The following is a 144,179-nucleotide window of genomic DNA, read 5'->3' as shown; positions in this document are numbered from 1 at the left end:
AATGGTCTGTTCTACTGCAACAACTGAATTTGGCCAAAGACCTAATCCTGTCCCCTCTCTTGGGATACTGAATTGCTTTCCTGCCCTGCTGCCCTCTTTCCCCCTAGCCCCACACCATGTCTTCACATGGCCAGAAGGAAGCACCTTCTCCATATAACAAAACCACTGAGTCTGGCTGGCAGGTTCCAGCTGCATGGTGCACCCTATGGCCAGAACTTCTTGGTGTCCTGTCCTCTGGCTGGAAACACAACACTTATGTAAGAAGAGTACATGGGTGAGGTTCAGAGATCTTCCTGTCACATGGGGAGATGACCACCAATCTGCCCATATGACGGAAAGACATCCTGGCCTGTGATGACAAGGGGCTGGAGTATCTCCCCCAGAAAACCTTATCCAACCTGCTCCAGTTGAAAGATTCCTGCCAGTGATGCATATCCCGATGTATTTTTTATTCTGTTGTCAGCTGCTTCCAAGCCACTGCTTACCACATACTTGGTGTATGTTCATCAGTTTGATCCTGCACTCAAAAGCACATTCTTACCTTAAAAATCCTTCTTTAGCCATATGGGAATCACTCACATGCTCAGTTCCTTGGGTGAATGAAATCAGTTTATTCATCGAATGGCATGACCAAGCCCTGCAGAAATAGATGTCCAAGTCACCCTTTCCAGCTTTCCTTCTCCACCCACTTCTCCACAGAAAGGAGGTTGCATATTTGCATCGTAAGTGGATGGGTACCTCTTCTCTTTTCATCAATGGACGTAACACTTAAACAGAATTCCACACAGACCACATACACGCCATTCCCTTAACAAGTGCAGACCACTTAATGGAATAGTTTAAAGGATCAAGTAACTGAAGCAAATTTATTAAAGCAAAGGCACAGAAATTCCAATTAATGATGGTTGCCATCACACGAATTGCTCCTTTTCCGAAACACATGTTAAAAAGTATCTTCAAAGGAATTGACAGTTTTATTTATACATTTCTAAAATTATAGCCTCCAGACTTATCTCTCAACCTTCTTTATATCCATTCACAAAAAAAAAAAAAAAAAAAAAAAAAAGTTGTAGAGCTTTTATTTTCTGCAGAGGAAGAGTTTCTATCTCACAGTTTATTTTGACAGAATAAGAATCAGGACAAGACTAGTAAAAAGTACAAAAGAGCCTTGGGTTTTGTCCATAGAAGGGGAGGAGGTTTCCTTGCTAAAAAATTACAATTACCCACCATGTGTATATATTGATTCTGGACACATTATGGCATGTACATCTTCCTTGTCAGATACAAGTAAGTGCCTGCTTCCTCATGCACATGAAAATCTTAAAATGTTCACTTTTAGTAAAAGAACATAATCTTGCTTCCAAAGCAGGTGGGCCATGGTAGCCTAAAGTAATCTGCAAAGCAGAAAATGCTTTGGTATTAAGTCTTCTGTTATTCCATGCATGTGCACAGTTTACAATATGTAATAAGTGCATAAATATTTATTATAGTTTTATAATTGTGCTTTTACTGTGGGGCCTAGAAGCTTTCTCTGTTTTTCAGTTTCGCATTTAATAAAATGTACACCGAAGTACAATCCTCAGATCGAATAGTGCCGAATGAACTGAGATGTACAGACACTTATGCTTGGCTCCCTGTGCACTACAGAAAATTGCCCAAGTGTATTTACAAGACAGAAAGAGAGCATCTGTGCTGGTTTTGGCTGGGAGGATAGAGTTAATTTTCTTCATAGTAGCTAGTATGGAGCTATGTTTTGGATTTGTGCTGGAAACAGTGTTGATGACACAGGGATGCTTTAGTTACTGCTGAGCAGCGCTTACACAGAGTCAAGGCCTTTTCTGCTTCTCACCCCACCCCACCAGAAAGCAGGCTGGGGGTGCACAAGAAGTTGGGAGGGGACAAAGGGATATCCCACACCATATGACGCCATGCTCAGCATAAAAAGCTGGGGGAAGAAGAAGGGCGGGGGGACGTTCAGAGTTAGTGTGTTTTGTCTTCCCAAGTAACCAACAGGCGTGGTGGAGCCCTGCTTTCCTGGAGATGGCTGAACACCTGCCTGCCGATGGGAAGCAGTGAATGAATTCCTTGTTTTGCTTTGCTTGCGTGCGTGGCTTTTGCTTTACTTATTAAACTGTCTTTATCTCAACCCACGAGTTTTCTCACTTTTACTCTTCTGATTCTCTCCCCCATCCCACCAGTGGGGAGTGAGCGAGCGGCTGCGTGGTGCTTAGCTGCCAGCTGGGGTTAAACCACGACAGCATCTCGGAGGAGCTAGTCTCTCACGTCTTCTAACAACACTGCAGATTTGTTTCAAGTTGAAACCTTCCTCACTTGATACTTCAAGAACTGTAAATATAAGCAAACAAGTTTAGTAATGACAAATGTTGCCTTCCAAATTCCAATCATATCTGTTCTCAGTTATAGCAATTTCTACCAAAAAAAAAAAAAGCCCACAAACCATTGGAGCTATTTAGACACTTATCATTTTTAAGACTTAGCAATACAGACCTGGAGTAAAGCCAGTCACTTGAATTGTGGAGATGTCCATTCCAAGTATCTCTTATAGTGATCATTGCTGACTTGTCGTCAAGATCTATTGGCCTTCTCCAGTTTCTTTACTGGTGAAAAATAATTTTATTTTTCAGTATTTATCCTGTTCCTTTTATAAGCTTTCTGCTTTTGTTCTCAGTATTATTTAACGTGTTCTCCTAAATAAATCTGGAGGAACCTTAGCCTCAAAATCACAATGCCAATTTTATATCCTTTATCAACCTTTCAGCCGGTCTGTATGCTTTCAGACCCAGTGAGTCAAATTCCCAAGTTTCTTGTGGCATATTGAACCGTAAGTTCTTAATGAATCTCTTTGCCAGCAAGTGAAAAAAACGCTACAATGCAATCCACTCTGATACATATTCAGAGAATAGTGACTGTGTGCACTCACTCAGCTCAGATCTGGTCTGAAAAGGGAACCTGAAGCTCATTAAGCAGTTTCCAATCTTTATATCTGAGTCCGACAGTTCATGATTAATGACCAGTTGCAAAAAGGCCTGTGCTTTGCACCTGCAAAATGACAGCAAGCAGGGAGGTGTCCAGGCGTCTGGCTGCTGCTGCAGTAGCAGCAATGCCTGCCTTCACATGCAAGTTATAAATCGCTAAACAGTTAAGTCCCGAAAATACTCAGTGAACAAGAAAAAGGATGAGGAAATGCAAGCAGGCACTGTGGCAGAGGATTGATGGAGACTGGGACTCCTGGAACGTGCAGTCCATGTGGATGTTTAAAAACGAGAGGCTTACATTTGCTGTAAGGTAAACCTGTGCCTGGAAATTGCTGTTTGCCAAATACAGAGACTATATCTTCAGCCTCTGCCTTGATTTTTTTTTTAAATTAATAGAATACATTAAGCAAAAAAGAAAAAGAAGTAAAGTCTTAGGGGCAAAATACATATACTGCATCCAGAACGCTCTTAAAATTTAAAGATATACGAAAAACAAAATCATAGCAAAGCAGAGCAACAAAAACTCTCAACTCATTTTGAAAAATTTATCGACCATGGTACCTCTTTCCATGCAAATACATCTACTCCTCCTGAGAGGGGTCCTGTGTCAGTGAAGGAGCCATCATCTTTGACAAGTCAGCTATATTCTCGACAACAGTCTATCAATGAACATAATTTCCTCAACCTTCTCTAAACCTTTCTATACACAGATTTATACACTGGAACTGTGTAGACAGTGCAAATTCATCTGCAGAGAGGTGCCGTGATACTGCTGGAAGTAGTAGCTTCTTTTGTTTTGCAGCCTCATATCCACTGATTTCACTGGAGGGACCTGGGCATGAAGTAGCCACCAATCCAAACCACAAAACTGCTATTTATTCATTAAACAAAATCTATCTTGGATGCTGTCTACAACCCAGAAACATCTCCAAGTATTTCTGAACAGCAAATGGAGACACTCTGGATGTTGCAAGGTCTGTTGGGCCAGAAAGAAGATGCAAGGTGGGCTGTGACAATGGAGCCATGCAGTAAGACCACTGCAGGAGGAAATTCTTGGGTTTCATGGGCTTCCATGCTTTCCCTTTTACCCTATCTTTGCATGATATACAAACTACTACCCCCTCTTCTGTGCACACGGGTGGAGAATAGCAAGTGGGCCAAATCATAGAATCATAGAATCATTTAGGTTGGAAAAGACCTTTAAGATCATCCAGTCCAACCATTAACCTACACTACCAAGTCCACACTAAACCAATTAAGGGTAGACTAGACTAAACCATGTCCCGAAGTGCCACATCTACCCATTTTTTGAACGCTTCCAGGGATGGTGACTCCACCACCTCTCTGGGCAGCCTGTTCCAATGCTTGACTACCCTTTCCATGAAGAAATTTTTCCTAATAACACATCAAAGTCAGAATACCATCAAAAAGGCAGGTACAGATCTTTCTTTTCCTTCAAAAATTTGTAAACCCAGGCAATGACTATGACTCTCCAGGGAATTATTAAATAAGACTACAGCCATTAGTACAGCTTAAATAGAATCCAAACAAGTTCAGGGTAAACAAAAAATACAGGATTGAACCCAAAGACAGAAACTAGGCAGCAGGAGTTCAGGCGCCATCAGATATGAAGAAAAAGAGCTCAGCTATGATGCTTCAAAAGGAGCACAGCTCCTGCAGTGCCTTAGCTCTGAGTGGAGAGCAACACACAGCAGCTGGATCTCCTTCTCTCTGGCTATAGCTGACAATATTTATAATGGTTTGCAACACTAATTTCCTGCAGGTCCACCTGGATTTTATCAGCCTTTATTTTTAACCCAAAAACTTTTTTTAATTTATCTGTTTTAATAACGTTATGATTTGCAGCAAGTAGCTTTGTTTTGATCTTGGGATTTCTTAAGTCTTAACTGCTCATGCTTCCTCAAATACAGATTTAGATCTACAACTGAACATACAAGGAGTGCAGCTTGTGGTCTGGTGATCGTATCATGACAAAACTATTTTTAAAGACAACAAGTAATCATTGAAATCATCTTTTCCCTTTGGAACCAGTTGTTCTTTCAGCTCTGCTCAATGCAGCAAAGAGAGCTATTTTATTTAACATGAATAAGGTACCTGCAAACAACATGAGCTGCCCATGCTAACAATGTTTTTCGCTGATGTGATTACAGAGGGCATTTTCACCCCTTCCTTCTTTCCATAGTGTTCTTTAGCAGTCTTGTTCAAGACTAGCACCAACTTTACTTCAGTAATACCTACTACATTGGGAAGTAAATGAGTCCCACTCAATGATAGAAAATTGATGTGAAATACCATCTGACATGTTTATAGCAACATTTAATTATTTAATCAATTTAATAACAGAATATTTAAACCAGCATAAAAAAAAATCACTGGGCATAACCAACTCAGTCTATAAATCAGACATTTTGCTCTTCTATTTTCATTCTTCAGTTACATTCTGTGAACTAATCGGCAACACTTGATGGGAATATAGGATGTAGACAGGCTATAACAGGTGAAGCAATCAGATCTTCGCAAGAAAATTAATTTGTACAGCCACTATTACTCTCTAATACACACATATTCAGATTTACATGTACATCCAAGCAAACAGCCCTGAGTATTGCTAATTGTGATTACAGCCAAATGTCATAAAACACATTTCACAATATTCAAGGGAATGATAGCTGTGCTCATTCTTTTATCTTTTTATTTTCTTTGACATTATCTTCGTAATCTTCAGATAGGTTTTTGCTTGGTTTTCTTCCTGTTTTGTGAACAAAATAATTGTCTTGTATCCCAGTATTCATACTGGGTTTATTTGAACTTCATTAAAACCACCCTGTTAATTTCCGAATTGAATAGAAAGTATGTCAAAATGTTTAACGATGGTTCTCATGAGACACAATGAGTCACTTTAGTGTGAAAAGTAATAATAAAATGTTTATAAGAATATTCCATCAAGTCTAAATTTCTCCCATCAGGTATCCTCATTTCAACCAGCTAAAATTCTGACTTTCAGAAAAGCAAGCAATTCCTGCTCTGGGAAACTCTGTTAGGCATTAAGATTACCCCTCTGGGTGGGGTCTTGTCTTTCTGAAGCCCCCAGGTGCTTCATCGCACTCATCACATGTGCACTGCCTGGCCTCTCCAGCAGGAGCTGGAGCTGGTGACTCTTGTCCGTGGTCTGGACCTCCTCCAGCAAACATCAAATCCTGGCAGATCCTGACCTGTAAACGGGGCTTGGGAGGGTTCATGCAGTTCAGAAGAAAGCTTCTCCCAAGGCAAACTGTAACTGAACCTCTTTTTCAGAGAGCTGTTAAAATCAGCATACAAAAGATAGTACTACATACAAGGTATCCTCTGCTGTGTCTGTTGCTCCTGGGGACCCACACTTCTTAATGAGCTGAAGTGGGAGTTGAAGAATTGTCTGGATTACTTAAATTTTAGGGATGACTTCAGGAGCAGAGTGTTTAGCTAAAGCACCTTGAGCGCCTGCTGCAGGCAGGCTCCTCAGAAGTTCAGCACAAGGAGTTGCCAAACAGCCATTCAGCATGGGATTAGATGGGAATGCTTAAATCTCTGTATTCTGAATAAAAACTAGATTTCTCCTTTGCGCAGCATGACTACGCTGGAGAAAGGCTGCAGCAGAACTCTCGAGATCCTCAGAGGAAAGAATAGGTACAAGTTGTACAATTGCAGCCCAGAAAAAAGGACTGGGAGCTGCTCGTGGTATCTAACACACACAGTCTCTTGTGCCCTCGGCATCCCTTCTCAGCTCATCCACGCTGCGCATCTCCCACCCACACAGGGAATCTCTGACAGGAGGGGACAGTGGGACTTTCAGACACCTGGAGGGACAAAATCCTCCGCATCCTGCATTTGAATACTGTCTGCTCCCCTGCATCTCCCAAACACGTCTTATCTTCAATCATCACTGTACAAGAAAGAAGGAATGCAACAGGCAGGGCAGGAAATCGTTCTTAACAGAGCTGAGAAAAAAAACAGCTCCTTGCCATAGGTATGTGTCTATCCGAGTTCACAGCAGAGTAGGGATGTGTCACCAGGAAAGTTGTATAAAGCAGTGGGTGCATTTTCCACTCAACTCTGAAAGCTGTGCTAGTAGACAGTGGTAACTCACATTCAGCCACAAATTTGTTATTGCGGTAGCTCAGCAAGATGCTCTGTCTTCCTGACGTTACTGACATTTCCAAAGCAGTCAGAGCTACAGACAGAGCCTGGCTGGTAGTCAGCTCCAGTTCCAAGAAATACCTGCACTGCTGAGCACTGTCTCCCAGAGGGCACTTGCAGCAGGGCCTTCTCAGCATCGAACGTTGCTCTCCCATCGTTTGGTGGTCAATAGTTCATTGTCCTCCAAAGCATAAAACGAAGCCTATATGTCTGCTGACAGGGAAAAAAAAAAAGGCAGAATTCTCTGGTAATACCACCCAGGTCACATCCATCCTCATGGCTCTGTTATAATACATGAAGGTTATTTGTTAAGAAGTAATCAGTTTTTATAACCACATTTATAACAAGAGTTGGAGCACCTACAGCAGAGAATCGAGGCTGCCTTTTTTCATTTTATTATTTGGAACCTGAATTTACAGCAGCTGCAATAAAGGCCTTTTGTTTTCACTTTCAACTAAGCTCAAAAGGGGATGCAGCACAGCTAAGCTAACTTACTAAAATAACTTTTGTACTTAATTAATAGCAAACAGAGTGGCTGTAAGTGATAAATCATCTAGAGCCAGGAATGCAGAGTGAAGTCTGACATGGCGTCTCTGCTTCACACCATTAACTTTTTGTCACAGCTTTGGGGGTTAGAGACAGAGCATCAGTCTTAGCTTTAAAATAGGAAATATGCCTCATCCTTCCCATTGTTTCAGTTTAGCCTTTATATTTAATTGTAGATTACCCTTCTTATGCAGAGAGCTTATTACAGTTTTCATTTTCTCTTGTTTACATTTTCATATCAATTTTTTCCCACCAATCTGCAATTTAGAGGCTGCTCAATGACACTAATGTTAATGGCATATATTACGCTTCTGTTCCACAACAGTGCATGTTTTTTAAAAACATGAAGTGCCCATTTTGCAGATGCTCTGACAGTCTCATACTCCTATCCCTGCCTCCACTCTGCAGTTATACAGAACCTTGACTTACCCAAAAGGGACATCAAGAGACCAAAAATACCTAAATTAATTCCATCCAAGGTCTTCTCTCACAATCTCACTGCTCAGATGGAGGATGGTTATCCGTAGTCTTGTCAATGCAAACAAACAGCATCCAAAGAGCTAAACAAACATGGAAGAGCAGATGTCGACAAGAGGAATTGTTCCCCAAGTTATCATTGGGGAACTGTCCAGTGCCAGGATGTCATTGGAGATCACAGGAGGACTGTGAAGGGGACAAGATCCAGGCAGCACATGTGTCTTCGTACCTTGGCATTCAAGCAAGGCCAGGTGGGGAGGGCTGCAGTGTTTTCAAGAATAAGGAGATTCAGGTTTTCCCTACTCAGCCTGAGTTGAGTGTTTTTCCTAAACAAGCCTGTAACAACACACAGCTGGCAATCCCACTGCGCTTTATACACCAGAGTGAGGGCTTTTGTCAGGCGCTCACAAAGCTTTCTGAGAATTTGTAGAAGTCACTTCAGAAAAGGTCCTCATTTTGCGGGATTTTTTTTAAACCTCTGTATGAGGCCAATACAAAGGGTCTACCTGGTGCTTGCTACAGACAATAACAAGGACAATCGTAGATCTGTCATGCTAGCAATAATGGGAAAGCTGTTGCTGGTCTTACTGCTGAGCAGCAAGATTGGGTCTGCTCACACTGAGAAAGTATTCAGAACCTGTTCCAATGGAAATGGATGTTCACCCTTATTGCTCTTTTCCTGGAAAAGTAACTTCTTACTTTCTCCAGCAGGAGCAATCATAACTTTGGTCAAGATTTTTGTTCCTTCACAGAAACTTGGATTTCCAAATAGGTTTGTGTAAAAGGGAGCAGGAGAGAGGTGTTAGGAGCTGTTGTGGGGAGGAATGTGCCAATATTTTCATAAAACTGTTTTTCATTACAAACTTAAACTCCTAAACATGGAAATATTTTGAATCCAAAACACTAAAATAAAAAGTCCATTCTTCTGCCCATCCCTTCATAGTCTTTCTTTTTTGTCTTATCTCTTCAATATAGACTACATAGATCCCTCCCCTTCCCTCCTGATGCTCATCAGAATAAGTGGGTCCACAAGAGACAGATTCACCCCTTGGCAGAGGAGATGGGATTCAGTTTTCCTACTGCTGAATCTGGGAAACAGTTTGCCTTGTGTCATTTGTGCATGTCACTACCAATATGGGGTACTTTGGCTAATAGTAGTTACTTCCTTTCTCAGAAATCTGAATTTTTTTCCCTCCTGTGGAAAAAACTAGTGGACTACCTCAGTGTTTCAGACTGCAATGTATAACACTGTGGGGAAAGGCATGCAGGGTGCATGGACAGGCTAAATGTTCTCCAGAGACTTGGTCTCACCTTTCGTGAATGAAAACACAAGATCCCAGCTGTGCTAGCACTGACCAGGTCAAGCAGGAGAAATGCTATTTACTGGTTTACTGGGCAGCTGCAGATTTTTTGAGATTTTGCTTAAAGTATGAACAGCTGCCCACATACATTCACAGGGGGCTTGACTCTCTCAGTTTTCATAGCTACCTTCAGCTGTGGAGCACCGAACTACTAATTTTACTCTAACTTTGCAATAAACCACCCCCTTTCATCCAGGTTTTTTCTCCTTCTTATTTATTTTTTAGTTAGTTTTGAGCTTGATGAGGCCCATTAGAGGAAATAATTAAGACAGTTTTATTTTGAGGTTACTCCAGATACAGGTAACTGGCAGGATTTTAGTTCTTTTAAAATACAATTCAATTCCTTCCTCCTACAGTCAAAAAATTGTTTACTGCCCCACATTTTTTCAACCCTCCATCTTTTTGCTGTAAAACTAGCAAAGGCAACGACAGGAAAATGATATAGTCTGGTCCACCCACTACAGCAAGATATAAACACTTGATTGTGTCCTACCAACAGGGCTATTTTAGGCTTTAATTATATGAGTTGTCCTTGCTCATTAGCCGTATACTACTGAAGTGCAGCAAAAGTAAGTGATTCATTGCTGACACATGGCATTTCATGAGCAGTCATTAATTAGCAAAGTAGCACTTGGATATAAATTGGTGAAGAGCATCAGTAAATGGAACTTTAATCAGGATCTCCCTTCGCCCTCCTCTTCTTGCGGCATTCAGAGGCTGAGCTCCCACGGAAGCGCTGCGCGCAGCAGCACAGCACTCGCCACCAGCATCGCCAGTGGTGTAAACCACCGCTGCTCCAGCTTCAGCTGTGCTGATTTACACCAGCCAGGGTCAAAAACCTGCTGGGGTGGGGAAAGCCCACCCAAGCAGGAGTCAGAGTGTTTTCTTCTTGAAATCAAGGAAATTTGCTCCTAGTCTAACACCCTGCAAAAGGCCTTTGCATCAGTGAAGTTTGCAGGCTGGGGGGGAAGAGGTGCAGTGGGTTAGCCTGCTGCACGCAGTCCTTTGCCTCTTGCAAATCCGTCTGAAGTCTGGCAAACGTTTTCGTTCCACAGCACTTGGTGTATTTGCAATTTTGACATAAAGCGTGTTGAGTTCAATGGGCGAGAACGAGTAGAAGGGTTCATAATCTACCTCTCTAGGTTCTTTACAAGGCACATAACAGTGCTTTGAGAAAAGAAAGATCAAAGTATAAATGCAAGAGCATGAGACGATGGCTTTCCATGCCTTGGAATGTAACCTTTTCTGCTAATACAAATGGATTTCTGTTTGATAAATTTCACTGCTGTGAGAATCAATGGAATTAATGATTTGTCAATTCTGCTACAAGGACAAATCTGTATTTTATTTTCCAGTCCCAAGAATTGGAAAATCAAACTTTTACAACAACAAAGCTTTGTGGTCCCCTCCCAGTCAGTAAATGAAGCATTTATCCACATGACAGATTACAAAACTGGAGAATGTCGTTTACCTGAAAGCACTACCCATTAAAGGTACATTTTCAGAGCACTTCGTAAGTTTGTGTGGTGATTTCTGTGTATTGCTGTAGTGCAAGTACCCTTCTTAGCAGTTGTACTTACAAGAGATATGTGAAACCTGTGCTGGTTTCAGCATAGGCTGATTATGTATTCAGGATATATTTGCAGATACCTAAAGCTGCTGGCTATTAAACCAGAAGAGTATACAAATCAAATTCTCTTTCATAAGTTGCTGTTATTTTTCTCAGCTGGAACATCAGTTTAACATTTTAGGGGAACTGCTTTCTTTTTAAAGTGATGCTGTGAAGAGACATTTCTACTGGTAGGTGACTGAGGGCAATTTATTCATCCTGTCCTAGTATGCTAAGTTCTGTGACAGATGAAGAGTTATTAGACAGCAGATCCAAGTGACCCCTTTCCTGGAATGGTCCTACAGTCTCTGCAGGAACATACCTGAAATACTCTACCGACTTTACTCGTGAAGATATTTTAGAGACAACTTATCACTTAGAAAATCTCAGGGAGATTTTTGAGAAGAGCCGTGAGGAGCAGGCATCCCTTTAGAAGAAACTACAGGTTCCACTAAAACAACAACAGAAACAGGAGAGAGCTCCTAATTTGAGTAGGGACTTTTGGTGACTTCTGCCCTGAGCCTGCCTGTGCATGCTACAGTATTATTCTGGACTCACAGGGGAGAGAAGAAAGTATTTACAGATGCCACAGTGTACTAAGTCTACAGGGAAAGAAAACTTCTGTTTGCTACTTGAGAATTCACACTTGTAATGTTAGGGCTGTAAATGTAAGATGAGGGCTCTAAGGCAGGGATACTTAGAAAGGAGCTATGCAGTAAGCTTTGGCTCGCAGGTTTCTCCAAAGACAACCCTGGGTGCAGTTCAGAGGAGAATGCCCAGTCCAGTCTGCCAGGGAGGACCAGGAAAGGTCAGAAGTGGTGAGGTCTAGCTCCATTAGCTAGATCAATTCAGACCCGTAGCAAAGTTTAGCATTCACCATGAGATGTGGCCCAGCCTGGGGGGCTCAGGGGATCAATAAACAAATCCAAAACCCTTTACCCTCAGGCAACCAGTTAATTCTTGTTCCAAATATTGCCATCAGTTGACCCAAGCCCTTCATTTGCCTTCTGAGCCAGAGTAAGGGTGATTTGAATTCAGCTTCACAGACAGCTGCAATGTCACGGCGGCAGACCCTGAATGGCAATTGTAAGAATGGCCAGCAATTTACAAACAGAAAGACACTTCACTTTCTGTGGTGGATAATGAAGAATAAAGGTGAAGTTTATACAGCCAGGCATGGATTCAAATTGGGCTTCCTTGCACTGTTACCTTCCTTTCCTAAGCTGCGTTACAGTACAATTCCTCTTTTATGGATCAAGACAAAAAACAAGCCTCTGTTGCTAACTCTCCAGTATCCCCTACAAAAGCCAAAGCTAGATTGGAAACACTGGTAAGGAACTATGCGAGACTTTTATTTAAAACAAACTGACTGAAGAGTGAAATTGAATTACTACACATGCTGCAACAATTCATCAAATGGTTGCTATTTACTTCAATGCAAGAAAAGAAATCTTCATTTTCTTGTGTATTTTCAACTTTTAAAACTAAATAGCATGCAAGAAAAAGATACTTTTTTCTCCTACATGATAATCAATCCTGTGAAAACCTGGGGAGTGTTATCATTGAATTTCCACATTCAATTAAAAGTGTACTGCCGTTTGATATAGCCTGGGACACATTTACGACATCAATAACAGAAGACATTATTAGTCTCACTGCTAAAATGGACCAGGAGTATGATCAGGTCACTAATCATTTAGACAAAGTAATAAACAATATAGAATTTGGTAGACATCAGAATAGATAAGTTCTAAATTTGCACTATAGTTTTAACTAACAGCTAAGTTTAAACCACTGTGTTTTCTGAGAAAGACATAGAGCAACATTTGCAAATTAGTAAGAAATACACTACATGCTGAGTAAATTTTTGTGCACATACATTACAAAGCCTGTTAGTTTATGAATCCATCATTGAAAATCATCCTTAGAATAGCCCTAAGGATTTTTATACCATCCAGACAAATAAATCAATTCCAGACCTTTTAGAGGTGACAACTGATTTACTTGCTTCTAGTTTGTATGGGCTTCTAATCTATGCTGCTAAATTACATTTGTGTTCTGTTTTATGTTTTATGTATTTCTGTGTCACAAGAACCAGAAGACATTTTATAAAATAAAGACCAGAGAAATTCAGCACCTCAGCCTGTAATTGAGGCTAAGCATATATCACAGTTCAAAACATATTCTTCTATGAGTATGTAAGAGTGTTGCTTTAGGGTCGTGCAGGTCTCTATTTGAGACTCGGATAAGATACCGTGTAGGACCCAAGTCCTACATCTGTTTGCTGCAGAATTGCTTCACCTGCTTTTGAGGGACAGAAGACAGGACACAGGACTGTAAGTCTGCTCCAATGCCTTTATGATCCTATGAAAATCATGAATAGTTTCCATAAGCACATTGGACTATCTTGTCATAAACCAGCCTTCAAACACACGCAAACGCTAAACCACAAACATTCTTATATTCTGCCCTGGTTGGTTGCTACCCTGTTCTGGCAAAGACGTGACAGGACAGTCTCGCATTTAATGATCTACCAGAGAAGTTCAGTGCAGCTCCTGCTCCTACTGCAAACATCACATGTGACCTTAGGGAACTCATTTACTCCATCTGAGCTTCAGTTCTCTTTTTCTGAGACTGAACAGAACATCCCACACTGACACCTGGGGACTACAGTCACTTAAGTGCTGTGTATATTATGAATATAAACAAGAAGCAAGGAATGGGTAGATTTCAGCATGAGTTTGTATGTGGTTTCAGTTAACAGTGAATCGTTACTTGATATATTTTAATAAAACAGATTAGAACTGTGAGTTTTAGGTAAAGTAGGATACGCAGAAATGATCACCTTGATTTGTTTTCCTTCTTTTATGGTAAAATTTATGATTTTAAGATTCAATGCATCCGTATCTAATCAAATACTGTAAGTTTTACATATGTGCATTACAACATCATTTTTCTTTCTTGAACACACACAGTGACAGTATTGCTGCACTAAAGGTGAGTGTGCCAAGCCGGTCGTCGGTGTGATGGTATAACTGAGCCGCAGCGGCCCTTGGCTGATGTTTGGAGGTGTCTCTAGCTGCCTCGATTTAGGATTTCTTTGCACTTTAGGTTTTGTGGTTTTGACAAGAAATGTACTTGGGCAGCCTTAATTGTCAGGTTAAACTGTGTGCACTGCTTGTCTGTCTGCAGCAGTTAGATCATGGATGAGGTTATAGGTGACCCAGCTCTCCGTCTGCAGTCCTACCAAAGGCATCAAGGCACAGAGGGACTGCTTCTCAGAAGATGAAATGGAATGAAAAGAAAAGCTGCCCATATCTAAATGTGGCACTTATCTAAGTACATAAGCCATTGTGGCCAACCTCCTGAAGTTAGCCGATAATAAATAGAAGCAGACAGATAGGCAAATATGTCTGTAAGAGCCACGCTTTGATTTCTAGACAAATGGCTTTAAAAGACAACACCTTCATAAAACTTTGAAAGGGATCATGCATGTCTTTGCTGAAAAAAATGGGCCAAACTCCTAGTACTCCTCAACAACATGTCTCCCCTCACCCCGCAGAGGATGAAATGATGTATTAGCTCTGCACTCGCTGTGTCTCGAACAGGATGAACTCTGCAGTTACTCAGCCCAAGCTCAAGCCAGAAGTCACAGCAGGTGGAGAAGGAGACTGAAAATGTGAAACAGGATGAAATTACAACATGAGCAAAAATTGTGCCAAGAGTTCTGGCTCTGAAATGTTCCTCATCCCTACATCTGAGCTAAGGATGTTGAATTTCAAAGGGAAAAGCACGGCTACTATGAAATCAAATCAGAGTAAACCCCAAAGAAAGGAAATATGAGACCAGTGCTGATACATTATAGATATATCTATTTTATTTCTCTGATGGAAAGCTGCATTCCCTGAATGCATAAAGTATTTTTTAACTCCTTTGCAGACAACTGATTTGGATTATACAGAGATCTCATGGGTATATGTATTGTTTCTTTTCTTTATTTTTGATGTTTATATCCTTATTTTCATCTGTGATATAGGAACTAATGTTCTGAGAAGCCAGATTTGCCACCAAGGGTCTATATATTTACTGGCCACATCCTAAGGAACTAGCATATATTCCCCCAGTCTCATATTTAAGAGTGATTGAGTATGTGTTGTAATTCATTGGTCCATTTTGGTTTTTTCTTGTTCGCCTATTTTTATGACATTGTTTTGTTAAAAGAAAAAAGGGATACCACACTCTTTCAGCAGTAAATCATCTGTTACTATTTACATATACATAGTATAGCTGCAAATATGCCTTCCTTTCCCTTCTGGGTTTCAGATTTTATCTTCATATCACACCTGTACCTTCTGAATTCAAGATACAACATGACCTTTATTTTCTTAGTCTGCTGTGACCTCTGGGAGAGAACCAATAGCCTTTTTTTTTGTGAAAGCAAATTCAGATGTTAATTGAGCTGGATACAGCAATTGGCCAACTCATATAAGTGAAGTGAAAAGACATGGTTCTCAGTCAGGCTTATTTCATGAGTTCACAAATGAAAAAACTATGAAAAAAATTACATGTCATCTACTACTAAACCCAGAACTGCACTCAAGCAAATGAGCACAATTAACAGATTGGATCCCAAGTTTAGGAAACATCCAGATCCAGATCCACCAGACATGACAGTCTATCTGGAAGCTCTCACCACTGCCCCATGAAAAAACTGACAGATGCTCATCAGAATCGTTACAAAATTTTCTGGCTAATCCCTAACAATTTCAAAACAGATGCTAAAGTCCCTCCTTTAACTCACTCTGAATGCGATGACTGAGGTCGTAACTTGATCAGGTGGGTATTCTAAAGTATAAATCATAAAATGGTATGTCAAAGTGCTGTTTTCCCAGTGATAAGAGAGTAGGAAAATATAATAGCGAATAAATGAGCTGTGTGGGAAGAAGATACAACACATTGTAGCCAGCTCCCCATACATGTTAAAAATGAAGGGCATCAAATTTAAGGGAGAGGCAGCAGAAAATACATCTTAGAGGATTTAAATGGCTCAGTCCAGAGACCATTTCATTAGCAGTTTTGAATTATCCACAGTTCCTTTTGCCAAAGTTTATGACTAAAAAAAAAAATCAAAATCATTTATGAAACCATTATTAAAACGTTTCAGCTCCTGAAAACTGCTTTTCCAGGGTATCTTTTTTTTTATTTTATTAGACCATAAATATGTCAATACAATTTCATTAAAGGCATAATGAAAGACATTACCAGCAACGGGGGGAAATGGGTTCATTTGACAATTTGCAAAATGAGAACTGTCAGTATTCCTCTAGCTTTTCCTGATGCCACTTTAGGCTTTGGACTACTTTCCCAGGGGAAAAAGTAGATAAAATGAATAAATGGCTTCCCCACAGCGATGTGAGAAGTCTATTAAATGGCTCTGTGACTGTGTGCTTTCTAGGAACAGGCATTTGGCACAGCAGAAGGCACCAACTTCTTCTGAACTAAAACGGGTAGAATTCAGGCCAAAAAAGGGGCTCAGTTTCTGCCTCCTTCCTCAGTGCCGCCCTTCAAGAGGGAAGCACGGCGGCATGTTTCCAAAGGTACAAAAAGCTCCTGGGTAGGGTCTCCATATTGGCAGAGGAAAGGGAGGTTGGTGCGGGACAGCGGACCCGAAAGGCAGGTGTGCGGCGGCAGAGCAGCCCCCCGGGGAGGAGAGATGCTCCCCGCTGCGGAGGCAGAGCTCCCGGGAGCTGGGCCACTGGCGCTGGGTGCTGGCAAGGCTCCCTCGGGGCTTGCCCGGCTTCTCTCACTCTCTCCCCGAGGACCTGCTGCCAGCCATTGGCAGACACAGGATATTTGGCACTCTTCATTTCTTACAACTCCGTGGCTCGGTAAGGCAGACTGTATTTTCTTCTGCCTCCAAATCCAGAAATCATAGGGTGAAGCAAAAGCGCCGCAGAATTGCTAGACAACATATTTGAAATTATCTCTATTGAATCTATTGCGTTTCAGGGGTCTTGTTTTGACCAAAATGCTCTTTAATTATTGATAAACTATCTCCTTTTCTAAATATACTCCTTCTCCCCACTTCCGCTACATCCTGAGGGAGAACCAGTCTAGGATATTAAACCGCATGGACTGAAGCTACAGTATGGATATACTTTTTACTACCAACAGGAGGAAAAAGAGGAACACATGTTAATTCACAGTTCCCTTAGGAGAAAGAGCTCCAGCCCCAGCTTTCCCCATACATAATATTACTTCAAGGGTTGTCTTCATTAAAGAATATTCCCAGTATAAACAAGGAAGCCTATTTTTCCTCAGCACTGAAAAAGCACATTTTGGTTTAGTTGAATTCTTCTCCCTGCTTCTAACCTAAGGAAAATCAAGCAAGAAAACAGCAAACAAACAAACAAATCATTCTTCTGCCACCTTTTACACTACACATTTTAATCTTTCAATCACCAGGTTTCTGAAACCTGCCACATCATTAAACACTGCAAAAAGCCATGCAGAACAAAAATACTGTATCACTAGAGACACGTAGCTCAAGCACAGGCGCACAAAAGAAAATGTTTTTACAGTGTTTCCTGAAAAATCCACATAATTGGATAGCCTCTGCAGTGGGGCTGCCTCTTTCCCTGCTGGGACTGAACAAAACTCTTCCAGCAAGGAATTACTTAGTGCCTGGCAGTGGGACCAGCAATAGTCTCTCTCTGTGTCATTATGACTGAGATTGGACACGGCACTCATGTTGACACATCTTGGGTTTGAACTCCTGCAGACCACAGGCAGGCAGTTTTTGTGTTTGAATTCATTCACCGAAAGCGCAGTTTGGGGTGGTTTAGGGTTTTCTTTATGAAAGTTTTCTATTACCACTTACTATGAAATATATAGGAATTGCCTCAGTGCTGGTCAGAGTGTGAAAGAATTGACTGTTCTTTCTCCATGACCTTAAAAGTGGACCTATTTTCAAGAGCTTTTCTGGTCACATGCAGGCTGGATATTAAATGGAATTGGAGAGCCTATCTGAAGTGCCAGCAAAGAGGGAATGTGAGCACTTAGATTGTGGGAATTCTTGAGAGGGGTTTCAGAATTGTTTGAACGTGCTGTCAAAAGAAAGCTTAGTCAAAAAATATCACCCTCTTCAGCCTGAAATGTGCCAGTCAATGCATCTCAAGCTTTTGTTTAATCCAAGACAGCCCTCTGAGATCAGTTGTCCTGACTGCTGGCACACCTGCCCCAGGCTGGAGATGCTGGAAGCTGTGTGGTCCCTCAGCTGGAGCTAGTCTGCTGGTGGATCCCCCCCAGAGGCCCATTTGGTGGCAAGCGCCAGCAGCTGCTCGGGAAAATTGGCATCGCTGCCCGTTCATGCTGGAGGTGGCAGTAAAAGTCACAAGACCATCAGCCTCACCGAGCTGAAATACCCTGTCCTGGGAGCTTGTCATTTGGCAGAAATTTCAAAATCAGAAAAATGCTTCTACCCCAAATAACGCTGAGATCAAACTCAAAGAGGGAGGGAAGGGGAGGTTATTTCATGTTATGGAAGCTTCTCTTTTAGGCTAGCTCTTCTTGAGGGTGACAAATAATTCCACAGTACCTCTGGTTCGACAACACGCCCTTTGCCTGGCCCCAAAACTGCCACACCATCTTTCAGTTCCACCTTGCTTCCCTCCTCCAAGGACCCAAGAGTTTTCCAATATGTCATAAAATCAGTCTTGGCTCTTCTGAATTAGTTTGGACACAATGCATTTCAATCCCATAAGGTTTCCAATAATGTATTTCAAACACTTCCCGTGGAATACTGCAATGAGTAAAAATGGCTGGGAGGAACGACAGAGATGTACTTGGGGAATTTCTCCTGTGAAGGAAATAAATAGAAGGTTGCTAGATACTTTTGCACTGCATAATCAGTTTGTACTGTTAGTATCCCCAGACAGTGGTATGTGTACAGAAGGTGCTGCAGTTGGGATCATTCCTCCTCTCCAGCAACAGCTGCAGCAGGATCTTTCTGACACCAGTTTCCTGCAAGAGACCCAAAGAAAGAACAGCGGTAGATTATAAAATTGCCATGAGCACAGCTACTGCCCTTTCCCAAGAGTCTGACCTCCGCAAGCAAAAGCTCCCTCCCTAGGCCCTGAAGGCGCAGTTAATAAACTTCAAGTCTCTGTCCTGCCAGTGAGAGTGCTCTCCTGGAATATGGGACCTGGATCCTACCCCAACTCTAAGAACCATCCACAGATTTTACGTGAAACCATCATTGGGTAAAACACAAACAGCCAGCGGGCAAAACGACGAGGTGCTGCCGGCTGTCCTCTCTCTTCCCCACGCATCTCCCTCCTGCCCTGCAGAGTAACAGGGATCTCCCTGCTGCTCCCTCCCTATTTCAGTAGAGCCTTGAGCCTCCTCCTCCCTGGGGCTCTCTCTTGTGCCCTCCCTGGGGAGGTCTCTCCTGCTATCATACCCCCTTGTGCTGGACTCCTCCAGGAGCAGGAGGCGGCTCTCACGATGAACATGTGCATCCTGAGTCCGTAGGAAAAGTATCCATATGCTGCAGCACAGCCTGAGATTTCAAAGCTGAAGCTCTTTCTGCATCAGAGTTGAAGCAAAGCTTTGGAGGCTTTTTGTGGTGCAAGATCCCCCACTAACTGGAAAGTGCAGTATGGGTAGGAGCCGGGTCCAAGTCTTTCACCAACATGCAGCAAAACAAAACCTCATTTACCTACATTTGAAAACTACTCCCACCTCATGGCATTTGAACCATGTCTGTCTTTATAGCAGACTTCCCATCTTCCACATCAATGCAGTTAATTCTTCGATGTTCTGGTGCCAGTAAGGACATTGTTTAAAACTGTTATGAAACACGTCAGTAAAACATATGTCCATTACGTAAATTTACATGAATGCAGTGCAACTAAAAGCTGTGCCATTATGTTAATACTATTGAAAACACATATCTGTATGTATATGTATAGATGTGTGTGTGTGAGTAGCTACAATGATACAGTAAGTGTATGTATGAAATCCAGCCCACTGCTGTCAGTAGCAAAACTCCCTGCAGATTCAAAATTATATAGAATTTCATCGTATATATAATAACCAGATTTACAGGTATGCTATGATAGATTTTGAAGACCACCAGGAGGATTTGGTATCCAAATTCCATATGCAACTTCAAAAGTCTTTGCTTTGCTTTTGAAAATTTGTGTCAGTGTAGTCAACTGCATTAATCTGTTGTCATATACAACTGCAGGTTGCTATCGAATTATTATTAGCTGCAAATAATTGCATGTGCACATTTGCATGACCTTTATTTATGAACATGTTTTCCCAAGAAGCACACCTGTGGGTACAAATGTACGCATCCCATCCTGACAATTCAGTCCTTACCTTGTACCTGCTATTTAGTCCCTCAAAAAAACCCCACAAAAACCAACCAAACAAACAAACAAGAATTAAAAAGCTTTTCCCCAAACTTCCCCTGCAGCAATATCCAAAATATACTGTTGGTTTTATCCCTGATGAAATCTTGAAATAAAACAAGCAAAAACCCCAGATGAACTCCCCAGGCCTGAGCGGATTTAGTTTAATTTGCCACAGTCCTTTGTGGAGCTGCTGTTCCAGGGAAAGCAGCAGGTCTTGATCTTGGGCTCTAACAGATGGCCCCAACAATATGACGGTAATAGCATCTGACATGTGTTGTTTCAATGATGTCTCTAACTCTCGGAGAAGTATGCAAGCGTTACATACCGTGTGCTGCTTCAGATTGTTATTTTTGGCATGCTTCTGCTGGCATATGTTATGATGAACCATTCACAACATCTTACATTTCCATCATAAAATAAAGAGGAAAAAAGAGAGTAGGTCCGTAAGCCTACCATTTAACCTTGTTCCCAAGGTAACATTTCCTTTGTATATGGGTCAGCTCCACAGAAACCAACACCCAAACTGCATTTTGAGGGATTAGCTGTATCGCAGGAAGTGGAGTCCTGGGGATGGTAGAGAGACAAGTTGATGGAAATATTTACGGCCCAGCTCTCGGAGTGTTTCACAGTGACACATAATCAGAGTTTTCTATAATATGCATTCAATGGTGGCAATCCACAATCTGAATGGCACCTGGTGATTAGGGAGCTGTGAGGAGGGGAATCAGAAGGGACTGAGTGGCCTGTTGAGGTGGAGTTTTGCTGCTAATTGCAGGGGTAATGAATATGTCCCCTTTCAAGCCCAGAGGATTTTCTTAAGGAACTTGTGATTTTACTCATTGCCAGCTTTAACAAAATAGGATTTCAGGCAGTGAAATGCTTTCAACTGCAAGCAGCAAAATCTAGCTAAAGCAGAAACATCAATGATTTTCACTGAGTGCAAGTCATTGAAATGTCTTAGCATCATAAACTACTCTTGATTGCTTTTTTCACAAACGAGCTGCTGCCATATAGAGGACAGACGGCAACAGGGAGACCCATCTCAGCCGCTTTCCTCCTCAATTTGCAGTTACACCCCTGCCATTTTTCCCCTTAAAAGCTTATCTAGCACCTCATAAAATTATTTATTGTTATTGCTATGTGGGTTGTTTATTCAGTCGATGAAGGACAGGCTCCGGCAGCCCTCCCACCCCTACCCTCCAGGCCCTTACCTCTCTTTGTCTTCAGCCAGTGCTGCCTTTTTCTCTGGCTTGGCTCAGCCTCACTCAGCTCCCGTAGCCTCATCTCTCCTTCACAGTCCTGTGCCTTTTGAACCACCTCTTCTCCAAAGATGCAGGGACTCCTTTTAGTGTGTTTGAAGGGGCTCTTAAACGGAGAGGCGTGAAAAAGCTACAGCACAGAGACAGAGGTGAAAAAAATCATGGGATTTGGTTGTTAGGTTTAAAAGAAGCAAGCCAAAAATTTTGCAGCATAGCCTCGAATTTTCCTCTACATGAAGAGGAACATTACATGCATTTGTTACAAAGGTACCAAAGCTCGAGCACACAAAGTTACAGTATTTGCACCAGAAGCATTAGGGAAGAGACATTTCAGGAGTCATAGCCCCCAAAGGTGGACACTTCTCTCTCATTCTGGCTACAGACCATGACAGAGGCTTAGAGAAAATGGAAACTAAAAATGGAGAGTCCCATCCAAGAGACATGGATAAGAGTGTCTGACTGCAGTGTATTGAAAACCCACTGGGAAAAGGCAAGGGGAAGAGCAGGGAAGAGGAGCTCTTCTGCAAATGCACCTGAGCAGGGAAGGAGCCACAGTGATGGAGACAAGGCCAAAAGCAGACTGGTGCTCTTTGGATACAGGGCAGACAGAAGAAGACTTGAGCCTCCATGGAGCTGCTGGGGTGTCAGTGCCAATGCCAACGTCTCCAGTTAACAGCTTTCAAGGTATTTACACATACTCACTTGCACCGGTCTCCATGATGGCTCTGATTACTACAGCAGAAAGACTGGGACAAGGCAGAAGGACAAGAGGCAACCAGCCTGCTTTGCAGGAGGGACAATCCCAGCTGGCTTTGGGGAAAGATTTCCACCTTTGGCAGCGGTGCAACACACGAAGGGGGAGATTGCGACTGGTGAGCCAGCCAGAGCTCCAGCTCCTGTTTGCTCTGCAGTCACTAGAGGGTGTCGATCCATCACCCACATGAAGAGGACGGTTGATGCCTTCTTCTTCCTTTCTGTATCAGTGCTCTTCTTTCCTGTGCTTTTCCTTCCCTGCATGTCCCAGCATGCGCCTTCCAAACCTTCAGATAAAACACTCAGCAATAAAGCAAGTGGCACTGACATTGAGTGAAACCAAGGAGTGTGAAGCTGGCATTTCACTGAGATGAATGGGGTGGAGAGGTTCATGCTTTTCTGTTAAGGCTGTCTGCAGACTCAGACAGAAAACGTTACATTAATTAGACTGTGGGAAGATTTTCTTGGCAAACAAAACCGCTAGAAATTCACTTGTTTTAACAGAAGCTTAGATTTGGTACTCTATGATGCAGTCACACCAGTCTTGTTAACTCATCAGATAGCTGTGTCTTGGACACAAGGAAATTCTTTACATGGAATTACAAACAAAAACTGCAATTTCTTCCTAAACAAAAGGAACTTTTCCAGACAGCTCCAGTCCATGCTCTTGTCTTTACAGTTCAGTACTCATTTAAGAGCAGTTCTAGTCTGAGGATTATCTTTGCACAAAATAGCACAGTCAGACTCCATACTTACAATTTTTCCAGAGACTTCCAGATCAACCCACCTTGTTAAAAGTAAAAAGAATGTAATTTCTCTTTCCCAGACTACTTGTCCTCCAAATTCAGCCTGGAACCTAAAATTCAAAAAAGGTTATTGTAGCTTTGGTTTTCCACTATCTCAGGAATCATCAGGAATCATCAGTAATAAGGATCTAAAATGTAGTCAGGAGTCTTAACCATTTTAGTCATTGCTGTGGTGTCCCCAGGGTATGTGGGAAGAGTACAGCCAGCCTGTAGGTCCTTTCTGTATGGCTGCAAGGGCGCACACGTGGTCCCGCTGTTGCTGTGCCTGCCTGCTGCTGCTTGCGTGCTAACACACGTGGTGCCTGGTGCAGATAGTGCAGTGGAGCCTGCCGTACGGACAGCCACGCACTTTTCCGCTGACCCTGAAAATGAGGGGATACCCCTTTCTCCTTCATTCCTGGCTAGTCACATGGCAGCTCACCCAGCTGCCAAACTGCCAATATCTCCATGAAACAACATACAGAATTCACTTTATTTTAATCAGGGTAAGAGAGTTTTCATGCTAATTTAAATTCCCACTGTACCTCTGAGAGGAATACTCTCTCTAAGCAGTGGTAGCTAAGCTAAAGAAAAAGAAGTAAAACCCAAGTAACTATGTCCTAACACCAGGATTCATCTTGCCCCCTCCAGTTCTTGATGCACAGAGCCAGAGTTTTTGGCAGAGATGGGCCATGCATCGGTGACTGGGATGTCCAGCCCAGACGAGAGGTGCTGGGCTCTCTTCTTGGCAGAAGACCTCTTACACCTTTGGTCAGTTCTGCTTCCAGATGGCTACTGTATTTTGGAGGAGGAGGGAGGGGACTTTCCCTGCCTGAGTTTTAAAAGGGAAAGATCACACACTCCTACTTTTGTGAAATTAGTCCTCCTGGTTCCAATCAACTTGCTCATTCATGACTTCCAGGAGACTTGCTCAGGGAAATCCCTTATTGGAGATCACAGTCAGACTTAGGCAGTCACCTAGTCCTGACAATGGCACTTCTGGGTCTTTCCAGAGATTTAGGCACCAGGAAATGTCAGAACCAAGCCTTGTGGCATTTAAGGAATTCAAATACCTCTAGGGTGTAAGTAGGAAAGGAGCTGGCATTTTCCATGCTTTTCGACTTAGGTGTCTATACTTTGTCTAAACTACACTTTCACACCCTCTATTTTGGCACTGATGCCTAAATTCAGGAAAAGACCTGTTGAAGACACAGATACTCCCTACCAACTGGCTACCACTTCAATTAACTCCTACGTGAGCAGAAAATTGACAGCCTGATGTCAATGCTGGTGACATTGAGGTTGACAGTAAGTGCCTCTCCGTTCCGTAATGAGACTGATACTTTATTCAGTGCCTGGTGAAAGCTAGAGAACAGGCAAGATTAGGCTGGTAGAAGATGAAAATGTTACTGGGAGAAGCAATCAAGGAACATTATAAACAACCTTTGGATAGAAGGAGCATTACTTTGGTTTGCAACCAAAAGGCCTGGTTAGATGCCCAGCCAGCACCTGACAATCATGCAGCTGCATTAGCTGGCATGGGGTCTTTCAACTCCAGCTGGTCAGGAGCTTGCAAAACTACTGTCCATTACATTTATTATCTCCTGATTATTCTATTTACAACACGCTCTCCCCAGGAGTTCCCTGGAGCCCCCCAGACGAGCTGCTGCAGAGTCACTGAATGCAGCAGTTGTACTGTGGAGGCTCCTACTGTAAGCACACGCCTTGGGCACTCAAGAATCTGCACTAGCAAGCTGTTAGTTTTCACCTATAATTACCACAATGGCTTGGGATCTGCCTGTCTGCGAGACACTTCTCTCCCCAGGTGATCAGACTGTCACAGTGGCACTCAGCGGATGCGCTCAAGCTGTCGCTTTGCCAATTTAAGAAAGAGCAGGACCTGCTTGCAATGATGTTGCTGAAGAGGGCTCTGAGCTTTGAGATATTTTCCCTTAGCCTGAACAGAATGGTAAAATTCCCTGGAATCTCTTGACTTTTACAAATACCCCATAAAATCTAACCAAGCTTTTGCAGTGATGACAGCAGTGCTAAAGAGGGGGCATGCAATCAGCATTTGTGAGCTGGACAGATTATTGTTTGTCTGCATTTCACTACTCGGCACTTAGTCTGTAAATAAAAAGGACACCACTGGATTAGGCATCCAAATTGGCAAAAATGAAGGACTGTTTCTTTTTGGAGAACTTTAAGGAGAGTGGGGGAGGAAAGGAACACAGGTCACTGATAGAAATAAATCAAATTAACAGTAAGATTTGCACTGGCAAAGACATTTTACTTTTCAGAGTGGGACACAAGAGCCCTCCACATTTTCATTAACAAAAGATCTCACAACCTACTATTTCCAAACAATCCACCTGCAGTGTTCAGATCAAACACCCAAACTATCAACACTGCGAGAACAAAAAATGTAGCTTGAGCTTCATTTGGTTCATTTTTTTCCTTTGTAAAGCACCACACATCTTAGCCTGATACTCGTTTTGCCTACAACTCTACCTGATTTACATTCACATGCCAGTATACCTGCTATCAAATTTGCTCACACCATTTCCTTGTAGACCCCAAGAGCTGAGCACAGAAAGTTAATGTTGGTAGTTTAATGCCTTGAGAGGGACAATTAAAAGCTGTTCTCCTGGCATGAAATTAACCCCAGCTTGTTTGAATATAAAGTATATAGCAAGGGGTGAGTCCCTTGATCCTTATCAGACAGGTGAAATATGCCCACGTGTACAGAGATTGAGATTAGCATGAATTTCCATAAAACAATATAGACCTGTGTGGAAGAGTGGGCTGTATGAGGGAATAGAAGCACACACACATCGCCCATGGGCAATCACTATTCAGTAGGAATGGTCACGTTTGTTCCATGTGATGGATGAACAGCAGATTAACTGACTGTGTTTTGACACTAATTTTGGAACAGATGCTTGAAATTAGCTGAAGTCTAGATAATGGGGTCAAAGAGATTGAGGATATGAACTTATTTACTCCGGATAATAATTTTCTCAGTTTTTACCCCATTCATAAAGCCATATCCTTGGTGTATGTCCTACTTCACCACCTTCAGACATTCAAGAGAACAAGGTCCCATCTGTGGCTCTCTGGAAGCTCCCCTAACCGAAGAGATTTCCAGCAACCTCAGAGCAGAGCAAAGGGACCTGGTCTTTGGACTCCGGACTTTGACACCCAAAGCACTGAGAAAATTTGCCTGATCTTTGTCCACAGTGGGAGGATCTTCACAGGATTTCTTTCCTGAGCTCTAGGGGCTGTTAGACTCTTAACTCAAGCTGCAGCTCACTCTGAGTTCTCATAGGAATAAGCCAGCAACAGGTTTACAAACTAAGTGAGCTACAAGCTGCTGCCTTCTTTTGCAACATTGCGTTCCTCCATGCAAAACTTTGTTTTACTTTACATACTTAAGTCTGCTTTAGCCCATTTATGGGAGATCAGAAGAGATCTTACTCTGTCAGGAACAGAGCTTACTGGTTAATAAACAGTGATTAATCTCTAAAGCAAAAGCATGGAAGATAGTCATAGAAGAAAACATTAGGCAGACAGCACTGTGGACCCTACCACAAAAATAAGATGCAATCTGCAACATTATCCACATTTAGCTTAGAAAGAGATGGCAAAGCTTCCAATGGAATTATTATTACAGTGTGTTAGCAACATCTATGAAATGTCCTGCTCACAATGTCTCAGCGTGGTTGAGGCTGGAAGGGACACCTGGAGATTTTCTAGTCCGACCACCAGCCCAGAGCAGGATCAGCCAGAGCAAGTTGCTCAGAGCTGGGTCCTGCCAGGTTTTGAGTACGGCTAAGGACACAGACTCCACAACCTCTCAGGACAACCTGTGAAAGTGTTTGACCACCCTCACAGTAAAAATGTTTTTCTTCTGTTCAAGTTCCATTTCCTGCACAGCAGCTTGTGCCCATTGCTGTCTCTGGGCACCCCTGAGAGGCGTCTGGCTCCTTCTTCTTCATCCCCATCTCCCATCAGGCATGCATACCTATCAATAAATTGCCCCAGCGCCTTCTCTTCTCAAGCCCTCTTTCGGCCACCAGATACTCCAACCCTTCACTGCGCACAGATCCCACAGCAGTGTCGCCACTCTGAACAAGCACAGGATCATTCGACGATGCCAGTGCCCCTGCCTGTTACACTTGCCCCGTGCCTCACTTTGCTCCACTGTGTGCAGCACCGGCCGGTCCAGCCCACAGTCCTCTGCTGTGCCCCTGCCCTGTGCGCACCCTCCCCGCTCCCCAAGATGGGCTTCCCTCCTCCTCATCCTCCCTCCGGGACCACGTGGCTGCCAGCCACCAAAGCAGGTCTGACACCTCGACAGGGTCGGTGACACCCTGTGCCGGAGTACAAGGGCATCCACAGGAGAGGGAGGAGAGGAGAAGGAAGTCCTGGTGCCACCCTGTGCTATGGCACCTACCGTGGGTGTAAAACCTGGCCTCTCCTTACCCCTCCTGCCTAACCGGACCAGACAGGGAGCAGGAACTAAGACACCACCCATCCTTCGTGCAAGTATGGCTGTATTTGATGGCTTCACGATACCAAAATACAGGCCATGACTGCCTCCTCACACTCCCGCACACGCTTCAGCCCTGAGATGTCGCTTGGGCCAGTATTTTCTTGGTCTTGCCCCTGAGCAGGTGACCGACTTCCAGGGACTCCCACCGGCAGAACGCCCTGCGCACAGCCCGAGGACATGAACTGCTCCTTGTCTTAAGCGGTTCCCTAGGGTTAATTACCCCCCTTTAACATAGCAGCTGTGATTTTTTTAGGATTATATAAGCAATGCCTGTCTCCTTAGCTACTGAAGTTCCAATCTAGCCCTCACCATACTTTCTGGGCTGTAATTATAACATTATTAATGCTTATCTATCCTCGGTGAAGTAAAGTAAACTTGACTACACCAGTTAATCAATACTTGGACAAATGAACTGAGCTTTTCCCTGGGCTAGGACAAGTAATTGTAATTATGAGATGTGATCAGCTGGTGAAGTATGGTTGCTTAACACATCCATCTGGCAGAGAAGTGAAGTTTTAAATATCTATCAAAAGGCTCTGGTTTCACAGAGACGGTATTTCTTTAAGTCTAGTTAAGCATTCGTCAGAAACCATTAGCTTTAGCTAATCAGTTATCATCCTTCTGAGGAATGACAAGCAAGAGTCTAGTGGACTGACTATTGAGATCCCTTGCTGGCACCATTGTCCATCTGTCCGTGCGAGCATTGAACAGAAGGCATCGCATTCGCAGTGAGGTCACAGGGCATCAAAGGGAAATGCATCAGAAGGCAGAGTGGATACGGACCAAAGAAAACAGTAATTTACTGCAAGTCTTGAACACTTGGAAGCATCTGGTAGTCAATATGGGTTAGTTACGTTATGTTTGCTCTGTTTTCTGCATGAGAACTGCATGTGCAACTTCACAGAACCCTGGGCAGCAATTACAACATAGGAGACGATGGAAAAATCTGCTTGGAAAATAATCTGGCCTCTTTTTAATTTACACATACACACATACACACACTGAGAAACTGTATTGCCTACCTGAGGAGCCACACACAAGATTAATTAGGGCCAATGGTAATTTAAACACAGAAGGGAAGGAGGGCAATAAAATACCAGTTTGCTTGTTTGCTTTAATATTCTAAGACGACTAGAATAGGTTAGTTTTTGTTTAGGGCTTTACAGATCCCAGTACTGGGAAATGTCCAACAGTGAAGGATATGTGCAGGCGGCAAGCACTTAGGCAAATGTGTGAAAGTAGAGGTACTGTCTGTCATTTTACCACAGAACATTTTTCAGGAATCTGCATGAACTAAAGGTCCTTTCTGCAGCAGCAAAGATGAAGCCATCTTCTGAAAGGGAAACATGAGTCACCTTTCACCATGCCATAGTGCCCTAGGAAAATTAAAATAAGGTTGCAAGAGGGAATCACAGGGAACAAATACTGTCTACAACAACTTCTGGTGTGAGAGTGCCAGGGAGACTGGAAGTGGAGCAGTCACCCTCTTGAACTTGGTGGTGCTGGAAAGGGAAGGTTTCTATTTGCACCACTTGCTTACCCACAGAGGAAAAATGTTTTTTCCTGGTTTGTGGTTTCTTTCCCTTATGCTATGCCCAATAGAAAGCAGAAACTCAGGAATTTAAGGGAATCCAGAGAAATCTGCTGTAGCTCCGCAGTCACAGTGTCGTGTGCTTTGTGCAAATTCTTCCCAGACTTACTTTAAGACAGCCCTGGGGCCACCACGATCTATATTTCTTTGCTCAAAGAGTTACCTAACTGCAAAGGATCGTCACAGCATGGTAACTCTTTGGGCAGATTCCTCCTGCTCCTCCAGGTATGTGATTTATTCCAGAGCTAAACAAGATGGCGGGTTTCACTTAGATTCAGACCACTGCCAAGGTTTGCCTGGAGCTTGCTACAGACAGAAAGATATGGGGTGAGTGCCACCCAACCAAATGGAGACACTTAGTAATGCCACATTGGCAGTGACTACCCAAGGCTAACTTGACAGCGAAAGGCACTCAGGGGTTACATTTCACATCATCCTGAAGTAAACACCTCATAGGACAAATTTGCCACTATTGCCCTGTATTCACTCCCGCAATCCAAAGGCAATGCTGCATTTCTCCATTTTACAGGGGGTGGATTAATTGTACCACTGCAAATCCCAGCCATGAAGCCAGTACTGCTGGCTTAACCAGCAACCCCAGGCCCAGCATACTGCTTCCAGAATGGGCAGCAGTAAAATCACCCAGAGACTCAGCAGACGTTCAACCAGGCACCTCTATCCAAGTGTCATTGAGGAAGGTGGCCCTGGAACTGAGGATTCTGTTCCTGTGCATGGACAGAGGTACTGACAGCTTAGGGTTTATAAGAAATTAATAAAAAAGAGCCTTTTTTTTTTTCCTTAATATGCTGATTACACAACTCCAGCTCTTCTGCTATTGATAATCTTAAATCTCTCTCCCCTACTAAAGTCATGTAGGCTGTTTTTGTCTAACCTTCTATTCCTTTTCCTTTATCTACCGGAAAAAGGCAGACACTTTCCCTCTGCTATGCAGAGCTCCCCCTTGGGTCTCCAGGAACAATGTGCAAAATGGGTGCTATGAAATTCATGCTCTTCAGTTGTTCTGAAGCTACTGATGGCTGCCATTCCCAACAAAGCAGGTCCCCTCTGCTGCCCACCCTACCTTTTCTACTACCTACCAACATCCTAGATTTCAGCACTCACACTGACTGCTGCTGCTGCCATCAATTTAAGTGGCTCTCAGACTAAAAGCATTTTTAGCATCAACTTTATACTTGTTGTTTATGGTGAGCATAAGGGGTAGACTCAGATTCTCCCATGAAGTGACAGTCTTATCACCATCCAGCAGAAGGGAGTGCAACAGGTAATTGCTGCTACTCACTTCTAATTTTTTTATATTTTAGCTATGTAATTTGAAATAAGACTCCTAAACCCTCAACTATGCAGTCTGTTACCCTTATTAATAGCCTTCATAGCCCTCTTTATAGCCATTGCCTTCTTTCACCCAACCCGTTGACTCTCACTGGATTTTAAAAGCTCTACTGAATTTATACTTTGGGACAGGGATTGCCCTTTTACAATATATTTGTCCAGGATCTCCTCCTAAATAGCCCTGATAAACACCAACGTATGATAAATAGTCAATATTAACAAGCGACTAATTACACTCTTCTGGAAGGCTGCTCCTAGGTTTTCCTTCAGCTAAACACTCTGTTCCCACGAGCAAGAAACATATGCAGTCAGGGGCGGCTCACAAATATTTCCAGATTAAAAACTGAAACTCCTAATAGTCCAAGTGATTTCTATTCTCAATAAAACTGGGGTTAAAGGCAGAAAAATGTCATCCTGTCTTGTAAAGCAGCTTAGCACATTTACCAAACGCCTCTGGGAGAAGCATCCCGTTTTCACCAGAGCTTTATGTGGCCAATTCAGCTGTAACAGTTCTGGCTACTTTACTACTGACAATTTGACAAGTGGACTCAAACAGGAAATGTTTTATGATTTCCTTTCACAAATCTGGATGGGGAAAACATTAAATAGAAATTGAAAACCAAGTTCCATTGGCATTTTTCTTTTGGACCTATTTTCCCAGGGAATTTAACTTCATTTTTAGAGGAGGGTTCCAATAGACTGCTGGAAAGATAACACTTGCTTCATCTCCCTTCCCTCCAGCCTGAAACAATCAGGATTTATACAGTTATTTTTTTTCTTTTCAGATACCACAGCCTTGCCTGTTTATAAACTGTAAGAGGTAGACAGATAATTGTACTATTTCACTAGTAAACAGGGAGCTGAATATGAAACTGAGCTCAGAATTGGAAACCCTGTCAGAGTGTTGGTGAATCATTGCATGAAACAAATTGTTCACTTTCTGTTCAGTCCATTAGCTACAAGGATGGAAAGAATTGCTCTCACAACGCATAATGCTGCAATTTCCTATATTCACTTAGCACTTCCCCTTTCCCTTCTGCAAATCAGAGGCATTACATTTGAGATTTAATTCGCTCCCCTTGTAACCACGTTTTCATTCCCAACTCAGACAAACCAAACTATCGCTCGGTGAAAATGCAACAGATTTTACATAGCATTCATGAATACAGTGCTCTTCCTCTACTTTGGAAATAAGATAATTGCAGGAGAACCCAAAGAATTATATAGAGGCCCCTATGCCTATTCAGCTGCAAACAGCCCCCCTTTTGATTCTCTTGAGCTTTTTGAGAGATGGTGTATCAAAACTGGATTCATATGAACCCCATGGTATAGAATCATAGAATCATAGAATGCTTTGGATTGGAAGGGACCTTTAGAGGCCATCCAGCCCAACCCCCCTGCAGTGAGCAGGGACAGCTTTAACTCCATTAGGTTGCTCAGAGCCCCGTCCAACCTCACCTTGAATGTTGCCAGGGATGGGGCCTCCACTGCCTCTCTGGGCAACCTGTTCCAGTGCCTCGCCACCCTCATTGGAAAAAATTTCTTCCTTATATCCACTCTAAATCTACCCTCCTTTAGTTTAAATCCATTATTCCTTGTCCTGTCACAACAGGCCTTGCTAAAAATATTGTCCGCATCTTTCCTATAGGCACCCTTTAAGTACTGAAAGGCTGCAATAAGGTGTCCTCGCAGCCTTCTCTTCTCCAGGCTGAAGAACCCCAACTCTCTCACCCTGGCCTCACAGGAGAGGTGCTCCAGCCCTCGGATCATTTTGGTGGCCCTCTTCTGGACCTGCTCCAGCAGGTCCATGTCCTTCTTGTGCTGAGGGCCCCAGAGCTGGACGCAGTGCTCCAGGTGGGGTCTTACCAGAGCAGAGCAGAGCAGAGGGGCAGAATCACCTCCCTCGACCTGCTGGCCACGCTGCTTTTGATGCAGCCCAGGTTGGCTTTTGTGAGCTGCAAGCGCACATTGCTGGCTCATGTCCAGCTTTTCATCCACCAGTACCCCCAGGTCCTTCTCTGCAGGGCTGCTCTCAATCCCTTCATCCCCCAGCCTGTATTGATATCGGGGGTTGCCCCGTCCCAGGTGCAGGACCTTGCACTTGGCCTTGTGGAACCTCATGAGGTTCACACAGGCCCACCTCTCCAGCTTGTCCAGGTCCCTTTGGATGACATCTCGTCCTTCCAGCGTGTCAGCTGCACTACTCAGCTTGGTATCATCTGCAAACTTGCTGAGGGTGCACTCGATCTCGCTGTCTATGTCACTGATGAAGATGTTAAACAGCACTGCTCCCCTGAGGGACACCACTTGTCATTGGTCTCCATTTGGACATCGAGCCATTGACCACTACCCTCTGGATGTAACCATCCAACCAATTCCTTATCCACTGAAAAGCCCACCCATCAAATCCATATCTCCCCAATTTAGAGAGAAGGATGTTGTGGAGGACTGTGTCAAAAGTTTTACAGAACTCCAGATAGATGACATCCATTGCTCTTCCTTTGTCCACTGATGCAGTCACTCCGTCTTAGAAGGCCTGGTTGGTCAGACAGGACTTGCCCTTGGTGAATCCATGCTGGCTGTCTTGAATCACCTCCCTGCTTTCCATGTGCCTTAACACAGCTTCTAGGAGCTGTTCCATGATCTTCCCAGGCACAGAGGTGAGGCTGACAGGTCGGTAGTTCCCAGGGTCCTCCTTTCTTCCCTTTTTAAAAATGGGCACAACGTTTCCCTTCTTCCAGTCACCAGGGACTTCACCTGACTGCCATGACTTTTCAAATATCATGGAGAGTGGCTTGGCAACTACGTCAGCTAATTCCCTCAGGACTCTGGGATGCATCTCATCAGGTCCCATAGACTTATGTACGTTCAGGTTCTTCAGGTGGTCTCGAACCTGATCTTCCCTTACAGTGGGAGGGGCTTTGCCCCCCTGCTCCCCATCTTGCGGTCCATCGACTCGGGAGGGGTAAGGAGAGAGATTGCCAGTGAAGACTGAGGCAAAGAAGTTGTTGAGTACCTCAGCCTTCTCGTTTGTTGATACTAGGTCGGCATTCTTGTTCATCAGGGAGGTACACTTTCTTTAACCTTCCTTTTCTGGTTGGCATACCTGTAGAAGCCCTTCTTATTATTCCTTGCATCCCTTGCCAAATTCAGCTCCAGCCATGCTTTGGCCTTCCTGACCCCATCCCTACACAACTGGGGAGCATCCCTGTACTCTTCCCAGGACACCTGCTTCCACTGCCTGTACCGTTCCCTCTTGCTCTTTAGTTTGACCAGCAGGTCTCAACTCAGCCATGCTGGTCTCTTCCCTTCCTTGCCTGATTTCTTACACCTGGGGACTGAGAGCTCTTGCGCTCTATGGAAGGTGTCCTTAAAGATCTGCCAGCTCTGTTCTGTTCCCCTGCCCCTGAGGACTGTTTCCTAGGGGGTCCTCCTGACTAACTCCTTGAAGAGCTGTAAATTTGCTTTCCTAAAATTTAGGGTCCTGACTATACTCCTCACTTTTCCACATCCCTCAGGAGTGTGAACTCCACCAAAGTGTAATCACTGCAGCCCAGGCTGCCTCCAATCTTGACGTCACCCATGAGCTCACTTGCATTGGTGACCATCAGGTCCAGTATTGCATCCCCTCGGGCAGGGCTGTCTATTACCTGAATTAGGAAGTTATCCTCAATGCATTCTAGGAATCTCCTGGATTGCCCACAGCTCACCGTGTTGCTTTTCCAGCAAATGTCAGAGTGGTTAAAGTCCCCCAGTAGGACGAGAGTCTGCAAGCGCGAAGCCTCCTGGAGCTGAAGGAAGAAGGCTTCATCAGCAGGCTCCCCTTGATCAGGCAACCTGTAGTAGACACCAACCACAAGGTTCCCTTTGTTGCCTCTGTCTCTGATTCTTATCCATAAGCTTTCAACCTGCTCGTGGCTAGACAGCTCTTCACACTGTATCGACTTCTTTATGTAGAGTGCAATGCCTCCGCCCCTTCTTCCTCGCCTGACCCTTCTGAACAGCCTGTAGCCATCAATAGCCACATTCCAGTCAGGGGATTCGTCCCACCAAGTTTCAATAATGGCAATCAAGACATAGCTTTTTAGCAGCGTTAAACTCCAACTCTCCTGTTTGTTCCCCATGCTGTGTGCGTTCGTGTAGAGTCATTTCACCTGGGCTGTTGGTCATGTCACCTTCTCAGTGGAACACCCCTTGTTTCCCTTAAGGTATTTCACGGAAGTTTCCTTGTTGGCTTCTACTACCTCAGGAGCCCCCAGCTCATCCCCGCAAGACTTTGACTGTGCTGCAACATCCCCATCATGCCTCCGGGCAACAGGCTGAGGGCTCATAGTAGCACCCTGTCCTTCTAACCATTGTGTATCATCCCACAGCTTGTCACAGGCAAGCCTGGTATGTTCCCCCTCCCCCTTCACATCTAGTTTAAAGCCCTGTCAATGAGCCCCGCAAGCCTCTGAGCAAAGACCCTCTTTCCCCTTTGAGAAAGGTGGCTCCCATTTGACGCCAGCAAGCCTGGTGCCGTGTAGGCAATCCCATTGTCAAAAAACCCAAAGTTGTGATGGTGGCACCAGCCACGGAGCCATGTATTAATAGATTGGGTCCGCCTGTTCCTTCCAATGTCACTGCCCACAATGTCATTTGTATGACAGATTTTGTGCTGATATTGTGATGAGAAAACCAATACTTGCCTACAGGCGCCACACGGTTACCCATACCCTTTCCTTGTGTTTGTAAGTCTGGGGGAGCTGTTGACATTTTTGATAGTCCCCAAGTGTTAGGCTTCCTAAGCAAGCTATTCAAAGCAATTCTGATCTGAAATGGGGCAAGGAGATTGTATTGATACAACAGAGAGCCTTAACTATCCTGGGGGGGCTTCAATCTAGCAATGAGACAGGGCTTACCATCCCAGGCAGAACTGTGTGCTACCACATGGTCGTCATCCTGAGACCTGCACTAGGCTGCCTGCCCCTGCATGGCAATGTCCTGCGGGGAAATAGCCCTGGGTGTGCACAGCAGTGAGAGCTCACGCAGCCCTTCAGACCCACGGCTCGCTATTACTGGCCTCAGAGGAGAGGGAGCTACACCGCACAGCTGAGAATGGCCACCTGCACAGTTTCTGCAGGATGACTGCAATGGGAGGGAGGCCTGGACAGGATCAGTTTATCGTTTATGCTTGGTATTTACAGGGACAGTGCTGGCGGGCCTCTACTGTGCATTTTTTTCAAGCAGTAGCCAGGTATGAGGAGGAAAGCTTTGAAAGAAGAGCTATGAAATAAAATTCTTGGCACTTCTCAACCTCTCTTTACTACCTTTCCTGCACATCGGACAGCATACGTTAGTTGATCCTGCTACACAGACACCCACGAAGCCTGAGGAGCTGCTCTGTGAAAACAAGTCACAGAGGACAAATGGTGGTCATTTGAGGCCACAGGAGCAGCTAGGAGTGGGAGCTCTTCTCTGGGACTCAGGAGGCTTCTTAACTTCTGCCCCTGTCAATTAGCACGGGCCAAGAGTCTTCCCTTGGCTGTATGAACCATGCTGACCAATATTGGGAGGAAGAAATGAGATCTCAGAAAAGATCAGACCTCATTACCTCTGCATCTTCTGCACACTGCATTTTTATTCTGGAGATAACATTGCAAAAGAGGCTTTTAAAAAATGCCTGCAAATGAAACAAGGAACAGGCCTTGCGTGCCTGACTTACAGCTCTAGCTCCTGCTCTAGCAGACACAGATCTATCTCAGAATTTCTAACAGTGGCTGGATTGAGACCTAGAGGTAAAATGTAGCCTTTCAGTCCACCAACTATGAAACCTATTTTGAGCTACTTCTAATTGAACTGACTGGCACTGGCACTAAAGTGCCTTTTAGAACATGTGCTGCTTTTGCAGCAGTTGAGATTTTGACTCCCTGGTTCCCATGTGATGTGAGCTGCTCGCTTTTTTATAACTTTACCTGCAAGGGACCTATTGGGGTAATCATTAAAAGGGAATTCTACCAAACTGATCCTCCAGACAAATTCTGCTCGAGTGGCAAATCCGCTGTGTGCATAAACTTAAACTCATTTACCATTAACTGGCCTTATTCACATCTCTGAGGCTAGCAATTCACTACAAGGAGGGATGGTGAGCAGGGTAGCATATTAGGTGTACCCATCAGTTGTCAAGCCCTGGGAAATGACAGCATCACATCTTCAGCATTACTCTACTTTCATGTAAAGGAGCAAGACTGGGTAGGGAGTTTTGTGGCAACAAGAAAAGCTCGAGGCAGAAAGTGTTAAGAACATCAACCATTCCATAATTAACATATCTCTTTATAATCCTTATGGAAAAATAAAATAGGAACACATTTCAAAAGGTATTTTGCAAAAGAAATAGGAAACAAAACTGATTTAATGGGAAATAAAAGTGATTTTATTTGTGCCATGCTGGCCTCAAATCACCCACTTTGTCTCCTGTGGGGAAGCAGGGCTGTTTGGCTCTGGAGTGCTTTATTGCTGCTCTGTTATCAGAATTGTATTCACACTGGAGCTCACGCAGAAGCCAGCGATGTAGGCGTATTTGGGTTGTGTTTCAGGTCAGGTGCCAGTTTAACGTGGACTGAAATCTACCTCCTGCTGCTTTGCAAACTCAACCCTTTTCCTCCAAAAGTGGAGTGTGGCAACAGCAGCTTTTTCTCCTTTATTTTTCCTGGACATTTGAAATTTCTGACTACGTTAAAAAAATGTCCACCTGAATATCCACTTGCATTTTAAAGTACCTGACTACATAACCCATTTCACACTTATTCCACCCAAATAGTCCACTCCGGGCCAAATCCCAAGAAGATGCCAGCGCTTATTTTTTGCTTCGCCTTAACATCTCAGCTGTTGGCAAAGAAATATGAATTCTTACTGTAAGGTGTTGGAGGGCCTTTTTGAACTACATGTAGTTGTTGCAAAATGTTTTGGAAAGACATCACTGAATTCTGATTATTTTGTGTTTACTTACCTTTTCTCTAGGACCAGACACAAAATGAAACAACACAGTTTTCATAGAGTATTTCAACTGAGGACATTATTTAGCCTCCAAACTCAGTTAAGTTACAGGAAATTGCCAATAAAGATGCCGAGGACATCTCTACAGCCTTCACTATGTCAACTAGAGGGACTAGTTACTAATAAATATTTGCTAGTGTAACCAGAATCTCTCTCTTAGCTCCATGCCTCAAACGTACTTTGAAGCCCAGAAGAGCAATCTGTCATTGTTGACCTGTTCTTCACTGGAAAGGCAACAATTTGTCTGTGAAACATGTCCAGAGTTGGAGTGATTGATGACCCAGAGCATAGCCATTATATAACAATACCAGAATTACTCCCTTTGCAAATTATTTGGCAATATGACAATGGTTCCTACTGAGATAGAAGGGAACCTGCTGTATTTCTAAAAAGGCATAGGCTGTCCTGCTGAAACAAGAGAAGTTTCCAGGTTGGGGTGGAAAGCCTATTTCCTGAATGGAAGAGCACTGCATTGATCCTTACCTGGCCCTTAATGTGACACTGGGCTGAGCAGCAGGTGTGGTCCCCAAGTTCCCTGGACAGCTACATCAGGAGCCTGAACCAAAGCTCTCTTCTGGACTACACCAGTGGGTTTCTTTCCCTTGGAAACCAGGGGAGTTAGGGAGAACAGGCTGCTCTGTGCCCGGATTTTACCAAGACACAAGGCTGATGTGTGGCTGGAGCACTCAGGCTCAGGAGCTTGGAAGAGCTCCGGGTTTTCCAGGTTGTTCAAGGGAGCACAGTCTTCCTGACAGCCCAAACACAGGCACAGGTAGGATGAAATACGCATTGCTATTTTGTTTATAAATTTGAGCAGCTTTAAACCTTGTTTACAAAAACGGCAAACACTGGTTGCTCACTACCAGTCTTCTGCCTCTGGGTAGCTGTAAGGAGCAGGTGACTAACACAAAGAGCTCTCTCAAATGGCCTATGACCTCAAAATAGAGCACCATAGCCAGCATTTGGGGCTACTCTCAGACTATGGATCCTATTCATTCCCTAAGGGAAGACGGAAAGGTGAAGAACCGTTCTTTAGGGTTATTCAAAGACTGAAGGAGGCAGAGGTGTAGGTGACATATAAGTGCTCCACAGTGGTGACTGTTGACCATTACTGCCTTTGTGAGCCGGCTGGAGCCCTTCCATGAGCAGGCTGAAGCCCTTTCCAGGCAGTTGCTCTAAGGGACTTCAAGACGTCACATAGCCTCTCACTTGGTCTCCAGATGGGACCGACTGTGCTATCATCATTCCTGAGAGCCAGCAGCCTAACCTGTCCTCTTAAAAAATGACGGAGGCTCTGCTGTCTCCCTAGGCAATCTGTCCCCTACGTTTCACTGTTACATAACTTAATGCTCCTTTCCTGTGATTTAAGTCCATTAGTTCTTGAGGCCAGAGAACAGTTTGTCCCTTCCGTTTTGCAGCTATTTCTATGTGTTTGAAAAAAGTTATCACGTCTCCCCTCAGTCTCCTCTACTCCAAACAAAGCAATCCCAGTTTCCTAGTTCATCACACAGAAGCCAGGCTGCTGCTGGCTGGAGATAGCTTTCAGTAACTGCTGACTGGGCTGGATTTGTACCAGCAGCCTGTAGGTGAAAGCCTTCAGCAGCTTTAGCTTTCTGAGCCAGGCTGTCCTTTCAAAGATGTGAAACTTTCTTCTGTAATCCACTACAGCGCATCAGTAAATATACATTACAGTACAGTAAATTTCTGGAATTTTCTCCATCACATTAGGATGTCATAACAAGAAGGAAGGAAAAGACACCTTATTTCATGAAACTGTACCGAAGGGCTAAACTTAAAATAGGCTTCTAAACAGGTCTCGAAGAGCAGAGAGCAAAAACCACAATATATTGTGTCAATACCTTCCCCACTCCATCCTCTCTACTGAACAAATGAAATGAAATGCAGGAACCATGTCTTGGTTTGCAAATGAAACTTGGTATTTGTATTTGCTGCAATGTCTCAGAATGCTGTTTTTCATTTTAGACTTTGCATGGTAGTAAACACTGCAATGCTTTACATTCATTAAGCTCGGGCCCATTTACTCTGTGCAGGCAAGGCAAGTGCATGTATCTCAGATCCATAAAGCATCAGTTCAGAATTTCACAGGAAATAAATGAGCCTAAGCCAGAAGTCCAATTTCCAGAGTCCAGCTCACTAAAGCTAAACAAGCACCTTAGATAAATATGGCCCATTTTAAATGAAACGTTAGTGTAATTTGATAACTGTCAATAATTCCCTCATTATGCTGAAATGAGCTTGTCAACCAAGGAGATTGCTGCATGGCTGATCTTAATTTGCTAATAAAAACCGCAGAGAAGAATTTCAGCTAAGCTGGAACTATTTGATTCATAAAAGTGCAATAGTGCACTTTTTAAAGCGTTGCTTCCCAGTGCTGGCTCCTGACTGGCTGAAGCCCAAAGCCAGTTTGCTCTGCAGCCTGTAAGAAGGCAGCTTTGCTATGTACGAACAATGAGCAATTGTCTCTCTAAATCACTATTATTCCTTAGCCCATTATATTTAATTTATTTTTAATCACATTGTATAATAGAAATAAAATCATTGGATTAAGCATATATCTAGCAGCAGGAGCCCATTAGCCTTTGACAATGTTCTGTTTCATTGACATTATATCTTCATTGTAGACAGTTTCTTTGCCATCATTAGTCCTAAAATGACTATTGGATTTCAAGGGTTTCTCCCTAATCCATAATAAGATTTACTTGCTAACAGCACAAAACAAAACAAAGATATGCTTCTATTGTTTTACTGCTGTGGAATTCTTATTTTAAGCTACTCAGAAAAGTCAAGAATAAATCCAGATATTGTAAGTATTAAAGTTTTCCTGCATAATTCTGATTCAAGGGAAAGCCTCAGTGACTTTGTAAGCTTTGGATCTTCGTTATTCATTGTGGCTTTATTTTACTTAAGCAAGCAACAATACTTTGTCAGTTCCTGAACTGAGTAAGATCTACTATTCCTTGCACAATTATTTTTTCAGACCAATTAAAGCAAATCTCAGTACAGTCCATTTTCTCCAGACAGGGCTATGAGAGGTTCACCAGATTCCATGGGAAGAAAGAGGGAGAAACCTCCATGCCAAGGTTGCCAACAATTCCTCTGTGATAAGTGCTAGTTAACAGAGTCAGCGCTAATATGAGGAAGTTAAAAAACTCCTCCGGCATGCTGATCCCCATGGGATAATTCAACAACTCTTCATTTGTACCAACGACAGCCACAGTTAAATCTAAAACTAGATTTTTCCACACCCTATTAACAGCAGCATTAGAATGCAGGAAGGACCATCCAGAAAAAAAGAGCGTTTTCTGTTATCTCATAGTTATCTTTGAGGAGGTGGCAGATTTCCCTGTGAAAATTATCCTTATAGATTGCCTCCTATTTGAGGATACACTGGTACTATCAGGTGGTGCTCTTTTTATGCTGAAATTGCCAGCAACACTTAAGATTATCTGCATGACTCCTTCAGCTGGGAGAGCAGCTTCAATAGATACCTATTTTCCATATATGTAGACAAGCTATGACACTTTCACCCATACTGACATGATCTGCATAAGCCATGTGGTTTCCTCCATTAAGAAGGGTCCACACAATATAGTCAACTCTCCATTATCTTGGCTAATAGGAGAATAGAATAACCCAGATAAGGGAAAGACATGCATAATTATTGCTTCCAGATAAGAGCCGGCTCAAATATTTCTGCACTGTGCTCCCCAGACAGAGCTTGTACTTCTGTCAGAGCTTGCTAACTTACAGTTTATTAACGCAGGCATTACCTGCATCCATCTGGTACGAGCTAGGCAGCTTGGGTGTCTCTATGATTTAATCATCCCACAAGTAATGTACTAACTGATAATCATCTTGGCTATAATTAAATAACAACTTTCATATTCACCCTTTTATATGTGCTGATACTGATACAGTGTAGACCCAGTCATGCATAGCCATGTCAAGGTTGAATGTGGCATAATGAGGAAAGGCAAATTATGCATGAAATGCAAGAGGAGCATGTTCAAAAGACAAGGGAATGCGGAAGGCACACAACGATGTAGAAGGGCTTTATATTCACATTTAACAACCCGGAATTAACACAAGCACTTCCTCTCTTATTCTCAGATAGCCCTCGCAGAGGAATTATGCTCAGGACTGTCACAGGTAACACATGCATGAACTAGAACTACCTTTCTACATGAATTGTCACAGTTTGGGTTTGTTTTGTTTTTTTATTGTGTTGCAATTACTCAGCCACGTTGAACATTTGTCAGTTGTGAGTTCTCATAATCTGTAATCTCCACAGACCTTTTAGAACTGATACATAGCCTTCCTGATCTCAGCATTGGTATATAAATTGTATGGTTCAGTCACAAGAGACACTCAGTTCTGTTACAGGTATATGGGCAAAACACTGTCTTCACCACTATCGAAAGAAATACAGACTCTCTTACAAAGAAAATGAAAACATTTCAAATAATTTTTTTCTGGATTCTTATGGGAGGAAAGGGATTATAAAGAAATAAACTCAGGCTTAATGAAATCAGCAACACTATTTCTTATACATTGAAGTGAATCATCTTATGGAAACAAAACCATTGCCAGGCAAGTTTTTAATGGTGTACTTGTACATGACATTTTGTTGAGGAATTGATTATTATATTCTGCCACATTCCATGTTACGTTTACGAATTATCATTGCCTTGGTTTGTCTGCACATTACAATTAGACAGAGCTACACAATGATGCAAGTCACAGGCCAAACTGTAAAGGGAAAATTGGTGGGTTTGAGAAGTTAGCCATATCATGTGATGTTACTAGACTGGCTACAGAAAAAGCAGCTGACAGCAAATCACAGCGCCACACAGATCAAATCCCTAAATATCTGTTCATTTTGCTTAAAGCATCACATACAGTGTTTAGATCACTGCGGAGGTCCTGGACAACATTTTCTATACTTCTGGTATCCTTCAGAATCTCAATGCTTTGTGTATACGGATTGAAATACACAGAGAAGGGACGATTGATTGATTTGGCAAAGTCCCTGAAAGAAAAATGAAAAAAGAAAATTGACACCTCTTTTTTTTCCAACCACTAAAGAAGAGAAAATTAGATCTTTGAGTCAAGGGAAATAATTTACCTCATCTTTTCTTTGGCTTCTTCAAAACTTTCTGAAACAAAGTAGGCTTCCTGGAAAGTAGTGATAAGGCATTCTTGCAAACAGGTTGTCTTTGGATCAAATGTTTTCACATTGGCCTTGTCAGAGAGAGCATGCTGCAAAATACACCACACGATCTGTTAAACCATATTTTGATAGTGCTGTGTATCTATACAACTGTTCTCATATACAGCTTTTATATCACTCTGCTGTTTGTTTCCTATTAGTTGGTAGCCTCTCATTTTACATACAGTAGTTTTTCAGTTTGAACAGAATAAATCATTCGTTACATAAAAAAGCTCTTTTTATGAGAGTACGTTTTCCCCAAAATAATTATTAAAATAATAAAGAGGAGATTAGAAACACACCTGCCATGTAGGCATACAGACCTAAATCTTCAGCAGGAAACAAAAAAAGTCATCAAATAACCATTCCTGAAAAATTATCTATACAACTACAAATACGTATGTCCCCAAAATGTCACTTAACTGGCAGAATTGATCATCGTTTTGGTGGGTGAATTGAGTCTGACCAAACCACTCATATAATCTATGCTTTACATTTTCAGGCCAAAATAATATACTATTTTCCTGACAGTGAGTTTAAGAGTGAAACTATATATCTGAAAACCCATTAAATAACGCCCATTTATTGTGTGCTGATAAAATGCATTACCCTTCTGCCACATGCACCTGAGCAATAACGCTCCATATAGTACTGCAAGGAAAAAAAACCTAAATAAACAGGCATAGATAAGTACAGAGCAGACACTGGGCAGATAAGGCATCAAATGCTGCTACCCACAGAAGAGATTTCCGATTAGCCTTTCTCTTCACGTGACTGGCACAAGCCACTAGAAAGAACACACAGGTTTCAAAACTGAAAACCAGGTACTGGGACATTTTCCAACATAACCTTTTTCTAGCTCCCCTTTCCACTTGAATACTTGTGTTAGCTTTTGGATCTACCTTAACTTTTAGAGCACAGGTATTTTCATTCTCAGTGCTCTGTACAGAAGTACAAGGCAAGGAAGAAGAGCGTATTCAGGTCAACTTTCAACCTTCTTTAGTCCCTTAATATCTATCCATAGGGAAGATATGCATGAAAAGCACAGAGAAATGACAAGGAGGGAGCAGATCCCTGAGGTCCAAAGGTGCCTCTTATTTCTTCACTTTCTTTCTGCATGGACATTTTTTATAGCAGAGTAAGGTATTAACCTTAAGGTATTCACTACACCTTTTATCAGAGCTCTTGCTTATGCTCATCCCTAAATCCCTGTGAAAGGCTCTGAAAATATCACACTAGCTCTCAACCTGCAGTCTCCAAATAACATAACATAAAACTGGAACAAGAACCTCTTCCTCCCACCTCCTCTCTCTCCAAAAATAAATACATGAAAAATTAATGCATGGAATCTTAAAATGTCAGGGAATTAACTTTCTTTAGTACATGTATCTTTTCCTTCTCACAAGGTTTGCTGTTTCTAGCCATCCATCAGTTAAACAGGTTTAAAAACAAAAATAAAAAATGGTCTGTCTTAACCAGCATCCTCTTCTAAATGGACTGCAGGAACAGGCTCACCTTATTAGGGCCCTGTCTGCATCCCTGCTGTCACTTTCTCCTTGCAGAGCCATGATGCGGTTGAGTGCCTGTAAATTTAGGCATTTACCTCCTTCTATCAAAATTAATTTGTTTTTATTGACTGGGAATTATAACAGGCTCCCTGGGAGGTTAACTATAGATGAAAACACCTCCTCTTAAGGTGCTTTTGTACTTCCAGGTGAGACTTGGTGCCTCAAATATCTAAAGCACAAAGTTTTAAAACTCTGAGTAGATTGAGCCCCGTGCAGGGAATCAAGAGAGTGATACAGGCCACATTTTCTTAGGAACTGAATTGGTAGGTGACCACTTCTGGCTCGTGGATTCTTTCCTGTACTGTGACAGCTTCAACAGAAAGGGTGACAGCATTGTCCTGCTCCTCGGGATTGAAGCCATCAGAGGCGGGAAGGGATTCAGCCTGTGGCTCTTACATCATGAACAACTGCTCTCATCACTGAGCCCTAGCTTCATGAAAGGGGAGAGTTAAAAGAGAAGCAAAAGCTAATTCTTTATCACAGTGGGTGTCCTCTGAGAAAGCCTTTCTGGTTATTCTCCTCAGATTATCTATATGAAATGAATCCTACTTTCTGGGTCCCAGTTTAGTTGACACATGAGCAGAGCTGCTGCTTCACAAAGCAGCTCTGCAGAGACTGGGATGTGCAGACACCAGGAAACACACAACCTGGGAACAGAGGCTAAAGAATTCAGATATGCCGTCAAGGTTAGGTGACAGCTGGTCAGTTATTCTTAGGATTGCAGTTTGGGAATGAAGTGCCTAGATTCTGATGAATTCCCACCCGAGATACCTATCTCCCTTCTAGGATACGGTCTTTTGGCTCTTGGATCAAGTAGGCATTGTCATGGCTACCAAAGCAACGGGAAACATCTTTGCAAATCTGGATGGTATTTTCAAATTCTGCAGCCTGCCGTCTGTAATGTCTACTATTGAGTTGATATGCTGAACACCAGCAATGCCAGAGTTCAGCATCTGAACTGAGCCTCCAGAAAAACCTTCAGGCAGGCCATAAACTGTCCAGTGTGAACTAGGATGGTCAGGACACTGACTCAAAGCCGAACTACATTTTTTTTTTTTCAGAAACATTACAGTGCTCTAAAATGTTGGTCCTTTGCACTCTCAACATTATGAAGTATAGAATCTCAATGAAAAACTTTATCTGGTGAGTCCAAAAGCTTTCAAGCTCAGGCCTGCATTTTTTTTAATTAATGCTATTCACTTAAGTTTTGGTTGGACATACAGTTCTTCAGTGAACTCAAATGAGTAAGTATCCAATACAGATTTCTTCATCAGAAACCTCTTCAGTTATCCACCTCCAATGAGATGTCAAGGCTAACAATCATATGGAAAAGAGCTTTTGGTCAAATAGAGCATCTTACCATCTTGTCGATTTGTGATAACTGTCTCTAATGGTCCGTTCATACAAATTGTACTGCTTATGCTAATACAGCTATTGGTGATTCTTCTTCAGTTCAAGCAACAAGAGTTTGGAGTAAAGCTTCCAACTGAATCACTGATTCCCAGGAAAAGCAGCAGTATCAGACAACTGGACAGCTTAAGAATTAGACGACTACCCATATTGGAAATAAGCGTAAGACTAAAGAAATACCTCCACTCCCTGCTAGATCAAAAGTTAAGAGAGTGATTGAGGTACCTAACCACAGGTCTCTAGGGCCTAGCATGTCTGATGCATCTGTACAGGGATGGAAGATATAGCACAGGACCTAAAGAAGACTTACAGGTTTCTGGAGTGGCAGCTGGAGAGCTGGTCAGATATACTGGGACATCTCAGACGGCACCAGGCATTTACACTGAACAACTGTGAATCATTTCCTAAGTGACCACTATCATTGACACATGAAAAAAAGAGTATGGTATTGTAATTTCTCCTTGGAGTAGAAAAAATGGAGTGTAATAATACAACTTAGAGCTTTTCAGTTTCGCAAAAAAAAAAAAAAAAAAAAAAGCCAAAACCCAAAAAGCAAAATCTTCAGCTGTCAAGGGGAAAACTTGACTCATGTTATAAAGTACTGCACTGTCTGAGGAGTACAGGAGGGCAGAATAAGAACACAGGTGAGAAGTTGTCTGCGTGCCAGTCCTGATTTTATCACCTTGTTATTCTGGGGGGGGAACACAGTCTTGGAAAACCTGCTCTTAAATGTTTTTCTGCTTATCTACAACACAGGTTGCAAAACTGACAGTGTCCTGATTTTACCAGAATTTTTTTTATTCCATCAGTATAATTTTATATATTGTATATGCAAATAAAGAAAAGACTCTCTACTTAAAAAGAGCACTAAAATGAGCACATCTGGGAACCAGGAGTTGTTTTCTCCATCATCTTCATCCTCTTCAGAAAACAAAGCCAAAACTTGTATTTGAATCTTTTTGGTTATAAAGGCTAATGCTGGCTTTTAGCATAAATGACCATTAAAACAAAATATGATTGGATATTGTATTTGACTTTAAAAATCTATACAGAAAGATTTGAAGTCTACCTCTCTGTTAAATATAGAAGCATATAACAGGGATATATGACTTGATCTACAGCCAGCTGAAGTTGATAGGAGACTCCTTTAATGAAAGAGTTCAAGAGAGCACCATACAAAGTAAATGGATTAAAGTTTCCAAAGACATTTGGACTGCCTTTTAGAAATAGTTTTAATAATTGAAATGTACATTATTTCTGCCTTATCTCTAAGCCCCTAATATATACTGTGTCATAGCGTTAGCTAGAGTTAACCTGACTATATTAGGCAGCACATTTTATAACTACTTACAGTATTATTTGTTTCCCCCTAGGCTTCATTTTTAATCTTCTCTTTCTCCTTATTTTGTTGTGCTTTTAAATTTTTTTTGCCTGATGCTTCCATAGCACGCACATCAGGAGTTGCATTTTTCGGTATCTGAAATTTGAAGTCTAAATACTGCATGGAGAAAAAGACTTGAAGGGAATCCTGTATTGATAGGGTGGTGCCCACATTTCTCTAGCTTTTATAATAGCTCTTTTTTGCTAAAGCTGTTGACCAGATTTGCAGAGTGGAGTAGCGTAATATAGAAACACAGATGACTGAACAAATCATTTACTCATCTGAAAGGCCCGAATACTGCTGGCCACTTCCACCCTGCAAATAGTGTGACTCATTTATTTCTAGAAATGTCTAGAAATTATACATAAAATTGGCCACGGTTTTGTTTCCTGTGAATACTGTTGCATTGAAAAGAGTTGATAGGAAGGACAGCTGGAGAAAGGCTTTTGTTCTTGTGGACAAAAGCATATTAATACCAAATGCCTGTAAAGTCAAGGTAGCAAAATTCAACACTGAAACAAGATCTACCTTTCTAGTGACAAGGACAAATAAGCATTTGAACTTCTTCATAGAAGGGACTATGGGCCCACAATCACTGCTGTCTTAAGAATGGCAACAGTTATTTCTGAAAGGACTTCTTCACTCTGACTGCTATGAGAAGTATGGGTGTTGCACACATGAGGGTCAGACCTCATGGCCATGCAATCTGAGTCTCCTATTCATCCCCACTCACCACAGAAATAGCTGGTATTGTTGTAATCATTTTCAGAGCAATTGCTGCCATCCATTAGCATTTCAGTTACAATCAGGATACTGATATCATCAAGATCTCAGCCACAGACTATTATATTAGTATTATCTTTCAGACACCTTCAGGTCAAGAAAGACATTTTCTCTCCCAGTGGGTGCTAGGAGATAAGGGCAGAGGTAAGGGAGGTTGCTTTCCCAGGAAACATCAGAGACCACCAATGGCTTCATGCAAGGCTGTGCACCAATGTCATGGGTGCCCAGACATTCTCTTTCCCAAGCACCTGCCTGATGTATCTTGTTGACAAGAAGCACAGTCACTGCCAGGTTTCTGGTCTAGAAACAGCTTCTCCCATGGTCAGATTAGCAGAAAACTTAGTAGGTTTTTTGCATTTTTTTCCTTACTTTTTCCCTTCTTTTCTACCCTGGAGCACAGTCCCACAAAGACCTTCCGGAAATTTTTCACCTTATCAGTTCTTTCATGGAGGGTATGGATATTTGTGGTATGGTGCTGTTCTGTGCCTGCAGCACACAAGTGCTTAGTCTCTCAATAACTGAAATGTCTAACTTAAGTCCCTGTGCTCAGTATATGCAAGATCTGGTGAAATTTAATAGCTTATGATACACAAGAGGTCAAACCAGATGATCTATTAGTCCCTTCTGGCTTCACATCTATGAAATATATATGTAATGTAATAGAAAAGTATATAATATTATTGATTTATGGCAAAATTATTATGATATATCACTATACCTTTGAAGCAGATCAAAATAGTCCATTAATGTGCACATTATTTAATTTTTACTGTTGCTTTTCAAAAGGATTATTCTTTTCATTTATACTCTGAGATTATTGCTGAGTGAAGAACACAGATTTGGGATCACAAATGTGTGGTAACAAAATATGCACACTTGACAAGAATAATGTGTTTGTTTATGACATTGATGGTGGAAGATTTATTATGTTCTTGACTATTCATTTCCTCGCTTTTCTGCCCTTAAGATTTTGTAAATGATGTGATAGGTATTTTCAGGGTCATCACCTAATGACCGTAACTGTTAGTTTAAATAAAAGGCCTGATTCTTTGAGAATCCTGCACAGAATTTGGGGCTCAGCACTGAATGTTGTTGGGCCAGAGGAAAACAATTGGGACATGTTTATCTCTCTGCGTTTAACCATCTTTGCACTGTGGGTATAAAATATTGCCAGGCTGATACAGAATGCTTCTGTGGCTGAAGTATGCACTGAACTTAGAGCAACTGTAATGCAATCAAAGAAAAAATATCGGAGAAGGTAATTTTCTTCAACCTTTTTTTTACTAATGAAAGAATAGCTATTTGACTAATGAGCTTTGCCATGAATATTCTCAGTTACAGGTGAAACAAACAGCAAAAAGAGACTGAGATACTCTATTAAACCGCCAGGTAGTTCACTGAAAGCCAGCCAAGGAGGGTGGGAAGGTGTTTAAACACAAATAAACAGCAGATACATTGCAAAACAGTTTGCAAATACTATTCTGTATATGCTTTCTAAAACCAAATGTTTACCTGAAAAGGCACCAAGAGTTCATTTGGGTCCCAGAAGATAGTACTCCTCCCTCTCCTTCCCCTTCCCTCCCATCTTGCCAACAGAGAGACGTATTATGTCCCAAAATACTACACTTGTGACAAAATACCTTTTGCTTGCTCCCTGTGTTTTCAAGGCACAAAAAGAGGTAATAAATGATCCACTACAACTAGTCACACCATGCAAGGTTAAACAATTTCACCTTTATAAGAATAGGGCTCTATGTATTGTCACATAGGCCTGTACTTCAAGTCTAGCATGAGTTTATATGCACTCCTTAATTTTAAATATGATTAATCTACTGAATCAGGACCTTAATAAAAGTTGTTCTTTTATTATCAATAATGAATCTATTGAAATACATTGGATTACTTACAACAGAATCATGTCTGGTTTCAAAACATTTTTTGTATGTGTATTAAAAATATATGATTCTCTTCTAAACAAAGCTTTCAGAGCCCAAGGCACCCTTACCTGTTAGAACCCATAAGCTTCCTTTTACAAGAAATGCAAATTCAAGCAGAAATAAGTTTTGTAGTTTATAGTTGCTTTGGTACTTCGGGCCTTACAAATCCATTTCATGCTTCAAGTGCCAGGTGATATTTCAAACAAAGCTTTTAGGTCAATATCACATTTTAAAAGTAATCTTTTTATCTTGAGAACTTTACCTGTTATTTGAAAGTCAAAATATTCACATCCAACTATTATTTTGTTAAGATTAAAAGAAAGTTGATTCTGCGTTAACAGCACGTACCTTTAATTCGCCAATAGAAGACAGAAGTCCTGCCCCATAAGCACGTAGCTGTCCTTCTTGCTTGCAAAGGCCAAATTCAATTGTAAAAAAATAGCACTGTAAAATATACAGATATACAGATACATACAGTGTAGTTTGCAAACAGGCACTTCAGCAATGACAATCGGCACCACATTCACTTGATTGCCCCACTTCTTCAGAATTTCATGTCTTTAATATAAATTCAGACAAAGTATGTTATTACTGCTACGTACTTTAAATGTCATGTTCTGCAGTAAGGGAGCTTTGCACAAATATGTGAGATTCTGCTTTTTTTCTGGGCACCCAAGCAGTTCACAGTAATGGCCAGTTAGAAACAGACAAGCAAGATCATTTAGGTACCAAAGGCACTGATAGTAATCTGCAGAGATTTTTGAAACCTTGTGAAATAAATGAGGTGCCTTAAAATAAAATCCTGCAAGGTATTTGGTCTGCCTGTCTAGGAACCTCTGAAGATCTCTGAGATCTAGTTCAGAGCACTCAGCTTTAAGCTCAAGCTGATGCCACTTTAAAGTCTGGCACGCATTTAAGTGCTGTCTTGAGTTAGAATGAACTTACTTATATGTATGTGCTTAAAGAGCTTTCTTGAGCTGAGACCTTAGTCTTCAGTAGATTTTACTCTGTCATAAATGAAGAACTAATATGTCACTTGGCTTCTTAAATTACAGAAAGAAAATTATAGTCAGTCAAATGAGTTCACTTGACCAATCCATTACAGTTGTTCTTTAGGTCTACATTCAATTAGGTAACATATCTGAGCTGTAAAACTGATGAAAAGCTGTGAACGAGATGTGCTAAATCAGCGTAACAGTACTATATCTAACTTTGCTGTATCCACCCAACAAAGTTACATGTTAGGAAGACTGGAAGAAGCACAGATAGCCCACTGTCCACTAAATGCAAAAGACAACAATCACTTCTGCTCCTACGGTACCGAGTTTTAGTTCAGTTTTGTTATGACACACCAAGATTGCTTTTTGATGTTAGATCAAACTGTTGAGATTAAGCTAGTAACTATTTCTACATATGAAGGTCTTAGGAAGTTGATTTCTAACTTATACAAAAAAAACTGCATATATACCTGCACACACACACCTACCTATATACGTGTGTGTGTGTTTATTACATTATCTGACAATTTCAGGTTTTGTGGAAAGGGACATAACTCCACTGAACCTAACAGATTTACATGTCTCTGCAGGAAATATGAATTTAGGATAAGAAACAACCCAGTATTTGGTACTAAATCTTAAGTTTTTCTGAATAACTTGAGAATGGATCCTAACATGATTTTTTTTGTTCATTTCCTCCTTAAACCCCCACTCTTCCAGGCTGAGTATCATACTAAATGCAAAAGAGCAGAAATTAACAGCTCTTTTAAGTTCAACAAATGTTTAGAAATTGAGAAATGATTCATTTCTCTGCCTCTCATAAAAGTTCCTGTAGAGCTAGTGATTCATGCAGCGTGGCACTATGTAGAAGGGTGTGATAAAAAAGAATAAAAACATGAGCCTGGTGTCTGATCCAAACCTGCTAAGTCAGCTGGGAAGAAGGAAAGGTTGCAGTGACTTTAAATGTCTTGAGTCAGATTCCATCACAGCAGTCAAAGGCACAGATATCCACAAGAGGAGGTGAAAGCACAATATTGTCAAACAAAACAAAAAAAAAAAAATCAAAGTTCCACCTCTGGCTTTGCAGTTGACTCAGATAAGCCAAGCTGACATAAAATTTTTCATTAGATGCAATGAGCTGATGTCACCACTTAGAGGAAGGCCAAGACAACTAGTTTCCAAAAAAGATGTCTCAGGGACAAACAGCCAGATACAAATAACAAAGGCATCACTGTAGGAGTGAGAAGTGAAGCTGAGAGACCTACCGCCAAGAAGAGCACAAACTTAGCTTCCCTGCCTAAATATTTTGCCTTTCAGAAAAACCTTCAGGAGGCTACAGTCCTGGTTCTGTATGTGCTGCCACTGTCAGCAATGAACCACTCAACTTTACACTTAAATCCCACTAACATCTTTGAATTTTGAATTTGCCCCCTCCCCCTCAACTTTCTTAAAAGAACCCATCAGGTAGTAGTTGTTATGCTTTGAACCTGAACACCCTGACAGATACACAGCAGGACTGGGCTCCTGATCAAGCACAGTGATCACGGTCATCTTCATTCTTAAAACCAACAGCAGCTAAAAAGGTCTGGTGTTTGTCTGTTATAGATCTGTAAGAGCAGCCATGACTTTGTCCCCATATGTGGGACACCTTTACTGGAGACCTTCCTCAGGCTGAGGAGGACCAAACTGATGTCATGCTGCTCCCAGGAGAATGCCCACTTGGCAATCTACAGGGCCAGCGGAGGGAGGGAAGAGAAATGCTCTCCACTCCCCCAAGGATGTGCACTCACGGGGAAGAAGGGGGCAGAAGGCAGAGATCCACAGGAGAGAGCAATCCCTGCTGCCCAGGGGTAGGGTGTTCCCAAGACAGAGGGAGACCTCGATTTCACTTCCTCCTTGAAGGACAGACAGCACACAAAGTGGGAGGTTTCTTTAACTTAGTTCAAAAATTATTATAATTGTTACTATTATAAAAGGGAGTCATATTTATGAGCCAACACTTGCTGATGACTGCCTAGCTTCAGTATCGATAAGACTTGCACTCTCAGTATAACTAACTCAAATAAAATGCATACAAAATGACTAGATGATAAAATGTCTGCTTGCTACTAACTTGTGGTATTAAGCTGTAGCATTAAGAAAAGCCCTTCAAATGAAAAGCTGATTTTTTGATAAATTTGCCATGTGCAACAACTACAATTTCTGTATTTAATAAGAGAAGTCTGCTTAGCTAAGAAAATGAGATAGCTCACCCAATGCTGCCATCTTCAGACCATCAGTCAGCAATACACGATTCCCCCCACCCTCCCACTCACAGACACGCAGAGGCGGCTCAGTGCATTACGAGATTCTGCAGGCTTTGGCAAGCTGTGCTTTCAAGTCTACAAACATCGAGGCATACTGATAAGGAGGTTAAATATTAACTATATAGAGACACTTTTTATAGACCAGATGCGTAGTACCCAGTATATGCCTCTTTTTGTATGCTAAACTATGTTGACTGAGATACCCTATATTATATACAGGATAACTGCGGTGGAGTGGGAATGACTGAACAAAGAAATGGCTGTTGAGATGAATAAATTTTTTAAAGCCTCATCTGAAGGAAAATAGCTGATTATTACATTGCTGTTACATGCAGGCTGGTGAATGCTAGCACAAATGGGGGCATGTATGCTCTCATGTTCTGATTTCAAATCTTGGATCTGTCTCTGGCATACTCCCCAGCCTGTGGCCCCAGACACGTGGCTCCTCTACAAGCTACAGCAGTACATCATCTTCCACTTCCACTTCATCTTTGGGGTGAAGCGTGGCTTTGCTACAACCTTATAGGTAGGGTCTTGAAGTAGGAAAGATGTCTTTCCATGTTGTATAAGTTCTGTAGTTCTTGAAGAGCCTTCCACTAAAATGCCACTCCGTTAGCCAAATCAGCAAAATAAGACGAAGAACCAAAGTGCCAAACGAAGGATTAAAAATAATTTTTAAGCCAAAAGACATCAATATAATGATCAAGACCGTGCCAGGAGCACAAGACAGTGTATGATATGATTTTAACTTATTTCTCTTATTTAATGAAAGTATATGAAAGATACTTTACAGCCATGCTCATGAAACAATGTCTACATGGGTTCAAAAATTATTAAGTAGATCCATGGAAGAAAATCCTGTTAAGGGCTGTTAAATACTAATATAGCGGGTCTCTTCTTCAGAGTCCCTGTATCAAAAGTCATTGGCAACTAAAGCAGTACACCAGGAAAATATCACCACCATATGGCATTAGACCTACACTGTCCTCCAGATGCTGCAATTTGCCAGTGTCAGAGCCAAGATACTGGGGTAGCTGGTCTGGCCCAGTATATATATGATTGTAAGAGTCATATCACTTGTCCTTCTATTGACAGGAAAGATACAGAACAGATCAAGCCCTGGCAAACTCCAGGCCTGGTCTCCAGGGTAAACACAATGTCTGTTCCTCATGTTCAGGTACTGTCCTGCATTAGAAACTGGACTACCAAAAAGATAAAGAAAAAAATCCGTGACAGCTATGACAGCTAATAAAAAAAAAAAAAAAAAAAAAATTATTCAAGGGTGCTTAGAAATTTTCAAAGGCAGGAAAAAAGGTTTGATAAGCTCAACTCTTCTCATCTGACTGGTTTCTAAGGCTTTGAAAATCACTCCTCACATCACATCATTTTGCATTTGGGAATCTCCCTCCTGGGACCTGTGCAAAGAGCTTATGCAGGGTGTTGGGTCCTAATGTCACTGAGTCAGTACTTCAAAATCTGAGTTGTCCATAAAAAGGCCTTTCAAGCCATTCCACTTCGCTTAGTTTTCTTATGGTATAGCTTAGAGACCGATATTTGTGTTCACCTGGCAATTTTCAGCATGATGTATAACATGAGATTTTATCTGTTCTCTGTAAAGATCTGTACCTTGTAAAGATGTTGTCAGGATGAGTCCTGAGAACAGCAACCATGTTAAGAGCCGATTCACTTGCACTCCCTGTCGCAAGGGGGAAGAAGGAGAGATCGAGTAGCTGCATGACTGCAACCCTAGCACATGGACAGGAATATTCACCACTACAGGACCTGCTAATGGGATGGGGCTACAGCCCCAAGCTGACATGTAGTAGCACAATTGCTTTATATATATATAAAATTAGTTGCCACAGAAGAAGACAATACAACTACTAATGTGTGTAAATACTTGCAAGACCAGTGCCGAATAAATATGCTTAAGAAAACATCTTTACATTCTTTCTACTGGTTTCAAGATTTCAAAGGATATCTGAATGGATCACTCAATTCAGATGCATGTGATATGTTCACAATATGCAAAGATTAATTCCTTTTTGTTTAGAAGAGGAGACCTTTGATATTTTAGCTCTAAAATTATTCATCTAGAGATTCAATCTCTCATATAGTTGTAATTATCTCGTAAGGAAATAGTTACATACAACTGAAAGACTTTCAAAAATCCCATTGTTAGAAATTAATCCTAAGAATTAATGAAGTAAAGGTGTTTTCTTTTTCCCTGTAAAAGTTGCTCAAATTGCAAGCAAATGTTGATTCAGAGATATCGGTGACTCCCTTTTGTGCTTTCTTTCTTCATTCAGAGCTGGGGCAAATAAATTTGTGAATAGTTGCTTATTTTTCAATCTCAAAAACATCAATAGTCACCAAAAAAACAGCTGGCATTTCACATTTGACTGAATTATTCAAAATTCACAGTCTGTTGAGTAGTATCAGGAATGCTCCACTACAAGAAACAGATAGATATAACACAGGTAACCCAGGCAACTAGCCAGTACAGCCCAATGTTGGAGTCCAGACATCAAGCAATACTGGCTATTTGACAGCTATTCATGCGGGAACTTTATTGAGTAGAAACGCAGGGAGATTTTTGAACAACAAATAAATCTCATGATGAGCTTGCGAATAGATCAAAAGCGGAAAAGAAGTAAAATTCAATGGCTAAGTCTTTCATTATAGATGATTCGCCTACCTCCAAGAAAGGCAGTGACCCTATTCACAGCCAACAGCATTTCTAAATAAGAAAACAAAGTTTAATTTTTCAGAGTTACCTCCTTGAAGTATTTTGTTTAGTCTGCCACTTTGAAATGTATTTAGGCTCACTGAAATGAGGTTTCCTTCAGGGATTTCAAAGTGTATATATTTAACAATGTTCTCCTTTTTCCCTCATCTGGCTGCTTTGCCTTCAGACCTTTCACTAAGGGTGAATGTTTGGAACAATGTCTTTATAAACATAAGTTTGAGTAGATGTGGTGCTGCTCATTAGAGCACTCGGGGATAGATGCACACCAGCCTTCGCATTTCTGTTGACAGCCATAGAACATGGTATCGCTACTTGCAAATTCCTCTAATGCAGAGGCTTGACGTACTCAGAGAAAGCATGCACTACAGTGAGCACAGGGGGGCTTAACCCCTTGTGCATACTTTGAAATTATATGTTTCTTTTTTCAGGAGTTTCTGGAGAAAAACTCATAATGGCAACCAAAATAAAATTTTCATCATGAGTTTGCAAGGAAGCAGAAAATGTACCTCAAGCAACACAATGCTATGGTGGTATCAGTAAGGAGGTAACTCTATACCTCCAACACTGGGGAGCCCAGCCAAGACAAGGCAATGTGTATGGCAGTTGCCTACCTTGCAGGTGCAATAAGTCTTCTGGAATAAGATCTGGAGGACATCCCTACAAACACCTTTGTGTCTCTTGAGAGAAGCATCTTTCTGTTGTTCATTCTCATGTGAAGGAGGCCTTCTTGCTACTCTGATGAGTGGGCAGACAGAAAGGAGGACGCGGCACTTCTGGGATCTTTCTGCTGCTGCCGCTCCAAAAGAAGTTAGTTTCCACAGAGTTGGAGCCACTGGATATCCCACTCCATGTTTGCATTACTCCTAAATAATCTGAATTTAGACTTGCTCTACCCAAAGATGATGTCTGTCCACCCCTCTCTTTGTCTCAGTTGAAAACCTTGGAGACCTTTGGAGCTGCAGAATCAGGAACCTCAACACTTGAACAGAAGGTGTTTCTGTGTAAAAGGCTGGTGTTTCCTGGCAAGGCAGCAGTTCCCCTCCACCAAAGCTAGTGGTCACAGTGTTGATGCGAAAAATCAATCCCACAAAAGCACATTTGCTTCAACTTGCTCAACACTGTCAGAGAAAGAACTCCTAGTTTTTTCAACATAATTAACTTACAGTGCTGAAGCTTAATATGCAGCCAAGGAGATGAGACCACTGAAACCATGAACTGCTGCTTAGATCATTTGTTGAACATAAGGCATTGAAGCCCTAATGCTTTACCCTTCCTATTTCCCCTTCCCTATCATTTGACTCTTATCTTGAACAACTTCTAAAACCTGGGGTTTTAAGGTTTATTAATTTCATATGGAGTTATTAAGAACAAATGATGTGCAATAATGAGCCATTCCCTTTCCACTTTATTTTACAAGATGTAATGTGAAATCATGTTCAACGCTCCCTACGGTAGCTGAAGTGAATATTTGCTCATTTCTTTTTCAAGCTGTTGCTTCAAATTTCAACCATCTAGAGATTTCACACAGTTAACATAAGAGGCACAGTCAGGTCTTTCAACATGTTAGCTGGGACTCCAAGAGATGGAGTCAAAGTCAAACTAAAGAGAAAAAAAAAAAAAAAGGTGACTAAACATACATCGCTGCTGTCCAGCCACACTCTTCAGTCTATGCTGCCTCATGTGACACACTTGATCCACCATGATCCTTCACAATTCACAGGCTGCAAGCAGGGACTGTCTTTAGGGCTCTGCCATTCCTGTTATCCAGATCTTCGTCCTGCTACTCTTTCAAATGAGGACTTTGCGTTAACAAAACCTATCAAAGCAAGAACAGTCCCGATTTTGTACACTACATGGGCAAGGGCTGGCACCGCAGAAGTGCTCCCTCAGCACTGTGGCTTATGCTACAGCTTGGAGAGTATGACTCCTCTAGCAAAGGGCCAGGGACTTGAACACTGTCAGGCTGGCATGACCCAAATGAGAGCAGAATTTGGAACAAATACACATACAAGACATCCATTTAGCTGTCCTTTGCCTGACAGCATTCCCATTTTACGGGGAGTCATATACCCTAGGACTGTTGCCCCAGTTGTGAACTGCATTGCTTAGAAGAATACCCAGAGAACAGACAAGAACAACCTCAGACACTTTTCTTCCTCCAGCATCCAGAGCCATCATTGCTACAAAAGCCCAGCTCTCACAACCCGTTTCCCACAGTTACCTGTAGACCTCGGCACTGGTCCAGCATAGTTTCCCCTTCTCTAAAAAGACCCACTTCCACTCCCCAGCAAGCACACTAAGAAGGAGACTCAGACAAGAAGGCATAAAGTTGCAGCACTCCCTGAAATACCAAGAAAACCTCTTCAGGCTGGGGAGGCAGAATCTGTCCTTTTGAATATGCTGCAGTGCTCTAAGGAAACTGCATAAGGGGAAAACGGTCACCAGAGTGTCTTCCACTTATCCTGGGAGAAGCTTTTGATAGACTGGTAAGGTAAATCCACAGATTAACAAGAAGCAAAGCTGCAGCAACAAATCACAGTACAGGCAATCCTCATTTTATAAGCACAGAGTTTACTGCATCACTGCCCTACGCCAGTCCACTGTCAGAATTACTTACTGTGGGCTGCAAGGCCTCTTTAATAACTATCCTTGGCCAGCCCAGAGACAGACCCCTAGTGTCCTCCCTAACAGCAATGCCCCTGGGGAAGGCACCAGGCACACGTGGTGCTTCTCATGATGCCAATCCCTGGAGCAGGCTGTGTCCCCCCTAATTGCCAGGCCAATTACTGCATATGGCACTTGCACTGCAGGGTGTGATGCAGAAGAGCCACTGAGCCTCCCATGACACATTAGCCAAGGAGGGGTATGAGGTTTTTGTGTACATGATCAGCAGCAAAAGTCCTAATGTATCTGCTAATAAGGGGAAGTCATATCTTCAGAAAGGGGAGCAGTCTCCTGGGGCTCGAAGGTTCTCAGAACCTTTGTGAGCCCTGAAATTGTGGGGGCAGAAACACACTGAAGAGACAGGGACAACTGGCCAGCGACATTTTAAAAGTCTTATTTCCAGGAAAAACTGCACTATTTCTTTGTAGTCATATCCATTTCAAATTTATTTCTGAGGAGCAAAAAAGGGTGGGACTTAATTCCAAAAATAACAGCATCCACACTGATTTTCTAAACATTAAAAAAAGAAAATTAAATTCTTGCACCTACTTACTGAAAACTGATTTAATAGCTAAGACTTGTTTTCAAACATCACAGTTTCCAACAGCAACACTGCATTTAAACTCAATATTCTTTTAATCACATAAATGCAGAGGGACTCCCAAAAGCTTTTGTGGCTCTTAACACATTTGCTTAACCTGCCTTGCAAAAAAACCCCAAAAAAAGATAGTAGGCATCAGCACAAAAGTGTAAGTTCTATTCATGTCAAGCTGACAGACAGATCAAAGAAGAAAAGTAGCTCAGGGAATTTTAAATATCTATTAATTTTGCTACTAAAAATATATCCCAATTGAAGATGTTTTTCACAGTCCCAAACAAAATCTTTTTCAAGTGTAGTTGAGCATCTCCTTGTAGCTCCCTGATTTTCAGCAGCGAGGGCATGTAAAATTAATCTATCATAACCACAGAGTAGTCAACTGAGTCACCATTGAGTTACCTGCCAGAGGACTGTAAACACAAAGCAAATCACATGAACATCTATTCAGCAAGGTGGAAAAAGTTATACTGAGCAAGTACCTGTGAGCAGAGAGATCACAGCTCTTCACTGTACCAAAGTCCAAAGGAATTTACAGTGGCTGTGGTCTAGGAGTGACTTACCAAACATGAAGATCACTCCAAAATGGTCACTAGCGATCAGGCTCCCACTGGATATGCAAGATTTCTGTGTTCATATAGGTCCTAAACTCATTGCAGACATATAATATGGATCTGTTCATAAGCTAATATGTTTATGCAAAGTTGAAAAATTAATCCTATAAAGGTGTTTACATTCTCAAAATGTAAAATGTCAAACTATAATTTTAGCCACTTTTATATAGTCAATCTATATAATTGTAACAGTTACAGCCTACTGATTCAAGGGAGGGAATAAAAACCTTTAGAGAAACAGTAGTATGTTTTATGGGGAAAAAAGGATAATCTGGGAGTACCCACTCTTTCCAGCATGTCTTGAAATCAAGTTCTGAGTTCAAACTGGTTTATCTAGCATTATTAGTAGACACCATCTTCATCAATGCCACAATGATGATCTATAGAAAGTTCTCTATAACGTACAGAAAATATAAAGCTTGCAGATGCTAAGTTTATTTTTTAATGAAAGTAAAAACTAGGAATCATTAAGGTTGGAAAAGATCTCTAAGATCACCAGTCCAACCATCAACCCAACAGCTGGAATCAAACCAAAACAACCAAAATTAACAGAGACAAGGCCCTTCTTTGTAAACTTTTATTTGGCTTCAACAATGCTCTCAGGTTTAGAGTATTTGCTTCAACATCATCAACAAATAAAAAACCCTTTATACAGTAATATCAGAAGGCCTGCCAGCTCTAAGAAGTAGCTAACAGAATTTGTTGCATGCTGTACCACGTGAGCTTGGTTTGGACAGAGAAAGAGACACAACTGCAAAACCATGTGTCCTCTGGAGTTGATTCTTTCCCTGCAGAAACGTATATTCCTAAATAACAGGTTTTGGCAAGTAAATGATTAACACTAATTTTACAGCAACAAATCCTACTTTCATTTGCATGTGTACAACCCTATTGACTTTTAGGAAACTGTATACATGGAAATGAAGGTAGTATTCAGCCCACAGACCTAAACTCATTGAAAGCAATGGCAAACCTCCGCTTGGCCTTCTGTAGTGTCAGAGTTGGACCTACAAATATATAATTAGACTATATTTACAAAATCATTATGGTAGATCACCCCAACATACCTCAGTTAAAAATAAATGAGACCATATTCCATCCAGCTCTTTGATGCCATTTGATAGAAAGATGACAACAGGCACAAGAACCAATTCCAAAGCTGCAGCATTAAGTAATTAAGCCCTAGGCATAGCTAGCTCTGTATGGATACCAGCCATATTTTGTCTGACTTGCATACTTTTATCTGTGCATACAAAGAAAATACCCAGGAACATGCTGGGTGAGAGAACTAGACTGAACACATGCAGTATGCTCAGTCCTTGAGCCAGTATTTAAAACAATTCAGATTAGTGCAGAGTTGTGAATATTAAGTTAGGATCTTTTCAGCTCTGTACAGACATGAATTTTAAGACTCTTTCCATAATATGATATTTGGGTTATGCATAGTAGCTACATGTATGAATGTCCCTTCTGGAAGCAAAATTATTTACTGAAATATTCCAGACAATAAAAAGATAAGTGCATGGTTTGAGGACTTTCTTCATTACGCATAATTGGTTTGGTTTCTGCCTAAAAGCAGAATCTCCTGGCTTGTTTTGTCCTGATGGGCCCACCAAGCCCCGAAAGGAGGGCCGGGTGTGCAGGGTTGCAGCCACGGTTGCACTGCGCAGTGCAGCAGGGTGCACGGATCCCTGAGCGAGGGGAACCTGGAGCTGGCCCACCCCAACAGCACTGCGGGTCGCAGCCAGTTACTGGGCAGGCTGCATTCAGGGAGCTGCTCCCAAGAGAACCCCACCTGCAGTCACCAAAACTTTTTTTGCACAGCACTCCTCAGCTGCTATGGCTCCATGGAAAGCATGGATAAAGCCAACTCCTCCACCTGTGCACCCACAGCACAGGCATTCCCTCGGTAGTGAGACCTAGACACTAGAGTTGCTGCTGGAGGATCTCCATGTCTTGTGCAAACGACTCACATAATTACCACACTATGTTACAGAATCTTACAGATTTAAGTATGTAAACAAGCACAACAGAAAAAGCAAGGAGCATTTTAAAATTTACTTTGTTAGTTTGCTTCGACACCTATATATTCCTCTGTGAATACTTCTTAATGTAGTATGGGATGTACTAAAGTACAGAAGTAAAGCTTTAGCAGTATAAGACCCCCTCAGTTCCGAACTGTACAGGAATGCATTTTACAAGTTAGTTTCACATGTATGTGCTATGACCAAAGAAAAGTAAGTGTAACAGTGTCAGTACCAGCTCTACACAGGGCCTAGGATTATCTCTTTTCTTTAATGTATCGGTGAAGTGTGTGTGTGTATATATATATATATATATATATATATATAAATAAAAAAAAAATAACATATGTATATCCCAGGTAGTTAGCAGTAGGACGAGAGGAAATGGCCTCAAGCTGCATCAGGAGAGGTTTAGATTGGATATTAGGAAAATTTACTTCACGGAAAGAGTGGTCAAACATTGGAACAAGCTGCCCAGAGAGGTGGTGGAGTCACCATCCCCGGAAGTGTTCAAAAAACGGGTAGACGTGGCACCTGGGGACATGGTTTAGTGGGCATGGTGGTGTCGGGTTGACAGTTAGACTGATGATTTTAGAGGTCCTTTCCAACCTTAATGATTCTATTCTAGTTTCACTTCATTAAAAAATAATCCATCCACCAAGCCAGGAAACATGAAATTACTACTCTAGCCTTAATTGGTTTAGTGGTGGACTTAGTAGTGTTAGGTTAATGGTTGGACTGGATGATCTTAAAGGTCTTTTCCAACCTAAATGATTCTATGATTCTATGAAAGCACAGGGCAGTCAGGAACAGCAGTAGCAATATATTCCAGACCTTTCCTCTACTGCTTTTTTTCCCCATTTTCTTTATTTAAACCTCTACTCCTGTAACTTATGTGCTTTGTAGTTGTTACCCAAAATGCTTGTGGCTATTGCTGTTTACTGGAAGCTTATACTGGGTCCTTTCTTTTGTCCCAGGTACATGCGTTCTATGAAAGACACTTTATGCCTTTTTGCTAATACATTTCCTACTCTAGGTCAAAAGAGAAAACAAATATGCAAAAACCACTACCAAAATTCATAGACTCCTTCCACCTGTTCCTCAGCCTATCTCAACTGGATCCAACACCAAAATGGTAGATGCTTGCCACTGTGTGCACTCCTAAATTACACATATTCTTCCTAAGCCCTTTTTTTGCGGCTCACTTTCATTACTGATGTAGCAGAGTGTGTACGTTCAGAGTGTGAGCTATTGAACTACCAGCAAAGATTACTATTGCAGAATCTGCAATTTTTTAATGAAAATGAAGTTGCTTCTGAAAATAAACAAACGTAATTAGCAAGCCAGTGCTGTGTGAAATTTGCACCATTCTCTTGTTAACCTATATGTCAAAATGTATTACTTGTGTACATGTACATTTGCATTTGCAGTTCAGTAACCTCACAGATTATGATCTAGCCACTTTTGGAAACATAATGCTACAAGAAATAAAAACAAATCCAGTGTCTGGCTGTAATTTGTTATTTTATTAGAGGCTTTTTCTTTAGTGTTTCTAACTGCTTATGGCTTGATCTTCATAAACTGCATCCTGTCTAAAAGCAGCTATATTATTTCTACAGCAAAATTTCTAATTCATTCCCTGCTCCCAATTAAGTCAAATTAGTTCTCTCTTACAACTAGCTGCTTCATTACAGGGTTGGGTCCAATCACACAAACATACAAGCATGTTACAGAACAACACTATTTCTAGTCACTTGTGAGTGTAAAATATTGTCTGTTAGGGCAATCTGAAATCCTCTCAAGAAGCAGGTCACTGACCTGACCAACTGGGCACCCTCATAGCAACAGCTGAACGCTCCTTCACATTCTTAACTTTGAGTGACACAGAAACATGAAATATTTCATTTCCAGATGTAACATGTCCTATGTTGACCTACTTAGCCCAGAAACTAGTTAAAGCAGGAGGTTTGTATTTAAAAATGTGTTGCAAACCAGTATTTTATACCACGCTCTACAAATAAAAAAAAATAAAAACCACCACAATCCCAACATCAGTAGTCCAGCTCCCCATCTTCACTGCAATGGATGACACACGATTTCTCCACCATCTAAGTTACTTCTCCCATCCCCTCGCAGAATTTGCAGCAGCAGAATCACCCATTTGTACCTTCTGCTGATCAGAAACTGCAGGGGCTCATATCATTGAATAGTGATGCTGGTTAATAAAGATGGATCCACTGAATCCTACTTCGCTCCTGTATGCAGCCCATTTCTCCCATGCCTAAGCAGCAAACCATGTCAGCTCTACAACATCAGGTCCACTCTTCCTGCCATGCAAAAGGCTCCCACTTCTATAGCAAGCACACCCAAAACTGGCCTAAGTCCACAATGCTGCTCTTAACCAAAACTCAGATTAGGGTTTGAACTGCTCATTTACCTGACTCCCCAGCCTGGTGACCGAGATACCCTCTCTCTTTCTTTTCCAGTTCTAGTTGGAAAGGTGGCAAGGGTTCAGGGAAGGAATAACATGCTCGAAGTTACAGAGCATCTTCCACATGATGAATAACTAAATAAATGACTGCTTTTCAATCCAGAAAGGAGACAACTAAGGGAGAAAATGAACAGTTCTGTAAAGTCATGATGGCATAGAGGAAGTGTGCAGGGATTATCTGATTGTCCTCTCTTCAAATACAAAAAGCTAGTAGGAATCAGGTTAAAAACAACAGAAGGAGATAGCTCATTGGACAGTGAATAGCTGAGCCATAGAACTCTTTGCCAAAGTTACTGCAGGTACTAAACAATCACATGTCTTCAAAGATAAACAGCTGTCTCTGGACACAAATCCATTCAGGATAATTAAATACATAGAAACCACATTTTGCTCAAGTTCCCCAAGTTTCTGAGTGGTCAGAAACTTGGAAAATATTTGAAAAGAATCAGATATGCTCATCCTGTTCTTACATCCTTCCTATGCAGCTATTTGTCACTGCACTTGGGCACAAGGCACCAGCCACATGGCCTGACCAGCACAACAATTCTTACAGATCCAATCCTGGAAAAAGACTCTCTCCAAACCCAGAACAAAGGCCTCAACAAACTGTCACAATTCCTGCAGAAAGCATTGAACATTTGCTCCCATTTCAGCAACAGAACTCTTCAAATTCTCCCCGTAGTAACTTCTCTGGAGTGCTAGCTTATTTTTATGTAGTACAGAGCCCTTTGGTTTTGAGCTACAAAGCTAGTTAGGTATCACTGCTGAGATTTTGTTCTTGTGCCATGAATCTCTGACGTGATAACCGTGAAAAAGCACTGTAGGGGAACACTGCAGTATTCTAAAATATTAAATATTGATCCCTGGAATCTACAAGGTTTTTTCCCCTTTAGTCCTGTTCTGTGATATATGTACTATCTTTTCTGCTTACCTATTTGATTACGCATACTGAAGGAAGGACTTGACATCAGTGCTTCAGCTACTTTATCAAAAAGTATTGCTGAAAGAAACCCTTAAAAATGTTCCTTTAGAACATTACAGAGAGCAAACCAAACAAATTAGGGCATGCTTTTAGAGCAGCAGTCAGTGTGCCCAGTAACACCTCACCAATCAAAGGAAAGTAATCTGTCAGTAAGTGACCCTTCTCTCCTGATTCAAACAGACCTGTATGACTTTGTAGTGATTAAGAAAGCCAAAAGGTTTCATCAGCTTTCTCTTCTGCTTCTTGTATCAGTTTCAGGTTTTGTACTTGGGCAATTTCCAAATACATCCACACATGGGTGTTTTTGCCTGGTCAAAGTCAAGAACAGAGACATAGCCCAGGCCATCTACTGATGAACAACATGGATCACAGTATTTCCAGTCTCATGCTGTGTGGCAGGACAATGTCTGGCTATAGTGATCCATCATACCTGATTTCAGCTTTATAGTCCTAGCTTTTATCCTAAGAATTAGTTCATCTTCCCTAAGTGACACACATCCCAAATCAGTCATTTCATATGTCTCCTGTAAGTCTGTCAAAATGTACTCAAGCAGTTTTTAAGTCATATTCACTCCAAGCTCTTCATGCTGCAGCTCCTTTATTCATTAACTACAGGCATAGCTGGAAGTGACTCCTTTGCAAGAAACTCCATTATGTCACCACTGGACTTAGGGTGCTCACCGTGCTCACTCTTGGCATTCATCACACAATCATGGCATGCAACTGGGACAGAGGAAAAAGGCTGAGCAGAGATTTGAATGTTAAACTTCAGTAGGCTCAGTGGGCTATAATACCACGTTTCAGTTGGCCAATACATAACTATTTTTATATGGCAGAATAGCTTCAGCAGGGGAGCTGATCACAGACTTACCACAGTGCTTAGTTCACTGTCTATCATTTTGCAAACATAAATGAGAAACATTCAAGCAGTCTTGTTTTTTCAGATGCACAGTGGGAATGTTCGAAAACTGAAATATTTTAATAGTTTTCTTCTCAGCTCCATTTGTTCATTCATGGAGGAAGACAGTAATCCAGTTCACAAGCTGTACTTATGGCCTAGCACTATCAATAGCCCCTCTGGGAAATCTAATCTGTTGTTTGTGAAGTTGAGACACTGCAACAGTCTGCTCTATCTAGTGAGACCACAGATGCTGTGTCTACCCGAAGTTACCAAATGCAATTCAGTCTTTATCTGCAATGCTCCTGTTTCTTCCATTCTGGTTATCTCCTCAGCAAACATAACATGTAATTGTCCTGAATTATGTGCCAGTTGTTCAGCGAGGGAGAAGAACTAGAATGAAGCCAACAAGACCAGATAACAAAGATCCTGAGAGAAGACAGGCAAGTAAGCTTACATGAATTACCACTGACTTGTCCCAGAGAGGTGGTTCTGAACATTATTTTTATCCCAGCGTATATATCTAAAATATTTTGTTTGTGATACATATACAGAAAAATTAAAGTAAGCTTTAGAAATAAACCCTTGGCCTCAGTCATCATCGAGGCAAAACATTTAGACCAAACATAATCGAAAACATTTATATTTATAACAAGCCTGAAATGCATTTACAAGACCTCATCATGCACAATTCCTTCAAATTCAGAAGTAACTCACTATTGTGATTTTCTGCCTAAAGGCTAGCAAAAACAAGATAAATTTCTTGATTTCTACTGTTCCACACTGTTAAAATACCAGAACAAATATCAAGAAAAATTAAAAGGTAACAAATTTTACAGTTCTAGAGAACTGAAGGTTTAAATGTAACTTCCAGTAAGAAACCACTGTGGGGAAAAAAAAACCCAACCTTACCTTGACTAATTAGTCCCTAATGGCCAAATTCTTTAAAGGTAAGATTTGATGATAAACTGCATACAAACCATAGACACTCTGCTAACCTCCTCTTTTCTGAAGCACCACCAGTTAACGTGCCCCTGAATTTTATATACACAAACACATCCTATACATACTGCATCATGAAGAGGCAACCTGAGCTGCACTGAAACAACTCTGCAGGAGCTGGGAGTCATTTCTGCCATTAGGAAGTGAGACAGGATCCTGTTTATCAGCTTGCAGCTTTACAAAGACAGCTGCTCTCTGGCTCCCAAGTCCACAAATTACAAGGCAATACTGGAATGTAAACCGAGGTATATTGTTTGCACAATTTTCCTGACAAAACCTTACGTTATGTGCTGTTAAATGTGTTGTAAATGATATATTATATAAACTAGTTGAAACACCTCACATCAAGTCCTCCCTTTGATTTGATAAGTAAGCAGAAAAGACAGTCTTTGTTTATTTTTGTACTATGTGCAAGTAGAAAGACCAGGCATGCTTGAAAAATCAACTTAAAAACATTTTTAGAAAGTCACAGAGAGTAGCACAAGCCATTAATGATGATAATAATTAGCACCCAGACATGCATGGCCAGTATCGTATTTCCTCAACGAGTAACCGCATTATACCACACTAGAAGCAAAAAAGCAGATTGTGCAAATATGTTGTTTTGTTTCAGTAATGTCTCTCTCAGTCACTTGTTTTTTCTGTCTTCCCTCCTTCTTACTCTCTTAAAATATTGTAAAGGAAACTGCATCTCTCAAAAAAACACTGCAAAGACAGTTGCTTGGCTCTTTCAATATTCCACTTCTCTTGGTAAGAATGCTTAAGTTTAAAAAGGAGCAGAAGCCTTTCCTTTCTCATTGCCCCAATCTGACTACCAGACTCAAACAAGAGAATGAGGGGAGCTGACATCCTTCCTTTTCAACCCTCTTACCCTGCAGCTGTCCTTCCCCCTCCAGCTGGCCAGCACCAGGGCCTCTGCAATGCTCTCCCATTTAATCCCTGCCCTCAGCAAGGCTGCACAGATGTGACTAATTGCAATTTAGCAAACACTTCTGCCCAGGGACCAGGCTCCAGCTTGCTCTACATCCACCATGTCAGCTCTGCAGGGACAAAAACATCAGCACGTTTCCTTTGCAGCTCAGGACTGATGGGGCACAAAAAGCAGATCTATCAAGGCTGATATGTGGTGGCTTTTGAAAGCAGAATGGAGCAAAGGATGATGAAGTCACCTGTAATAATTCTTCCCTTTCTGGTCTGAATTCCTAAGAGGCATCTTCCTTCTTCCTAAAGCCATTGTCCTCCCTGTAATGGCTCAGCTGTTAATGTCACTACCTTTTGAAACAGGTCATGCTAATGGCAAGCTTGCTTTGGGCATACTGCTTCAAGCTCATTAATATGCATGTTCTCTCTCCATTCATTTGTTTCTCTATTTACTTTGAAGTTGCCTCACTGGAACCTGCACTGCTTTTCTGTGTTAAGACTCTTGGCTGGCATTTCTCACCTCGCTGCATCTCTGGTTGTTATCTAGGATGGAAGTGGGACTGAATGTCGCAAAAGTCAGTTAATAGCACCTCAGGTGACATTTGGTGCTCAGCTGAATGAATTTCTTGGCCTCCTCACCCTCACTGCTGAGAGATGTTCTCTCTACTTGCTCTCAAGTTGACTGTTTACATTGCAAATTTTAGGGCAAGTAATGTCTCTCTGTTTGTCAAGCACCTGCCCCAGGGGAGTACAGCCCCTCACTGTGCTTCTACGAAAAATAACACCACCTGAGTTACCTTAAGTCTTTCTCTAAATGTCTCTTGCACCTGAAAGAGCTATTTCCAGCATGGGAGGAAAAATCAACTTTGACTCAGATATCAACTTCTCAGTGCAATAAGGGAAAGTGATTCAGCTGTCTTCTTTTATTTTTGGCTTTGTGATTCAGGAGCAGCTCATTGTTCGGATGACACAGTCAGTCATAACTGGGAACTTGTGTGAGGGGGAGGAGTAAAAGCATTTATGTAATATTCAGAGGTCACTTTATATTAATATCTCTCCCTAAACAGATCAGTCCCAACATTGTCCTCTGCAACAAGCCCATGTCATCCAAAGTTATTCTGGGGTGAAAGACTTGGACATACAGTTTTCCTCAAAGTACCTCAGGGACAGCCAGTTAGCTAGTTTCTCTTGAGGCTGCAGGTCGTGACAAGCTAGGTCTGCTTCCTACTAAGTCCCTTCCTCACAAATGTGCAGACACACACAACTTTCATGATTCTTCCATACAAACAACAGTTTCTTCTCAGTAGGCACTCATCAGAAAACCAAAGAACACACCCTGAAGCATGTGAGAGGAACTGGCCATGAGCAAGACATCGAGCCTGTCTAACTAAGGAGTGAGGCCCATTTGATTAAATAAATTTGGTGGCCACTTCTGGAGGGCTACAGGAGAAAAAGCTAACAAATGGGTACAAACTCCTTTTTTGGCAGATGGGACTCTAAACCACCACTAAGCCAGTGTATCAAAATTATTACAGTTTAATTGAACCTGGTTTCAATCTGCTTTCAACACTGTGTCCAACTTATTTCCAACCCCTTAGATCCTCACTGCACTTGTAGAAAAGCAGTAGTATGCTGGGTAAGATTTAAAGTAACCAATTCTTTTGCTGGTTGTCACAGAGTTTTTCACGAGATAAAGTATTTAAATATGGAGCTGTTTTTTAATACAATATAGTTCATGAAATTATTTGCAGCATTAGTTTTAACAGAATCCACAAAAGGAAGCATACAGTAAGTTAAAACAACTGAACAGAGAAAGTGGTATAGACCAGGGGTCACCAACCTGTGTCATGATGCAAAGGCCTGCATACGGGTTATTTGGCAATGGCAATACAGCAGGGCGGACAGGCGGGCGGGAGCTGAGAGACCTGGCAACTTGACAGGGCCCTTCAGTGTAACCTGAGGGTCCCTCACACAAGGGCCAAGAAGGCTCCAGTTGGGTGATCAGTAGCATCTAACATCTTTAACACACAGCCTCTCCCAGTTCACACTATCTACTGGCATGTGCCTCATTTGATGCAACATGAAATCCATCTCACAGCCACTGGCTGAGGCACTTGACCTAGGTCTACATCTACTACTGCTGCACAGCCTTGTCTTTGTAAGTACATATTCTACAACAGGAGCAGTAGCAAGGATGCAACAACATCTCAAAATCCATCACACACTACAAAACAGTGAACAACTGCAAAACAGAACAATGAGTACACAAATAGCATTGCTAAGAGCCAAACTGGCCACCTGCGGAGGAGCTAACAGTGTAGAGCTGAGAGCACACACCAAAATATTGGGGGTTTGGTTCTTTTTTTTTAAAATTACCTTGCTTACTTGTTTTCAGCACCTTAAAGTATACAAAATCCATCTCAGCTAGTCCTGAAAATTGGTGGCTATTGCACATAAGAAGTAAAACTGACTACCTGAAGACTAGTGGGTTCAGCCTTGCTCTTACTAAAAACAGTGGAAAAATACCTAAAGCTCTGTGATTGTCACATCATAGTCATCTGCAACCTGAAAATGCAGTCAGCTCTAATAAGACAATGCACGTCACTTCATCAACCAAAGAGGAGGACAGATGAGAGAGCATGCCACAAAAAGATTTTGACTCACAGTGGCTAATTTCTGAACATCTTCATCAGATGCTCCCAGTGAAGCAAGTCCTATCTCTTGTGAAAACTGTGCAAACTTGGGATCAGCAAGTAGAGGCACATGTCCCAACAGTTCATGGCACGTATCCCTAAGGGAATGGAAATGAAAACAGAGTCATTACAGAAATTAATTCCATAATCATGCCATAAGTAATTTAACATAGGCCATTTTACACAGATCTGACCTCTACTTCAAAAGTTTTACCATGAAACATGCTTTTACAGAATAGTTGTTCTTCCCTGTGTATGGTTCTGTAGAAACATACAGGTTTGCTTCTATTAAATGCGTTATATGTCATTTAACCCCACCTGTTCCATGACTTCCCCATCATTTCCAGATTGAGTGGGAGGGCCTGATCACTGCTTTCTTCCAGGCTTAGTATCATGAAGACTGAACTGCCCAAAGGAAAGCCAGATGTCTCACAAGTAGTTTTCAGCATTTCTCTCCACATGAATCAAGTTCAAAATCCAACACATTCCTTCTTCCTCTTCTCCATTCCCCTTTCCGCACCTGGGTACAGCTCCACAACCAAACATTTTGCCACGTGCCACTAGAAATTCAGGGCAATATTTACAGAGGTTTCTGTGTGCTTAATTTCTCATTTAGTTCTGACCTCCTACTGCAATTACTGGGTACTTTTGTTACATGGTCCACTTTTCACTAAGCAGATTTCAGAAAAAGCAGAGAACTCGAATCATTTTAGAAAGAACTACTGTCCGCACCTGTAAGTGTATTATTAGTCACGACAAAGTGCAGATATAAGTGTACAAAAAACTGCAAGCCAACCTAACGAAAGTGCACATGCATCATCTACAAAAGCTCTCAAACAATTCTGAAAGTTTTTGTGCATTTGTTCACAGATAATAATGGACTTGGTAGTAAAGTTCACTTTAAAAATCAGATCTGACATTTCCTTTGCTTTTGTCTCTTCAAAGACATTTCTCGCTTTTTTTTTTTTTTTGCTAAGCTGTGAACAAATGTTTTAAAGGCAGGGAGAAAACATCAAGTTTTCTGCCTTCTATCCAAAATCATCCAATTTGTCTTTTATAAACTATTTTTGTTTGAAAAGACACAGAACCTGACACTTCAGATAAATCATGAACAGAAAAACAACCCTCTATATAATTTAAAGTCTCCTTACTCAGTACTCTTCACCAAGAAGACCGTGCCAACTGTGTCTACGTAGATAGTTATGGTTTCTGAATGCATGCAAATGAAGATTAGCATTTTTGGCATTCCTAGTTTGCCTCACCAAAAGCGTATTAAATATAGTTCCAATATTGAAGGGTTACATACAAGCCTCTCTTCTCAGCCCAGATGGCCTCTCTGACAGATGCTTACCAACATTTGCTCATGTTATATTCACACTTTTTGGTGAGACAAGCACTGCTCTGAAGTTATGCATGACAAGTTTGAGCCAAACTCATATATGAGTAATTCACTCAACCGTACAGAGGAATTACCAAATCTCATTTCTCTTCCTTCCTAGACATACATATTTCCCAAAGAAGCAGGGAAGGTAAACAGATACTCTTGTGCCTGACATGATAAAACGAACATGGTCCATGGACATTGACTAGAGATTCATTTGTAGCAATACAGGCTGAGTGCTCAAGTTTACTGTGCGCCAGTATTTTTAGTCAACATCGAAGTATGTTTGATAGATACAGCTGGCTAACAACAGTATCAGACATCATACTTACATAAATAAAATTGTTTGCTTTTGTTTTCCACTGCCTGGTAAAGCTTGTCCTTCCTCATGAAAGTCAGATCTTTCCTCCCTTGTTTCTACATCATTGCATGTCCTTTCAGAGCCTGGGAAATTCCCAATTTCTTCCAAAGCAGCCGGTAAGAAGGCTTTCCTTTTATGATCTCCAATCCCCTTTGGTGACGCTCTGTCTTGCAAGATGATCAAAGTTCCCTACCACAAGACCCATAGCTTAGATACTACTCCATTCCCCACTGGAGCTCAGACTTGAAAAATTGGCTAGCTCTGCATGGTATCCATCTCTTTGTTCAGGAGATGGTTTGAATCACTTCAGTGTATAATCAAAGGTTAACGACCCTTCCTTATTTATTCCGTTCCAGTCACAACAATTTCTTCTGTCATCTCCTAAAAGGTTTAGCTTGCTAACAATACGAAGGACAGCAGGGAAATGGAGTTTGCAGTCTGACAGATACACCCAGAGAATTCCCAGTACCAAACAATTCTCTGGAGGAACCCAACTCCTCTAACCATCACCTTCCAACACAGAAACGGGCCACAAAGCCCATTCTCTGGAAGTCCAGAGCTCTAACTCCACTTTCCATCTTCACTGGAGAAATCAACACTGATTGCTGAGCACTTCACCTATGCTGCACTGCATCAGTCCAGATATATTTAAGGTAACTTCATATCAGTAGTTCAAATAACAAGAGCAAAGAAGTTATAGTGGGACTGGCTTCAAGTAAGTGCGCTTGTCTCCAGGCAGGCTGCTACAGCAGCATCACCACTATTAGTAGATGAGTGAGTGTCTACATCTCTATTTTCCTGTGCTGAGGTAAAAACTCCCAGAAACAAATACGTGAAGAAGTGTTATTTGTATTGCTGCACCGGGACACAGGCTCTTTGTGTCACTTCCATCCTTGCAGACAAAACGAGGACAAAGCCTAGCCCCATTAACTTGTCTCTCCTGGCAAGAGGAGGAAGAGGATGAGGAGGCAGAAGATATTTCTCTCATTCCTTTACCTTTCAGATTCTTCCATTAAAACTATGCAAAGTAGTATTTTGAACGTGCAGTTATAAAGAGAGGAGCTTGAAACAAAAACATATGAACAAAAAAGAAAAAAAAAAAAAATCAAATCTTCCAAGCAGAACCATGAACCAGCTTTTGGGATTGTCATTGGAGTCTCTTAGATTTCCCTGTCAGTCTGGCCCTTTATAGATAGACTAAACAATATAATTCTTTGCTTAACTACCAAGGCTTGATTCTTTTGTTTTGTTTTATTCAGAAAATAATTAAGTTCCTTTAATTTATTCACACACATTGCTCAAAGAAAATAAGATTTTTGTAATGCACTTTTCACAGCAAAAGATTTTTCTTGGAGTAAATTACTTAGCAGAGCAGAGGAAATCTATATAGCTCTGTGAATGTAGTAGACACATAATGAAACTCGGGAAGAAATGTTTTAAAATGCATATAGTAGTGATACAGATCAAACCAAATGAACTCTCTAATTTGTATCTAGCTCTATAGCCTGGGTGTTAAATCTGATGGAAAGCCCACTGAAGTCAAAGTGAGTCTTTTTACCAGGTTTATATCATTGAAAATGTAACATTCAGCAAGCCAGGGACCCGCAGCAAACCTCATTATGGCCCCATATATCAACCAGCAGATCTCAGGGCATTGCAGCTACTGCAGAAGATGAAGAGCTGTCCCCACTCAAGTTAGTTTAGTTTTGATGATTACAAAAAAGGCAAGATTTCACTCTACACTTCTGATAACACTTACTAAATGCTCTACCTAATGAAAACTTTTAAACACATTTTAAAAAGGATTTTCAAAATTTTCCTATGGAGTTCCTGATAGTACAAATTATTTAATTCATGTGGTTTCTGAACAAGTAGGTCTGCAGGAATAGAGTAGCATCATTAGAAAATGACAACCGAACTCCCCTGTTAGTCATATTTAGAGCTGTTAAAACCATAACCTGGATTTTTAAGTTCAGCCCAAATGAGGGATAACAATCTTCATTCTAATTGAACTAGTATTACTACTTAGTGACTTTCCAGACACCATGACCAGAAAGGTTACAAAAAAGTAGTTGCCATTAGTACTAAGGATCAGCTATGATACACTGAGTAATTCTGAATGTAAGCAGCATCCTGAAAACTACAAGGGTCTCAAATATACAAAGCAACAAACCAGAGAACATCAGCAAAACCATAGATGCACTGAATTGTTTCCTGGAAGATGTTCCTTCCTTTGTTCCTGTTGGAGTTATGTACCCAAATCCCCTATCAACAGATGAAAATGTTCCCCTAGTTTGTATTAAGTTAATAAATGTCATTATTCTTTCACTGAGCATTGGCAGGTGCAGCAGTCTGAGACTTCCCACAGGACTGGAAATCTTTGGTGCAAAACCTGGTACTTCCTAAGTATAATTTCTTTTTTTTGAAATATCTACAGATATTTTCAGACAGACCAGAAGTCCAGCATCGTATTTTCAAGCCCTTCTTTCAGGATTCTACATTGTAGCAATCTGCCTACAAATTTAAGAGATTAAAGTTCTAATTACAGAGCTTACAAAAGTGAGTGAATTCCTTCAGAGATTACCACCTCTTTACCAATAAAAACATGCACACAAAACTAGCCTCATAGCATTTTAGCAAATACTTTGCCCAGTTCACATGCTAAGGAAAAGAGGAAGTAGATATGTGTGTAACAGCACCACCTGGTGACTCCTGCCAGAATAATGTTAGAGCATTTTTAGGACAGCTTAATCCGTGGTGCCATTAATCCTTTCATATCCAAAAATATTATTCCATGGTTTCAGCAGTCTATTCATGAAATCAAAGTTAGGCATGGGTCCAAGTGTTTACAGGACTGGAGCCGAATATATATATGTGAACCCTTTGTGTAAATTTTGGCAAAAATAAAATACACCAAAATAGTACAAGCTGAATAAACAACAGTTACAATTTCATGCTAACCACCTGATGACTGATGCACTGCAAAAAAGTCATTCCTGTGGTTACAGGATCAGTGGATGCCTTTGGTGAAACTACCTCCATATTATCTAACTGACATGTATTGTTCTGTTACTACTGCACAGAGCACACCATATATAATAGAAGACAAGAACTACAATCGCTTCGATCTTTTTTCCCCCCACTTTTCATCAAGAGACCAAATGCCAAAATATTTCATCCAAACTCGCAATATTCTGTTTTGGAAAAGCTGTAATGCTGTCCCGTGAAAGTCATAATTAAAGCGTCTCTTATTTCTATCATGTTCCCTGTAACCGGCTTCGTATCTAACGTCCTCTCTGGGGGAAGAGAACAGTGCCTCGTGACTTTTTTGCATTGTGTTATAGGAGAGAAATGAAGTTCAGCTGTGGAGTCTAGCCCAAAAAAGATAAATGAGGACATAAGAAGACCAAATTATAATTCTGAAAGCAATTTTTTTTCAAGGGATTCAGGGCTTTTTTCCCAGCTTCTTTCCTTAGTTGTCCACCAGAAAATAAAATTTTTGATAACTTTTTCAAAATATTTAGTTGAAAACTCCATTTTCCACTGAAAAATAACCCAGATAGACAGATAGAATTTTTTGACCCACCATATAAATAGCCTAGTTATTTAAGAAAAGTAAAAAGTCCAAAAGAAGCCTTTAAATTAAATTCTGGCTTACTAATGTGAAGGGTTTTGTCATCAATGGTGTAACTAGATTTTTAACTTTGTGGGAAGGTTCCTCTTTTCGATCTTGGCAAATTCAATTGGGTCTTTTAACAATCCAGTGATCATACTTTTTCAGCACTAAAGTACATGTAGCAACTTACGGTTCTGGTGTGTAGAGAGGATCTGAGCCATGTCGTATGTACTGAGTACAGTGAAAAACTCGATAGGCTAAGCCAGCTAAAAAATCTCGGGGAGATAGGTATCCAGCAACTGGTCTCACTGTGAAGCCAGACCTTTCTGAAAGTAAAGGAGATAATAGAAGACCATATTACATATCCCTATATCCATTTCTGAGGACAGATAATGATCTATAGTTAATTATTCTACTAGAAGCATGACACAGAGAGTAGCTTGGTTGAAGATCACCACACATCATTTTCACCTATTACGTACAAGAACTCTTTTGCATTGCTAGCATATGTTTAATGAAAACAGCTTAAGGTATTTCAAAGTTTATTTTAATACCTTTGCCTAGAAAAGATGGTAAGGTGCCATAAGTGATGTTCTCAAATCACCAAGTACCTGATTTTCATGTCTAGTACCAAACAGGAGAGAAGTTTCTAAAACAGAAGATGACTTCCATAAAATACATTAAAAACTAACAGAACAGAATAGCATTAAATCAAATCTGTCCTTATTTTTACAGAGAAAATACCATTTGTGACAGTAAAACACCGACTTTCACCGTTGAGGTCCTTATTTAACAAAGTGTTCCTTTGTCAGATTAGCCCCAGTGGGGAATTATTTCAGACTCAGTGACTTCGAAAACGACATTTCTCTCCCAAATTCATTCTTTACTCTTTCCAAGTGTTTACAGGAGAATGTTCCAAGTTTTTTTTCAACAGACTCTACCATTGCTGTGTGTAGTCTGAAAACATATTTCTGAAAGAAGTGTGAAGTTTTGGGTTTCTAGTTAGGGAGAAAGAACCTCTACACTTTGGCATCAATCCTTAGAGACCATAACAGATGAGAGACCCAGAAGGACACAACCAAATTCAGAGTGATGAGTCAGTTATTAGTAAATGCAGGTGTTTCACAAACGAGTTACAGATGAAGCAGGGACTGGGAAAAGTAAGCCTTTCATTACAAATTTTGTATTTCTCTTAGTTAAAAAATTTTCCATGCACATTTGGGACAAAACACATTGCTATTTTTTCTCATAATACTTAACAGCACATAACATTTTTTCTAAACAGCTGTCTTTATAACATTTTAGTTCCTGACCTCCAGAAGCTCCTGAGCAGGAGGATTAAGGAACAAGTATATGTATCTGAAAGGACCCCTGAGGAGAAGAGAAAATCTTAACTGAACTCTTTGGCAGCTTTTCCTCTAGAGTTAAAAACTGCAGGTTCACGTCTGCCACTCCTCCTTCCGTATGGGATACATTTCCATTACAGGTTAAAAAGAAGGGTATTTTCAAACTTAAATATGTAATATCCTGACCCCTTAAAAAATAACATGAAACCGAAGTACCAGATTACCTATGGAGTCCCACTGAGTTTTTTCAACATACAAATATAATGACTAGCTTCATGAGGTCTTGGGCACTCAGGAAAGCCACATAGTCATCAGGCTGTACAACAATGTGCCACACCTGCTCTCCTCTTTAAATTCAGTTGTCTTGGCATTTTATTCCCTCTTTTACCTGCCTGGATATTTGCGGGATGCCCACTGTGGTTATCAGAACAGCCACCCTGTGGCAATGAAAAGAGCAGAGCTAACTGCTCTTTCTTTTTGTTGTGCTGAAGGACTTTTCTGCCTGTGCAAGATAACGTCTCATGATAGGTGTTCAGCTGTTTAATTCCTCTCAGCTTCATACTTGCAGATACATATATACAACTGTCTTGACTCAACAAACTCTCAGCCATGGAGAATGTCAAAAACAGAATAATACTTCAGACTAAACCAAAGTCCACTGACAAAGCTGGGAGTCTTTTCATTCAATGTGCTTTGTATTTTGTACTAACAGAAAAGAGTGTTTTCATGAAACTGTATTTATTGACAAACCAAATATGAATCCCACCTTTAAGAAAAATAGAAACATCTTCCAGCTGAGGCACATTATCCTCTCTATATCCACAGTACTTGGTCAGCAGAGGGAAGTTTTTTAAATATTCACGACAAGCATGGGTAGGATAGAGTTTACTGAGTTCCCTAAATACCACACCCCATGTTTTAATTTCTTCAGCTGTGTACTCCACTCTGGGAATGGGTTGACCACTGTGAAAAATAAAATAATACAAAATACATTTGAATACAACCAGATTCAAGACAGACTCTGGATGGCAAAACTTCTGTGAAAAGTCTTATTTAAATAAATAAAGGCAGACAGAGCCTATTAAAACTATAAAAAAATGTTTTAAAATGACAACTAGATGCTTTTTTTTCTTAGACTTTCTTCTTGATGTTACATTGTACATATTACATTTATTTCTTAAGAACTGTATTTCTTATTAAGCAATGAGATGATTTCTTAAACTTTGTACATATCATAGTAGAAAGATGGATTTCTTATATGCCATAGAATCATTTAGGTTTAAAAGACCTTTAAGATCATTGAGTCCAACCATAAACCTAACACTGCCAACTCCACCACTAAACCATGTCCCTAAGCACCACATCTACATGTCTTTTAAATACCTTCAGGGATGGGGACTCAACCACATCCCTGGGCAGCCTGTTCCAATGCTCAACAACCCTTTTGGTGAAGAAATTTTTCCTAATATCCATTCTAAACCTCCCCTGGCGCAACTTGAGGCCGTTTCCTCTCATCCTATCACCTGCTGCTTTGGAAAAGAGACCAACACCCACCTTTCAGGTAGTTGTAGAGAGTGGTAAGGTCTCCCCTGAGCCTCCTTTTCTCCAGACTAAACAACCCCAGTTCCCTCAGCTGCTCCTCATAAGACTTGTGCGCTAGACCCTTCACCACCTTCATTGCCCTTCTTTGGATGCACTCCAGCATGCCATGTTCCTATACCAGAGTAATATTTCTCCATTTATTGCCACTGATGCCTTTGCAAGTGGTTAGCTGAAGATCCTGATTCAGTCTACTTGCAGATTCAGTAAGACCATCAGCAGACCACATGCTCTACGCATTGTTTAAAATATATAATATTCACACAGCATCATTACCTAGCATTTTACAAAGTGAAGATCAGACAATGACACAGATTTTTAGAAATGTGTGGATCCAATTCAAATATATATATTTATTGTTTAGACTGTTGCTTACATGTGCAGATATGCTTGGAACCCCAAATCCATGCAGGACTACATCATGAGGAAGCTCACCTCAGAGCCAAGAGCCTAGCATAGGTGAAACTAAGCTTCTAAATACATCTCCCTTTTTTCTTTCTGCACCATTCCTCGGCCTCCTCCCCCTCACACAAATGCACAGAAATTGCAAAGCAGGAGCCTTCCCAGGGTACTGCTGATCTGTTTCTGACATCCAAGATTTCCCTTGAGTGGTTACGCCTAATTCAAAACTGACTGACAGTGTGAAGATTATGAAGGGCTCCTTCCAGTTTGCACTGCCTTGTATTTAGCTGTAAGAAACTTCCCATGCCACGGTCATGGGCTATCACCTCACGTTATGAATTCCCCCTAGAAACTTTATAATCTTTCTCTGGATTTAATGTTCACAATCTATAGTGTGTAATCTGTGCAGTCTGCCTTCTCCTCACGTATCCTCGTTTCCCACACTGTAACGAAGTATAGATTGGCAAAGGGATTCACAGGATCCCCTTCCACCCCATCAGTCCTTATCTCCCACTCCCATGCCACAGGGCTGGCAAGGTGGGCACTCCCAGCCCAGTGCCGCAGCTTCCCCAGCGTCGCAGGCAGCAGCTGAACAGGCGTATCGGGCACAAGGAATCTTACTGCAGCAGAATTGCAGCGCTGCGCTTTTGCTGGGCGTTGGCTCTCCATCTTGGCTGTCGCCGGGTTCATAGTGCTGCCTTCACCATATGAGGTAACAAGGAATGAGCCCTCGTGTCACATGTGATTGCTGCTATGCAGTCCCTACATGCACAAGAGAAGAGCATCCACCCTACATGCATTGTGGTTGTCCCCTCATCTTTATTGAAAAATTAGTATTTAATCACCTTGCCTTTCACTGTATCAAAGTATTTTGATCCATGGCAGTTATCTGTCAGCCAAAGGCCACTTTATATGAGGTACTCATACTTGTTAAGGACTCACTGAACATCCAATACATCCGCTAGTTCCCCTTCAGCTACTCTTTTGCAGACATGACAAGAATTGCAACACATTTAGTGAAGCATTTCTCATCAACAGAAGCTGCACTGGATTCGTGCTCATTCTGCAGTGGGAGCCAGTCCTTCAGGTCTAGTATCTGTCTTTACCTTTACACTTTATCAGCCTTAAGCTGCCTGCCAGCTCGCAGAAAGCTTAACACAGCTATTCTAAATTGTACCATACATGACAGATACAAGCAGGTTGCTACTCCATCCACCTGGGGTTGCCAGAATACTGTGCAGTAGCCTCCTCCTTCTTCCTTAGACCTGACCTCTACTACAGATACTGCCAGTACGGGTCAGCACTGGCCCAGCAAAGCTGAAGAAATCTGTGCACCAGTGGAAAAACTCAGAATCATAGAATCATAGAATTGTTTAGGTTGGAAAAGACCTTTAAGATCATCCAGTCCAACCATTAACCTAACTCTACCAAGTCCATCACTAAACCAATTAAGGCTAGAGTATAATTCATTTCATGTTTCCTGGCTTGGTGGATGGATTATTTTTTTAATGAAAGTAAAAACTAGGAATCATTAAGGTTGGAAAGGACCTCTAAAATCATCAGTCTAACTGTCAACCCAACACCACCATGACTACTAAACCATGTCCCCAAGTGCCACATCTACACATTTCTTGAACGCTTCCAGGGATGGGGACTCCACCACCTCTCTGGGCAGCCTCTTCCAATGCTTGACTACCCTTTCTGTGAAGAAAATTTTCCTAATATCCCATCTAAACCTCCCGTGGCACAGCTTGAGCCCATTTCCTCTCGTCCTATCGCTAGCTACTTGGGAGATCAGACCAACACCCACCTCACTACAACCTCCTTTCAGGTAGTTGTAGAGAGCGATAAGGTCTCCCCTCAGCCTCCTTTCTCCAGACTAAACAACCCCAGTTCCCTCAGCCGCTCCTCATAAGGCCTGTGCTCCAGAGCCTTCACCAGCTTCGTTGACCTTCTCTGGACATGCTCCAGCAACTCAATGCCCTTCTTGTATTGAGGGGCCCAAAACTGAACACAGTATTCCAGGTATGGCCTCACCAATGCCGAGTACAAGGGAACAATCACTTCCCTGCTCCTGCTGGCCACACTATTCCTGACACAAGCCAGGATGCTGTTGGCCTTCTTGGCCACCTGGGCACACTGCTGGCTCATGTTCAGCCGGCTGTCTACCAACGCCCTCAGGTCCTTTTCGGCCAGGCAGCTTTCCAGCCACTCTTCCCCAAGCCTGTAGTGTTGCATGGGGCTGTTGTGACCCAAGTGCAGGACCCGGCACTTGGCCTTGTTGAATCTCATACAGTTGGCCTCAGCCCATCGATCCAGCCTGTCCAGATCCCTCTGTAGGGCCATCCTACCCTCAAGCAGATCGACATTGCTGCCCAATTTGGTGTCATCTGCAAACTTACTGAGGGCACACTCAATCCCCTCATCCCAATCATTGATAAAGACATTAAACAAGACTGGCCACAAAACTGAGCCCTGGGGAACACCACTCGTGACCGGTCGCCAACTGAATTTAACTCCGTTCACCACAAAGGTTTCTATTTAGCCTATCACTAGAGAGGTATAAACACAATCAAGGATCTGAAGCTTGTTCACTGCTCACTAAAAGGTTTATAACTTAGTTATTGTTTCAATTAATTCATTAGTACTGAAGTAAGGTTCACTGAACATTAATTCCTTAATTGGATTTATGCCTAGGAGAGCTGATCTTATTTCCAGCTGATCATGATACTGCTTTCTTTATCAAGAGGATCAAGGCAGCCAGACTTGAGGGAAGACCTATGCCTTTCTCACTCAGCTCTGCAAATCTCATTTTTCTCACCCTCTTACTTCAACAAGCAAGACCCACCTTCCACTCAAACCTTTCCATAAATCACAGGAATGGCCAGCCTGCATAGACAGTTTTCTTGTGGCTGAGTAAGATGACTATACAAACTAACCTATACTGATTTTTTATTTCCCTTTATTAAAATAGGGTCTTTCCATTTTGCCATGGTCATGAGCTGTCAACTCATGTTACGAATTCCCTCTTAAACCTTGTATTTTTCCTCCAGATTTAATTTTCTCAACACTTTTGCAATCCCTGATCAGTCTCAAAGGACTAATTAGCAAGATTAACACTTTTTCACTATCTTTAGAATAGAACCTAAGTGAATGAGGGAGGAATTTTTTTTTTTATTCCATACAGCTGATTTTCACTGCTGTGCTCTATTAACATGTCTTCCCCTTTAACACCCAGCACCAGCAAATATCTGCTCCTCCAAGTTCACTTCTTAGTGTTTTTCTCTCTCTCCACTACAGAGGCCTCTTTATGTTCAAGCAATGCAGAACATCTACCACTACAGAACAGTAGCAATCCATAAAGGAAATGCTGATCTGGGATTTTCAACTCAACAATTTTTTTACAGAGCCAATTCCTTGCAGCCGAATTTCTTTGTTATTTTTTTAAGGAAACAAGTGTGGGTTTTTTTTTTTTTTTTACACTGGAAAAATGAAAAGTAGAAATGCATCAAGCCTCAGTAAATGATTAATTAGGAAGGTCACTTACCTGGAAGACACTGAGAGGTTCAAGACAATGCTCTGAATTTATTCCTGAGGGAAGCAGTCCTTACAACAGAGCTGTTCTTTTTGTATAAATAAGTAAATAGTCATTAGACCATACAAGAGAGTGTGATGAGACTGCAACATAGTGTCGACACACCTATATTAATTCTGAGCTCCCCAGCACAGGCAGCAGAAACAGCTTAGCTGTAGCAGCGTGGAGTCCTCCCTGAGCTGATTTGCCTGTCCTCAGCGTGGCTTAGGCTGAGCTGCAGGGATGCTGAGGGTAAATGTCTGCCTGGGCTGTCTCTACAGGCATACCCAGAGACAGACTGACTGTACAGCCCAGTAGATATGGCACATCCCTGGTGTTAAGATAACCACTGCAGCAGACCTGAGGAGCATGAATGAGATTTTGCCACATCTTAGGTAACTGCCCTAATCACTGGCCTCCCAGCTATTTTGTGGTCCCAACTAAAAATACATGAAGCATCTTGTTTTCCCTCTGCTGACAATAGGAAGAGTTTGAAAACTTTTTAAGGTTTTAAAGATCAGTGGGATGAAGGAGTACTTCTGAGCGGCTTTGCTGAAGTACAAGATCTGGTCATCAAATAACCTCTGGTTTGGGTTGTTTGATTTTTGTAATGTGCCTGCAGAAACAGTTCTCGAGCCTTCAAAATCTAAAGAAGGAAAAGATGTTTCCTTTCCTTTATCTGTTTTTCTGGGAATATGCAGGATTACTTTACATGATTTTTGTGAAAAGACATTTCTCACTGGTTTCAGGGAAAAAAATAAAACTTTGTAGCAGAAGACTGACCACTGCTTAGTGGGCCAGAAGCATGATCTTTCCAGCATTTAGGCAGCTGAGAGGGAGAAGGGAGGAAGGTATTTCCAGCAACTTAGCAGCTGGGAAATGCATGGCACTACTGTTACCATCATGGGTAAATGGAGAACTATCTGAGATTACTGAAAGAGCTCTAGGAGCACAGACTGCCCTCATCCACAGGTACCTGCTTGACATTTCACACTGCAATAAATGCTAGGCAAGAAGAACTAACTCTACAGCAAGCATTAGACTGAAAAGATAATCAATCAATCAGCTGTAAACAAACAAACAAACAAAAAAACCAAACCCTCACAAAACTGTTTAAACTTAGGACTTACCTGGTCAGCCTAGGAAGCTTCTCCACCAACCAGCACCCTGCCCCCAGCAGGCAGCAGCTCAGTGTGCTGGATGAATGTCATGAGCACCCAGCTAAACAAATGCCACCATGGGCAGAAATAAGGGGAACCAACACTAGCACTTACACATTTATTAGATTGGTAATAGCTTGATGACAGGAATGGGACAAAAGTAAAGGAGAAATATAATCAGGATTACATGGTCACAAAGCAGAGTTAACCCTCCTGTCCCCCCAGCCTTCTGCAGTCTGTATATTAGGCTTATGTTAAAACAAAAAAAACCCAGAACTGGAAAACCTACAAAAATCCATTTTTAACTGTTTCCTGACAGGATGTGCCTTCTATGAAGGGAGAAAAAATTGTTGTGTTTTATATTCTTTCAACAACGTAAGTAGAAATCTCAAAGAAGAAAAATGAAAAACCTGAAGAAGTGTAGTAAAATGGAAAAGAACATGAAATTAGTATGTTCTTTCCCTTGAGAATGAGGGCTTAGGACTGTTGCAAATAAAACCTAGAGTATGATTAGAATTAGTTGAATGCTTGTGACAAGAAAATTGCAATACAGTAGGTATTTGTAGGTAGCACAGGAAGTTTTCTGCCTGCCAGGGACAGTAGCAAATTGAAAATACTGACTTGACATGTTAAAAAAAAAAAATCAAAATGAGAAAACACATGCAGTGTATTTGTGCACAAGCACCAGTTCCACTAACTACAGAGAAATCCACTGGCTGAATTCTGAGAAGTTTAGAGCTGTGTTGGCAAAATTGATAAAAGACATTTTGTAGCATCCAGTATAGTAAGCACATGAAAAGAAAATAATAATTTCAGGTTTTAGTGAGCTCATCCAACTACGTAGGGTTGCTAGATATGTGCGATTCAGCAGCGCATTAGTTTGTTGTTAAGACATACAAGCATTTGTAAGAGTTTCTTAAGTTTAAGCAGCTATGAATAAAATGCTGAAAAGATAGTGCTTACCTTTAAATGCTTTACTTGCCTGTATCTGTACCGAAAATGTAATGGGATTTCAAGCATCAGGTTTGTCATTTATAGCCTACACTAAACTAGTCAAAGTTTAAAGGATTATTTTTTTCTACCGTTAAACTTCATCCTACAGAATTAAGTAGAGCATGAATTCTAACTAGTCAGCAGCACAGGAAAGAATTATGCCAGTACTTACTATTTATAGCTCATGGCAACATCCACAAAGTACTTTCTTCTCTGTCGATATACATTGTCTTTAAATCCCTTAAGCAAGGAAGAAGAGAGTAATTTACAATAAGGACAGAAAATTAGCTGTAAGAATTATAAAATAAATCACTAAAGTGTTTATTTAGTACCCAATTATATTGTATTTTGATTAACACTGTCTACTGGACTGCAAGAGAAGATAAGGTTTTCTTCACTTTTTTCCCCACCAAAGTCCCACAGGAGTTTTTTCAAGACAGGTTTGTGCATAGGTACAGTCATTCATCCAAGATGCTGAAAAAGAGAAACTTTTTCCTTGTCATATCGTCTCACTCAGGTTTTTCTTAATCTGAATGGAGACCTACACACAGGCACAAAGCAGAATAATTTACCTATCCTTAATACATCTTTCTTTACTAGAAGAACCAAGCACCCAGAGTTCATACACAACTCATTTTGAAGATACTACTTCAGCAGTGGCCATCTTAACCAACACATTAGGGACTGAACCATCAGCCTCCGGCAGCAAATACGCATATTGCTCCAATTTGAGTTACAGAGGAAGGGCTCTACCTTGTGGGCTACAGTGGGTTCATACCTTCTCCATATTAAGAGCAACAGAACTATATAACACATACACACCAGCCAGTTACAGCCCTTTGAGCTGCTTAAAACTAGAACAAGATCTCTTCTATAGCTATAAAAGATGTAGATACTTCAGGTTTTGGACTACAAAAAGAGTTACCTGTTTTCAAGGCAGAATTCCCAACCTCTTGAACATGGAATAGGATAAAGAGTTATCTAAGTTCCCCAGTTAGTAGCCCAGAAAGTGCATTTGCATTTCCCCCTAGCCAGCTGAAAAATGCATTTTTTCCTTACTGCTCACATACATAAATGCAAATCACTGAAAGGAATGAAAAGATAAAGTCGTTTGATTTGAAATATTTGTACATGCTTCCAGAAAACTCAGAAGGCATTTTACTGCCCCATAACCAAAGCTGCGCTGCTGGGGCAAAGTAAAGGAGGATGTCAAAGGACTGCAGAAAACCTTCAAGCCTCCACTCCCACACAGAAAAGCTTTTCGACTGGCAAAAAGTTGCTATAATCTGGGGGTGCCTCCTTGTCTGCTTCATGTTTTTGACGTAAGCATTGAGTTACTCAGCTGCAGACCATTCAAGAGCTGAAAAGCGATGGAAGACAGCACAGGGGATTTAAAAGCCTGTCATGTGTAGTGAAACTGAGACTGAAACTGTTAGCCAGTATGGAGTGGGTTAGGGCTATGCTGCTGAAGCGGTGCTATGCTGGTTCTGTAATAGGATAATTCTCTTTGGTCCTCTGGCACCTACACGCCACCACTGAGGAACAGGGCAGGCACCAGAATTGGCCTCGGAAAGCCCAGTCACAGGTTTTACAGTTTTTTCCCCCATCTCTAATACCTAGCATGCTGCATAGGCTAACAAATGGTGTGTAAATTATGTTTATAAGAGTTCCCCCAAGTGTAAAATATATATTCATATAATGTAAATGTCTTTTTTCATTGTCTGTAAAACTGAAGGCAGATTTTCAGCAGAGCACTCAAGTATTTAATGAAGGCACCAGCTCAGAACATAAAACAGTATCAAATGGCTCGTCACAGTCATCGACTCAAGGCTAGAATGAGCTGCCATTACAGTCTCTGTTTGAACCAAATTACTGTTAATGGTTGCAGGTCATCAACAGACTCTTCCATTCTGAGAAAATGCTAGGTAAATCCTCGTTTGTCATCAAGAAGTACATGGCAGAAAACAAGATCCAGGAATACGCTCCCCAACTGTGGGCCCACAGCGTGGGAAAGGCCCATGCGCAGTAGAGATGGCTGAAAACCCAGCAAGGTGATGATGCTTATCGTGGCTGATACACAGGCAGGTGACACCAGAAACAGGGAAGTGGGGCTGCCAGGGGACATCATGATGATGTCTCTTTGCTTGTACATGCAGGCATGAGGGTCTGTGCCTGAACCCCCACCACGGCACGGCAGCTGTAGGAGCTGTGGAGCAAACAGGACGGAAGGCAGCAGTCTGAGTGCCGTTCCTGTGCTGACATAGAGCCCCAAACCCAGGGCCACCAGGAGGACCTGCCTCTCCTCAGCCAAGGCGGTCACCAGGGAGGAGTCCGCGCAGGCACTGTAGTACCATGCTGTAGCACAGATGCATCACTAGAGAGTCCCCTACGCTGAACTGATCTTTCTGCTGTCACTTACAATCTCTTTGGGGCCGTCTTTCATCACCTTGGACAATACCAACAAAAATGTGTGTGACAAAAACCAAAAGAGACTATCACCTGCATCTACACAGTTTAATCTGATTCTGTTACAAGACTGTGGTCAGATATCTTAGCTCATTACCTACCTCCTTTCAGCTGGAAGTTTCCTACAATACCAGTTTAATACAGCCTATATTACTTTGGAGTAGGAATGAATACAACCAGCTACCACCGGTATCTTTCAGCCAAGTGTCCAAAGGTAGAAACTTGGATTTATAACAAGTGAAAATGTTGTAACACAAATGCTTGCCATCATCTGCTACCTGGAGACCCAGAAGTTAAGCATTTATGGACATCAGCCAAAAGAAATAAAACAATAATAAATCTTTTTTTTTGCCTTTTGCACTGAGCATTTGGCACTACTGCAGATACAGCTTGTGTGAAATGTCTCCTGTCACCAAAGTCAGGAAACAATGAGAGACACCTTCCCATCTGCTGCATTCATGCAGAAACAGGAACATGTTGCTCTGATTTATTTTGCAATTATCTCTTGAGTGCCCAAGGAAGTCCTCCTTCATAATTCTTTCTTCTCCGACACCTAGGTTAATATCAATTCGTACCTAAGAGCTGTGACAGAACTGAAGGTCACATTGATCTAAACTCTTCAGAGTCTGAAAGCTTCTATCAACTAGTTAATTAAAAAAATAAATAAATGAAAGCAGTACAAAAGGGGGCGTAGTCGTTCAAGAGTGAATAAGTTGTTAGGAGGACCTCCTTTTTGGGTGTCCTACTACAGAAAAGGAAAATTAATTCACTGAAACCATTGAAGAAAACTAAATCCCCATCTTCTGAAAACCATATGCTCAAAAAAGTACCCAGAATAGGCAGTCAACAGGCCTTTTATTTGACTGGCAAATAACCTGAACAAATTATCTACAATACAATTTTATGTTACACTTACAGGGTGATCTGCATCCAGCTCAGATCCATACATCAAAACTCTCTGTGAGCATTTGTCTAATTCAGATATCTTCCTGGGGAACCAAGGGACACAGTCGAGATCTGCAGAAGACAGAATGTGAGTTGAATGTACTGGAGTGTAAGACTGTGGAGATACCTGTGCAAAACGTTTGTCAGTGTCTAAACCAAGTGATACAAAAGCAGCCTTGCCTTCTTCATCAGTCCAGATGTTTTCTGGTGGATTGAGAGATACAATGTTAGTTTGAAACTTGAGCAACTGGATTAGTTCATTAAATTCTTTCTTACTGCAGTCACAGTCCACAAAAATTTCCACCTCCGAGTTCCTTCTCTTTGATTTCCGTGATTCAATATGAACCATACTCACATGTTTCTCCTGTGGAAAGATGAAATAGCATAAGAAATGCAGACATACCAGCTAGAAGGGGAATACTGATGGCATGTTCCTCAGGGAAGTTTTTCCCAGTTATTAAAAGGTGTTTTCATTGAAAGTGCTCACTTTGGACCTACATAACTGGTTAGTGATGCTTAATAAAGACAAAAAAATCTGGATACTGAATGTAAAAATAATACTATTGTATTTAATGAAGAAATTAACTAATGATTTAATTGTATCTATCAAGGCAATCTTTATGAAGGACAATATTACTTTATAATTTTTAAAAAGAAAAAAAATTGTAATGCAACTGTATATTTACCTTTGTTAAACATGAAATGCAATTCTGTCAGGCAATGTGCATAATAATACTGTTAATTTAACTAGATTTGAGTGTGTTTACTTAGATGCTATTAAATGTGTACTACTTCAGCATCTCTCATGAACACGAGGGAGAAAATATTTTTTAAGGATAACTGTATACCAGTCCTCATCTATCTTTCTTGCAGCAATTATGAACTACCTGAAGTGGTATTAGTAATAAAATTAAAATCTAATTCAATTTATTCTCTATTATAATGTCCCCATCAAAACTAAACGCATGAGTGTGTAAATAGTTCTAGTATTAACATTTTCCTATAGGGTATCTCTCCCACCACAACTACTGGTCTGCCAAGGGTGTTGTACAATGACAGACAATCACAATGTGTTATGGCTGACCTGATCCAGTGTTGTCATAGCCTTGCTTCAAAACAGGAGGTTGGACTAGATGATTACTTTCAACCAGTATTTTTATTGACTCTCTGATTTTTTTCTTTTTTTGCCAGACACAAACTATCTGTTACTTTTCACAACCATCCTTTCACTTACTCAGTGAAGCCAATAAAACATTTTTTGACTTCCGAATGGGGAGAACTCTGTGCTTGTACTTCCACCTGCCTGCTGTATTTTGCAGAAATGTCCGTTTTGGGTGAAGGTCCCCTCTGGTACAGCCAACCAGCAGTCTCTGCTTTTACATCTCTGGATATACATAATTCTTTAACTGGCATGCTCCATAAGGTATGTATATGGTGTATCTCCTTAGCTAACCCATTCACATAATAAATTCACAGAAGGAAAACCCTCCATCTGCTGAGGACTTTGAATCTGCTGTTTGTAAACTGGCAGATTACAAAGCCAAGCAGGATCATTTTGATGATCTACTCCTGAATAACACAGGCCACAGGACTCCCCTGTGTGTCTTCAGCTGACACAGAGCTACCAGTTTTCAGCATTCTCTTGGAAAGTCAGACAACTGGCTTTGACCTAGCCTAGGTTGAGAAGAGAGCAAAACGCTGCACTCTCTCTCACGGTATTCAAATCATTAAGTGACTCCATGAATGGGGGCGATCTCTCTGCAACATCTTCCAGCCACGTTTTAAGAGACCAGAGTGAGTTACATGTCCACTTCCAGGAAGGGGGAGCTGATGTGTAAATCCAGGATTTCAGGTATGAACCCATTCAAGCATTTAAGCCAGAGCTGCAGTTAGACAAACCTTGGAGAGAAGCTGCATTGAAAACATGATTCCTGCAATTCCTATCAGCTTTCTGTCAAACACCCTGGTTCCTGGCAGCCTCCCTCATGGGGGTCTAACTCACCCCCTTTTCCTTGGCTAGGAAATCTAGGTATCTACATCAGCTTTGGGAATCTGCTCCCAGAGCCAGCTCCTGTGAGTTAGGATCGGTAATGCCCAGTGCTCCCACACTTACACCCCTCTGATGGTCTGGCCTTAGAAGTAGACCCCAAGCCACCTCCTAACTTTCTCTTCACTGCACTGCACAGACTGAACAACCTAAGACTGCTTCAATTTACCTATCCTCAGACATGCCTCCAAGCCCTTTTTAGTTTACTAATAAGGCAAGCAGACTACGTGCAGTACCAGCAGTCTGACCGAAAACCACCGATTGCATGGGGATCTATATGGGAACCAATACTTCACAATTTACGTTCTAGTTACACGCATAAAGCCCTGACCCTGCAAGCACTTAAAGGTGCATTTAACTTCATGACCAAACATCGTCTTGCAGCAAAGCCGCCACTACCACCTGACTGTATGTAATTTATATTCTGAACTGCTCTCTGAAAGTGCCTCCTTTCATTGTGGCCTGCGCAGACAATTTCAAATCTAATTCACAGTGTTGAGAATCACATGTCGGAAATCTAAAGCGAACGGTGTGAAAATCAGCATCACTGTTAAACTTTATTCCAGAAGACCCCTCGCAAGCCCAAATGCTTTGCTGAATGGTCCATAAAATTTTAAGTTACTTTTCTTCAATTCTGCAGAGTGTAACTGCACTCTATTCCTGCCGCCACAGTCCATTAGATTTATACCAACAAACAACCTGACCTCAGTAGCCTTCCTTAGTCCAGTCAGAGTAATGATTTGTAAGCTTTACCTGGAAGAGTCGGAGAGCTTTCACCAATCCACCAACTTCATTCTTCAAGGAAAACACTACAGCTGTCTTTCCACCTTCAGAAACAGATTCACCTTTGCCATTTCCCTTATTGCCTTTCTTTTCCTCATTTTTCCCAGAACTCGATCTGTTCAGCTACAGATGGATAAAGAACAGCACAATTTCAGATGCAAATGGACATTTCCTAAAATAAAGTCTTTTTAGGCAAAGAGAAATTTTTGTTAGAAAATAGCTGAATGGAGCTCATCCACACTTAATTTACAAGGTAATGTATTTACTTAAAACCAGTATCACAGGTCAAAAGCTGCCATTAGAGATGATTGAGTAAGAGGCCAGTCCATAAAAAAGCATAAGGAAAAGTATATAAATGTTTGGGATACAAATATGAATATATTATTAGGGCAATGCTATAATTAGTAATAAACATGAAGCAAATGGAGATGGTCTGAATTACTGCAAAGCTTACAGTGATGCTATTCTAACCTGTACCCGTCAATTCATGATGATTTACACTGGTCTGTATTTTTCTTTTAACCATTAAATTTAAAACGTAAAGTTCATGTTCTCTGTTGTACCACAATTAATGTTGTCATGTAATGACATTTATCCTGAGAAAGCAAAACCTCTGTTGATTACACAAACAAGCACAGAAATACAAGCTTAGACTGTACCTCCCTTAGAAGATGAGCTGGCTGAGGAACTCAAAAAAAAAAACCCCAGAAAATCACACCATCCTTGGCCACTCCTACATTCTTCTCATGGTTTGGGGGTCAAAGACTGCTTTAAGCCAAATTTCAGCCAGTATTTTCCGAAAAGTGTAATTTTATCAGCTTAAATCTTGTTGAGATGCCAACAGTACAGTTTTTATAGACAATTTTTGTAAGATTGACCATGACTTTCAACAACCAGCCTGCATTTTCCAATGCCCAGGTTGTGACTCCTGGAGAAATAAAATCTCCAGTGAGCTGCCAACTGCTTTTCTGAAACAGTATCATCCATAATACAGTCACTAGAAAAATTTAAAGACAGAAACTAAGAATCATATACAACTATTCCACAGGGATTCATTTTTTTCTTTGGTAAATTTGAAAGCAGCATGAAAGGAAAATAACCTGAGAACAGATGAAGTTTTTAAATAGGTCTCACAACACTTGATGACAGCCAAGTTAAATCTGTATTCTCATTTTTCCCTTACAGGTAGGCTACCCCACTTGCATAATGTCTGTGGATCTGTGCCGACAGACTTTAGCAAAGAGTGTCCCTGTGTTTCTAGAATATTTTACAAAATTTCGAGTGCTCCGTGACCCAGCAGAAAATTAGTAAGCTTCAGCCTGATTCCTTTTCAAACTGGATTATGTAAAATGATTTTCTTAAAAATGGATAGTGCCGACAGTGATGATTATTTGCATCACAGCCATCTCAATGCATGCACATGGTTCATGTCAAATTGGTTTACTTTTTCACCCGATCCTAGTCCACTCTGAAACATCCACTAAAGAGAGAGCCTGCAGCTCCCAAGTCAGCTCCCACTGGATCTACTGAGACTTTTTTTAAAGGTACAAGAATGCACTGAATTAAAAATAAGGCTAGTTAAAATGCATCATCTTACTAAAAGTCACTCTTTAAACAACACAGGTCAAACTAGCCACACTTAAACTACCTACTGGACATGCTAAAAAGTCTCTGTGGTCTTTTCTCATCATTTATTAGGCTACACAGAAACAATCTGGAAAAGCAATTATGTTTGTGGAATGATACATGAAGGGTTTCAAACATGTTTATTTTTTAGTAATTGAGCATGTGATTTTGCTCGGTAGGAGGTTTGCTCAGGGATAGTTTAAGAGAAGGTCACTTTTGTTTTAACTTCAATAATATTTGGGATTTGGCTGAGCCCTTTTCACATTCAACAAGTACACAACCTCTGCATCAAGCGACAAAGATGGTGTTTTTATAGCATCCGTGATTTTTCACTGTGTGCCGCTTTCTGGAAGCTATGTACCGAGGGTCATATACTCCACTGAGTGTCTGAGAATCTCAATACCATCGATTTCTCTGGTAAATGAGAGCACTTGGAACCTTTCAAGACTGTCACAGGTTCCCTAATACTTTCAAGCGAGCATTACCTGAAGTGATGACTAAAAGCCTCTCTCAAGCATTTGAAAACTAGATTAGCTAATTGTTACGAGCCCAGTAGAAGAGGCTGTGATATTGCAAGAACTCAAATCTTATCAGCCATCCTCATTAGTACACTCCATAATTAAATAATGACTAGCAGATCAGTTTTCCTAATGAAAATGAATTATCTGGAGCAAGCACAAGCACTCAGGAAAAAGAAGTCATCTATAGCAGAACTCAGTGAAGAAAGTAACTCAAATATAAAGACAGTAAACCATATTTATCCCATTTAATTCAGTATTTTCAATAGAAGCAAAGCATGTACAAATAGGGATATTTCACATTTTACTATAAAGACTATAGGCCAGTTCACAACTGGTACAAACTGGTGCGTTCCATTGGTTCTACTCAAGTGATCTGAATCTTTATGTGTTGCAAAATTTTACAGGAGGCAAAGTCTCCGTAATCCTAAATATTTTACATATTCAGAGCAGGTTACGGTTTTAGTACCTATTAACATTCTTCATTCTTATTAAAGTACACCTATTCAAACCCATTTACCTGTAAGCATACAGAAGTTTATTCCATGCTTGATACCACCCAACCACCTGTCGCACCCATATCACCAACTTACAGAGAACTGCCTCTACCTCCCGACAGGGTTTTCAAGAGGGAAATCGCACATCCTCTACACGATGCTCCCGCGCGTTCTCACACCCCTGCGAGTTGGCAGAAGCTGGAAAAACCTCAAAGCCAGCTGCTCAGCAATGGAAGTGCCACAGGCGCCAACGCGGTGTACGCGCACGCCACTTGCGCGTCGCCAAAAAATGTTTTACGTATCGTGCCGCGAGGGTTGCGAGCGTCTCGAGAAGGCAGATTCTGCTGACGCAGCGCTAGCGCACGCAGTCGGCAGGGCTAATCGCAGGCTTTCAAAATGCAAGCGCTTAGAAACACCTGAACCGGACCGCGACGCTCTTCTGTTAGTACGACAGCGATATGGTTAATTTCTGTAGTAAGGCTGTCATTTCGAGCGAAACTCGCAGTGGTGTCTGAAGACGCGTCGAAGGCAGAGTTTCGAACGGGGACCCATTAGACTGCCAAGTTAAGTTCCACCGGCCCCTGTAACTGCTGAAAAACGCTTCAGCTGACCCTAAAGTCGGGGGGAAGGGGGACGGCATCCTGGCAGCGGGCCCCCGGGACGGGACGGCTGAACCCGACCCACCCCGCAGCCCCCCTGACCAGCGGCTCCCCCCCGACCGGCGGCTCCCGCTCCTGCCCCCGCCGCGGGTGGGCCCGGCGGTGCAGCCCCGCTGCCAGCCCCGCCACTTACGGTGAGGCTGCCGACGGCCGGGCGCTCCTCCGGCAGGGCCGAGTCCAGCGAGAAGCCCCTCCGCGCCCAGTACTTACTGGAGAACATCATCATGGCGGGCTGCATGGGAGCGAGCGGGCGGGCGGGGGGCAGCGCCGCGCTCTGCCCGCCTCGCCCCGCAGCGGCTCCTTTTATACGCCCCCGCCGAGACTGATGGAAACCCGATTAGGGGCGACCCGTCTCCGGGTGACGAGAGCCATCGGCAGACGGACGCCCACGGCCCCCGCTTACCTCAGCCGCCGCCGCGCACCGCCGGGGCGGGACGGGACGGGCAGCGGCGTCGCCTCCGGGCGCTGCCCAGCCTCGTCGCAGGACCCTCCCCCCCCCGCTCCTCCCCGGGCCGGGAGGGCTGCGGGCGCCCCGGGGGAGCTGTGCCGACCCCGCAAGCCCGGTGCCCCCGCTGCGGGGCGGCTCCCCCCGCCCGCCCCCGCGGGAAGGCAACGCCTTCGCCTTCCCCTCACGCCGCTGCCCGCCTCGGGGCACAGCCCTGCGCCGACGGCCGCCCGGCCCGGCCCGGCCCTGCCCGGGAAACAGCGCTTTGGAGGCCGAGGGGGCCTGCCCTCTGCCCCCGCCGCGGGCAGGGTGGGCGGAAGGGCAGGCCAGGGCTTACAGGCCAGGGCTTACAGGCCAGGGCTTACAGGCCAGGGCTTACAGGCCAGGGCTTACAGGCCAGGGCTTACAGGCCAGGGCTTACAGGCCAGGGCTTACAGGCCAGGGCCTGCGGCTCTGGGCGGCCCTGGGGAGAGGAACCGGCCCTGGGGGGAGGAAGCGGCCCAGCAGTGCCGGGACAGGGCCCAGCAGGGACAGCACGCCGAAGAGAACTTGGGGCTCTGTTTCTGCGCAGACAAGTTGTGCTGAGGTGTTGATGTGGGCAATTCGTTGATGTGGAAAGTCATCTCTCCTCCTTTTACAGAGTACTGCTTTGGAAAGCGTAAGCTGGTTTAGAGAAGATGTATTAAGGGATAGGAATTATGTCTTGTAATGAAAGACTTAACGTACCTTCTCTATTGAAGGGTGATTGGTGACAAGCAAAGAGCGCTTCCGCTAAAAGAGAATGCTTAACTGGAGAAGGCTTTTTAATCGAGATAGCAATGGCTGTAGTTTCTGCCTGAGCCATGTAAGGACCAGACTCCGATCGTAAGACTCTCTTCTAACCGCAACATCAATAAAGCAATTAATCACCTCTGAAGGTAAAACAATCCCATACAGATCCTGGAGGTCTTTTGTATTTATATGTATATGACAACTTCACTTGTCTCTGAAATACTCATGTCTCTGGGGCAAAGGTTTAGACTTCTGATTTTTTTTAAATTAATTTGTTTACTACTTAATTTCAGACTACTATTAGCTCAGAAGTTTCAAGTGAGCAGAAGGCAACTGCTGAAACAATAACTTGACCGTAGTGTTAAGGTACTGTCTCAGTCTCTCAAATCTACTTGTGAAATTGTTTCAGGATTTTTAATTTCTCTTACACTAAAATTCTGAAGGTTAAACACTCATTTTGTCACCTACCATTGTCACTTGCTCTCCCTATAATTTTCCTCTCTGCTTCTCCCATTTTCCAAAACTTTTCCATGACCTACTTTGGATAAATAGGTTACCTTATAGAGTATAGGACTGAACAGCACATCTGAATTGGGAGCACTATTTCAGTGAGCTTCCTTCAAGTACTCACAGAGTTTTCTCTGTTCCAATGCACCAGGTGGGGGAAGCAGTCACCATTTCCCCTTGAAAAGCACCATCCGTGACTTGCCCTCTACCCTTGACAAACAGGGGCAACCTAGCTGAATGCGGCGGCTGGCATCACGTGGCCTTTACTTGGTATATGTACAGATCACACAGATTGAGAGGAAGAAGTTAAAGCCAGATCCACTGAAGCTGAGACACTGAGCAGGGAGCTGCACAAGGCAAGTAGCAGGAGGTATCGCTCATAGTGCTAAGCTTCATTGTGGTGGTTTAACCCCAGCCAGCAATGAAGCACCTCGCAGCCACTCGCTCAATCCCCCTGCCCTGGTGGGATCGCGGAGAGAATCGGAAGAGCAAGAGTGAGAAAACTCCTGGGTTGAGATAAGAACAGTTTAATAGATGAAATAAAGTAAAATATTAATAATAATAATAATAAACAAAGCAAGTGATGCACAATGCAATTGCTCACCACCCGCTGACCGATACCCAGACAGTTCCCGAGCAGGGATCGCTGCCCCCCAGCCAACTCCCCCCAGTTTCTGTACTGAGCATGACGTCATATGGTATGGAATAGCTCTTTGGCCACTTTGGGTCAGCTGTCCTGGCTGTGCCCCCTCCCAGCTTCTTGTGCACCTGGCAGAGCATGGGAAGCTGAAAAGTCCTTGACTAGCATAAGCAATACTTAGCAACAACTAAAACATCAGTGTGTTATCAACATTCTTCTCCTACTAAATCCAAAACACAGCACTACACCAGCTGCTAGGAAGAAAATTAACTCTAACCCAGCTGAACCCAGGACATTCATGTCACATCTAACTCAGCTGCAGACTATATCCCTTCACAACCTCAATGCCTTTCGCCTTGCTAGACTCAGCATCTTATAACTAGCATTTACATATCTGCATCATCAGGGAGTTCGTTTTACTCTTAAAAAGAGACCAACACAGAAGCACAACAGAAGTTTTGAGACCATTTCATAGCTCCCATGGAGTATTGTGGAATCTTACCATTTATCACAACTAACAAAAACCAGCAAAAGCTTCCAGTCTAAACTGGCCATTGTCAGTCAGACAACCCCCTTCTTAAAATGCATGGTCATCCTCAATGTTCAGGACCAGGGTGGGTTCACAGCTGCATCAGAACTTGTGGGAGGCCTGAAGCAAACTGTTTTAGCCTTGCCTTTCCAAAGTTTTCCATGTGCAAATTGTAATAAGGATCCTTTCTTCTGCTCGACAATAAGATTGTAATAATATTTGGTTCCTCTACCTGCTCCTGTAATGTAAATCAATCGTTTTCGTTACGCTAACCCACAAAGTTTTACTTCATTTTCCCAGTTAGGGGAAAGCATGTCTACGTGTGATAGTTCAGTCTCATATCCTAAGTTATCAAGAGAGATTCTCTGTCATGTTTATTCATTATTTTTAATAATGGGAAAGCAAGTTGGAGTCTTTGGGCTTTTATATTCCTACCTGCTACGCCTGAGATACCTAACCACAGTTCCTGCAGCTGAACAATTTATGAGAGTGAGTTCACTTAGCATTCTCCCTCAATGCTCCAGCGATGAAACCAAGCTCTACTGAGCAGGCTTTTCTCCTACCAGCATGACAGAGCACAATTTTATCTACTGTTAGGTGCTAGCTCTGGAGGTGGGACATCACACAAATCAGTGACCCTACTACCCTTAGGTATAGCCCTGCTATCTATCACAGCTCTCTGCGATAACTAGAGCATGGCAAAGGTTTTCTGTCTCTCATAGCCTCTTCAGGATGACTCATGAATACAAAACAAACAAAGGTACATTATGTTGGCCAGTACTGTATAACAGGCAGGGAAGACTCAAATAATTCAACTATTGTAAGCATGCTGCCTGCCCATGAATCCCACAGAGACACTGTTTCTCCCTGGCAAGGAAGTTGTTCTTTTGTAACTTGTATTTTGTAGGTGGACTTTCCCGTATCAATGCCAGATTAAAGGACACACATTTATGGGCTGAAAATGCTTATTTCTTCTTTGCTCTAGCTACAGTACAACAGAGCTGGTATATGGCTCTGGGATTACTGCTAAACTACAGATTTTGTTTTAGAGTTCAAGTATAGTTCACAGTGCCATATACATAACACAAGTGAACACTTAAAATCCCTGGCCAAAAAATTGGAAGTTCATTGAAACAGATATTCAAAAATATCTGTTTTAGAACATATGTCAGGGTGCTGCACAGCAATCTTATTTCACTTTGGGAGATGGAGTTAATGTTGATAGAAATAAAGGTAGCTGTCTAGCACACAGAGATAAGCCTACTTTTGTGTCTAAAACGTATCTTATTGCCTATAATCAGAAATTCCAAGATCTTCTTTAGTCTACACACTATGAGTCTCTTCCTATGACAGAACAGAATCACCATTGTCTGAACTCCTAAGCTATGCACTTTTTAAGCTTAAAAAATGCAGAATTCTCAAGTGGAAATTTAACTCTAAATCCAAAGCAAATCTGTGAGATGTTTTCAATGTTTGAGTAATTTTCCCTCTTTAGAGATACTGACTGTCCATTTCTTAAAACTATTTGTAACATTTACCATTTTGATGGTAAATGTTTGATGACATTTACTAGCAACCTTAAGACCTTCCATTTGATTTTAACAGAAGGATAAAATGCACAGTGCAGAGTAGCCAGTACACACCAAGAAATAATCTGGCTCTCCCAGATCATCACCAAGGCTTTGTCTACAGGCATGCTACAGCAGGAAGGAGAACTTTGAAGTCATATTGTGGCAGAATGGGGAAAGAAATGAAGCTATGAAAAAGTATCAAAAAAAGCATGAAGAAAGGTGGACTTCACGAGGATCTAAAAATGGGAAGAACATTACTCAATGTAAGGTCAAAAAGGCAAGGAAGAGAATGGATACTCTTATTATTAATGCAAGAGATGTTGACACAAGCAGAAAATAGAAGTCTCGATACCTAACCAAATCATCATTTATTTGGTAAAACAAGGACTTTGTGAAATAATTGACAAGTGGACTAGCCAAAGGAGCTTCTTAGAACAAGGAAAGAAAGATGTACAATCTGTTCCCAGATTATCAAAGACACACTCACCAACTCAAAACTCCATTTCCCTGAATGAGATAGGTCTGCTGAAAAATCTGTGATGAGAACATAGACCTAATTGTTAAGTCACGAAGATAGGGGAAGCACAGGTTTTCAAGCAGCCATTTTGCAATCATCCCAAGTTCTAAGAGGATTATAATCAACCAACAGCTGTTGGGAAAGGATATCTACCAAATGAGAGAGTGGCTAGGAAGATCTGGGAATCCAAATGATAATTTTTGATCCAGGATTTGGAAGAAAACAATGAAAGGAGAGGCTATGGTAGATTTATTTGAGCCAACAAAGAGAAACTGATTGAAAATATTATGCAGAAGGTGGACTGTGTGAAGAATGGAACATAAAATGAACTCACAATCTTCAGCCAAAAACGAGTCAGAGAAGAAAGCAGAAACTGACAATTTCAGAAAAGAGGACTTCAGTAAATTCAGTTATTACAACATCCAACTGGAGGAAACCTAGTGCAGAGAAACAATTCTTTCCTTGCTTCAGGAAAAAAAGTTTCATCAGGAAACTGTTTCACTGTTACTCTTTTACTAGTAGTATAACTCATTAGTTTGTCATTACCTTCAATTCAAAGAAGTAGCTTACAGGAGATGAAAACTGGGACCAAGCTACTAAATACAGGCAGCATAACACATTAACACATAGACAAAGGCTGTGGAACAACTTCAAGTAATTAGTATAGGACATCAAAAGCAATTTTTTTTTTTTTTTCCAGCAGCCAGAAGAATTGAAGTATTAGACCACTACTAAACATGTGGGAAGGACAAAACAGAAAAAACTTAAAATGATCCAAGTATTAAATGCTTTTTTTTTTTTAACATCATTCTTTGCTAAAAGAATCACCTGTGACCAAGGGTCTACCATAATTAATAGCAAGGGCAGAGAGGTAAGCTCTTAGCTTTTAACCTGATAAAACAATGTTGGAGAATACTTCAGCTAAGTCTGATCATAGCAAATGACTTGGCACAGAAGCCACACTTACAGAGTAAGCTCATTAAATCTCTGCCATCAATAACTATTTTAAAAACTCAGGGGATGGACAAGTGACAAAAGACTGGGAAAAGGCCAAAATTGTGTCCATTTTCAAGAAGATATTGGGGAAGAGGAAGGGCTGAAGAATTATGGAGCAGTCTAATTTCATTTGTTTGAGAAAACAGAAGTACTGAAATTATTTGTAAAGACCTAGAAGATAACGGATGATTAAACAGTCAAGATGGATTTGCTGAGAACAAATTGAGTGAAGCAAATCTCATTTCCTCTTATGACAGTCCTGTGGACCAAGGCAAAACAATACATGTCATTCATCTTGATGGTAGTGAAGCATATGGCATGGTGTCTCATAACATTCTCACAAGACAGATAAGGAAACCAAGTCCAGATGAACTAATAGATTGGACAAAGGGGTGGGTTCACTGTTAAATGGAAGGGTGGAGAGAGTGGGAGAGCCACAAGTACCTACCCTCACTCTTAAACTATTTAATAATAGTCTAAATGACCGTGTAGAGACCACCCATAAATTCCCAGGCTATATCCACCTCAGAGATGCTGTAACAGTTAGAAAATTTAAACAGACCTTGGCAGGGGGAGGGCTACTTACAGATGACCAGCTGCATAATTACAAGAGAAGGCAGAGCTCATATGAAGGGAGTCAGAAGTTACAGAAAATCGCCAGCTGCATGTGTCCATTCAGTCTGCCCTGGAAGTCTACAAACACCTGAAAAGTGCTTGCATAACAGACTGCAGGATCTACAAAGGTATCCTCCAAACGGATTAGACAAGCATCTGGCAGAAGACAGACCTGCCTTCCAACAGGAGATAGTGTAGCTACTTTATTATTCATGAGCTTTTAAAAGTGCCTTCCAATATTGCAAATCTATGATTTTAACAAACTTGCTGTATGTATACACTCAGCTATATACCTCATGGTGAAAAAAACATGTGGTATGATTTATCTGGCTAAAAGAACTGGTTAAGTCTGAAATTTATCAGCCTCCTTATGTGGTTCGCCATACACTGCACAAATTAATTATACCAGCATAAAAGATGTGGCGGCACAGGGCAGAGAACAAGGAACTGGTAGTGCCACTTTTGATAGCAATAGTTGTACTATTTTGCTGCTTGAGGAATTAGCAAGTCCCTGAACCCAAATACCTGTACTTTAAAGACTTTCTTGGTCTCCTGCATCAGTTACTTTACAAGTAAAACCAGGGGAGTGTGTGGAAGCTCTCAAAGACCAATGCTCAAAGGTGGCATGCACCCATGTAACCTAAAGGGCATCTGGACCAATTCATACGTCAAGAGCATTTTGGAAAAGTTTCTGGTGTTGCATCTCATTGACTTATGACAAGCAACAGAACAGCTGAATGTAAGTTGCTTGTATGTAGTACAAATATTTTTTTGTGTCTAAATGGGCACTTTAAAAGCGTTATCTTCAATGTGAAGGATTAATTTATTTCTAGCATGATCTCAGACACCATCAAGAATGGCAGTCATCACACCAAACTGGGTCAGGCTGGGATGGAGTTAACTTTCCTCATAGCAGCCCATCTGGTGCTGTGCTTTGGGTATGTGCCTAGAACAGTGTTGATAACACACCAGCATTTCGGCTGTTGCTGAACCCTGCCTGCACAGTGTTGGAGCTTTCTCACTTCTTCCCCTGGAGATGGGCAAAGAGGTTGAGAGCAGACAGAGCCAGGACAGCTGACCCAAACCGACCAGAGGGATATTCCATACCATGTGCCGTTCTGCTCAGCAATAAAAGCTCAGGGAAAGGAGGAGAAAGCAGGGACATTCATGGTCATGGTGTTTATCTTTCCAAGGAACCTGTGTGGAATCCTTGCTTCCAGGAAGTGCCTGGACATCTGCCTGCCAATGGGCAGTAGTGAATGAAATCCTCTTTGTACCTTGCTTGTGGGAACAGCATTTGCCTTCCCTGATAAATTGTCATTGTCTCAATCCATGAGCCTTCTTGCCTTCCTTCTATTTTCTCCCCATCCCATGAGAGAGGGGAGTGGGCGAGGGGCTGGGTGGGTGCTTGGCTGCTGGCTGGGGTCAACCACACCACACACAGAGAGGAAACAAGTGACCACCATTTGCTGAACTGCTAGCCTGGGCAAAAAATTAAGCTTTACACAATGGGGCTCTGCTGTTAGTTGGTTAATAACAAGATACATATGTAGAAATAGCCTAAGAACTAATATTCAGGTAGGGTACATGTAGCTTGTATAATCAAAATATATACTATAATCGAATTCCTTCAAAACATAGCCCATCTAGATGACTTCATTTATTTGAATTACATGGACAGTTTGAAATATATATTTGATTCGATTGTGAAATTCATTTTGGATGAGGCGAAGTGTGACATCCTACAACATATTTTTTGTTTGCAATTCGTCAGAAAATTCAATTTGTGCCAAAGATATAGTGATTCAACATGAAAAAATAGCACACATTCTTTAAAAAATGTTTAAGATTAAAAACCCCACTTAAATGAAAAATGAAATTCAAGCTTAATTTATATTGAGGCCTGCACTGCAAGAACATCACTTAATTGAATAGCAGACATTATCAAGTCCCACTAAACATGAAGCACAATTCATCTTTTAACACCATAAAAAAAGCATTTGAAAGCATCTTTAAATCCAGTATAATAGCATACATATATGAAATCTGTTAAGTGCTCAGTTATGTATCTGTGTCTCTTATCACCTTATTGATGCTCATATACAGTCATGTCAACCCTGGAGCTGATATAGGTACATAAGTGCACGTTGAGAACCAAGGGTTAGGATTTCCTGCTTTAATTTCAGCCACCATAGAGCAGCTCATGGAATTTTTCCTATAAGAACAAGCACTAACCTCTGCCATGATTCTTTCACACAGATGGAGACGGCGCCAGCCACTGACTAGAAGTGTTCAGAAAACAGGCGACAGATTTGAAAATATATTTAAGATATTTAGCCAGCCACAGACAAAATTGTGTTACCAGCCACTTTTCTGCAGGCCACAGACCAAACTTCAAGTTGCATCTGTACAAGAATATTGACTGAGTCTGAGAAATAGTTAACACATTTCCTAAACAAGGCTGAGGAATCATTAATGCATTTCCTAATCAAATGATTTCTCCTGCTCCCAGCCCACTTAATTGCCTTTTTACAATCACATTTGTAACATGAATCAATTCTCAGATGCACTTTTAAAATTTCACTAACCTCTTCAGCATTGTTGTTTCTGTTGTCTAACAAGGAACAGTTTGAGAAGAACATAGATTTTACCTACAGAAATTCAGTCCTGAACTTGGTAAGGCTCCATTTGCGTCACACTAGGACACACGAATCCTGCTAGCAGTACCAAAACTTGTTCCCGGTCCAAATTCTGAATGCTGACTCATTTACAATAAAATCTTTTTTCAAGTTAGGCAAGAGTCTTGTAACAGAAAACTACTTAGAAAAGTGAGGAAAAAGTGCCTCACTTGTTTTGAACTAAAACATTATCTGAAAAACTGGAAGGTAGAAGACTACTTTTTACGGCTTTCTGAGAACTTTCAGCAATGGAGCTTTGATTCAGTGCTCAAGAATATATTTGAAAGTAGTGAGGAATCTGATTCCTCACTGCTTTGGCTGACTGGGGCCGAAGAATTCAGCCAAATTCTTCGGCAGAGTAATATGCGAGGGAAAACTAGAGAGAATAATTGAAGAGGCACCACCAGCATCTTGGATTTGTCCACTAGAAAAATGCAAATGTTTTAAGAAAAAGCTTGTTAGCGATGAAACTGGGCTTGTTAAACATTACTAATGACAATGAATAGAAAACCTCCACACCTGACACGGGTTTGAAGGCCACTGGCTACAGTGTTCACTGGGTGCAAACACAGGCATTATAGAAGGATAGGCAGACATTTGCTAAAAGTATTCAATATAACTGAAGCATTAAGTGATTACTATGGGTAACTTAGTATCACATCCTTTTATAGTTTTTTTTTTTTTAACCTCCCAGCATCAAAGCCACTCTATAAACATTCACATTGGTCCAAACTTCCAAAAAGCTTTAGGTGATTCTCCTTTTTGTAAGCTATCCTCTTGCCCTCAAACAGAAGAAAAAGACCTCAAAAAGTACTTTCAAAACAAATAAAATTGCCTGAACAGGCAAAATAAGAGAAGTCTCTCTTAAGGAGAAGCCTACATAAACGTAATTTTTACCTTGGAACAGGTAACACTAGAATACTGCTACAATTGAAAAGCATGAAGTTTTAAATAGTCAGCCCCAAAAGATAATTGTCTTCAAGGCAAGCATTAAAAAAAAAAAATACACCCCAAAAAAACAGGTTTGCAGGAACTAAACAAGTATTGCCTCTTTTATAGCCTGACAACTGTAACCAAAAATGTATTCAGTTAATCCATATGTTAATTCTAAGCAATCTAAATCATTCACATACAAAAGAAATTCACATATCCAGAACCTCCAACCCATGGCATTTTTTCAGCCATCATGATCCTGATTAAGGCCTCTCACAGTGTTCGTAGTCTCAGCTTAGACTAAATCCATCCCTAACAATCAGGAATAGTTTGGTGGAGGATGAGGTTCCTCTTGATTGCAACTCTTTGCAAGGCTGCCTGTCAACAGGAAGGAAACTACAGATAATGAACACACCGAGGGGCATTTGATCTTAGTGTTGGGAAGCAGAGCAAGCTTAACACCACCAAGCCTTCCTGACTGTTGATTCAGGAGCAACCTTCTCATCCTTGACATCTGAGTGCTTAATACAAAGGGAGAAGATCAACCATTCCACCCAAAAAGGAAAGGCAAACTTCACTTTAAGGGCTGGCAGTAGTTCTTAGCAGCCATAGCTATAATCCTAAGAAATGACAGAATTCCACTTAAATACGCTTTTCCTAAACATCTGAATACTCATGTGCAGTCAATGATGATTTTCTTCAAGATCTGAATGTTGCATGTAATTTTTTTGTGGCTGCATGCCCTCAATAATCAAGAACCATGCATAGTTAAATGACAGATTTGCCCATTACATTTCTCGGTTTTAGGCGTTTCCCTCCCCCATTCCCTAGTTTCATTTTAACACAATTTTTGACAAAAACATTTTGCAAGTACACTTTGAAGTGAACTAGGTGCTCCAAAAATACTGAAACTAACATGCTTAGTCTATTTGAACCAAAGTGTTGATTATATAAGTTCTAATGCCTTTATGTATTCTGTGCCACGGTAAATGAACTGCCAAGAAGCACAATGCTCAACAATGAACAAAGGCGTGATGCTTCACAGTAATTTCCTGGACAGGAAATGAAAGGCTATAGAAACACTGAGCTGTGAATCCTTGACTTTCACCACGTAAGACTCTTCTTATTAACTGATGAGAGATAGCACATTGACAATATTAAAAACAAAACCTATACTGATTCAGCTCTCCAGTGTTTGTTCACAACTGGTGAGAGAAGTTTAATCGGGTCTCAAATTATTGTAACAGCTTGATTTATCTATTAAAGCCTTTTTGTATTACTTGTATTTGCTTTAGATGGCACAAATAACATTTGTAAAAGTAAACTGCTCCATAAGAAAAGAAAGCTCTGCCATATCCCACACATCAACCGCCTAGAGATGAAAGGCATGTTCTACTCTGTAATAAACAGATATTCCCACTGCTCTTCATTACTCACAAAATATATAATACCCACAGACTAACACTTGTCAGCTATCCCCTCTATCTCATGCTCTTATATCAACAACCAGACAACTAGATTTTTTCTCTAAATATGATTTAATTAAAAACACTAAATCAGCTTTGATTTTTATTTTATGTATGTACAATAGTTACCAAATAAGGAATACACTGAATCAGTTATGTTAAATTTCACATAACATCACAGGACATCAGCATGGCATGGAATAAACTCACACTGCCTTTTGCATATACAAAAATGCATTAATGTTAATTCTGCTTACTATTCTGGTTTGTGGTTTGCTGGGGTATTTTTATAACCTGCTTATTAATTCTCCAAATAATCTTGCCATAAAAACAGTGTAATTAATTGATCAGTCAATATATTAGCAAAGATAAACATTAGTAAAGTTTGCAAGAAATCAATTGCAAAATTACCTCAAGTGTAGGACTGAATGTATTCACAAGAAAGTTACTTTCAGTTAGAAAAGTTCTGAAAAAGAGCCCAAGTTGGAGCTGTGCATTAGTTTGGTCAAACTGATTCATATGAATGAACAGTCAAGTTTATTCAGATATTGAAAATATGACTATCCTTTTTAGTATTCGCAAACATTTGTGTATATAGTGTGTGTATGTGCGTAAATATATATATGCATATATAAAGTGAAGATATGTTAATGTAAAAATATACTGTTCATCCACTCCCAATTACACAAAATTCAGTATTTGGACATTAAACTGTGTAAGTATAAATGTCCATTTCAAATCTACATTCAACCAGCAACAAATACTTAGAAGTATTTTTGTAAACATTTGAGATAGGGAAAACCCATTCATTTACAAAACAATCCTTCTTTAACACATCAGCATCTCTTCCACTTGAAAATTTTGTACAGCAGCTTCAGCTGGCCTATTGTGAATCTGCTCAAATCAAAGAGCTCATGCTGTCTTAGATCAATACGTGTGAAAGCTCAGCAAATGCAGAATTTTCGAATTCATTCTTAATCACCATCCATTTCCAGTTCACCAGCAAAAAGAAAATGCACTTGGCTACAAAAATATTAAGGAATGTTATTGAAAACAAAAGGCTATTTTGGTAGAAGAAACTACAAAAATAGTTGAGTCATGTTGTAAAGCTTTAATGCAAGAGCATTACAGTACAGATTTTCTTTCCAACCTTAAAGCTTAATCAACACCAAATTTAAATATCCATCTCTCAAGTGCTTGAAAAAAAACGTGCTCAGGAAAAGTCTTTCTTCAGTTTAACCAACTGTAATTACGCAGGTGCCAGGCTCTGCGTCTCAGACATCTGTTGAGTGCTGTCTCTTGTTCCATTGGCAGCAATTACAGGTGTTGAGCTACTCTGATATGATGATGTTGGACAACTCAACACAGCTCCACTTTCATCCTCTCCAGTATCTGAATCTGGTGTTACAGAACTGCTTTCTATCCCCAGGATCTCACTAACTGCTTGAGGCAATTCCTAGAAAGGAAGGAGGAGGGGGGAAAAAAAAAAATTAAACCTCACTGAAATTAAATTAAATTCACAGAAGTTAACAGCAAGGTCCCCCCCAGTCCATCCCCCAGCCCCAGTAAGTAATCATTCATTTGAATTTAGCTGCACTGAAAGCATCTCTCTCAGCATTAGTTCCATTAAAGCTACCATTTTCTGTATCTGCTTTTTGAAAAGATAGCAAAGGGAACAGGCTCAGGAATCAATTCCTGATTAATAATATAATCTTCATTACAAAAATAGGAGTCTAAATAACTATTATAATTACACTTCATGTTATTGAAATTAGTTTTATTGAGTGAACCATTAGTTTCTGCCTAGTAAGTCTGGTATGCTTTCAGTGCAATGCACCTTTCACCTCATTTTTCTTGAGCACACTGAACATCAAATTACTTGTACTGAGGTTATCTAGTAAAGAGTTAAGAAATCATAACCAAAAGGCACAATCCAGCTTTCCCCCAGTGAACAATATTACTCTATAAAATTAATCACTCTTGCTTACATACTTTCAGAATACAGATGCTGTATAGATACAGCACATCCTTTATCATACCCAGGCATTTAGTAACTCATACATGTACACCTACAGCCAACTACATACTTTTACTGTCTATAAATGCTCACAGTAGATGTATTCAAAATATCATTACCTTGCAATTCATCATCTGCACAGAAATTGCTTCTGCTTTGCAGAGTATATATTCCACATCAATTTTCATAGACAGTTCATTGATATGCTAAAAATACATTAAAAGAATTTAAAGTGTGATAAATAGTAAATATGCTTTATTGTAAAATACACTAATACTGTACTGCACTGCTAATAAGTATCACCTTATAAGCTTGCCCTTAAGCCACGAAACGCTAAACATACTCTATCTTTGACAAATGGGTCCTGAAAGATGTAGTATGCCACAGCTGGCTTTCACCAGTATCCAAGATCTGCAAGACGAATCCATGGTAATTCTAAATGTGACAAACTACCTAGCCCTTCTAGATACCCCCCCAGCTCACATTTTCAAAGAGATAGCAAGTAAGATTTTAGAAGAAAAAGCAAAAATTAACATTAAACATACTAAGCAGTAGGTTAAGGGGGAGAACCTTTTTCTGTCTGTTAGTGATCTTATCACTAAACACAGACATCAAATAAACCATTTTGAAAGCGTGGAGGATAGACATTCAGTTCACATTTAACCCCTCAGAAGATAGTATGCACCTTTTCCTCCCCCCGACATGAAATATGAACATACTGCATTAACTCCAAAAGGTTAATTAATATTTAAATAATGCATAAGACTTCAGTACCTTTAATATTTCATTAAAGCCATAGTGCTTGTCCATTATTTGCTGTTTTTCCGATTCTAAGATAGCACAACAAAGGAGAAGATGAAAATTCTGGCAAGGCAATTCCGTCCACATGACCTGTTAAAATATGAAAACCATTTTTGAAATGCTTATGCTTTTCCTCCAAAAAGAAAAGCAGTTCTTGGGAAGTAAGTAAGCCCTCAAGCCAAGTGGCTTAACTAACAATAAGCTATTTTTGAAGACAACTAAGTATTTGTACAATTATTTGAAATCTTTCTTTTGGCCAATTAGGGACAACTGCAAATTTGAGCACCAAATGCTTACCTGGTTCTTTAAGACTTCTGTGTCTACCAGGTTGTCCACTATAATACTATTAAGCTGCCTGAGCTTGCAGTCTTGTAAATGTGCGTGTTCTGCCTCAGATCACGTGAAATTCTCCTACTCAAAGTTACTAGATATGCAGAAGTAATTAAAACTAACAAATTATTTGCGTGACCGTGTGTCTACATTAAGTGTGAATTGGTAGAAGTTTGTCACGCTCAGCAAATCCTCCAAAAGGTTCTAACAGTTATAAATAAGGTGCTGAAGTTGTCCTCAATCCCCCCACTACAAGAGCCAAAATACATGGACACGCAGGTGTTGGGGGTGGGTGGGTGTTACTTTCTGACTGCAGACACATTGGCTTTTGGTCTCCCAGAGGCCACAGATAATAATTCTTGAGTTCACTGGGACTGAAGTGTGCAACCTCAGTATTAAAACCCTATTTTAGCATGTTCGTGAGAGTCAAATCTTAAAAAAAAAGTATTTGAAGAGAATGTGTGTGGTGGGCAGAAAGCTGGAGAACAGTTTTGACAACATAAAAAAGGAAGGAAACAAAAAATTGTTTGCATAAATTACTCTGACAAACAGATAAAGGTGATTTAAGTCAATGGATTTACTCTCAAAAAAGGCAGGTAAAAAAAGCAGGCTCATGAAGATTCAGTCTTACCTCACTAGTAAAAATTCTCTTGCTTCATTATTGATAGAACACAGCCTTAAAGCTGAACAAGAGCTTACTTATACTTGAACTTATGATCATTAGTATATGTAGCCCCTAAACAGAATTGCATAAATCCAGAAGATATCCAAACCAAGTTCGCCCAAAATGAAGTGCAATTAATATTGAATGTTTCAATTAAGATTCAATTCACTCAGTCTAGAATTAAATTTTCTGTCTTTTTCAGGTATCCAGTATTCTGTTAAAGCACGCTCTCACTCCAAGAAAAGGGCTGGAATGTAAATCAGCTGATAAACAATAACAATCATACAAAAATGCCTATAGTCTACCAAACACAGTCTGTCTACACACTATTTTTTTACTCCTACTTCATAAGAAAAAGTATTGACAGCTGTACATGGATTTGGTTCAACATCGAGTTTGCACATAAAGGGAGCAAACTACTGCCTACACATTTCCAGTACACTCAAATTCTCATGGTATGCATACCATAAATCATCTACAACAACTACCAGTGAAGCAGATCAGACAACAGGCTGCCTCTTGGCATTAAATCTAAACTAGAACACAGGTGATGGAAACATGACAATGCACAATATGGGGGAAAATCGAACCAAAATATAGGTCTGTATAACGGTTACCTTTTTAGAGACTTTAACAGAATACTTAACTTTCATATCTACAATTCAATGCTATCCTACTGGGATATCTACTTTAAGAAGTATTTGTATCAAGCTGTAACTTTGGTGGAAGCTGGATCCAGCTTCAAGAGTGGAAAACACCCAAAAATACTAACAAAGATGTTTACAGAACTTCTCTCCTCTCTGAGGAAAAATTAGCAGCTCTCATCAGCTGCTAATACCAGCTGCAAAACACAACAATGAAGCTGCATGGCTATGAACAGGAAAAAAAAACTGTTGTAAGCTGGTCTTCAACTGTGACAAAGATAATACTAGCTTTTGCATAAAAACACCAACATAATTCCTTAATTAGTTTGTTTTAAAAAGGAAAATAAGATATCCCCTTTCCTATTCCATATCTCCTAGCAAACAAATGCAATAGTTGCAGTAAACATACATTATGATGTGCTAGAAGGAACCTACAAGACTTATATATCAATAGATTTCCATCATCCTCCTAAGACAGAAAAAAAATACTGAAGAGTTAGAAATATAGTGTGTTTCTGTTCTGTATGCACATGCATACACGCATTAAGGCAAAAGTGATAAAAATATGCTAGCCTGAGACTATAAACTGTAAATAAAAATACTGTTGTCAATGTAAAAAGAAAAAATTAGTTTTAAAAAAATACTGAGAAGACAACGTAACACTGAGGCAGGGAAAACAAGATGACAGGTGAATTTTTTTTTTTCCCCAAAAATCATTATCATTTTTTCCCTTGGAATAAATGAATTCTTTTGGTTTTGTACATTTTGGTTCCCTTATTTATGAATGTTATTCATAAACTTTTTACTCCTCTTCAGATAAAATACCACCTCAATACTCTACGATAGTAAATTCCTCCAACTGATGATAAAAAGCTAAAAATGATTTACTTTAGGCATTTTTAAATACCAGTCCTCCTCTTTATGTGACCCCTTTTTCATTAGCGGAAGAAGTGAATAAAAGCATCAACATTATTTTTCATTATAGTACAAATTTTATGCATCTCATTCCTGTTCTTTTCATTACCCTTCCATTCCCCAGCACAACTCTATGTGATGTTATGTCCTAGAAAATACTCCTTCCATTCATCTGAACATTTATTCTCTTGTTTGGGAGTTTTCAGTGGATACTGTGCTCTTGTCAAATGCATCTTATAGATAATAAACCTGTACTGTTCACACACTTCTCAGTTTTCTGGGAACAAAGAATGTTCAACAAAAATGTTAGTTCATCTCAATCGCTCCCATCTGATCCCAATATCACCTAAATCAAGAAAGATCTCATTAACCTGGAATTATCAGAACTTCCACATTTTGATGTTTTACATTATGTTATTTGGCATCATGAGGCCTTATCATCATCTTCTGACATCATCCTCTTTATGGTTTTGGCTAGCACAAAAACTACCCTGCCAGTGCTTCATTCCACTTAATCTATAAAGTACTACCCAACATCAAGGAACTAATCAGAGATAGACACAAATGTTTTTTTTTCTAGCATAAGCTGTTTTCCATTAAAAGTTACCTGATACTTTCCACTTTACTTTCACTTAAGAGTCTCATCTGAAGGATCCTGTCCAAACCTTTTTGAAAAAGCCAATTTATCCCACCAGCTCTTCGAAGTAGTTTTTCATTAACTTCCCAAGTTGTTCTTTTGGCTAAAAAGACATAACATATGCTAATATGTCCTCACCTCATTGCACTGAATCAGTTTAAAAAAAAAATCTATTACAGTATGGATCATTCTGCAAAGTGATTAATGGTTTTTGTTCTAAAGTTCAACGACTGCTGTAGTTTGTGTGATGGAATATCATCTTACCTCCCAGAGTCGAAGAATATCTTGAAAGCTAAATTCCCTTTTAAATCTGATAAGAAGCCATCGGAAGCAAAAATAAAGGTAGCCCGAGTCTTGAGATTCTAGGAATAAGAGTGTTACATTTCATCATCACCAAATTTGGTTAAGACAACAAGGGGGGAGGTGGGGGAAACCAACACACTTTACAGGTACACAATCATACCACTGATTTTTAAGATGGTAGCCCCTTTCAGAATCAAAGATATTTCCCAGAGGATGGCATATTTTTAAAATCAGCAACAAAATGACCCTGTTTTTCAATAGGCATGGAGCAATTACTGAAATCTTTTAGGCATTATTGATTTACAAATCCTGTATTCATATATTACTATTGGAATAGTGTTTGAAGACTGGTAAGGATATCAATGCACACAAAACACAGTAAGTTGTTTTAGTTATGGTGCATGAATAATACACCTACCTAAATAACTGCAAAATCCACTGTCTAGTAAACGAAGCAAAGTACTCAGTTGAATTAGTTGTGTCTTCATACCCTGCATCTGTTCTTCAAAATTCTGATGCTGGATGGAATAAAATATTAGCACTGTCATTTTTATTAACTCAATGATAATTTTGAGATTTACAGCTATTTTTAATTTAAAATAAAAAGGTTTGTTATTGCAACAGTGGTTCTCATCCTTTAGGTATGAAACATATGGATATTTAACTGTACTTGTATCTAATGGAATGTCTGCCTTTTACTGAAAGGTTTAACTAAAGCAGTGAACTATGTTTCTTCGATAACATTTTTGCATGTAATAAATAATATTTTAAATCAGCCTATGCTCTGTACCTCCAAGCAGCACCACTATGCTCAAACCAAAAAGACAGTATTTTTTTATTGTCATACCAGTCACGTATTGTTTCGCCACATGCACAACTCATAAAAGCTTCAGTTTGTGGAAAGTCTAAATTGCATTTAACAAATGCCAAAAGGTAAGTATGACAGGGAACCATTATCCTGAACAAAATCCTGCTAGACGACTCCTGATTAATACAAATTTGGCTGTGATGGCTCTGAGTTACTTCAGAATTTCCAAGAGGCCAAATTTGTCTGTATTGCACAGTAATAGTACCACAAACACACCACAACCTGTGTCAATCAGAAAAAACATCGACTCCAAACATGATTGCTCTAAAAGAATTCAAAAAACCCAATGAAATTTGTAAAATAAAATTAACCCCAAATGTTATCCACAGCTTATCTGTTTATGTGGGCTAAAACCGCCTTATTTTACCATTTGATCCATGTATGATACAAAGCACCAAAAGGCATCTACTTCATTCTCCATAACATACAAGACAGGTGAAAGCAAGTCGCTCATGCCCTGGACATAACCTTGATGGAGAAAAAAGGAGGGAAAAAAAGGCAAATAGGAATTTAGTTAAACTCAGCAGTTAAACAGTAATTCTTCAAGTGTGCTGCATGATTGAGTGAAATGAATGTTTGCATTCCAAGTTTGTACAGGTACTATAATTTTCCAACTCAACCACCAGTAAAGACTTTATTAATAATAACCAACATCGAGCAGATCTAACAAGATTTAGCAGCGATTTCTGCCAATCTAAAGACAACGTAAAACAAACACATTGTTTTTGTAGTTGTTAAAATACATAAACTGAACTGACACTAGAAGAGATTTTTAGTAAAAAATGTTCCCATTTAGAGCTCAGAAGCATATATTGCTGGTTTTTAGAAGATTAAGTATATACCTTGCACCATCACAAATACAGACACTCATATTTATTCTCCTCTCCATCTATAATTTGTTGCTTTCTTTCATACATTTACTTTTTTTTATATCTTCTCACTTTTTAGCCCTCCAACTGAAGATTTTCTTTTCAAATATTTCAAAGATTTGAAGAGACGTTGAGTTTCAATCACAGGAAAACATGTGGTACAATAGCTTTTATGAAGAAAGTTTCACACTTAACATTTCTTTTTCCTGGCACTGAATATGCTTTAAGGATTCCTGCATTTAGGGAAATAGGAACTGTTCTGCTTGGATGGTGTTTTAAATACACCAAAGCCTAAGACCATCTACGTAACCAAGCAGCCAAAACCAAAAAAGACTACTAGCTATCAAACTGAGGAAGGGATTATTAGCAAAGTACTGCTTGTGAGAAGCATGAAAGTAACACATATCCAGACCTGATTCAAGGGAGTGCCTTTAGGTTTCCGTGCCCAGGAACAGTGAATCAAGTTCACATGCCCTAAAAAGCACTCACATGCCTTATAGGAAAAGCCTACATTTAACTGGAGAATAAAATGCCCATTTTAAAGCATATAATTTTTACAAAGAGCTAGAAAATTTTAGTTGTATACAAAACATTTTCAAAATTTTGTAGCTTTTTAATGCTGCTTCCAGCTTCCTTGTTTGAAATTAACAGCCCAGTTAAGCAGAGTAGAGGACAAGGATTTTTAGAGCTCATTTTTCCCCCCTCTTCCCCACTCTTCCAACTACCTTACCAGTGATGCTCTAGTCAGCTTATCTACTGCCTTATTGCTGCTGACCTCCCTAGGTAAGGGAGAATATGATTTACGTGTACATCTATCATCAGTGGTTGGTTCAACATGACATTTCTCAGACTCAAGTTTGGCTGATTCCATTTCTTATCAATGTAATTATAAATTAATAACTGAAAAGAGGATTGGAGTCGATGACTGTGAAAATATGGAGCAGGTGTGAGAAGAAAAATAGAACAAGGAACGGAAAACAGGTAAATAAATAGCAGGTCAAAAGAAAAAAGGTTTATTGCCTACACATTCAATACTATAGCCAACTAAAAATAAATGCAGAGAAAATTCTGTTTGAAACAATTTAAAAGTCTCTTAAAGACTAAAACCATTTTCATTAATGCAGACTTGAGGAATTCATTCAGAGAAATGTTGTATTAACAGCTGTTCTGTCCCCTCCCTTATCTGGCAGTCTGTGGCATTATTCAGACCTCTCTACTGTCGAAGGATTAAGAGCAGCATTGTACCAGTGCTTGAGTAGCTTAGAAGCCTTGGACAAATACAACGTCAAATGTACTATATTTCCATTATTCTTGCTTGTTTGTAAGACAGAAGACTCATCCACTGCACACACTTAAGCCATCTAAACAATGTTTTTAATAGAGTGGGTGGTCAATGTGCTTTAATTTCACTTATATGTCACTGCATGTTAATGCAGGCTGAAATGTGGAAAGACATGTGGAACCAAGCTACGTGTTTAAACAGTCTCAATCAGTTTTAGTTTTCCCCTTCTTTTTCAAGCCAAAGATCAAGTCTCTCTATAGATTTGACAGAAAGGACAAAAGCTGACAAGTACTACCACTGCAGCAAGTTTACTAGCAATTAAAGATTTGTTCCTACTTTTTGCCTTCAAAATTTGGCACAAAGCAGGCTTTTAGAACCCTAACACTTTTCTGAGACAAAGTACCAAAAAGTGCCCCAAGCCAAATGTCATGCCAGGGGTGGAGGGGTGAACCAGCTAAAAGTATCTTTCCCCTTCCTCTCTTCCAAGACAATCAACAGAAGCCAAGACTTAGACATCTTGTATACACTGTGATTAAAGCAAGACATTATACACTCTTCCTTCTGCAACAGATGCATACACTAAAGTGTAATTTTTGACAGACTGTTAAGTGTACTCCTCAAGAACCAGCGTTTAAAGTATTCATAAGAACACACGTGTTTACAAACAGCTGGTTCAGCATGCTGAGCTTTAATTACAGCAGTGGCAGCTGGTTTATCATTTTTATTGATGTATCAGTCTTAAAAATGGATATAACACTCATGCTCCAAAGACCCAAACCCATTTAAAAATCTGAAAAGCAAACTCGCTTCAATTGAAAACACCAATAGTAGGGCTAAGGTGAAGACAAACCACCACTTAATTCCTAATCCCACCTCAACTGATGAATTCAGATGCCTGTGATAAGCGTCAGATAGAAAAGAGGAAGAAGCAGTATGAGAAACTGAACAAAGTTATCTATATTACTAAAATATGAATCTTGATATTTACAAAAAGCATTGTAATCAATACAAGTCCAATTGTATTAACAGGCCTTGACATAAGCAAAGCCGCATATCAGAAACTAAAAAGGCTTTTACATTCAGAGGAACACAACTTACCTAAGTCAAAGTCATACATGCAATAGGTCATCAAAATATCATGAAGTACAATCAATCCTGGATTATCTTCACCTTCATAGAATTTATTTGTTCGATCTGTCCTGTTTACATCTTTTTCTAAGAAAACAATCCAGATTTAAAAACATTTTCACAACAAGTTCTACAAAGCCAGCATCAAATTAATTCACAATGTTTTTAAGCTGCTGATTTTTTTCCTCCAACACTGTTGCAAAGCTTTGAAGTGCTTAAGACAACTGCATAACAGAATGTCATTTCAAAATAAAGAATATTTTGAAAGAAAGAAAATCCTTCCTGTCTGGAATAAAAGGATTTGCTTATAAACAGATTTTAAAGCTTTTTGGGTTTTTTTGTTAATACTTGTTATGAAAAAATTCCTGATTATAATTCAGTGAAAATATTCTACAGTTACAGGGATTAAGAACAATTTTATGTGACTTAGCTATGCAATGCCATTTATGAGTTCTTATGCAATGCAGCATAAGCCATAGTAGGAAAGTTACCACATGATCAGCTCAACAACACTGTGATAGTTCATGACAACAGATTTATAAATTCTGTTTCTCAAGTTCCTATAACTCAGTGAGCTGAAACTGCCTGTTTCATCAGCCAGTTTTCATGCCTCAAACATACCAAGCATACAGTATACTCTTTAATAATGTGAAATTAAAGACTCTTGAAATAAGCAAAATTTTGAGTGCACTTTAATAAAAGGAGTATTTTGTAATTTTGGATCTATTTTACAACACAAGCCTAATGTTATAATTTACATTTCAAACACTCAAAAAGGAACAGAACTGCTTCAACGGAAACAAAACTTCAGCCTTTTTTGAACTCTGAATATTTTTTTCCTAACACACATACTCTCTAAAAAGGTAGTTTACTAATCACTAATCTACTAAGACTTTCTCAACACCTTCAGCTTGTCTGTTGAATAACTGGCTGAGACAAGGTTAGTCCATGTCTCAGAATAACATAAAAATCTTGTCTCCTGAAATAACTGTTTAGTAATCCTAAACACCGGTGCCCAAATCTCACTACCAAAGAGAACTAAGGATACAATTTGCTAATAATCAGCAGAACTTGATGAAATTTTAAGTAGTAGGTATAAAATCCCACAAGTCAGAATGCACATATACAAATCCCTGTGAAAAATTTTAAAATAGACACATTTTCACATTCTTATTGTATGTCATTATTTTAATGACTTTCCCAGTAAAATTACATCATGAAATAACACAAAATAAAGACCCTTTTGTTATTAAGTAAAGGAAGTTTAAAAATCCAGCTGTTCTGTAAAGCTCTGAATTACTTAATACTAAAACTTAACCAGAGTATATAAAAAAGTTTAGACAGCTCTGAAAATAGCAACATGTTAGTTTTTAGTGTCTCTTCCTACAGATTACTCAAAGGGTTACATTTTTTCAACTTCACATTGAATTGTAAAAAGTGTGTGAATTTGTACAGTTAGGTATGTTTCTAAATCTAAATTTACCTATAAGACTCCGGTAATCTCTTAATCTTGAATTTCGTTTTTCCTGTTCCTCACTGACAGATTTCCACTGCAGTTTCATCCTGAAATATTCATCCCTGGAGAAGAAAGATAATTTTGAAACCAAAACATACTCAATTATTACATTTATTTTTTATTTTTTATTTAAGCATTCATTCATTCCATTTGTTCTTTGGCATAAATGGGATAACACTGTGTTTATAAAATACTTTCACTTTAGCGCAACAATCATTTTTAAGAAAGTCTCACACTCTTCTTTGCATTCAACAATCTTCAGCAGCTGCCTTTCAAGTTTCCAAAAAGCCTTCTACCTCACTATATGCTATAAGAAAAAAAGCAGCTTTTGAATTTATTTTGTAACACTGTACTCACGTTTTCCTTTTCTGCAGATTTGCTCTCTCTTCTTTAGTGCTATTCCAGGGAAAATACCCCAAAAGAAATTTCCATGCCTCTCTTCTTAAAGTATGGCAGAGACCCTAGGGAAAAATGGATATGAAACATTAACAAAAAGACGATTTTGTGAGGAAATGTTCCTATAGCGATACAATACTTCTTAAAGTAACAACTTAAAAAGAGAATATTTATAAGTAAGCTGCTTTTTACATTGTAGCCAAATCTTATCTGCTAACTAGGTATCACACTTGGAGGAAATGGGAGGAAGAGAATATGATTAAGCAGAAAACTGTAGAAGCACTGGATTCATCCTTAGAAGATAAAAAAAACAAACTTTACAGAAGATATTTCTTCCTATATTTTTCCTTCACTGCTGGAAATAAAAACCTTATGGGTATCACAGACTTTAAGAAGCAAAAAAAGTACCTTTAAAATTTAAGTATTTAAACATGATGCTGCTTAACTGTCAAAATCCTGGTCTCCCCACAAACTGATCTTGAGGACTAGACTTATATTTCTTTATTTTTTTAAACAAGTATCATCTAACAAGACATGGCCAACATGCAGATGAATGTTCACTCAAGGACACTATTTGTCAGAAATCTTTCCAAGTAACAGTCATCATTTGTAGATGACAAAAACGTACTAGCTGAATTATATCCTACTCTTATCAAAAGAGTTTCTTTCAACTCCTGCAATACAGTCAGGAGAATGAGGCACTTCTGCTATCTCTCTCCCCAGTTTACCAGTCCAAGGCCAGCTTGATTCCTCACTGTATTTCTTAATTTACCATTAGATTAAGGCAAGGAAGATGGTGCAGCAAATAACATCAACTACTGCAAAATCAAGTAGCAACTGGAACTTTTCCAGGAACAGGTAAACGGTTTAAGAGAGGCATTTTAACTTTTTTCTTTTTTTTTTTTTTTCCTCCTTTTCCTTTAAAGAGAATCTGCACTTAATGTACTGGAAGTTATTGGGATCTTGAGTCATAAATAAAATGGAGCACTCACTCCTCTTGCAATGGACAGAGATGACAGGGAACAGGGCTACTGGAAGAAAAGGTTTGTAGTAATTCTCATGATTGCAGAAGAGTTCTTAATTGGGCAGCTCAGGCACAGGTATACTAAAGAAAAGTCACAAAGTGAAAAAGGCCTCAGTTTCACTCTACCCCCTTCACAGTACATTGTTTAATATGCATAGGTCTTTAAAAAAAAAAAAGTAGTATCTATGTTATCATTCTCTACTTCTGCTCAAACTCCAAGAATGCAAGACTGCATGCTTGGAAACATGCATCAACAGCTGCACAAAGAATGCATTAAGACAGCTGGATTCCCATCAAAAGAGAAATACTAAAGTAACATTAGGTAGAATAGCTATGGGACATAACTAAAGTTTTCAAAATTTCCACCACTGAGACTGAATTCACATTCATATTGCAAAAATCCTCAGTTCAATAATAAGGACTGGCAAAAGTGTTTAGGACTGCTCATATGAAAAGGGCCAAATCCAGGCAAACTGCTGGGCAAAGAAGAGAAGCTTTTGTTGGAGAAGGAAAAGAAAAGAATAAACCCAATATCCTAACAAACAAAGCACTGGTGTTTTCCTGAAAGGCACTTTGATTTCTGTTCTTTATCACTTAAGCCTTGTGTTTTCAACTCATTCACTTTAGCCAGCCACCACAAGATCTCTCTCCTTGTAGAGCACTTTGTATGGTTGCAAGACTGTTGAGGTATTTGATTAGCACGAAATCATGCTTTAGGAAGTCTCTCCAACAAAACTGACTGGCTCATGCTCAGAGTCCTGCACGAAGCATTACAAGTGTAATAAAAACAGCATAACTATGGTTTGGGAAGGAAAGAGAAAGGGGCCAGAAGCAAGCCATAGCTCTTGCTGACTTTAGAAAAACACGTTACCCCTTTGAATATCAATTGCTTTATGTAGTCGACATCTAAAATTCTTCCTTCAGAATCCATATTCTTAGCCCATTCTTCAGCTGACACAGGCTCTCTTCTACTAACTTCAGGCTGTTTTCCTAGATCAATCTGAAACACATGCAAATATGTTATACGAATCCCACTGAAGTGCTTCAGTAGTTTTAAACAACTGCACAAATGGTATTAAGCTTGCCAGTTTCTTATATTCAGTGCAACTACATTCTCACATGTGCATACCCTCAGTTATCAACTCTAAGGATCTAAGGCTGTGTCCACATTAGCAAGTAGTGTGGACCAACACAGGCAGATCTTTAGAGAAAGACACTCTGTGCTGAGGACCTGGGTATACATGTTAATATTTCAGATTCTGGGGGAGAATCTATGTGTATGTTTCAGATAACCTTCTACCCACCAAACACCTCTGAACTAGCTTCCCATGGACTAAAAGCCTCTATGCAACTGAAAATGTGTTAGATATGTGCAACACAGCAAACAAGGACAATAGGGAGCTTCACTTCAAAAGTACATTCCTGATACACACTACTGCATCTTGAGAGAACTGGAAAACTACTCTGGTTCAGAGATGTTATGCCCACGTAGACTGCACAGTGTGACTGAAAGATCAAGTACACCACCCCTTAAAAAAAAAAAGAAACAAACCAAGACTGTTATGTGCTTTCAGAACTCCTACCATCCACCAAAGTTTCACAGTTTGTGGTTAGTCGTCTGAGTTCCCAAATTGCATATTTAAGCAGAGCAGAATTCAGCAGACAGTAATTCCTTACTTTCTAAAAATATTTTGATGATGGCAACCACCAAGTCAATTTGTGTTTCAACTCTTTAGAGGTCTAAGGCATTTGTCAGATTAAGACATGTAAGTCAGAATTATTTTTAATATGTAGCACTCATTATACTTTTTCTCATTGACAAATTAACTAAGTGCTAGGCAGCAAGTTCTTAGAATTGCATAGTTCACACAGCTATTGCTAAGTTATTAACATTATTTTGAACTCAAGAAAAAAACCAACATTAAACCAGTTTAACACACTAAAAACATGTGAGCAGCTTAAATAGTAATCACAAGCATTTAAAAATAAACATTTTTCTACCGATCTGTAAAAGACACCAACAGGAGGCCACACAAATTACAACTTCATTCTAGCTTTGGTTCAAGTCATAAACCTATACATTTATACACCCTAGACATTAATCATCCAATTAAATACTTTGTTTTAATCTCCTTAGCCCTTTTAAAACAAACTCAAGTGTTAAAGTGATTAGCCAATAAAGTTGGTTATTAACCTGTATACTCCAATTTTACTTAACATAGCTCTATCTGACCACAGAGGAAACACTAAACGTGAAATGGGTCACTTTTCAGGGTAGTGACTCGAAGACAACAATAATCCTCATTTCAGTAGTGACAAACTTTCTTTCAAAGCAACTCATATTTGCAGGCATAAAAATGACATATTCTAGAATTAGCTGATAATGATCTTAATCCTGTGAATAAATGGTAGGGCAGCACAGCCCACAACTGCCAAGCATAAACAGTATAACTCACCAAGCTTCAAGTCCTACCATTCCTTTAAAGATGTGCATAAAAAGAATCAATGCATCTGTATCATATTCATTTACACACTCACTCGCGTAATGACTTCAAACCCCGGTTCTTCCTGCTGATTTATCTTTAGCCCTGGAATAGCATCATTGAGGAAGTCTGCCATCTCTGATGGTGGTCGCCTTTGACTTGAAGGGTCACTTAAACGGAAACTGTCAAAAATATAGTTTGTGACTTTGGAAAATCTTCCCATTGTTACTGTGTATGGATCTTTCTTCAATTTCTGTGTTACAACAAGGAAAACAAAATACAAAAAGCCTCAGATTATTTTGAATTCTTGCACTCAAAGAAAGCAAAACAACAGAAGAGTATTGTAGGTCTCAGTTATTTAAGTTTCATGTACCAGTAGCTTCATACAGTATATTCATCTTTTTAATCATGTAATATCTTAAGCGTTAAGATAATACTACTGATTGATTTGGAAGACTGGATAGCAGCATGCTCAGTAAGCCTGACCTACGTATAAATGTGGATCAGATCTACTGTTTACTTTCCAGTGATTAACGCCACAAAACATCTTCCTTAGGCCTACCTTCTCTACCTTCACAGAGAAGACATCTTGAATCATCATGTACTCTGCTAGGAATCTCACACAAAACTTGATTTGACAACTAAGTCCAGTAACTCATGAAGATTTTCTTTAATTAAACAAATCAGTGGGTCAAAACTCTGGCCTCATTCAAGTCAATGGAAATTTAGCTGCTGACTTTCACAAGTCCACAAACCCCACCAAATGATAAGCAGTTTTAACATTAAAAAAAACCTCTTTTAGGCAATATTGTGCTCTTTTGCTGCTGTATTTCTAGCATCCCTTCAAAACTGTCAGAAAACTTCAAGAAAAAGAATATTTAGTCAAGGAAAATTTAGAAAGTTCTAATTAATACGTTTTGGTGACTCCTAAATTTTTTTCTTTCTTCTCCTTTCTAAAACTATCTGTACCCAAATGTATAGAATCACAGACAACACTAACTTGAATAGGTTTGAAATAGTATCACAGGGAAGTCAAGAAATTATCAGAATACAGAAAACAACTTATAAGCAAGTGTACTTTCTATAGTAAGCAATTGTTTTAGGATACAATCAATGCTTCTATAATGGCAGTGATTCAGGGAATATTTGTGTGACATGGTATGGTGGGATTTTTTTAATAAATGTCTTCAGAATAAAAAATTCAAAGATAATACATACCTGTAATAAGCCATATGATGGTTCATCAAAGAGATTTTCAAAAGACTGAGACAGAGACTTGTTCTGAGAATTCACAAGAAGAATCCGTTTATCCTGTGGAGATCTGCAATAAAATTAAAAAAGGGTTTCTTTAAGTACCACCAGTTTTTCCTGAAAATGTTTTTAGAACATTTACTGTTTTTTGAAGTCACATTTCAGGTTTTGTGCAAAGAAAGCAGGTTTGATGCAAGATCACTCTTATTTCTTGGCAAAAGTTCACAAAGTAACACACAACAAAACAGGACTTTCATTTTTCACAAGATTAGCCATCATCATATTCATTCCGAATTGTACTCTTTCATTCTTTGAAAAAATAATGACACTTTTGCGAAATTTTTGAGAAATTACTCTGGAAGATAACTTTTGTCACCCACATGTAAACAAAGTTTTCTTCAACTATAGTTTTCTATATTTAACAATGGACAAAAAAAAAAGAGGTGACACAGGAAATTTAGTGAGACACTATCAGCCTCAACACATATATGCTGAAACTCCTTTAATGTAACAGAGGACATGAAAAGAACCCATTTCACCATATACAGTTAAGGAATTATTTCTACCAGTTAGTAAATCTTACATTAAGGCACCCTGTAAAACATTACATAAAGGAATACAAACTGCTTTTCAATGTATGAAAGCACATCAACAAATATCTAACCAACAGTATTGCAACAGCTACTGTGAGAATAACTCTAACACTCATGCTGATCAGAGTTAAAAACCACCACAGCCATTGTAATGTGAAACAGAACCATCTCAGTACAGCCCTGCAAATGTGTTTCTGTGTAGATTCCAAAAGCTAAATGAACACAAACCTGATCTGGCCTAACTCATTGTATTTGTACACTCTGGTTCTTCAATATAACATTTGCTTCCCTGACAGGCTTGCACAGGCAGATGAAAATGGTAACAACAAAGACAGTGGAACCATGCTGCTCGTAGTATTTAATCTGTTCTTTTACTCTCACCCCCACACACAACATGCCATCTTCTGCCCTCCTCTGGCACAGATACCCCATCAATTCCTTAACCAGCTCCTGAATCACCAATTTTCAGCTCAGTATGTGACAGAAGAGAGAACAGCTCAGAAGCCAGGCTGACATTCAAGCCTCAGAGTTGGTAGCCAGGCAGAAGAAAGCTAAGCACCTGGCCATCTGACTCTAATCCATCACACAGACTTACATTTATAAAATACCTCTCTATTGCTTTCTCCCAAAGTTTAAATCCACTATTTCTATCTTTGAAAGAAAAATTACTTTTAGTTTTATTAGTACCTGCATCATCTACCATGTTATTAAAGTCAAAGATAAGAACTTTAATAAGCCTTATCTCTCTCCCATTACAACAGGACAGGACACTGTTAACACTGACGGATATGAAATGCAACAAGAGATCTCATTTTGAGACAGCCAGACACCACAGTCATAGTTCTGAGGCAGCAACGGTTCATGAAGCTCAACTGGCTTCTGCTAAAAAGCAACACAGGGGCAAAGGCTGAGTCATGTATTATGTTTTCCTTCACTAAAAGAACAAAAACTTTGCACCATATCTCCATTTTAATTAAACATTCTCTCTGGACAGCCAGTAGGGTATCAACAGTTGGGTTCAAAACAAATTTGTGAGCTAGACATTTTATTAAACACTTATTCATAATACTGCAAGTTAGAAAGTGTCATCCATGCATACAGTGTTTTCTCCATATTAGACTGGTATCACCAAACTAGGAAGCACATAATCTTTAAAGCAACAAATTACAAATATTTTGTTCAAGTTTAGTCACTGCACACACACTGATTTCAGCAGTGACATGACATTTATAAGGAATGGTGTTAGAGAAGGGCAAAAACTTTTGAAGTAATAGGAACAGAAGAAGAAAACACCTATGACAAAGATATGTTACAGAAAAGCTAAACTTCCTGCCTTATCATCAGTATTCCATATATTATAAGCTAGAGGTTGGTATAACAAGTTCCAATGCTTAACAACCCTTTCCATGAAGAAATTTTTCCTAATATCCAATCTGAACCTCCCCTGAAGCAACTTGAGCCCATTTCCTCTCATCCTATCACTTGTTACTTGGGAGAAGAGACCAACACCCACCTCACTACAACCTCCTTTCAGGTAGCTGTAGAGAGCGATAAGGTCTCTCCCTCAGCCTCCTCTTCTCCAGACTAAACAACTCCAGTTCCCTCAGCTGCTCCTCATAAGGCCTGTGCTCCAGACCCTTCACCAGCTTCGTTGACCTTCTCTGGACACGCTCCAGCACCTCAATGTCTTTCTTGTATTGAGGGGCCCAAAACTGGACACACTATTCCAGGTGCGGCCTCACCAGTGCCGAGTACAGGGGGACAATCACCTCCCTGCTCCTGCTGGCCACACTACTCCTGATACAAGCCAGGATGCTCTCGGCCTTCTTGGCCACCTGGGCACACTGCTGGCTCATGTTCAGCCGGCTGTCAACCAACACCCCCAGGTCCTTTTCCGCCAGGCAGCTTCCCAGCCACTCTTCCCCAAGCCTATAGCGTTGCATGGGGCTGTTGTGACCCAAGTGCAGGACCCGGCACTTGGCCTTGTTGAACCTCATACAGTTGGCCTCGGCCCATCGGTCCAGCCTGTCCAGGTCCCTCTGCAGGGCCATCCTACCCTCCAGCAGATCGACACTCCCACCCAGTTTGGTGTCATCTGCAAACTTACTGAGGGCACACTTGATCCCCTCATCCAGATCACTGATAAAGATGTTAAACAAGACTGGCCCCAAAACAGAGCCCTGGGGAACACTGCTTGTGACCAGCCAGCAACTGGACTTAACTCCATTCACCACAACTCTCTGGGCTCAGCCACCCAGCCAGTTTTTTACTCAGCGAAGAGTATGCCTGTCCAAGCCATGAGCCGCCAGCTTCCTTAGGAGAATGCTGTGGGAGATGGTGTCAAAGGCTTTACTGAAGTCCAGGTAGATGACATCCACAGCCTTTCCTTCACCCACCAGGCGGGTCACCAGGTCACAGAAGGAGATCAGGTTGGTCAAGCAGGACCTGCCTTTCATGAACCCATGCTGGCTGGGCCCAGTCCCCTGGTTGACCTGCACATGCCTGTTGAGCACGTTATGTGCGGTAACAAACTGACAACCAAATGCTGGACAGAACCTAGATGTCTGACCTACAGGAGCTTAGGTGTCCAAATTCCTAAAATGGTTTAAGGTATTCTGCTATGTTAGTTTAGATTCCTGGTTTTGTTTTGTTTTAAAAAAAAAAAGAAAAAAGAAAAAACAAAACAAACACACACACCCCAACAACTTTCAACCATGAAGTCAAAAGATACAAAAAACTTCCTGAATATGAAAAGACGAAATAACTTGTTATATAGCAGAGCAGTATCTTGTTGTAAGTATTTTATGCCTTTGAACAAAAAATATGAAATCTAAAATAAACTTAGTCCAGGTGTCTCAACACTAAATATGTGGAACTCCACCAAAAGTAATGCAAGTATAACTACAGATCTGTAGGTGCAGTACTGCATTTTAATTATCAACTTTTCTGTTGCTCGTTGCTTTTTATGTAGATATATAAACACACACATATATATATTCAAATAATAAGCTCTTTAAATAGTGGCAATTAAAAAACCCAGCAGTGTGAACTCATTAGTTTTAAATTGCTTTTGTTAAAGCCTCAAATGGACTAACTGGAAAGAAGGCATAAGGGAAAATCTTCATCTAAAATTTTAAAGTTTCTAGATGATAGTTAATCACAAGAACAAAGTTTTGATTAAGTCAATGCAAACCAGTTTGCTACACTGTCAAACGCACTCACTAGGCCTACTTAAAACTTGGTCCTGTACATTAAATACGTTACGGGCATCAGTTAGAAAATTTGAAATACATTGCCACAGTACACAGGCAAGAGACCACATAGATAGGGTATAAAGCTTTCAGTGACTCACCATACAACACAGGTGTTTTCCCGGTGTTTGCTACATAGGTTGCCTCAAAAACCTGCCCTAGCCTACCAGCAACTAGTCAGAAGATATCCACAAATAAGTAAACACAGAGCAGTATGCTCAAATAGGAACAATTTCCTTGGGGGGAAAGGGAAGAAGGCAGGGGGATGGCAGGATGACAATATTCCCCTGTACTTGCAAAATTAGTGAAATTAGGAAACGAAATAAAAGGAGGTTTAAGGAAGAACTCAAAGCAAACCTAGAGGAAAAAAATGAGGATTTAAGATGGAGCTGTCATCCAGGATTTCCTAATCTACAGTTGTACAGAGAATATTCTTACTTACACCTTTATCTCGTCCCCCTAACAGCCTCTCCTTTGGTCGTCTTGAATTTTCCCCTTAAAAAGCTCATACACAATAACACAGCCAGTACCATTTCACCAGCTGGTCGCGCTGAACATGCTACCTTCTTCAAGCAGTTGACAACTTCTGATTATCACAGACTCCAACACCACATCTTGACAGTATTACTTGGCAACAGCCTTCCCTACCTGTCGAAGGCAACTCTGACCTCGTTGATGCTACCAACGGGAGAAGAGCCCTCTATAAGGATTCCCACAGCCATTTCACTATCCACCTTCAAATCTGTCATCAGAATATTATGTTGCAAGTGATGATAATGAAACACTTTTGACTGTTACACTGATGTTACACCCGTTACAGGTGTACCTGTTACACTTCACTGTTTCTTCATGCTCCACCTACTCTTATTTACCCTGTTGCCACCTTAAATTATACTTATGCCTACATGGTGAGAGCAGAACATTTTATTTTATTCCGCATTTATGCTACGCAAATCAAAAAGGCTTTTATCCAAGTGCAAGATTTGGAGGTAACACAATATAAATACACCACAAGTGTATTTAAACTACACCATGATATGGTCTAACTATGTTTACATTCAGAAAGTTGATTTGAACAGACCAAGTATGAAACACCCCCCAGAGCAAGCAATTACAGGGCAACAGAATTCTGGGGGAAAACTTTTATATACCAATTGATTTACTTGAAAGTACTGTAAGTTACCTCAGACACTGATGTCAATATTCAGATATTTCACATAAAGCAGATCTCAAATTTTAACCCAAATTATCCTATTTAATAGAAGTGGTTAATGAAGGAGTTAACTTTACACTGAGTGTTCGTGAGAAGCTTCTGTACCCACTAGAGGGAGCTACTGAGGTATTACTGAGCTAATAACACTTCAACAGATTCTAACTAGTTCATAAATTGATCCAACAGTTTTAAAACTTCAGCCTACATTCCAAATGTGTATGTGAAATTACAGTTTCATTCACCTTGAAAATTAATTCTACTAATAAAAAAGGGAAGAGAAAATACATCAGGAAGCATTAATATGAAATGCATTATAGAATTAAAAAAGTAAACCAATAATCCATATTTTAAATCAGAACTAAGAGTTGTCCGATACTTACTCATTCAGCACAACATGCTTTTCAAGGCATTTAATCAATAGTTTGCTATCTCCATGATGAAAGTGAAGAGCTGGAAGTTTCACATCATCCTTCAAACAGAATACCAAGTAAGACCATCCCATGCCTTCTTTGTTTTGTTTGATTGATTTCAGATCTGTCAAACTGAACAGGAACGACCACTTGCTTTCTCCATTTGCATGAGTTGTAGCATCTTAAAAACAAAATTACCACATTTTAGTTTGAATTCGAGTGTTAGCAATTACAAATGCATCATATCTGTCACTGCTCCTAAAACACAAACCCAAAACCAAAACACAAAACCCAGCATTGGTTCTGATGATAAAATGTGTACTGTAACTACTGTAACTTCTATTTCTGGATTTCTCTTTGCGCCTCCTCTTCTACACACTTTAAAATAATGAGCAAGTCCATCAGACTGCTCCCCTAAGCTGTGCCTACAGTTTATAAAAGTCATCCAGCAGTTAAACATACAACTGCTGTATCAAATTCCAGCAACAAGCTGAATCCCACCAGCATCTCCACCAGGTAGTACCATTTACTCAAACGACACGTAATATACATTATAATACTGTGTGCTATATATTGCACACAGTATTAGCCACATGTTGTAAGACTGCTACCCCTACCAAAGTAAAGGAGAAGGAATTGAAAATCTCCCCACCCACCCCTCTCTCCCATACTGTGCAAGCATGTATAGACTCTGCACAAGGCTGTATACATTCAAAAAGAAGGGCTTAAATTTCACTTTACCAGACAACACAAAATTGCCAGCATGCCTGGAGGGAATCTGGCACACCCCCTGGCCTGCCCCCATCAAATTACAGCAACTGAAAATAGACAAGAAGTGGCAAAGAACATAATCTAAGTCAGCAGTGCTCACTGACACTCACTTTGGATGAAGATGTACTCTAACACCCGAAGATGAAAAATCAATACAAACCAGTGACATAATAAACCATCCTATGCCTGGCAGAGATGCTGGTTTTAGCTTTATATTGTGCCAGCCCTAAAAGCTCCTCTCAGACACAGTATTCTAGGAGCAAGGACTGTGCTTTCCCCAAAAACATTAATAATCTTTAGTCCAAACCCTGCACTCATACATGACATAGATGACATTTAAAACCATCGCAGGTATGGCAAAACAAGCACAATGGTCCCCAGTTATAGGCTGAGAAATAATACAGAGAAAATGAGCCTTATAAAGAAAATTACTACGGGGGAATCAGGAAAAAAATATTACTTGAGAATCACTGTCCTTTCTTCCACACTTTTCACTTTTTTTTTTTTTTTACAACATACCTACTGAGACACTATAACAAAAATGATGTAGCTGTAAAATTATTTTGCCAAAGTAAAAAAGACCATATAAAAAAGACCCATGTACCACATAACATATGTTCCATCTCCCCCTGCCGTTGCAGTACGGAAAGGCATTTGAGTAGTAAACCACTGTCCTGGTTTAACCCCAGTTGGCAACTAAGCACCACACAGCCACTCACTCATCCTCCCGCCCCACTTCCCTCCCTAGGTGGGATGGGGGAGACAATCAGAAAAAAAGTAAAACCAGTGGGCTGAGATAAAGGCAGTTTAATAGGACAACAGAGGGAGATACACAAAGCAAGTGATGCACAATGCAATTGCTCACCACCCGCTGACCGATACCCAGACAGTTCCCGAGCAGCGATCACTACCCCCCAGCCAACCCCCCCCCAGTTTCTATACTGAGCATGACGTCACATGGTATGGAATAGCCCTTTGGCCAGTTTGGATCAGCTGTCCTGGCTGTGCCCCCTCCCAGTTTCTTGTGCACCTGGCAGAGCATGGGAAGCTGAAAAGTCCTTGACTAATATAAGCCCTATTTAGCAACAACTAAAACATCAGTGTGTTATCAACATTCTTCTCATCCTAAATCCAAAACACAGCACTACACCAGCTACTAGGAAGAAAATTAACTCTATCCCAGCTGAAACCAGGAGAACCACTTATTTTTTTCATTTTCCTTTATAACATGATTATCTAGTTCAAATTTCAGCTGTTTGAAAGAATGCACGAGCCCAATGCAGATAAAACTGCTACATCATCTAATGATCACCACAGCAAGAAGTTAGGTTTAACATTTATTTTCAATACAATTCTCTAGCAGTTTAAAGAAAAAATTAGATTGGAGGCAGATGACAGCTATTCCATTGTGAATTTTTTTCCACACCCAGAGACTCATGACTCACAGCTTTTCAATTCCTAATAAAATCCATTTTACTGTGTGTAAAAGGCAATCCTTCAGTTACAAGTTACCATAAAGAAAAAGCAAAACAAAAACCCCCACACTTATTTTTTAAGTACCTCCATTTGAATGAGGTTTCTTTTTAAAAGAGACTGTGCTGACCATGTCCCATTCTGCTTCATAACTGCTTGGACGGTCTGTTCCTCGGGTACATTTTTCTTTAGGAGTTTGAGTCCACTCTACAACAGAACTGGAATCCTGAGCAAAAACCAAAAGTGACTATCAAAAACCACAAGGCTTGAAAATTGAGCTAGTTTCTTAGATTCCACAAGAAGAATAAGCATCTTCATTTTCACAGATTAAAAGAATCTGTAGTATTAAAATCCTAAGAAACATGATACAGTTCAACACAGGAAATTTGGTCTTATGACTACGAAAAGAGGTTTTACTTAATAAATTCAACATGGTATTAAAATATCCTAGCCTCTTTTCCAGACTCTACCAACATAAACTTTTTATTTAAACATAAAACTTAAATCTTGCTTCTTCAGTCACATGCTTTTAATACTTACATACCACATATCACTGGATCTTGAACCTCCATAGACTTCTAGTTTTATTTTGCATGAGAATAGTACCTCTCTGTTTTGAGTCTAATTATGAAGAGTGAATCACCAGACTACAACACAGTAGATGCAGGGGGACTGCTGACCGTGATACACGCATTTGGTGTTTACTATATATACAGATAGTCCCCTTCTATTTTATATATGAATCAAGTAAAAACTATATACAGTCACCTATACACGTATCCCAATAATGTGAACTGGGCTGCAGTCCACAAATACAATTCCTACATGTACCTATTAATACCAATGATAATCACAGAAATAGATTTTTTCTTCCAGTTACGAGATCATCTACACATAAGTTAACACAAAATAAAATCTCTGGGGAAACAGAATGAAGAACACTGATAACTAACAAACATACCTTTCCAGCACAGAGGATATTAGAAGTATCCAAAGTATCATCCAGTGGTCTCCAGTCTACTATTACTTCATTTTCCTACAATACACACAATCATAAAAAAATTCAATACTACACAACAAAGCACTTACCTCTACTCATGGTATGATTATGGTACAACCTACACCTATATATAAAAATGATGCAGACAATATCAAACATTATGTGATGTTTGTTCATTTACAAAATCATATACTTAAGACATTTAAGATTTGCCAAATATGTGCTTCACCAACAAATATACAAAGTTGCCATAACTGTATTATGCAAATACCTTTTCTATGACACGTAGTACTCCTGGTATTAAGCTGTCCTGGTCATCATCTTTTCCACAGGATGAATGAATGAAAACTCCTTCTTGCTCATATACAACCTATAGCAAAGTGGGTAATGAAATAAAAACCAAGATTTTAAAATTGCTTCCCTCTCCTGTGGTACTCATTATCGAGTCACCTACATAAGTTGAAGTGAACACCTCTACCTTGTTAGGGGTTTTGTTACCTCTCCTTCCTCCCCACCCCCAAGATCTGAGTCTTCCACTTACTCAAATCAAGAAACAGTGGAAAATGGAACTTGTTAAATTCACTCTAAGCAATACACTATTATTACTTCGCCAGTAAATCACAAAAAATGCATTCAACACCTAGTATTTTTTAAATCAGCAGGCAGAGGTTCATATGGAAATACTACACAGCTTTTAAAACATTAAAAGGCTTTCTTACATAGTCTGCCTTTCCTCCGCTTGCTATTTAAGCATGTTGAAATTATAACCTTAATTTAAATTAAAAATGGACAGCCTGGTGTACAAAAGATGAAAAGAAATAAAAAATTGGCAGCCTTAAATTAAATAATGGCCCAATCCTACATTCAGGGTGAATGACAAAGGTCCCATTTCAAAGGTAGAATATGTGACAGTCAAATAAGAGAGGCTTGTAGGAGTACACACTGCCCACGTACCTTTTGCATTTAAGCATTTACAAAACTCTGCACAGTATTCTGATCATGCTCTTAAAAAAAGGAAATCAGAGAATTCTTGTCTCTGATTCAGCAGGCTTCAAAGCTACATGCTAGACATACTCTTAAAAGCTCTACAAAGAACGTAAACAGGTTCCATTTTAAACAATGCTCTAAAAGAGTAAAAAGTCCCTAATATACCAAACTTCAATTTTGTGGAAGTGAAATATGTCAAACAGTAACAGCAATATTTTTATAACCATGTTAATTTTCAAACCAAGCTGCAAACGCTGCCTTAAGAAATACATATTTTTAAGGGAAAAAACTAATAATTCTTAACTAATCAGACAAAGATATTATATTTCTTTGGTACTAAACTCTCAGCATCTCTTTCTCAACTTATTTGTTTGTCAGATTTTAAAAATCATCACATTTGCAGTCAGGCCAGCAAACTAAAAGTTTAGGTATGTAAGCTTAACTAGCCATACAAGAAAAAAGAGCTTTAAAATAGCAATAAAATTCAGTTAACTCATCCTTTCTGTTGTAGATTTACTTCCTAAATTTCCCCTCACTTTACACAAGTAAGAAATTTCTGAAGTGTCCTGTTTAATCACAGAAATATCACTTGGAAGAGGCCTCTAGAGGTCACTTAGTATAATCTCCCTATTGAAGGATTATTAACATCAAGTTGCCTTTCAAATATTGGAAGTCTTCTTTCCTCTTCTCTATTACAGCTTTTTCTCTTTTCTGTCAAAAAAGATCCTCCCTCTATTTCTACCAAATACCTGTTATTAAATTCAGTCCTTATTCAAACAAGGCAACTTTGGAATTTATTTAGATTTTACCTTTTAGCTATTTGGACCTGATCTATCACCACAACTAGTCAGAAGTATGAACCAAAGTGATCAATCACTGGGACAGTTGTTCCAGGAAAAAAAAAGTATATGTATCAGAGTTATACTGGCAGATGTGCATTTCTGCCAATGTTAGCAAGCATCATGAAGTATATCTTCTCAGACTAGAAGGTATGCAATCTAATAATATTTTTTTATTATTTTCCACCCATTAGTCTCTCTCAGAAGGACAAGCGCTTCCTTTCACGGGAAAAGAAAACGTGTTCCCAATGCCACAGTTGCCATGCAACTGAAAAATTCTACATTGCTCTGCATGACAGATCAAGCTCCCTGCCCCATGCTCCACCAAAACAGGTGATAAAACCAAAGTAGTGACAACATACTCAGAAGTTTGGAGGGTATCTGTAAAACAGAAGACTTCTCACTGTGCAGTTTATTTCCCTCCTACTGTTACTTGAGAGAAAAACTTCTCCAAGTTTGCAAAGCCATAAGGCCAAGCTATTGGGATTTATTCTTATCCAATAACAGGTGCAGTCTTGTATTTATTTTTTCCAACTGTTATCAAGTATTTAACATAAAAAAAATTGTACTTTTTCAGCTCAGTTATATCATTGAAGTAAAAATTGAGACACAGATGGGAATCTAGAAGATGCAATAAAGTAACTAACTTGAAGAAAAGATATGGCATTCATCTTATACAAGATTATCTAGGAATTGCTTTAACAGCTTATCCCACTGCAAAACATTTTGTTACTAACTTTGAATTATCTGAAATATTGAGCTGCTCTGTTTAGCAGTACTTTGTAGGATAACTACATAAATTAATTTGAATAAACTGATTTTAAGAATATGATTTTATAGTGGTAGCACCTGAAGATTAACTACACTGGGCAGCTGTATTTCACACAATACTCTTAGCATGCTGAAAATTCAAAAATGCTACTAAGTATTCTTCTAGCACCTTACGTTAAAATGTAGTTTGTGATAGATTTTTGTTTTCTGGTATTACAGCACTGGCAAGCTATTACTTCAAAGAAGGAAAGTAAGATTAAGTTACATATACAAGTAATAAGTACTGAGGAAAGTATCAAGTTCAAAGATAGGATACCAATCGTTAGATCTGAATAAAAGACTGTCCGCTGGCAGACAACTGCTGTAACACTGTGTAGCTCAACCTTGCACACCATGTTGCCCACAAAGGTATTTGCTCAGTGCCTCCCCAGCCCAACAATCAGGCAAACGTCTGGTCCATCAGCACACATGAACCTACCTCTTAAGCAGCCAGGAAAACAGCCATTCCAAAACCAGGCAATAGCAGCATACACTGCTGCTTGCCTAAAGAGCAGGTTACTGCAGAACATTAAGATGAGTATCTTGAAAAGAGATGTGGGAGAACAGACAGCAAATGTTGGAGGATGATCAGAAGCATTACTAAAATACTAAGGACTTGTGTAAGGCGTGCACACAAAATCTATGTAGTGAGATCCTGGCACATATGGAGACAGAAGGAACTAGACATGAGCAAGGCAGGATAATGAGCCCGTTACTCCCTTATTAGCAGTTACAGTAACTATAACCCCCCAAACCTGGCCAAAACCTGCATCGGTATTACCTGTCAACACCTGCTGCATAGGAAAGCAACCCAATCTCCTTTAGATCTTGATAACTTATTGGCTTCAGTGACAGAGCTGTGTGATCTAGAAAGGCCTCATTATCCACTGTGTGAAAGGATTCAAGAGTTTTAAGAACGTCATCTATTCAGTTAGTTGATTGTGTTTCTTGTATTACAAGATAGAAAAACAAGCCACTGGCTCACCTTGGTTTTGTACTATGCATTACTTCACATGTTTCATCATGGTCTCCTTTTCAAAGGTGAGAAGTATGCGAGTCAAGCTCAATCTTTCATTTGCTTTTCATATGATTAGTCATCACTCTTCCTCTACATCTACACAATATTAATAAGCCCATCATGAAAAAAGACAAGTTCATGTTAATAAGTGCACACCACAGGTGACTAGGTAAGTCCACATGTCCCTAGGATTTTGGTCAAAACCCAAAGGTATTCCTCACCCCAACATTACAGTCCTTCCACCCACCCAGTAAGAAACCTGTGCTCTGCACAGTCAACCTACTGGTCACAGAAACAGAACCCCAGGGACGAAAAGCAAAGCAGCGTATGTTGCTTAGATGCTCGACACCAAAAGAGTTGTCCAGCCATAGAATCATAGAATCGTTTAGGTTGGAAAAGACCTTTAAGATCATCCAGTCCAACCATTAACCTAACATTACCAAGTCCACCACTAAATCAATTAAGGGTAGAGTAGCAACCCCACACCTCCTGGCTTGGTGGCTGGATCATTTATAATGAAAGTAAAAACTAGGAATCATTAAGATTGGAAAGGACCTCTAAGATCATCAGTCCAATCACCAACCCAATACCACCATGCCCACTAAACCATGTCCCCTAGTGCCATGTCTACCATGAAAGGCCTAACTACAGATTTAAATAACAATATTTTGTTTTCTTCTATACCTATTTGCAAACAGCTGTTTAACTGTTGACAGAGATGCATGTTCCTCATGTTTAGATGTTATTACATACATGAAAGCCAGATCCTGCTGGTCCCACAACAAACACGCAAATGAAAAAAGAGTGTTTGTCAAAAGCACAAATCAACACAACAAAAGCAAACCAAGAGGTAATGTGACAGGAGCTAAACAACTTTGAAAACTACTTGATTCCAACCAACTTTTCATTCTGTCTTGTAGCTGTACATATATCAGAATTACTGAAAGGTTTTCAGACACCTTACTAGCTTAAAGCTAGTCTATGCAAAACTGTTTCCAGATTTATCCATCTATGGTATCCTTAAGTTTCTCAAATACTTCAAATCATAAGCAGAACTACCTAAGGAAACTTATCACTGTAAAAGCATTCAGTTGGCAACTTTTTTCTATAAAGAAACGATGGAGAAAGTAGGGAAAAAAGAAGTTTGTATGATTTAAGTATTACTTTTTAATAATCTCAAAATTTCAAGTTTTAAATAACATGTACCTGAGAAACTTAAGTTCATAGGTCTTTCCTGCTTGTCAAGCAAGTCCACACTTGCAGTCTGCAAGCATGATTTACACCACATTTTTTTTTCCAGTTCTACAGAATGAAAACTAGACCCATTGCCTATTGGATGCAGAATCCTACCAAAAGCTAAAAATTGATGCAAAGGTTTCCAAACACTGCTAAGCCAACTTGACCTGGGTTGTGGTTTTTTGGTGGGGTTTTTTTTGTTTTGTTTTTCCATAGATGCTACAGAAGTCAAAGGCAAATTCACAATTCATTCTAATCAGTCATTAAAAGCGCTGTGCTGCACAGGGACTGCAGCTATTCCATCTCATAGACTGACAGAGGGTCTGTAAAAATGGAACCACAGCACAAAATTCAGGAAAGCTGCACAAAGGAACAGCTGTCTACTCACCTACTATAAAAAACAGAGGAAAGCAGCAGGATGTAGGCTCAGTTTACATGTCATAGCACATACTAGTTAAGGTTCTGGAAAACTGTTCAAGTATTTACATCCCATGTCCAGCAGAAAATAACTTTCTGAAGTCCCACTGTTGACCCAGTAACATTTTCTGAGATAAATGGTGTAATTCTTAATACTGTAAGGACACAGCATGGATAATTCATATCTCCAGCTTATTATGCTGCTTACAATAAGCAGTCAACAGGCAATGTTGTAGCTTTTTATTGCCAGGGACATACATGAGCAGAAAGCCTTCAGCATGCCACATCAACAATTACAACATATGCCAGAACACAAGTTTTGGGATGAAATACTTGCCATCTGATGGCAATTTATGGCCCTGTGCTACAAGCTAGTAAAAGACGACAACACTGCAGCCAAAGACAATGAGGTGTAGGCAACAAAAAAGGAGAGCTAGGATCTGGGGCTACCATGGAACATGGTGGTCCTGCCCGCCTCACCCATGTATTTCACACCCCGCCTGTGCTGGGCACCTAAGTACTAGCTGATGTCATGTGCACTGATTGTACATACCTTATACTCTTGTTCTTACTTCTGTCACACACCAACAACTTGCCAAACACAGGACATGTGAGAGAATGGAGAAGCACTGCAACTCTCCCACCTAGCTGGTCCCATCTTTCAGATACCGTACACTCTCTTCCCATGTTCTTATCCAACTCGCTCGCCTTTTCTGCCAGATAGTACAGCTTGCAGCCAGCATCACTCTGCCAAGATGCCATCCAGCTTCTCATGACAGACGCAGCTTGCAGCACTTACACAGTGAATCAGCCACTGCTCTGGTGTCATGAATTATGACACTGTGCAAATCCTGATTCTAACAACTTTTCAATAGCAGTTACTTCATTTTTGCCTCATAGTAGAGAATCATGTAAAGGACCTTACTGTGAATTTAACAGTTGAAGCAGCAAGCAGACATGCTCGTAAGAAAAGTGACTGAGTACGAAAGTCTGAATGCTCCACAGACTACAAATTAAGGAAAAATGGATCTGTCTGCAAACATTAACAACAGATATAGCAGCTGTGCAGCATCTTATTTTCAGATTCTGACAGAAGGTAAACAGCACAAAAGATGCAACATAGTAAGGAAACAACTGCAGACTAATAAAATGAATTCAATTTAGGCAATGGTTGTCCTGTGAGACTTTACATTCACAAAAGAAAGTATCTTAGTTTAGAGCTGTGCTTTAACTTAGAAGAAATATAACTCAATCTAAAAATCTGCATTATGCTGCTTTAATTTCCATCTCCCTCTTTGGAATAGCTGAGGTTTCCCCAGAGCTTATTCACAGATCCACTGCTAAACTGTCACTGGGCACATCAAAGTACCTACTACATCTGCTTTTAATGACCAGATACCAGCACATTTGAGCGCTCTGCAAAGCATCAAGCTAACATTACTTGACCAACATGATGTTCTGCTCCACAGAAGATATCCTGCAACTTCTGGCATTTGAATTTTAATAAAGATATAAAGACATATCCTTGTATGTCTTTTGTTTGCTGAGCCTATGGGTCAACCTTTTTCTTAAGACAGTAAAATTTCATGCCCTGCTACTCTTAAAAAAGTCTTACAAACACCAAGTTTCTAGGCAGGGGAAAAAAAAAAATCCCACAAATATTGTTGTCATGACAAATATGAGAAAGCTCACAACACCAGGAACCACATATCATAAGAAAGGTTTCCTGCTTGACAACAGTAAGTTTTTCCAAGTTCTGTCTTAGGTGCACTGAAGATTTCTTAAACCACAAAGTATTTCTGCTACTTATGCAACTATAGTGAGATATTAGTGAAAATACAAGTCTACCCAGGGTACCAAAAGTAAGAGCTTGAGCTGGTAACACACTGTTTCTACTGTGAAAACTTCTGCAAGAGAAATCCTTAATGAATAGAAAACAGAATATACAGACATTTCAGAATTATCAGTGAACTGCTTTACATTCAAGCATAATGAAACCTCAACTAAATTCAAAAGAGGCAGAGGCAGGTAAAGGCTTCTGTTCACAAAGAGAACACTTGAAGTACAATATATTCAGAAAGAATTATGATTCTGTACATAGTAAATGATAAAGGCTAACAAAGTTATAACAAAGAGTTTAAACCAAGTGCTTAATATAATGGCACAAAAATGTATAGTATAGGAGTCTGTGCCCCCAAATTTAACTAGTAGAAGGTGCAGTAAGACACTGCCTACACCACAGAATATATATACATCTAAAACAATCCGCTATATCTGTGCCAACAAACTACCTGAAGAATGCAAAGCTAATTTTAACAGACCATATTTTAAATCTCTTTGCTGGTCCTAGCTATAAAAAAAAAACCAAACCCACAAACCACCTCAACAGCAAACACACACTCCATCCCCAAAACTACAGCATTTATGATATTGTTTAGCAGTAGCTACAGTGCTACTCGAACACTTCTAGTTGCTGAACTGGCCAAATATCTGAGCTTAGATGTTTGGCCAGTTAAAGCTCTGAGTCTTTAACTTCAAGAGCAAGCGCACAGGCAAGTGAAAAATAACTTCTCTGACAGCCCATGTTCCAATTGGTAACTTGAGAAAGATCTAACAGCCCATGTGCTGAAGATAGTCTGAACTCCAAGAGCATAAACCAAAAATCACTACTGTCTTTAGACCAGCTGTAATAATAGCCTATACACCAACAGACTAAAATGGAAGTTCGTACTTCTCCCCATACACAACTTTTTACCTCATTTCCTAACATGGTTTTCTGTTATAAGGGTAGAGTCCAGAGTCAGTTCTCTGAAATAAGGAAAACAAACTATTTGTTAAACAACAAAAAGAGATAAAATATACCTTCTTTCATGCATAAAGTCAAAAGCACTGAAAACTAAAGACCTTACTGCCAAGTTACTTGCAGAAAAACCTGGCAACTCTAAGAAAGGGCAAAAACTGAAGCTCACGCTGGTCTAATGCAGATTGTCTATTAATAAAGAACGAGACATGACTCTAGAACTCAACAGCATTAACTTAAATTTTCTGGAACCAAGTTAACCATATAGAGAAAACCACTGAAACAAACCTTTTGAGATATGAAACAGTAAGAAAAAACAAACAGGGCAAAAATCCAAGTACAGTTGTGCATACAGTTACATGAGGTAACCAAATTTATAATTCACACCCCACTAATGTATGGAGTAGAAGCCAGAGACAATATAAAATAGCTGAGTTGTGAATCCACTGATATTAATGATGTCTGGGAAATAAAAAAAAAAGTGATAGGGAAGGGGAAGACAAACAGGGTAAAAATATAGTAGAAACCACAACCGTATATGGTTTGCTTAAGATTTCATGAAAGCTGAGACAATGCAGGCTATCCCAGCTGCTTAATATATTGCCATGCACATTCCATGGGAATTACTTTGTGTAGTATTTTGCAGAAAAGAACATATACATTAAAATACATTACTTTCATGTGATAAGATCTGCCAAATGAGACTAAAGCACCCCACAAACTAATGCCTACTACTCTCCAAGATATCTACCACCTGAAACACCTCATTACAACACTGCACAGCCAGAAGGAAAACTGTAATTAACTTAGGACACCCATAGCTTGGGAACACACTGAAGTACAAAATGCCTTAAGTGACGATGCTGGGTCTATACACGCTAAACACACTTACACTGTGTTCATTCCACCTGGAGTGAAGTTTCACTAGTTTGTGAGCCCTTCTAAAAACCTACTGCCATCCAAAGGAACAATTTGTGATCCACTGTGCTCCCTAGACCAACAGAAAGCTAACCCAGCCAAAAATAAGCACACACAGTTTTTTGTATTATTTCAGCTTGCTAAGTCAAATCACTGAGAGAGCGGATGAGTACAGTATCCAAGCAAGCAGAAGTGCAACTCGCAGGTGGGGAGATCTAGAGAAGGATGGAACTGCTCCTACTGAGAGCAGTGAAACTTCAAACCAGCCCAGCCACTTCACAAAGTTTGACAAACCACAACTCTTGTTTTTTTCTCTCTGTATCAAAAGAGACACCGCAAAGAATGTTACTGAATTAGAAGTTGCGTTAACAGGTTGCATTAGTACTGTGGACATGGAATAACTGAAATGGAGTTTTGCAACATCTTAGACATTTAGCCTCAAGCAAACAGACTTCTTTTTTAAAGGAACAACGAATACATAGCAAATTTAAAAACAACTAATCCACAATAGTTTTAGCCTCTTATATACACTATGATAATATAGCTGCTTTCAGGAAAAACTTTCTGAAGAAGATCCTGATAAAAACCTATGTGGGGGGAAAAAAAAAAAGCTGCAAAGTGAAAATATTTACCATCATCCAATAAACTGCTGGACTGAGCTTAAAATGGACAAAACCAGAGGAGTAACTTTTCTCTGTATATGTGAAAACTAGATGTGCATAGCTAGAAACAGCTGGGAGGACAGTACGGCTATCTTTACATTTACAGCACCTAACAGCAGTAAAGAACTTTATTTTTAAGTTGTAGTAACTCCAGCTGAACAAATTGCCTGCTCCACCAGTTCTGGTTGAAAGGGATACGGCAAACTGGCACAAGCGAGTTCTCTACTGAATTTTCCTGCTAGCTAAAGGCATTCCTCAGCACTCTCTGAGAAGCATAGACGTGGCTAATTACATATGTTCTCTTAGGCAGAGATCAGCATGAGCTGAAATAATCATTTGCTGCCATATGCTGGAAAAGTGAAACTGAAGACTACCACACTCTAACCCTGGCTACATACAGTCAGACACTACACGGAAATTTTAAATCCTAGATAGAAGATCCAGGTGCTCAGGAGCCTGGCACTACAAAGTAACACTTTCAGAAGACAAATTCACGGAATAAAAATATTTCTACAGTAAAACCATATGGACACAACTCGGATCTGCTGGTGAGGGGGAGGGAGGCAGAGATGGTTGCCAATACTTTCCTACCTGTGACCTCAAACCAGGACTGATGTTTGAACCCTTGTCAAGCTCTGCTGTTTCATCCAAGAACACTCGGCAAGGACAGGCAGCATGTGAAAATCTTTACATTACCAAAGTATCCAACTGCCAAGCACTTGTATCCAGCCCGGGGCAGGCACCCGCACGCTACCAGCGCGCAGGCACGGAGAAAGGCCAGTAACGTCTACGAGCACCTCAGGGACACACGGCCACGTAGACGGGACAAGTCTCGTTCCTCCAGCTCAGCCTCAGAGCCTGCTCTGCGGAGGCCAACCCCCGGCCCCGGGGCTGCCCGCCTCCGGCGGAGAGCGGCCTCTTCCTACACCGGGGCCGGCTCTCCGCGCAGCCCGGAGGCGAGCTGGGGCGGCGCGGGCCGCGGCCCGGCCCGGCCCGGGCGGGAGGCACTGCGAGGTGCCGCCGCAGCCGCCCCGGGCAGGGCCCAAGTCCCAGCCGCCGGCCGCGACCCCCTCCCGCGCCCCACGCAAAGCGGCGCGCAGGGCGCACGGCCTCCTGCCACCGCCAGGCCCGCCCGAGGGCGGCAGGGCCCGCGTCCGCAGCGGTGGGCCCGGGCCCCGCGGCCCCGTGAGGAGACCCCGCACCCGCGCACCGCGGGGAGCAAAGGCCCCCGCCCGGCCACGCAGGGGGCCCGGCCGCCCCTTCCCGCGGCTCCCGCCAGCGGGGGCGACCCCAGCGCCGGACGCAGCGGGGCCGCCGAGGGGAGGGGACGGCAGCCACCGCCGCCCGCGCAGGACCCGGGCCCAGCCCGCCCCCGTTACCTTGCCGCTCGGAGGCGCCGCCATGTTGCCTACGAGTGTTTATGATGACGTTGCGCTCTTCACGTGCTTCCCCGCCGCTCCACAACAACCCCCGTCAGCCCCTGGGCGGCCGGGGCGGGGCGGGGCGGCGCAGGCGCACTCGGACTCGGGCGGAGGCGCCCCCGCCCGGGCAGGGAAGGGCGCGGCGGCGGCGGCGGCGGCGGCGACGCGGGGAACGGCCGTGCCCCTCTGGGGGGCGGGGCTCCGACCACGGGGGGCGGGGCTCCGACCACGGGGGCGGGGCTCATGTCACGGGGGGCGGGGCGAGACGGGAGAGCCCCGCCCCCGCCGCGCGGAGGCCTGCGCCGCTACTCCTCACAGGGCGCCGGCAGGAAAGAGGAGAAAATGGCGGGTTTATGTCTTTTTTTTTTTTTCTTTTTTTGCCTCCCCCCCAAGGCTGCGCTCTTTTTCCTTG

The 144,179-nt window shown here is 40.7% G+C and overlaps 2 protein-coding genes across 2 annotated transcripts; both read right to left on the bottom strand.

Annotated features, from left to right (window-relative positions):
* Positions 1-42,808: 42,808 nt before the first annotated feature.
* Positions 42,809-95,390, bottom strand: TPH2 (tryptophan hydroxylase 2). The gene is made up of 11 exons (XM_075716090.1): positions 95,286-95,390; positions 91,823-91,975; positions 89,203-89,386; positions 88,994-89,094; positions 85,784-85,851; positions 78,650-78,846; positions 76,728-76,863; positions 71,151-71,277; positions 50,591-50,686; positions 43,080-43,213; positions 42,809-42,983 (listed from the first exon to the last, which is right to left on the bottom strand). The coding sequence occupies exons 1-11, from the start codon at positions 95,388-95,390 to the stop codon at positions 42,809-42,811; spliced, it is 1,476 nt and encodes a 491-aa protein (XP_075572205.1).
* Positions 95,391-105,454: 10,064 nt separating this feature from the next.
* On the bottom strand, positions 105,455-143,792 carry TBC1D15 (TBC1 domain family member 15). The gene is made up of 17 exons (XM_075707014.1): positions 143,726-143,792; positions 132,931-133,029; positions 132,621-132,695; positions 131,747-131,885; positions 129,386-129,596; positions 123,916-124,018; positions 122,753-122,950; positions 121,086-121,214; positions 119,152-119,255; positions 118,762-118,856; positions 117,249-117,365; positions 114,367-114,467; positions 113,550-113,649; positions 113,093-113,190; positions 109,612-109,728; positions 108,957-109,043; positions 105,455-108,276 (listed from the first exon to the last, which is right to left on the bottom strand). The coding sequence occupies exons 1-17, from the start codon at positions 143,747-143,749 to the stop codon at positions 108,070-108,072; spliced, it is 2,004 nt and encodes a 667-aa protein (XP_075563129.1). The 5' UTR covers positions 143,750-143,792; the 3' UTR covers positions 105,455-108,069.
* Positions 143,793-144,179: the final 387 nt, after the last annotated feature.

This window comes from Pelecanus crispus, chromosome 1, assembly GCF_030463565.1.
Source record: "Pelecanus crispus isolate bPelCri1 chromosome 1, bPelCri1.pri, whole genome shotgun sequence".
Lineage (NCBI taxonomy): Eukaryota > Metazoa > Chordata > Aves > Pelecaniformes > Pelecanidae > Pelecanus > Pelecanus crispus.
The sequence above is the reverse complement of the archived record's forward strand: the minus strand, read 5'-3'. Positions and strand labels throughout refer to the sequence as shown.

What these genes read in the sequence shown, in the direction of transcription:
- TBC1D15 (XM_075707014.1), bottom strand. Translation starts at nt 143,749, where the DNA reads ATGGCGGCGCCTCCGAGCGGCAAG. An exon ending in AAGCATGTTGTGCTGAATGA is followed by an intron (nt 124,019 to 129,385) that starts GTAAGTATCGGA and finishes ATTTTATTGCAG; the next exon opens with ATCTCCACAGGATAAACGGA. An exon ending in TGGATTTTGCAGTTATTTAG is followed by an intron (nt 113,191 to 113,549) that starts GTAGGTGTATTA and finishes TCTTATTCCTAG; the next exon opens with AATCTCAAGACTCGGGCTAC.
- TPH2 (XM_075716090.1), bottom strand. Translation starts at nt 95,390, where the DNA reads ATGCAGCCCGCCATGATGATGTTCTCCAGTAAGTACTGGGCGCGGAGG. An exon ending in CTTCTATTGGCGAATTAAAG is followed by an intron (nt 43,214 to 50,590) that starts GTACGTGCTGTT and finishes TGTATTTTGCAG; the next exon opens with CATGCTCTCTCTGACAAGGC. An exon ending in GAAGCCAAAGAAAAGATGAG is followed by an intron (nt 42,984 to 43,079) that starts GTAAATTATTTC and finishes TTTTTCTTTCAG; the next exon opens with GGACTTTGCCAAATCAATCA.